Source organism: Lepidochelys kempii, chromosome 22, assembly GCF_965140285.1.
Source record: "Lepidochelys kempii isolate rLepKem1 chromosome 22, rLepKem1.hap1, whole genome shotgun sequence".
NCBI lineage: Eukaryota > Metazoa > Chordata > Testudines > Cheloniidae > Lepidochelys > Lepidochelys kempii.
The window spans coordinates 5,715,249-5,841,988 of NC_136401.1; the positions used below are offsets into that span (position 1 = coordinate 5,715,249).

At 50.2% G+C, this 126,740-nt stretch overlaps 1 protein-coding gene across 1 annotated transcript; it reads left to right on the forward strand.

Annotated features, from left to right (window-relative positions):
• The first annotated feature begins 697 nt into the window (after positions 1 to 697).
• HEPACAM (hepatic and glial cell adhesion molecule) lies at positions 698 to 75,586 on the forward strand. The gene is made up of 7 exons (XM_073320913.2): positions 698 to 1,171; positions 32,844 to 33,185; positions 47,229 to 47,510; positions 66,411 to 66,504; positions 68,741 to 68,814; positions 70,881 to 70,951; positions 72,988 to 75,586. Exons 1-7 carry the CDS (start codon positions 1,087 to 1,089, stop codon positions 73,282 to 73,284), a joined length of 1,245 nt encoding a protein of 414 aa, XP_073177014.1. The 5' UTR covers positions 698 to 1,086; the 3' UTR covers positions 73,285 to 75,586.
• The last annotated feature ends 51,154 nt before the right edge of the window (positions 75,587 to 126,740 follow it).

The following is a 126,740-nucleotide window of genomic DNA, read 5'->3' on the forward strand; positions in this document are numbered from 1 at the left end:
GCCACTCCCTTTTAATAAATGTTTTCTCTTGTTATCCCCAGACTCGGTGTTTGCGAGTGAAGAAGCATTGCCCCTTAGAGGCACTCTGTGTGAGTGTTTAGTTTTCCCAGATTTTGGGGGTGGGGGGGTGAGGACAGAGAAGGCTTAAGCTGGTTTGGTTTTGTAACATTAAGAGGAACCTCTAGATAGTGAACCCAGCTCTTCTTACTCCTGGCACCACCTGGCAGAAGGGTACAGTATGGAACATCCACTCATGGCAGTGTTGTAGGGCTGGATAAGGCAAGTGGACATGGTCTTGCAGGGAATCCCAACAAATGTCCTCTGCCTAAACTGCTCTAAGAATGGGCAGCAGATAGCATCCTGCATCAGGGAAGGACACCCTTCCTCCATGGGGAAGGGAAAGTATCTGTTAAGATGTCAGGGAGCAGGGTTCCTCTAGGGGGCAGCAGTCCCCCCCCTCATGCCGCTTCCTATAAAGACTGTCCTGTTTAATGAACCTCAAGAGATTTGACCATCTGAGACACCAGAGCAGAGTTATTTGTGATCCAGTGAGCCAGGGAAGCTTGGCAAACTCCACTGCACAGTGACCACAAAGAACGCAACCCCTTTAAAACAATGCTAAGTGTCTGGCTTGAGCCCGAGAGGCCGGGAAATGCAAATGCCCTGCATAACTGCCCTGCTGGTGCGTTTCAGGGAGAATTGCACGTGCAGGGCATTGTGCGCTGCACGCTCAGAGAGCGAGCGAAAGGCAGTGTCAGCTGGGATTCAGAAGCTCCTTGTTTTCAGAGGTTTAAGTCAGGCCTTCGCTGTTACTTTGTGTTTGAAGATTTGGGGATATTGTTCATTATTTCTCAGTCCTGGCAGCTAATCCCCTGACGCTGAGGATGCAGGGTTCATGAAACCAGAAAATGTCAGGTCTGACCAAAAGAAAAGACAAACTCAACAACACACAGAGCTCTGTCTATTCAAAGAGGAGTTGGCAGGGCTGAGCGGTGGCAGGACAACTCCAAGCGGTACTGAGGGACGTGCCCGGAGTGGACAAATCATGCCAATTGTCTGCGAGAGGGACCTAAAGCTAAACCCAAAATGAAGAGAGAAAGGGAAGCCTTGTCCAGAGTCCCTAGTGCTCCAGGTTTCGTGCACTTAGTGTGCCTTCTTCTAATCCACCCAGGTAGGAAAACAAATCTCTTAAGAATCTGGGAAGTGGGAGAGGGTGTGCAGATGTTGTTGTGTGGCGGGAAGAGGGGGTGAGGTGAGGCTTTGGAGCTGAATGCTGGCGTTCATGAGCCTGCTTAGCCCCTACATGAGCAGGGGGTGTTTATTCAAGCAACCGCCCTGAATACCTTTTCTTTCCCCTCACACAGCAGCTCTCTGGCTTCGGGAAAGGATTGTTCCAGCTGCAATGAGAGAGAATTAACGAGCGGTTTCTTACTGTTGATCTGTGCCTCTGAAATCAGACACATTGTGAATCGGGCCTGGGGAGTGTTTGTTCTGTTTGAATGAGTTGTAGAAGCAGGACAGTTTGATGTTGTGAGTTAATCTAACACCCTCTTCTGGAAAGACAATTGAAGGAGGTTGAGACCCATAATTCAGCTGTGTTTAATGCTAAGCCAAGGTCTGGAGGTGCTGGAAAGTTCAAACAAAATGTTATGTAGTTACTGCCACGCATGCTGGCCATAAGTTTTGACTCAAGCCCTAGTCAAAGTGTAAAAGAGACCATATCACATTTGGAAAGTAACTGGCTCCTGATATTACTGTAGAAATACCGTAAAAGTAGTTTAGTTTAAAACCTTGCTTCTGCACAATCTCATCTATGTTCATACTGACTTCCCAGCTCCCAAGAGATGTGGAATTGAATGGGAGCTGCGTGTGAGCCTGGATACAGTTTGATCTAGCCAGCTGCTATAGGGAAGAACTGTCTCCCATGTCACGGTTTCTTGTGGCAGCCCACATGTGCATAGTTCAGTCACTCTCTGGAATGGGCTTCCCTGATAGAGACTCTGGCTGCTTTTTGGTTTCTGCTTTAATTTACCTTTGAAAAGTCCCCCTTGGTGCCATGCTGTGCTCGTGCTAATCCACTCCTGCCAGCTACAGACTCTGCCCAGTAGCTGGTTAGTTGTCAGTGTCCCACTCAGCTGTTCTGGTTTGCAGTGAACACACTGGGAACAGGTTTCAGAGCAGCAGCCGTGTTCGTCTGTATTCGCAAAAAGAAAAGGAGGACGTGTGGCCCCTTAGAGACTGACCCATTTCACGGAACAATTAGCCCAAACCCTGCAATTCTCACTTCATCGGATGCTGTAGCTCACGAAAGCTTAGGCTCAAATAAATGTATTAGTCTCTAAGGTGCCACACGTCCTCCTGTTCTTTTTACATTGGGAACAGTTTGTTCCAGTCCTTTTCAGCAGCTCTGAGCTGAATGAAGATGTTTCTCTCTAGAACAGTCTGTGCTATTTTTTTGTGGCTTGTATGTTCAAATAGCTCTAAACCCAACACTCCACAATGATGCGGACTGATCAGGAGCTAAAGCTGAGAGGCCTCCCACGAGGAGACATGCACGTTCTCTCCCACAGGTAAACACTAGGACAGTTAGACCAGCTCTTTCCATGGAGGAGCCAGTCTCTCAGCCTGTCCCAACCCCGCAGAGCTGGCGGACATCTGACAGAGTGTAGGCAGAAAGGGCACAGAAAGGTGTCCAGTGTGCTGCGGCAGCTACAGGTCATATCGTATTGCTGGCAGCTCTTTGGCTAAAGCACTGGATATCATCTTTCTGGAGCAGGTGTGTTTCCAGTGAGGTCCCTCAGGGATCCGCTACTGGCTCTGCACTAGTTAACGTTTTTATCAGTGACGTGGAAGAAAACATAAAATCATCACTGACAAAGTGTGCAGTTGACACACAAAGTGCGGAGTGATAAATAATGAAGGGGAGAGCTCAGGGATACAGAGCCATCTGGATTGCTTGGTAAACTGCATGCAAGCAAACAATATGTGTTTTAATAAGTGTAAATGTATACATCTAGGAACAAAGAATGTAGGCCAGACTTACAGGCTGGGGGACTCTCTCCTGGGAAGCAGTGGTTCTGACAAAGATTACCAGCAATCCGGATGGCTCGGTATCAGTGACCTGTCCTCTTCATTGTTTAACACTTCCCAATTTTTATGTCATCTGCAAACTTTATCAAGGATGATTTTATGTTTTCTTCCAAGTAATTGGTAAAAATGTTAAATTGAGTAGGGCCAAGAACCAAGCCCTGTGGGACCCCACTGGAAACGCACCAGCTTGATGATGATTCCCCATTTACAGTTACATTTTCAGACCTATTAGTGAGCCAGATTTTAATCAGTTTAATGTGTACCACATTAATATTATATTGGTCTAGTTTTTTATTCAAAATGTCATGCAGGTACCAAGTCAAATGCCTTATAGAAGTAGAAGTGTATTATTTTAACACTACTACCTTTATCAGCCAAATTTGTAATCCTATCAAAAAAGATATCAGGTTAGTTTGACAGGATCTATTTTCCATAAACCCATGTAGATTGGCATGGGTTACATTACCCTCTTGTAGTTCTTTATTAATTGAGTCCCATATCAGCCAGTCCATTATCTTGTCAGGGACTGATATCAGACGGACCGTCCTATAATTATCTAGTATCGGGGGGTAGCCATGTTAGTCTGTATCCACAAAAGCAACAAGGAGTCCGGTGGCACCTTAAAGACTAACAGATTTATTTGGGCATAAGGTTTCATGGGTAAAAAACCCACTTCTTCAGATGCACGGAGTGAAAATTACAGATACAGGCATAGATATACTGGCACATGAAGAGAAGGGAGGTACCTCACAAGTGGAGAACCAGTGTGGACAGGGCCAATACAATCAGGGTGGATGTAGTTCACTCCCAATAATGGATGCGGAGGTCTCAATTCCAGGAGAGGTAAAGTTGCTTTTGTAGTGAGCCAGCCACTCCCAGTCCCTATTCAAGCCCAAATTAATGGTATTAAATTTGCAAATGAATTTTAGTTCTGCAGTTTCTCTTTAAAGTCTGTTTCTTTGAAGTTTTTTTGTTCAAGGATGGCTACTTTTAAATCTGTTATAGAGTGTCCAGGAAGATTGAAATGTTCTCCTACTGACTTTTGTATGTTACCATTCCCAATGTCTGATTTGTGTCCATTTATTCTTTTACATAGAGACTGTCCGGTTTGGCTAATGTACATGGCAGAGGGGCATTGCTGGCACACGATGGCATATCTCACATTAGTAGATGTGCAGGTGAATGAGCCCCTGATGGTGTGGCTGATGTCGTTGGGTCCTCTGATGGTGTCGCTAGAGTAGATATGGGGACAGAGTAGGCAATGAGGTTTGTTACAGGGATTGGTTCCTGGATTAGTGTTTCTGTGGTGTGGTGTGTAGTTGCTGGTGAGTATTTGCTTCAGGTTGGGGTACTGTCTGTAAGCGAGGACTGGCCTCTCTCCCAAGGTCTGTGAGAGTGAGGAATTGTTTTCCAGGATAGGTTGTAGATCATTGATGATGTGCTGGAGAGGTTTTAGCTGGGGGCTGTATGCGATGGCCAGTGGTGTTCTGTTATTTTTCTCGTTGGGCCTGTCCTGTAGTAGGTGACTTCTGGGTACCCGTCTCCCTCTGTCAGTCTGTTTCCTCACTTCCCCAGGTAGGCATTGTAGTTTTAAGAATGCTTGATAAAGATCGTGTAGGTGTTTGTCTCTGTCTGAGGGACTGGAGCAAATTCAGTTGTATCTTAGGGCTTGGCTGTAGACAATGGATCGTGTGTTGATGATCACACCATCAGGGACTCATTCACCTGCACATCCACTAATGTGATAAATTTTCTAGGTCATCCATTTGCCCTTTTTAAATAGCGGTACAACATCAGCATTATTCCAATCTTCTGGAACTTCCCCCAGTGTTCCAAGACATACTGAAAATCAACATTAATGGTCCAGCCAACTCCTCAGCCAGCTCTTTTAAAACTCTTAGATGCAAAGTTATCTAGACCTGCAGATTTTAAAATGTCTAACTTTTGTAGCTGCTATTTAATATGTCCCTGAGATACAAGTAGAATGGAAAGTTTATCATCATCATATAATATGACTACATCATCTGATTTCCCCAACTATAGAACAGAAATGTTTATTGAATACTTCTTCCTTTGCTCCATTATTATTGATAATTCTACCAGTTCCATCTTGTAATGGACCGGTACCATTGTTAGGATTATTTTAAATACTAATATACATAATAAACTCATTATTATCCTTGTCTCTGCTGGCCATAGATTTCTCCTTGTGTCCCTTTGCTTCCCTTATCAATTTTGTATACTTTGTTGTTTCTGATTTTGTTAATTACTATCAACTTTCTCAAAAAGAAAAGGAGTACTTGTGGCACCTTAGAGACTAACCAATTTATTTGAGCATAAGCTTTGGTGAGCTACAGCTCACTTCATCGGATGCATACTGTGGAAAGTACAGAAGATCTTTTTATACATACAAACCATGAAAAAATGGGTGTTTACCACTGCAAAAGGTTTTCTCTCCCCCCACCCCACTCTCCTCAGCCGTGCAGAATACAATGCCATCCACAGCCTCAGAAACAACTCTGACATCATAATCAAAAAGGCTGACAAAGGAGGTGCTGTCGTCATCATGAATAGATCAGAATATGAACAAGAGGCTGCTCGGCAGCTCTCCGACACCACTTTCTACAAGCCATTACCCTATGATCCCACTGAGAGTTACCAAAAGAAACTACAGCATTTGCTCAAGAAACTCCCTGAAAAAGCACAAGATCAAATCCGCACAGACACACCCCTGGAACCTTGACCTGGGATATTCTATCTACTACCCAAGATCCATAAACCTGGAAATCCTGGGCGCCCCATCATCTCAGGCATTGGCACCCTGACAGCAGGATTGTCTGGCTATGTAGACTCCCTCCTCAGGCCCTAGGCTACCAGCACTCCCAGCTACCTTCGAGACACCACTGACTTCCTGAGGAAACTACAATCCATCGGTGATCTTCCTGATAACACCATCCTGGCCACTATGGATGTAGAAGCCCTCTACACCAACATTCCACACAAAGATGGACTACAAGCCGTCAAGAACACTATCCCCGATAATGTCACAGCTAACCTGGTGGCTGAACTTTGTGACTTTGTCCTTACCCATAACTATTTCACATTTGGAGACAATGTTTACCTTCAGATCAGCGGCACTGCTATGGGTACCCACATGGCCCCACAGTATGCCAACATTTTTATGGCTGACTTAGAACAACGCTTCCTCAGCTCTCGTCCCCTATCGCCCCTACTCTACTTGCGCTATATTGATGACATCTTCATCATCTGGACCCATGGAAAAGAAGCCCTTGAGGAATTCCACCATGATTTCAACAATTTCCATCCCACCATCAACCTCAGCCTGGTCCAGTCCACACAAGAGATCCTCTTCCAGGACACTACGGTGCTAATAAGCGATGGTCACATAAACACCACCCTATATCGGAAACCTACTCACCGCTATTCCTACCTACATGCCTCCAGCTTTCACCCAGACCACACCACACGGTCCATCGTCTACAGCCAAGCTCTGCGATACAACCACATTTGCTCCAACCCCTCAGACAGAGACAAACACCTACAAGATCTCTATCAAGCATTCTTACAACTACAATACCCACCTGCGGAAGTGAAGAAACAGATTGATAGAGCCAGAAGAGTTCCCAGAAGTCACTTACTACAGGACAGGCCTCACAAAGAAAATAACAGAATGCCACTAGCCCTCACCTTCAGCCCCCAACTAAAACCCCTCCAACACATTATTAAGGATCTACAACCTATCCTGAAGGATGACCCAACACACTCACAAATCTTGGGAGACAGGCCAGTCCTTGCCTACAGACAGCCCCGCAACCTGAAGCAAATACTCACCAACAACCACATACCACACAACAGAACCACTAACCCAGGAACCTATCCTTGCAACAAAGCCCGTTGCCAACTGTGTCCACATATCTATTCAGGGGACACCATCACAGGGCCTAATTACATCAGCCACACTATCAGAGGCTCGTTCACCTGCACATCTACCAATGTGATATATGCCATCATGTGCCAGCAATGCCCCTCTGCCATGAACATTGGTCAAACTGGACAGTCTCTACGTAAAAGAATAAATGGACACAAATCAGATGTCAAGAATTATAGCATTCATAAACCAGTCGGAGAACACTTCAATCTCTCTGGTCACGCGATTACAGACATGAAAGTTGCGATATTACAACAGAAAAACTTCAAAACCAGACTCAAGCGAGAAACTGTTGAATTGGAATTCATTTGCAAATTGGATACTATTAACTTAGGCTTGAATAGAGACTGGGAGTGGCTAAGTCATTATGCAATGTAACCTATTTCCCCTTGTTTTTTCCTCCTACCCCCCCCCCCGACGTTCTTGTTAAACCCTGGATTTGTGCTGGAGATGGCCCATCTTGATTATCATACACATTGTAAGAAGAGTGATCACTTTGGATAAGCTATTACCAACAGGAGAGTGGGTTTGTGAGGGGGGAGAAAACCTGGATTTGTGCTGGAAATGGCCCAACTTGATTATCATACACATTGTAAGGAGAGTGATCACTTTAGATAAGCTATTACTAGCAGGAGAGTGGGGTGGGGGGACAGAAAACCTTTTGCAATGGTAAACACCCATTTTTTCATGGTTTGTGTGTATAAAAAGATCTTCTGTACTTTCCACAGTATGCATCCGATGAAGTGAGCTGTAGCTCACGAAAGCTTATGCTCAGATAAATTGGTTAGTCTCTAAGGTGCCACAAGTCCTCCTTTTCTTTTTGCGAATACAGACTAACACGGCTGTTACTCTGAAACCTATCAACTTTCTCTATTTTTTATTTGTTATATATTACATTATTAATTATTATTATTTTTATAGCTGCCTTCAATTCCCCTCTAAACCAGGTCATCTTTTTTAACCACCGTGACCTTCTTCCTCAGTTGTGGGATTGTGGCTTTTTGGGCTTCTGGGAAGGTGTTTTTAGACAATTTCTAATTGTCATTTATATTGTTCTGATTACATTCTTCCTCCCAGCTGATCTGGCTCTTACTTGTTTTCAACATTCTGAAGCACCAAGGATATATATTACTGGTCTGGGCTGTATTGTTTGTAGATTATAAATGTGATCAAGTCACGCTCACTTATACCGAAGAGACGATTAATTTTTAGTTCTGTGATAAGCTCCTCTTTATTTGTGAGGATTAGGTCTAATAAAGAATCCCCCCAGGAAATTGTCATCTATAACAATTAGAAAATCCAAGGATGTTTTAGCACTGGCTGCATGAGACCTCCACCATGAGTCATTCAAATTGAAGTCCCTCATGATCACACAGCTTTTTTCCTTACACATTGGAAACAGGTATGTTAAGAAGCAGCCATCCTGTCTGCTGGCATGATTTGGTGGTCTGTAGCAGACACCCACTTATGCTCCATCTGTTAGGACAAGATAATTTTCTTCCGAGTTATCGGTGACTCAGACACAGGTAATACTGTTTTTGACATAGAGTCCCACTTCCCCTCCCGTTTTGTCCCCTTGGCCCTTCCTCAATAGATTATAACCATTGATTGTAACATTACAATTGTGCACATCATCCCACGTGGTTTCATTAAAACAAATAGATTGAATTATGCGTCTCAATCAGCAATTCCAAATCCTCTTGTTTGTTACCCAGACTCCTAGCATTGGTGTACAGGCAATTCAGTAATTTCTTCTCTTTGTGTTCTTTGGTTCCTTGATTAATTTTGTTCTGAGCATCTAGATTTTGTGCTTGTATCTTCTCCCATCCTTTTTACCGTCCCCCTTTGTTATTACTTTCGTGAGCCAGCCCCTGTCCTCCCAGCGTCCCCACCCTATGCCTTGCACCGCTCCGATCCTACCTCTCTCAGCTCTTGCTTTCTGCTAGTCCCATTCACAGTGACTGAGAGCAGGACAGAGCACCACCTGCAGGGTAAGGTACTGCCTACCAACCGGCTGCTTTCACCTACTCAGTATACATGCCACCTCTGCCCACCTCACACAGATGTGTCCTCCTCCATCCAGTCTGACTGTCACCAAGGCAACCCTCGGTTCTTTATGCATAGACATGAACGGGTGCTGCTGTCAGTGATGGGGTGCCAATCAGCGTGAACTACCACAGATCCCAGCAGTAAGACATATGTGTCTTCCCCTTCAGTAGGGCCATTCAGGGAGGGGGAAGGGGGCAGTGGACACATGCTTTTGTGACGGTCAGGTGTCTGCATCCTGTAAGGGCTCACGGAATATTTACTTTGGACTCTTAAAAATAAACACATTTTGAGAAGGAACCGATCTGCAAAATGTGGCTTTGAGCCGCAATGGATGATTTAAAAATACCATTTTTGATGTGGAACACTTTGTTCCTTCCACATTAAAATGCAATGAAATCGGATGGCAACATGTGCTTCGACTAGCGTAGCTCAGCCCATTCCTCCCTTTTAGCTGCTGCTGCTGCTGCTTTCAGACAGCTGGTGTAGGGCAGCAACTATAAATTCACTGAAGTTGATCAAGCCAAATGGCTACATCAGGAGTAGCAGAATTTACTGCAGGGATGCCACCTTCATATTTATATATTGGGCAGTAGGTGGCGAGCTGTTTGATGGTCTGTTGTGGGGAACCACACGCGCACACTGGGGAGTCCTTGATTTTCCATTTGTGCATTAGATATCTGCATCTACCATGGTTGGTTTGGATTCGGCTCAGTTGACCAAGATGACCGTGGAAGGCCAAACGCAGGAACCCTCAGCAGGGAGAACCCAGCTGTATGGACAACTTCCTGTCCCTGGGCTTGGGTTAAATAAGAGCTGGGAACCAGGCAGGGCCCCTAGGGTTCCACCAATCAGATCTGGGGGTCTCTGTGCCTCACAGAGCAACTCTGGGGAAATGCTGCCTGCAGAGCAAGCCCCTGCCATGTGGCAAGCTTTCCAGCTGCTGTCTCCGGGCTGGAGCATGGCAGCACATCCCTTTTCAGGCCAGGCCTAGCCCCACTCTGCCACTTCTCTGAGTCTCAACCACTGTGGAAGGCAATCTCTGCAGATTACCAGGCTACTTGAATCTGTGCGGGTTGAGAGACTCTTTATTCAGCTAAGACTGCTGTACAATAGAAAGGATTAGGTGCCCCAAATACATTTCCTTAGTGGCTGCTGAAATGCGGAGCAAAGTTGGGTACCGATTGGCTGAGAGAGGCCTTTCACAATGGCCCCACTGGCTTTGTTCAGGTCAAAGCCCGTCCTGCCCTGTTGCCTTTGTGCAGCTGCTGATTAGTATGGTCACTGTGTCTGTACTGCTGCCTTCCTTGGGAACTGCCTCTCTGCAGCCTTTAACCTCAAGCTGGGGGGAGATAGGCCCAACACCCAAAGACTTTGCCCTCTGCTTCTGGCAACCCCATTCTTCCCCACAACTGGAACTGGCTCCTGGAAGCGCAGCCCCCTGTTCCTGACATTTAGCACCAAGGCCAGCCATTTATCCCTGTCAAGGTTCCTTGCCCACTCTGAACTCTAGGGTACAGATGTGGGGACCTGCATGAAAGACCCCCTAAGCTTAGGTTAAAACTTACCAGCTTAGGTTAAAACTTCCCCAAGGTACAAACTATTTTACCTTTTGTACCGGGACTTTATTGCTGCCATCACCAAGTATCTAACAAATATAACAGGGAAAGAGCCCACTTGGAAATGTCTTTCCCCCCAAAATCCCCCCAAGCCCTACACCCCCCTTTCCTGGGGAAGGCTTGATAAAAATCCTCACCAATTTGCATAGGTGAACACAGACCCAAACCCTTGGATCTTAAGAACAATGAAAAAGTAATCAGGTTCTTAAAAGAAGAATTTTAATTAAAGAAAAAGTAAAAGAATCACCTCTGTAAAATCAGGATGGTAAATATCTTACAGGGTAATCAGATTCAAATGTAGAGAATCCCTCTAGGCAAAACCTTAAGTTACAAAAAGACACAAAAACAGGAATATCCATTCCATTCAGCACAACTTATTTTATCAGCCATTTAAACAAAACAGAATCTAACGCATATCTAACTAGATTGCTTACTAACCCTTTACAGGAGTTCTGACCTGCATGCCTGCTCTGGTCCCGACAAAAGCAACACACAGACAGAGAGGACCCTTTGTTTCCCTCCCTCCAGATTTGAAAGTATCTTATCTCCTCATTGGTCATTTTGGTCAGGTGCCAGTGAGGTTATCTTAGCTTCTTAACCCTTTACAGGTGAAAGGGTTTTTCCTCTGGCCAGGAGGGATTTAAAGGTGTTTACCCTTCCCTTTATATTTATGACAATCCCTCCCCCCCTTTCCGATGTGAAATACAATGTGGATGTTTCGTAAGAGGGCAAGCGGCTGACAGATCAGCTACCTTCCTGCTTATAAATAGAGTGACCCAGCCCTGTGGGCATTCGCCCTGCGTGAACTGCCCTGAACAAGGGGAGATGGTTTCCTCCTGCCCCCCGCCCCCTTCTCTAGAGAAGAGAGGTGGGTGCTGAATAGGTTTGGCAGCTGGGGGCAGGGGAAGAGGAAAGCCCACTCCCCTGTGCCAGTGACTCCCCCCCCCCCCCCCCGCTCCATTTCTGTACAGGTTTGTGCTGAAACCCCAGAGTGCCCCGGGGAGTCTCCTGAGATCCCTCCCTCCAGCCCCAGCACTGGGGCCTGAGTTCCTAGAGAAGGTATAGGGTGGGGATGCACAGAGGTTGCCCCACTCCACCCTCCCCCATAGCTACCCATCCCGAACAGGACGCTTCACCTGTATCGACCACCTTGCCCTATTCTTATTTGTGGATGAGGGGGCTGGATCCTGGGGCAGGTGGTGGCCAAAGCAAAGTGGTGTGTGTGGCTTGTGGAGTTCCATGACTCCGCATGTTCACTTAGTTACTCCCCACCATCCAGAAGCAGGAGAAAGCAGCTCTTGGCAAGTGACTAAAGCCCACGGGTTACTTGGTAGGAAAAGCCTGGCACATGCTCCTAGAATCTCCCCATGCCCAGGGCCGTTGGTTAACATCTGTCTCTCCCGCTTCATCTCACACGGAGCCAGAGATCCTGCTGACGTCAGGACTGGCCCAAGGCTTGGCGAACAGGGGAAGGTCACTGCATCGCCGAGTCAGGCTTGGACATTAGCTAGACGCTGTCAGAGCTGCGAATGGCACAAACACAGAGGAAGCCAAGAGACTGGATTTACAAAGGTGCCTATGTGGGTTAGGTGCCTCACTGTCATTGACTTTCAATAGGAGTTAGGCGCCAGACCTGTTAGGTGCTTTAGTCTATTCCATTAGGCACCTCTCTGTAGGTTTAACTGAAAATTTGGCCCACGTTCCCTGCCCCAGGGAGCATAGATCGTTAGCTGAGCAGATCCAGCACAAGTGATAAAGGACCAGGCAGAGCAGCCAGAGTAGAGAGGGCCAGCCAGGGGATCAGAGGTGCCTGGCTAAGCATACAGCGAGTTTAAGGGGAGATAGGAAAAGGAATGGGAGAGGGCTCGGCACATTGGATTTGCCAAGTGACAGTCAGCAGAGTAGACAGTCTAGTCAGGGAGTGGGTGCTCCTACTTCTTATCCCTTAGAATCATCGAATATCAGGGTTGGAAGGGACCTCAGGAGGTCATCTAGTCCAAACCCCTGCTCAAAGCAGGACCAATCCCCAATTTTTGCCCCAGATCCCTAAGTGGCCCCCTCAAGGACTGAGCTCACAACCCTGGGTTTAGCAGGCCAATGCTCAAACCACTGAGCTATCAAACCACTGAGCTATCCCTCCCTTCCTTCTATCTAGGGTGACCATATGTCCCGTTTTGGCTGGGACAGTCCCTTTTTTAAGCCCTGTCCCAGCCAGCCGGACTTTTTTGACACAAGTGGGCATTTGTCCTATTTGCTCTTGCCGACTTGATCAGTTGGCCAGAGCAAACGGGACAAATGTCCACTTTTGTTTAAAAAAAAAAGCAAAAAAAAAAAGCAAAGTGGGGTGCAGAGGAATGTGCGGGGGTGGGAGGGGAGGAGAGCTGTGATGCCAGCTCCACGGGGGATGGTGACGGTGGGGGGTGGGCAGGGCTCTGGAAGGGGGCAGGCAGGGCTCGGGCGAGCAGCAACACCAGCCCCAGCCTTTAGGAAATAGGGTGACCCTATGTAGTGTGTGCATCGCTGCTCGCCCAGGCCCTGCCTTCCCCCCATGCAGGGAAGAGGGTTTGGGCAAGTGGCTCAGGCCAGCCCCATGTGGCGGGGCTCAGGCAAGCCCCTCGCTATGTCCCATTTTCCCTTTGGGAAATATGGTCACCCTACTTCTGCCCCACACATCCCTCTCCCCAGGAAAGGGGATGTCTGAATCAGGAACTTGTTTTTCATCAGCCTTTGTCTTTAGATCACTTGTTAGCAGAAATAGCGTTTTCTGCTGGTTGCATGGAGCTGGAAGGAGGAGATGCTCTGCATACTAATGGGTCTCATGACTTTCGGACTTGTTTAAGCCTTTTCTTATGCTCCTGCACACAGCTCCTAATCTAACACTGAATTGTCGCCCAGATGAGTCATTTTCCCTCTGCCGCATTTCAATGCAGGTTTTGTTTGCCGTTGGATTACGGCATCCAGGCTGCAGGCCGATGTCCTATCGGAGGCGGCCCATCAGATATGGAATATTTCCTCCCTCTCCACATCATGGCTGAAGAAATGTGCCCTGGGCTGTCTGTTAGCCAGGCAGTGTTTACTCAGCTCTCTCTTCCAGACTCCAAAGCTTGGAGTGCAAATAGCAGCCCTACCTCTGCATGGACTAGCAGGGGGCAGGCGAGCAGAGCGGCAGCCCCTCTATCCCAGGGCTGTAGATCAAACAACGAACCCCACTGCCATGCACACACCGAGGACTGACAGCAGGAGTAACTTGGCCTTTTGTCTCTCTAGGATAGGAGACATTCCTATCAGACAGTTCAGAGCAACAGCCCACCCTCTGAGCAAAAAGGCCTTCAAAAAAGTAGACATTGTCTCTTCCTGCTGCATCTTCCTTTGCCTAGGATTTCTGCTCAGGCCCCAAGCCTTCTGGAGTGCCCCTGGTCCTCCTCGTCACACAAGTCTGCAGCATAGTCTGAATTCAGGTCCTGTGACGAGGTTGTGTAATGCAGCCATAGCCAAGGAAGTGACCTCTAGTCACAGAACAGGCTCGGTGCTGGTGGCAGCAGAGTACATGTCCTCCACACCCTGTCGCTGTGGTGGCCTGAATGCTCACCTACAGGGTCACTGCTGGGGATGGCAGCTGGGCACAGCCCGAGGCATTTCTTATGGCCCAGGCAGACTTTGGACGTTTTGCTGCTGTTCTCTCCTCAGCTGCTAGTTGTTCTTTCTCAGTTTCAGTGGTTTTTTTCTTCTCCTGGGTCCAAAGTTCCACCGTCAGTACCTGGTGCTCACATTCTTTCTGGGCTTCCATGAGCTTCAGCCAGAACAGTTCCACTGCAGTGGTCTTTGTGACATCTGAGGTATGGGGGTGCTCAGACCCTGCTCCTTGGTCAAAGTCTATGAGCAGAGCTCCCCGTTGCTGATCTGAGCTTGCTTTTTATGGGATATTCTTCTACTTCTGCATAATTTTCCAAGGTCTGTTGTGTCAAGATCCTCCTGTGACTGTCATTCGCTCATTGTGACTAATCTTTAACCCATAAAAACTCTCAGTATCAAATTTAAACTTCTCACAGCATTGGGTTATGAACTTTAAGCCCAATTGACCTGTGGCATGTGAATCCTGTCATGACTATGCCAATTGTCATATTGTCTGGAGTGGCTCACAACCGCAAGTGTCAGCCTCAGGGCAGATTGCCAAAAATGGAGCAGACAGCCCCAAACTGGTGGTGTGGTTTATAATTGATTACTAGCTCGGTGAAATCTAATGTCCTGTCCCTTTAAATGTTTGAGCACTACCCCCTCCCTAGTGCAAAACCTCACTTTCATATTAGCTTCAGCTTTGCAGCTAGAACGATAAAGCCACAGCAGCAGAGAGCTGTGTGTCCATCAATGCCCTCTGCCTCTCTTTCTCTAGCTCCTTCTCTGCTGACTCCAGAAATATAACACTGGTCCAGTGCAAGAGCAATGATCCTGCCTAGGCCCTGACATTAATCCTGGGCAAACGAATGGGACATATGATATGGAACTTGATTAATAAAGAATTAAAAGAGAGGAGAATAATTAATGCCAACATGAATTTGTGGAAAAGAGATCCTGTCAAACTAACCTGATATCTTTTTTTGATGAGATTACAAGCTTGGTTGATAAAGTGGCACTATATATGCAAGAAAGCATAGAGTCAAATAGTGTAAAACATCTTAAATGAATCAAACACTAGCATAGAATCTCTATGGATAGAAATTCCATGGTTGAATAATAAGAATAAAGCAGTAGGAATATACTGCTGACCACGTGGCCGGGGTAGTGATTGTGAAATGCTCAGGGAGATGAGAGAGGCTACAAAGGCAGAAAACACAACAATAATGATGGATTTCAAATATCCTTATATTGACTAGGCAAATCAGGATAGGATACAGAGATAAAAATTTTTAGACACCATAAATGACTGCTTCTTGGGGCAGCTAGTCCTGGAATCCACAGGGGAGAGGCAATTCTTCATTTAGTCCTAAGTGGGGCACAGGATCAAGATGTGAATAGAGCAGAACCACTTGGTAACAGCGACCATAATGTAATTAAATTTAACTTCCTTGTAGGAGGGCAAATACCAAAGAAACCCACCACAGTAGCATTTAACTTCAAAAATGAGAACTACACAAAAATGAGGAGTCTATTTAAATAGAAATTAAAAGGAACAGTCATGAGCGTGAACTGCCTGCTAACTATATGGAGACAATTTGAAAACACCATAATATGGGCTCAAATTAAATGTAAATCCCAAATAAAAAAAACAGTAAGAGATGCAAAAAATGCCACCCTGATAAACAACAGAGTAAAAGAGACAAAAGGCTAGAGACAAGAAGGCATCCTTTAAAAATTGGAAGACAAATCCTAGTGATGAAAATAGAAAGGCGCATAAACTCTGGCAAGTCAAGTGTAATTATAATTATTAAGTAGGTCAGGAAAGAAACTGAAGAGCAACCAGCAAAAGACACAAAAACGAACAATAAAAAAAAAAAGTTAAGCACATCAGGAGAAGGAAGCCTGCAAAGGAAGCTTGGATGATAAAGGTGCTAACAGAGCACTCAAGGAAGACAAGGCCATTGTGGCAAAACTACATGAATTCTGCACATTAGTCTGCACTGCAGAGGATGCGAGGGAGCTTCCCACACCTGAAACATTCCTTTTAGGTGTCAAATCTGAGGAGCTGTCCCAGATTGAGGTGCCAATAGAGGAGGTTTTGGAACAACTTGATAAATTAAATATGAATAACTCATCAGGACCAAATGGCATTTACCCAAGAGTTCTGCAGGAACTCAAATATGAAATTGCAGAACTACAAATAGTGGTATGTAATAGGGTTGCCAATTTTGATTGGACATATTCCTGGATATTTCATCACATGACATAATCTTTAATTCCTGGAGACTCCAGAACAAAAATACTGGAGGCTTGGCAACCTTCTATGCAACCTATCGTTTAATCAGCTTCTGTACCAGATGACTGGAGGGTAGCTAATGTGACACCTATTTTAAAAAAAGGCTCCAGAGGTGATCCTGGCAATTACAGGCCTGTAAGCCTGACTACAGGACCAGGCAATTGGCTGAAACTACAGTAAAGAACAAAGTGATCAGACATGTAGATAAATACGATATTTTGGGGAAGAGTCAACACAGCTTTTGTAAAGGGAAATCACACCTCACCAATCTATTAGAATTCTTTGAGGGGGTCAAAAACATGTGGACAAGGGGGATCCAGTGGATATAGTGTCCTTGGAGTTTCAGAAAGCCTTTGACAAGGTTCTTCAGCAAAGGTTCTTACGCAAAGTAAGGAGTAATGGGATAAAAGGGAAGATCTTTTCATGCATCAGTAACTGGTTAAAGGATAGGAAACAAAGGGTAGGAATAAATGGTCAGCTTTCACAAAGGAGAGAAGTGAATAGTGGAGTCCCCCAAGGATTTGTACTGGGACGAGTGCTGTTCAACATGTGCATGAATGATGTGGAAAAGGGGGTGAACAGTGAGGTGGCAAAATCTGCAGATGATACAAAACTACTCAAGATAGTTAAGTACAAAACAGACTGGGAAGAGTTACAAAGAGATCTCACAAAACTGGGTGACTGGGCAACGAAATGGCAGATGAAATTCAATGTTGATAATTGCAAAGTGATCCACATTGGAAAACATAATCTCAACTATACACACAAAATGATGGGGCCTAAATTAGCTGTTACTCAAGAATGAGATCTTGGGGTCATTGTGGAGAGTTCTCTGAAAACATCTGCTCAGTGTGCAGTGGCAGTCAAAAAAGTGAACAGAATGTTAGGAACCGTTAGGAAAGGGATAGAGAATAAAACGGAAAATATCATAATGCTGCTATATACGTCCATGGTAAGTCCATACCTTGAATATTGCATGCAGTCCTGATTGTCACATATCAAAAAAGCAATATTAGAATTGGAGGAAGTGCAGAGAAGGGCAATGAAAATATTAAGGGGATGGAGCAGCTTCCATACTAGGAGAGAGTAATAAGATTGGGACTGTTCAGCCTAGAAAAGAGACGACTAAGAGGAGATATGACAGTGGTCTATAACAACATGACTGGTGTGGAGACAGTTAATAGGAAAGTGTAATTTACCCCCTCACATAACACAATGTATAGGGGTCACTGGATGAAATTATGAGGCATCAGGTTTAAAACAAACAAAAGGAAGTACTTCTTCACACAATGCCTAATCAACCTCTGGAACTCATGCAGGATAGGTCCATCAATGGATATTAGTCAAGATGGTCAGGGATGCATGCTCTGGGTGTCCCTAAACCTCCAACAGTCAGAAGCATCTGCTCTGGCCACTGTCAGAGACAGGATACTGGACTAGATGGACCATTGGCCTGTCCCAGTATGGCTGTGCTTATGTTCTTAAAGGTAATAGTGTTGATGTAATATACTTAGACCTCTGTAAGGCATTTGATTTGGTACCACACAACATTTTATTTAAGAAACTAGAACAATACAAAAATATATATCGCACACATTAAATGGATTAAAATATTGCTAACTTGATGGGTCTCAAAATACAATTGTAACTGGGGAATCAGCACTGAGCAGATGTGTCTTGAGTGGAGTCCTATAGGGATGTGGTTTTGGCCCTACGCTATTTAACATTTTTATCAATGATGAGGAAGAAAACATAAAATCATCACTAATAAAGTTGGCAGGTGCCACAAAAAATTGGGGCAGCGGTAAATAACGAAGCGGACAGGTCACCAGTGCAGAGCGATTTGGATCGCTTGATAAATTGGGCACAAGCAAATAATCTGTGTTTTAATGTAGCCAAATGTAAATATTTACCTCTAGGAACAAAGAATATAGGCCATATTTACAAGATCGGGCACTCTATGCTAGGAAGCAGGGATTCGGAAAAGGTCTTGGAGGTCATGGTGAATAATTAGCTGACCATGTGCTCCCAGTATGAAGCTGTGGCAAAAAGGATGAATACAATCCTTGGATTTATAAACAGGGGACTCTGAAGTATGAATAGAGAGGTTATATTACCCCTGTAATTGTTACCTGTGCAATTGTTACCGTAATCCTGTGTCAGGTTCTGGTCTTCACAATTCAAGAAGGCTGTTGATAAATTGGAAGGTGTCAGAAAAGAGCCACAAGAATGAATAAAGGATTGGAAAACCTGCCTGAAAGTGACAGATTCAAGGAGCTGAGTTGATTTAGTTTACCATACAGAAGGTGAAGAGGTGACCTGATCATAGTCTGTAAGTACCTATATAGAGAACAAATCTAAATAATAAGAATCCAAGATTGTCATTCTGTGTGTCACTCTGAAGCCTAATATGTCTGTTGAGTCAGTGTGAAGTGATGAAAAAACTAGAAGCATGGTTGAGACCTCTTTTTGTTCAGAATATCAAGAAGATGAATTATCACTGAGATTCACGGTCTGTTACCATCCAATTTTTAAGTTCTCAGTCATTTTGACTTTATGAATTACACCCGTGCAACAGGTTTCAGAGTAACAGCCGTGTTAGTCTGTATTCGCAAAAAGAAAAGGAGGACTTGTGGCACCTTAGAGACTAACCAATTTATTAGAGCATAAGCTTTCGTGAGCTACAGCTCACTTCTTCAGATGTGAAGCAGTAACAAGTGCAACAGTAAGGCCTATATCTATGCCATGCCAAGAGTCCTAGATGGTTGTGATATCAAAGATAACTCACCAATCACTACCCTTATTCTACAGTTAATTTGCATGCAACAATTTCATTGGTTGTACAAGGGAGACCACACAAATGGTGGGTTACGGGGCCCAACTGCCACAGTTGTTAAAAACCACCCACATAGCTACACAACCAGCACACACAAAAACCCCAAACCATGGACAGTGGGTTTGATAGACTGGGGAGGCTATGCCATTCTCCGCCTCCAGGCTCCCCCCATCCTCCTTCCCAATCGGTGTGACTCCAATCCCCCTATGCGGTGGCCCCAGCTCAGGCTGAGGCAACGCCGCTTGCCCTCCCAGTGCCTCAGGGCTGGGGGGGCTAGCCTGGGGCAGGGGCCGGCAGCTGCTGTTGGGTGGGGGGGGCTCTGGACTCCAGCAGGGGTGTGTGTGCAGAAGGGGCAGGGTTGGGGGCTAGTTTCCCCCAGCTGGCAATTCATGCACCACAGTCAGGGTTCCTTCCCCACTCTGGGGTACAGATATGGGGACCCGCATGAAAGACCCCCTAAGCTTATTTTTAACAGCTTAGGTTAAAAACTTCCCCAAGGCACAAATTCCACCTTGTCCTTGAACAGTATGCTGCCACCACCAAGTGATTTAGACAAAGAATCAGGGAAAGGACCACTTGGAGTTCCTGTTCCCTAAAATATCCCCCCAAGCACTTACATCCTCTTTCCTGGGGAGGCTTGAGAATAATATACCAATCAAATAGGTAAACCAGACCCTTGGGTTTTTAGGACACTAAAAACCCCTATCAGATTCCTAAAAGAAGAATTTTCACAAACACAGAGGAACTCCCTCTAGGCTTAGTTCAAAGTCACCAAAAAACCAGGAATAAACCTCCCTCTAGCAAAGGGAAAATTCACAAGCTAAAACAAAAGATAATCTAACACGCCTTGCCTGGCTTTACTTACTATTTTTGTAATATTAGAGACTCGTTCAGGATTGGTTTATAGGAGAAGGAGTTTTCTGACCTGATGCTTCTCTGCTTCCCAAGAGAACACACAAACAAAGCCTCCCCCTGCCCCGATTTGAAAGTATCTTCTTTCTCCTTTGGTCCTTTTGGTCAGGTGCAAACCAGGTTATTTGAACTTCTTAACCCCTTACAGGTAAGGAGGAATTCTAGGCTACCCTTAGCTATATGGTTATGACAGCCACCCATGCCCAAACACAAATAGCCCCTCATGGCAGCACACACCTGTCATTCATCACTTTCACTAATATCCTAGCATAACCCCCCCCCAGGCACAAATCAACACAAGAACACAACTGGCGCACACAATAATCCCAAAGATACATAGCCCCTCACCTCAGCGCTGGGGTGGATTCTCCATCACTGGACATTTTTAAATCACAATTTTTTTTCTAAAAGATCAGCTGTAGTTCAAACAGGAATTATCTGGGGGCAGGTCTGTGTTATGCCGGGGGGCAGACTGGATGATCACAATGGTCCCAGCTGGCCTTGGAATCCATTCAGACCAGTTCCTGGCCCTGTAGAGTAAGTCTGCACAGCATTTGGGAGCGAGCCTCCCAGCCCCGGTCGACAGACTCCGGCTAGTGGGGCTCACCTCAGTGCTCTCGAAATAGCTGTACGGACTCAGGCTCTGAAGCCCCTCCCTCCCCTCGCCCCCCAGGCTTCAGACCCCAAGCTCCAGCCTGAGCCACAACTTCAGTGCGCTGTCTACAGAGCTACTTTTAGAGCATGGGGGTGAGCCCCGCTAGCGAGTCTGCCAAAGGCTCGTTCCAAAATGCTGTGTGGACGCACCTGTGCAGTTACAGCTGGCAGCGAGTCTGCAGCAGGGAATGTCAGACAGGATGGATGGAGGGAGATGAGGCAGGAGCAGAGAGGTCGGATTGACTCCTGAGTGGAGAGAAGGCAGCTGAAGCCGTACAAGCGGAGGAGATCACCCAAAGAAAAAGCATGAAATGAGAAGGGGAGGGAGCCAAGGACAGAGTCCTTTGGTGCCTGCGCAGAAAGCAGAAGAGAGGAGGAACCACCATGAGAGAGACTGCAGAGGCACAGCCAGAGGAGAAGCAGTGATAAAAAATCGGGGAGGACAATTCAGGCCTTAGCTTGCTCCATAGCCCAGAAATATTGGAGTCACCACAGGCCACAAACATCCTTCCTTGTCTGTAAGTCACTAACCTGCCAGCACTGTCAGCTTGCCATTACCAGAACCCCACCCCTGCCAAGATCCTTGTGCAGACCTTACCCATAGAAATCAGAGCTATTCAATGACCTCTTCCAGCATCACCCCCTGCCCCATAATGGGACTTCAATCCCCCATCACTTTATCCAGCCTGCAGGGTCATTCACTCACATTTTATAATCCTAGAGCCATGGGGTTAGAAAGGACCACAAGAGTCATCTAGTCTAACTCCCTGCCAAGCTGCAGGATTTGTTGTGTCTAACCCATCCAAGGCAAATGATTCTCTAGCCTTCTTTTGACAACCGCCAGTGAAGGAGCTTCCATGACCTCCCTAGGCAGTCCGTTCCATTGTCCTACTGTGCTTACAGTTAGGAAGTTTTTCCTGAGATTTAATCTAAATCTGTTCTGCTGTAGTTTGAACCCATTGCCTCTTGTCCTGCCCTCTGTGGCAAGAGAAAATAACTTGTCTCCATCTTTTTTATGGCAGCCTTTCAAGTTTTTGAAGATGGCTATCATGTCCCCCCTTAATCTCCTCTTTTCCAACTAAACATACCCAGTTCCTTCAGCCTTTGCTCATATGGCTTGCATTCCATCCCTTTGATCATCCTTATTGCTCAGCTCTGGATCCTTTCCAGTTTCTCTACATCCTTTCTATACAGCGGTGACTGAAACTGGACACTATACTCCAGCTGAGGCCTCACCAGTGCCGACTAGAGTGGTACTATCACCTCCCATGACTTGCATGCCTCTGTCAGTGCAGCCTAAAATTGCATTTGCTTTTCATCGCATTGCTGACTCATGTTGACTTCTCTGCAGTGCTGCTGTCAAGCCAGTTTCCCCTCATTCTGTATTTGTGCCTTTGGTTTCTCTTCCCTAAGTATAGTACATTTGTCTGTGTTGAATTTCATTTTGTTGTCTATAGTCCAGTTCTTCAATTTATCAAATCCCTCTGAATTTGAGCTTTATCCTCCAAAGTGTTGGCAAACCCCCCCCCCCCCAGCTTTGTGTCATCTGCAAATTTGATCAGTATGCTGTCTGTTCCTACACCAGGTCATTAATAACAACGTTAAACAACAACAGGCCCAGAACAGATCCCTATGGAACCCCCCTTGAGACCTCCCTCCAATCTGACATCATTCCATTAATAGTTACTCTTTGTTTGAAGTTTAACCAATTATGTATCCATTTAATGGTTCGTTCCACCGAGCCTGTATTTCTCCATAGAAATGTGGGCTCCATTCTCCACTTTCACCACTTTCTGTTTCTGCGCTTTATCCCTCTCCTCCACAGATGTCTGCCGATTTCTCTTTTCTTCTACTGCCCTCTCCCCATATCAATCATTTCTCTGTTCCATGAAATATTTTCACTCACTCTTTATTCTCTGGTTTCAGAGTAGCAGCCGTGTTAGTCTGTATTCGCAAAAAGAAAAGGAGGACTTGTGGCACATTAGAAACGAACAAATTTATTTGAGCATCAGCTTTTGTGAGCTACAGCTCACTTCATCGGATCTCTCTCTCTCTCAATCCAGCTTCCCTCGCTCACTCACTGGGTTCTCCTGTCTCTATAGCCCTCTCTGCCCCTCTCTCCCCTTCCCAGTTCCAGTGCTTTGTTGCCATGACACTGACACAAGGACGAGCCCCTTTCTATAGCAGCAGGAGAAAGAGCCATAGCTGGGAACAGATTGTCCAGCATCGCTCTGGCGTGCTTCCCGCCAGCCACGGGAAAGGCATTTCTGCTGCTTCTCTCTGCCTTTCCTACACAGAATTTAATTTCTTTCTTTCTTTTCTTTCGATCCTGAGCTTCCTTCCCTGGCTGGTGAGCAGGTCAGTTATTGACACGGATTTTTACATGGAAGGCACTCAGGTGTGTCGTTCAAAGAGGAATTAATTCAGGGAAGTTCTCTGGCCTGTGCTAGAACGGAGGTCAGACTAGATGATCACAGCTTTCCCTTTTGGCCTTATCATATAAAAATACCACCTTAAGATACAGAGATCCTTCCGCCACACTCTCTGGCAACGGGGTGTCTGAATGCAGCTTTCCCACCCTGCTCTCCTCTGAATACTTAAGGGGCCAGAAACAGCTGTTCCCAGCAGCAGATTGTCTGCCTGAGCATTATATTAACTTAAGACTGTTCTGTGCTGTGGTTTCTGTACCCCCCCCCGGCACAGGGACACCAGAACCGGGGGGCCAAGGGGCGATGGCCCTCCCACTTTTCACCATGGGCCCAGCTCCCTGCTCCTCCCCCCTCCCCCCCCCCCCCCAGGCCACGACCTCTGGACAGGACAGAAGCTGGAGTCCAGTCAGGGTAAGAGTGGCCTGGGATGCCGAGGCAGCTGTGGGGAGATGTGGATCCTTCACCTGCCCTGGGCAGGCAGTCTGGGGAGGTGGGTACACAGGCTGGGGGCTGCTCTCAGGCTCCCCCACCCCAGGCAGGTGGAGGGACCCAGGTTCCCCTGCCCGGCTATGGCTTCCGGCTTGACCGTGGGGCCAGGCCTCCGGGGGAAGAGGTGGGGCAGGGGTCAGCCCTGCCCCTGCAGCAGCAAAGCGGGAGTTACCTGCACTTGACCTGATAGAATTAGGCATTTAATACCCTGGAGTCAGAGGAAGGCTCCTTACTTCAGCCTCATCTAGAGGAGCAGTTAAAATGAGAGAAAGTTTGTGCTCGCTGGAGGAAATGGATGCCACAGTGGTCTTAGCTGGTTCCATTTCATTAAAATAATTGTAATTGGTTTCAATTATTTTTCTTTCTGGATGACAGTGGGCCAACTGCTGCTCTCCATTAACCCCACATGGATTTTAGAGTGTTACTTCAGTGTGACCGGGAGCAGACTTTTGCCCCTTGCTTCACTATTTCTAGATTTCCTCTAGGACGGATTCATTGCAAAAAGACAAAGTTCTAGGTTCTCCTGCAGGTGCATACGGTAGAGGCCAGATATTCCAGAGCTCAGCTCCCGTTTAGGCACCAAAGCAAGTGTCTCCCTGTTGGGTGCTAAGCATTTTTGAAAATCTGGCCCCAACTGCAAATACAGAGAGCTTGGAAGTCTGGCCCCATGTCTCAGCCCTGGTGCCAGGATCTGCAGCACTCTGCACTCTTCTAGAGCCGTGAGGCAGTAGGGGGCAGTCTGTGCACATTTCACTCCATGGCCCACATTCTTGCTCCATGTTGTCCAAGTCCATGTGGTTTACTCCACCACTGACTGTTACAACCATGGATTGAATTAATAACTAGTTTTCCTACTTGTTCTGGGAGCCAGTACTTTAACCTGAGTCCATGCTGCTGGATGGACCCCAGTGGGTTTTGAAAATCAGTGAAACAGGGCAATATTTCCCCCTGCCATTCCCAACACAGTGATTAATTGGTGGCTGTAGAGTAACAGCTCCGGGCCAGGTTCTGGGCCAGCAGCATGGCGCCCTCCAGCAGCCTGTACCCTGGCAGAAAGTCCACCCAGGAGGAGACTTTGGCAGTAGAAAACAGCACTAGCTTGGCCAGGGACAGACAGAGCAGCTGGGGGATGGGCTGATTTCACGACTGACATTCTATTACTGAGAAACTCCTTTGTGGACAGTGCATGTTATCTTTTTGCGTAAACAAGAGGGAGCATGTAAAGGGAACTCTCCCCTCTACCCAGCTGGCAGGGCAGGACCCTGAGGGACCCACTCCCGCTGTGGTGACCCTCTGGAAAGACAGCAGCAGTGACATTGCCTGTCCTGTCCAGGGCAAGGCCACTTCTGGGACAAGTCAGTGCAGGGAGGTGTAACTTACCCCATTGGTGCAGATGGGAGCAGAGGTGACATATGGGGGGTGAAATGTGGGGTCACATGCCCCCTAGATTGCTTGGTCACATGGTATGGCCGGGCCCACTCCCTGCGGAGCAGTTGAGCCCACGAGCTGGAACAGAGGGACAGCTGGGAGCTGCATGGAGGGGCAGCTGGTTTCTGGGAGGGTGGGGCTCAGGGGGGCATGACTCGAGCTGTTCAGGGGGCATGCCCCCCCACTGTCAGCAGGCACAGGTTGTCTCTGGGTGGGAGTCGAGCCTGGAAGCCCACCGCCTGTGGAGGAAGCTGATCTGACTCACACCGACTGGTGGTGTGGCTCAGAGGCACAGCTGCCTGATATTACTGAGGCTCAGAGGAGACGCATGGGGGAGGGGGTCTGTGGGGTCACGTGCTCCCCCAGCTTTGCTGCTTGGCTTGTCCTGAGCACGCGTACATGGACGGAGCATGCTCCGTAACGCTGCTGAAGGCGGCCGCCCTCATTCTGTCCTCCTCGCCCCCCTACTCCCCACTCTCAGCAGGCACAAGTGGGCTCTGGCAAGGCCTCAGGCAGGCTGCAGCCGACATAGGCTGGGGCGCCCTTGGACCCCCGTCTCCACTGGCGTAGGAGCTGTTTGTCTCCGGCCAGTGCCGGGATTACAGGGTTGAGTTCCCGTGTGACGAAAGCCCTTTTAAAGAAAGCCGGAGAGACATTCTGTTTTGCCTGATCCAAGTCCTGCCAAAAGAATCACTCGAGTGAGAGTGAGACAAGAGCGGCACAGAGCAAGGCTCTGACTGCCGAGCTGCTCCGACTAGCAGCGGGGAGCGCCCAGCTCCAGGCTGCATGGAGCACGAGGGAAAGTTGGCCCCTGGCCCTGGGGCGTGAGGCTTCAACACACACACGTGCGTTTGGTGAAGCAGGTGCCGGAGCAGAGGTAGAAGGACCTGGGGCAGAGGGATTGCACTGAGCACTGTGTTCAGAGACCAGCCAGATCCAAAGCAGCACTCCGAGGCTTCTCAGAGCCAGGTGCAGAGTGGCAGGGGGTTGAGAGGGGCTTGGTCGGGGAATGGCTCTAGCTGGGGCTCAGCAGCCAGGCCTCTGTCAACATTTGTCCATTGGCTGCTCCATACCCCCCTCGAGGCCCCATGAGCTGTACACATTCAGGGGTGCTTTGGGTTTTCAGATCAGTGGCCTCCTGACTAATGGGTGTGACGGGCCCTGCAGATTTTCATGGGGACAGCAGTGTGTTTTCAGAGTAGCAGCCGTGTTAGTCTGTATTCGCAAAAAGAAAAGGAGTACTTGTGGCACCTTAGAGACTAACCAGCTCACGAAAGCTCATGCTCAAATAAATTGGTTAGTCTCTAAGGTGCCACAAGTCCTCCTTTTCAGTGTGTTTTCGTCTGAGTGGCACCCTCTAACAATATGCACCTACATGCGTACGTTCCTGGTAATCCTGTACGTGCAAGGTCACCAAGGGAAATTTCTCTCTGCTTCTTTGTTCCGTTGCCTGGTTTCGGTGGAGATGGCTGGAGTTGGATTTTCTTGCAATCACTGCACTGAGCAGAGAACAACAACTCTTAAAGGAGGCTTAAGGAGCCACAATGAACCACACAACGGAACAGAGGAGGCTTGGTGCTGAAATCAGCTTGAAATGCAGAACACCCTCAGCTGGAGTCCACAGCTTACTGGTTACACCCCATCAAGCTTTTGTGTGTGAACAGGACTGGAGTTAGGGCCAATAACTAATATACATATCTCACAGTAGCAGCCGTGTTAGTCTGTATTCGCAAAAAGAAAAGGAGTACTTGTGGCACCTTAGAGACTAACCAATTTATTTGAGCATAAGCTTTCATGAGCTACAGCTCACTTCATCGGATGCATACGATATCCAGATGCATCTGATGAAGTGAGCTGTAGCTCACGAAAGCTTATGCTCAAATAAATTGGTTAGTCTCCAAGGTGCCACAAGTCCTCCTGTTCTTTTTGCTAATACCATATGTTCTGCTTCAGCTGGGCCCCTTGTGGAATTTCTCTTCAGCTGCACAGACTGTGACAAAGTGGGAATGTTCTTAATGTTTTCTCTGAATATTGTGTGGGTGCCTCATAGAATCATAGACTAGCAGGGTTGGAAGGGACCTCAGGAGGTCATCTAGTCCAACCCCCTGCTCAAAGCAGGACAAATCCCCAGATCCCTAAATGGCCCCCTCAAGGATTGAACTCACAACCCTGGGTTTAGCAGGCCAATGCTCAAACCACTGAGTTATCCCTCAGTTTAACCTAGGTATTTCTTAAGTATGGAGGTGGTGGGATAAGGGTGTGTGATTGTCGCAGAGCCCTTGGGGGCCAGGGTGATGGTGTCTGTGCAGAGTTTGGCTGACACCCTATCTCCTGGCAACTGATGACCTGGGCCCCTCCCCTGCAAAGGTGCCAACTGAAGTGGTTGGAGAAAAAGAGATCAGGGGGCCTCCTGGCCCGGGAAAGGGACAAAGGCCAGAGGAGGGGCTGGAGAGTTTCAGTTTGGAGCTGGCTGGGGAAATAGAGGGAGGCCCAGATGGGGCTCTGGCCTCCCTGCCTCCCAAGACAGACCTGACTGGGAGGTCCTGTTCTCTGTACCTGCAGGCTCTGTTTTAGACCATGTTCCTGGGGTCTAATAAACCTTCTGTTTTACTGGCTGGCTGAGAGTCACGTCTGACAGTGGAATTGGGGTGCAGGGCCCTCTGCCTCCCCCAGGAGCCCCGCCTTCTGCAGACTCGCTGTGGGAAGCGCACGGTGTGGACGGGGATGCTGAATGCTCCAAGGTCAACCTCAGGAAGGTCAAAGCTGTGTAAGCTTCTTGCCCTGGAGACAGTCTGCTCACAGAGAGGAGGCTCCCCCAGAGTCCTGGCTGGCCTCGTAGGGAGTAGTTCCAGAGCATCGCCCGGGGACTCCGTGACACAGACCTTGATCCTGCATTAGATCTTCCTTCCCCCGATGATGAAAATACTGACTACAACTCCCGGTAGCTGTTAACACAACCACTCTGTGCAGCCCCAGAGATATTTTGCCACGTGGCTGCTCTAACTGAAATTAGCTAACTCAAGAGCAGATCTCTCGGGGTAACGTTTAAGTAAACACACAGCCGTAGAGTGCGTCTACACTGCGGACAGAGGTGCGACTGCGGTCTGTGTGTAGCGTCCCAGTGCGTTGGTCTAGCTAGCATGAAGAACAATGGCTGTGAGGCGGTGGCAGCATGCCCAGGGCCCTGGGTATGTGCTTGGTGACGAGCCCATGCTGCTGCAGCTTCACGGCTATTGATGTTCCAGCTTATTGATGTTGCAGCAGTGGCAGAGCCCTAGAGCCCTGAGCACCTGTGGGAGGAGGAATCTGAACTGGAGTTAACTCCTTATTCGCCAGCCCTTGGCTCTCGCAGGCCAACCAGACAGGCCCTCCGCCAGTTTAGCACTGGCCCAGCATCCTTGCTGTACAATATGCACTGTAGAGCACTTTAAAACGGGCCCCTGGAATTGCAGGGCTCTCCTTGTGCCAGTTGCCCATTGCAGTCATTAACCTCCCCTTTCTTGCTCGGTCTTGGCTCCTGACCTCTTGCTTGGGGAGGCTTCTCCTGGCCTCTCTCCTGTCTCTGTGTTTGGCTGAATGGAGATGAGCTCATACATCACCCCACTCCAGACACATAGTTCTTGGTAATTAACTTGGTGTTGTAACAGCCCTTCACCTTGCTGACATTGTGCCGTGGGTGCTGAGGGACTGAAAGGTCAGGCAGGCTGTGCCTCCTGCCAAAGCCTGGGGCTGGTCTGCTTTGCCCAAGGTGGGGGAGACGATTTGAAGACTTTCCCATAACAGTGTCTGTGAGGCCAGGGCCGGCTCTACGGGTTTTGCCGCCCCAAGCAGTGAAAAAAACCTGCCACCACGGCCGGCGGAACGGAGAAGCTGCCGCCGAATTGCCACCGCGGCGGAAACGCTGCCGCCCCTTGCGAACCACCGGCCCAAGCACCTGCTTGGAGCGCTGGTGCCTGGAGCTGGCCCTGGGTGAGGCTGACCCCACCCATCAGCCCTGCCTCAAACATGCCAAATGAGGGTACGATTCTCAGAGACAGTGTTTCTAAATGTGCATTTAAGAGCAGCAGTGCAAGAATTATACCCACCAAAATATCGGAAACTGTGTGTAACAGTGGATCAGCCAAGGCTGGGGCGTTTGTGTTTGAACTGTGTTCTTTAGGTCTGATCTCGCTTTTCTAATTCGACAAATTCATGTTTGGCTCATTTGTTCTCTTTCGGCAGTGGATTCTGTCCGAGCTGCTGTGGGGGTTTGGGGCTGGCTATTTAATCTGGTAACCCATTAGTAGAAATGAGCATTTTAAAACAATAAAGAAAATATTTTTTGAACAAAGTGGACACCATTTAAAAGAATAATCTGCATTTAATGCTTGGCTGCTGTAGTAACAAAACAATAATGCCTCGCTTTTATCTAGTGCTTTTCAGCAGTAGATCTCAAAGTACTTCACAATCTTTAATCTTTAGTAGGTTTCAGAGTAACAGCCAAGTTAGTCTGTATTCGCAAAAAGAAAAGGAGTACTTGTGGCACCTTAGAGACTAACCAATTTATTTGAGCATAAGCTTTCGTCAGCTACAGCTCACTTCATCGGATGCATACTGTGGAAAATACAGAAGCTGTTTGTTTTTATACACACAAATCATGAAAAAATGGGTGGTTATCACTACAAAAGGTTTTCTCTCCCCCCCACCCCACTCTTCTGCTGGTAATAGCTTATGTAAAGTGATCACTCTCCTTACAATGTGTATGATAATCAAGGTGGGCCATTTCCAGTGTCCACTTTGTTCAAAAAATATTTTCTTTATTGTTTTAAAATGCTCGTTTCTACTAATGGGTTACCAGATTAAATAGCCAGCCCCAAACCCCCACAGCAGCTAGGACAAAATCCACTGCCGAAAGAGAACACATGAGCCAAACATGAATTTGTCGAATTAGAGTGAGTTTGTGGGGGGGGGGCGGGGGGGGAGAGAAAACCTGGATTTGTGCTGGAAATGGCCCACCTTGATTATCATACACATTGTAAGGAGAGTGATCACTTTAGATAAGCTATTACCAGCAGGAGAGTGGGGTGGGAGGAAGTATTGTTTCATGGTCTCTGTGTATATATAAAGTCTGCTGCACTTTCCACGGTATGCATCCGATGAAGTGAGCTGTAGCTCACGAAAGCTCATGCTCAAATAAACGGGTTAGTCTCTAAGGTGCCACAAGTCCTCCTAGTCTTTAGTAGATCAGTTTAAGGGGGTGTTTCCTCCTAGTTGCAGTGTAGGGAATTCTGCAATAAAGTCAAATATTGCCACGTGGCAGTCGATGTTTTAGTACCACACACTGCATGTTCACGACGGACTCTGGCAGTGGGCCGAGCTCAGTGCTAGCCCGCACTCTGTAGGGAACGGGCCTGCACTGACAATGAGATGGATGGACTGGAGTACCTAGCAGAGCGCTGGGGGGAGGGGTAGCTCCGTGGTCTGAGCGTTGGCCTGCTAAACCCACAGTTGTGAGTTCAATCCTTGAGGGGGCCACTTAGGGATCTGGGCCAAAAACTGGGGACTGGTCCTGCTCTGAGCAGCGGGTTGGACTAGATGACCTCCTGAGGTCTCTTCCAACCCTGATATTCTATGATTGTTTCCATCTGCAGGCCAGATTCCCTCTCGCTCTACACACACGCAGCTGTAAGTGCAGTTGGAAGGAGGTGTGTGTGTGCTTGGAGTGCAGGTTTTGGCCCAATGACTGAAGGTCAGACATACCCTGAGCGAAGGCTAGGAGCATGCTCAGTACCACTGGCCTGTAGGAAACTCTATGGAACTTGAGCAAGCTGATAGCAGTTGATGCACAGGAAGCTCTGTGGGGCTGGAGCATGCTCAGTGCAGATGGACTGTTCAGAGAGTTTATCAGCAAGCCTCTAACCAGGCTCTACTCAGCATGTTCATGCAGCATTTTCCAGATGCTTATAACTTAGCCAGATCTAGGTGGGTTTTCATGAGGACAGCAGTAGGCACCTCCCTGACCCTAGGACTTAACGGTTATGTGTTCAGCCCTAACTTTCATTTACCTCGAGTTTAACTGTGATTAATCTTAACATTGGCTTCATTATTTAATTTAATTTCCTTGGTTTGTGTAAGGTAAAAAAGCTTGGGCCCAGTTCTATCTTAGCTCCTACTTTATGGGTATGAAAGGCCTTGATATTGCTACACTCCTCACTGTGAGGTCTGTGCAAATGTCTGCTCAGTGGCCTAGCCACGTCCACAGTGTTTGTCTTTTTTGTTAATGCACACTCTTTTGCAGTCTTAACTATCGAGGATGCTCCCACCATGACAGCCATAACAAATCGTTTCACTACCCACCATTGAAAGGCAGACACCTCTGGCGTGGACTATGGCTGTGACTGCTCACCAGTGCACCCAAGACATTGCACGGCACTGTAGGATCAGAAGAGAGGTCGAGTTATATGTGACAAAGCAGCTCTACAGCATGCACCTGCATCATGCTATTAAAGGCGGTGGGCAAGATGAAGGTTTGATCGCCATCAGGCCTTTTATTAGCACGCTGCCAGGTCTCTCTGACTCGCTGGGGCTGCTTTGTGTGTTGCAGTGTCTGAAATGGTAGAGCACTGTGAATGGTGGGGATAATGGCTCAGTTAGTGTGTGTAGAATATTCCAGTTGCTTGCTATACTCCTTGGGGTAGGCCCCCTACTGCCCTACCTCCATGTCGTGTATCCCAGCCTTTGTATCCATGATCACTGGCAGCAGGTTCTCTGACGGTTCCTGGATGTCTAGGCCTGGGTTCTTAGCAGTAAATACTTTATGTAGCTCTGACTGAGAACACATTGATTTTAAAAATTAATTCAGACTTGCTCCTTGGGAAAGTCTGTCCCCCCTTGGTGTGGCTCAGTTTTCTGTCCACAGTCCGCTGGAGGCAGTGTGTACTAGCGGCTAGAGAAGGGAACTGGAGTCAGGAGTGCTGCACTGTTTTGTTGTGTCCTGAGGCAAGAACTTCACCTCTCTGCTTTTCAATATCCTCTCAAATGGAGACAACGAGATTTCCTCTTCCTTGTAAAATGTCTAAAAGTTGGTGGGGGGAAGGTGCTGTGTAAATGCTCAGTCTTGCTGTCTCACCATTTAAAACCGCAGTAAGGAGATAAGGGCCTCACAGCCTGAGCTGCAAGGGTCAGCCGCAGCATGCCCGGAAATAGGTATCGCTCATTGTCTTGAGAAGGGCTCAGTTCTGTTCTCACTTAGCCAGCGCAGCCCCACTGACATCAGTAGGGTTGCCGTTGGCTCCTGCGAAATGTGGAATAAACTCTCAGGAGAGAAGGCTCAGTACTTTCATTAACTGCATAAGCAGCCAGCTAAGACTGAGCCTGACAAGGTTTCTGGAAACCTCTGGGCATCTTCAGAAGCTGAACACAGGTATTAGACTGTCACTCCCACAGCGATAACACGAGTCTTAGCCTTGCCTTAACCAGCCCTGCTGTCTTTTCCCTCTAGGTCTACTGGAAGGCGTCAATATCACCAGCCCAGTTCTCCTCATCCATGGCATAGTTGGCAAACCTGCCCTGCTCTCGGTGAGGTACACCAGCACCAGCAGCGATAAACCTGTGATCAAATGGCAGCTGAAGCGAGACAAGCCTACCACAGTGGTACAGTCCATCGGCACCGAGATCATTGGCAACCTGCGCCCCGATTACAAGGACCGGATTAAAATACTTGAGAATGGCTCCCTGTTGATCAGTCACCTGCAGCTGTCAGACGAGGGCACCTATGAGGTGGAGATCTCCATCACAGATGACACCTTTACCGGGGAGAAGAACATTAACCTTACCGTGGACAGTAAGTGTACAGAACTTCCCAAGAAAATGAGCACAGCTCCTTTGTTCAGTAAAATCCTCCCTGGAGTCCCTTTGTTCTCCTCTTTATTACAGAGAATTTAAAGGACTGATCCAGGCCAGCTCTCTGTAGCCCAGCAAAGTGCTGTCAGGAGGATTTTGCTCCATGCTAAATGCAGGAGGAACCTCAGTAAAAGTTCTTAGAACCACAGCAATTCTTAGTCCTTAGACTTTCATAAACAGGGTAACTTTCCAAGTATCCATTTTTACAGCACAAGCCCATCTAGCCTGCATTCCTCTTATCAGATTGGTTAACTATTAAGGACATTTGTAAGGGCTCCAACCTTTTCAATTTAAAGATGTAGTTAGGGTTAGTGGAGGGGCCCAAACATTTCCTGCTTGGTTTTTGCATCAGTCTTGGGAATTTGGAGTTTGTCCTCAGGCATGTGGTTTCCAAATAGAATATGGATGATTCACTTTCCCAATTGATCATGCAGACTCAATCCAAACCAAGGAGCAGGCCTTAGGCACCAGCAAATCTTCAGTCACAGGGAAGGAGAAGGGCAGGAAAATGCGAGACACAATTTCAGCAAACCGCCTAGCTCTCCTGCACTGCACATCATTCCAAGTGTTTTTCACCCATCCCAGCACTGGGGGTAATTTCCCAAACTTTCGCAAATGGAACTTTTTAGAAAGCCAGCTCTCTAATCCTATAGGCTGGGGAGGACCCTTCACTGGAACAGCCTGGGGTTCTGCAGGCCAGCGAGAGAGGGGTGCGGATACGTTGGTAAGAGCTATGCAGTGGGGGCCCCAGGACTGGGTAACAGGCTCATTGGCAGGGCTGTGTGTGAAGCACAGAATTGGATTAACAAGGGTTGTTGCATGTCAAATTTGAGACACATTAAAAGAGCTGGTAGGGAACCCTGGAAAGGTCCAGCCTCCCCATCCTGGACTGTTATTATCTATTACGTGCTTTGCATTAACGCTTTGGGGCTCCATCAAGGGGTCGGGGCCCCATTACGCTTGGGTCTATACACACATAACAAAAAGACAGGCCCTTCCCTTACTGACTCACTAACCCTCCTTTGTCCTTCCACTTCACCTTGAACAGCTTCTTACAACATGTTAACTCCTTATGCGAAACAATCTGTTTCACCTTGCATTTAGCTGCGACCCTCTGAATACCTTTCCCAGAGCTGAAGAAGAGCTCTGTGTAAGCTCAGAAGTTTGTCTCTTTCACCAATAGAAGTTAGTCCAATAAAAGATATTCCCTCACTCTCCCTGTTTCTCTGATACAGTTTAGTGTTTCATTGCATCTCCCCCTTTAAGTCCTACATTCCTACCATTTACAATATTTACACTATCGTGCTATCTTTGAAGTTCAGCACAGATCAGTCTGCTAAGTGTCGCTGAACCATACTGGTTTTCTAATTATATGCCCTGAATGCATAACAACTTGGTTATCTGGCAGTCTACCGGTTAATGACTGGCTGCGGTTGGTTTGGAATCCTTGAGTCTTTTCCTGGTTCTGCATCCACCAGCTGTAGAGTTTTCTCTGTGGATTGTTCTCTCTAAGGAACAAACTGTAGATGTCGATGGTTCCTGCTGAACTCTCCACTGTCGATCTTGCTCACATGTGATCTGGGCACTGAATTATTTTTCTTCATGAGGACGAAGTTGTCCATCCTTTTTCTCCATCCAGTGTGACATGAACACAGTCACCAGGTCCTGGACCCAACAGTTCTCTGTTGCAAAAGTGTGTGTAAGCTCTTTTTGCTTTTCATCCAGTTTGGCTACTTTCTTCATGTCTGGACATTTTGGAGACAGATTCTTTTTCAGAGTTGAAACAGTATTTCTGAGTTGTCTCCCCACGTGCTGGATTATATCCAGTAGCCGCTATTGGTGTTGATCTGTAACTCAGAAGAGCAAGGAATGGGTCTTCCCGCTGTAGGATTTTCTTGGCTCTCTGTACACCTCTGTCAGCCTCTCCATTTGCTTTTGAGTAATGTGGGCTGCTAGTAATACAATTAAAATCATATTTCCTTCTGAATGACTTAAATTCTGCTGCAATGAATTATGGTCCATTGTCCGTCACTAGATGTTCTGGAATACTGAAATGATCAAAAGTGCACTTCAGCTTCTTGATAACACTGTGACATGTTATGTCTTGTGAGTACATTATTTCTATATACCTGGAAAAACAGATAATGATGGGCTCTGGATTTGTATAAATCTGCTGCTAGTCTCTGTCTGGTAGAGGTGTTTGTACATTTCCCACCTTTCTCACCAGACCCATCACAGCTGCCATGCTGCAGCTGAGAAGGTTGTTGGTCTTTGATCCTTTGATCACATGCACCCTGAATGCAAAGCTTTTGTCTTTTTAAATTGCTTCTGTGGTGAACTGGCCCATGTCAGTCAGAAAAACTCCAGGGCTAGTCAGAGCTGTGTCAGGTGACTTCAGCTCTGGAGGTGTTGAAGGTTATGTTAAGTCCCTCCTGTGAGGTCTGCTTCTGGGTCTATTTTAAAGTCAATTGTCTTTCCATGAATATTCAGTTTCACTCTCCAGGCAGACTCTGTGTCATCACATGTGATAGATCCCAGAAACAATGGCTCTTGATTGTCTGTAATATAAGCCAATTTCCCTATTGCTTTGATTCAGCAAACAATTGCAAAATGTCCATACTTTGTGCATTTATTACACCTTGTGCTTTTGGGTGGATGTGCATCATCTCTTGGGGTATGATTTTTTCCAGATATTGTGCATTTAGGCTGCAGGGCTTTGATGTCTGACTGGAATTCATCCCTCTCAGCCTGGGAATTATTTCTCCTTGCGCCAGGGGCCTTACGGTAATGACTTGTAGCACTCTTGCGGGCTCTGTCGACAAATTCTAAGCTAGTTTCTTGTTTTTCCAGTCTGGCAAGTTGCTCTTGGTTTTGCTGTCTCACGAGCTCAGACTGCTTTGCTGTTTGAATAGCTGTGGGTAGGTTCTTGGGGGGTCACAGATGCTACATCAAAGACCTATGCAATGACCTCTACACTTACTGGCTGTACAGTATTATCACACAGAAGTAACGTGAAATGTTAAGTCTTCGTGGTTGGCCAGAACTAGGAGTAAGTGATCATGAGATTGAAGCTTTGATGAAGATGAATGGTGTGAGCCGTATCAGCGCCTCGCTGTGCCAGTCAGTTAGCAGTGGCGTAGCAGAGAGATTACTCCAGTCTATAAATCAAGCCTTGCCAGGAAAATCACCTGTGTGTTAATGGCTGGCCTGTCTAATTTTATCTTAGCACTGACAGCGCCAAGACAGAGCCAGTCCAACATGCGCTACACACAGAGATGGTGTTGCATGGCCAAGATACCCTTTTAATAGGCGGACGAGACTCGTGCTGGGAGTCGGGTTGCTGATTTTGGTTGGGTGTATTCCTGGAGGTTTCATCACATGACATAATCTTTAATTCCTGGAGACTCAGGACAAACCTGGAGGGCTGGCAATCCTAGCTGGGAGCGATTCGCTGGCAGGCCTCGTGGTGGAGGAGACTGTAATGAAATACTAAACTGCATTATATTTTTCAGCCAATAGGTAGTGATGTGTGGAGCTTATTTAAGCTCACAACAGTGATTCCTGGCAGAGCTTTAAAGGATCTTATCGAAGATAAGTTTCTGGTGTATCTACCAGAGAAGGAAGCTCTGTGGCCAGTCTATATCTGGTACAGAAGCTTGACCTACTAGTAGCGGTCTGCAACCTCCCACGTACCTGAAATACATGGCACAGTGCCAGGAGTAAAGTAGTACCAGAGAAGAACAGAAACAGAAGGAAAACAGCATCAAAGGTTGCTTACAGAAGGAACAAAACAACACGGGTTGCAGGATCTCATCAACATGCCACTCTTCAATGCCCCAGAGAACTTCAGCTTGGACAAACCTTCTGTGACCGGGGTCCTAGTGGGGAGCCAGCTGTGGTCACTCAATTAGGGTGAACAGCAAAGAATGGGGCAGACAATCCGCATAAAGCTGGTGGCTATTCCAATACTTAGATTTACCAAGCCAGCATAAAACAGTTTCTTTATTACCTCACGGAGTTTGTTACAGGGATTGGTTCCTGGGTTAGTGTTTCTGTGGTGTGGTATGTAGGTCCTGGTGAGTATTTGCTTCAGGTTGGGGGGCTGTCTGTAAGCGAGGACTGGCCTGCCTCCCAAGGTCGGTGAGAGTGAGGGATCATTTTCCAGGATAGGTTGTAGATTGTTGATGATGTGCTGGGGAATGTAGGTGATGGCCAGTTGTGTTCTGTTATTATTTTCATTGGGTCTGTCCTGTAGTAGGTGACTTCTAGGTACCCGTCTTGCTCTGTCAGTCTGTTTCCTCACTTCCCCAGGTGGGTATTGTAGTTTTAAGAATGCCTGATAAAGATCTTGTAGGTGTTTGTCTGAGGGACTGGAGCTAATTTGGTTGTATCTTAGGGCTTGGCTGTAGACAATGGATCGTGTGATGTGTCCTGGATGGAAGCTGGAGGCATGTAGGTAAGTATAGCGGTCAATAGGTTTCCGGTATAGGGTGGTGTTTATGTGACCATCACTTATTTGCACTGTAGTGTCCAGGAAGTGTTTCTCTTGTGTGGACTGGTCCAGGCTGAGGTTGATGGTGGGGTGGAAATTGTTGAAATCATGGTGGAATTCTTCAAGGGCCTCCTTCCCTTGGGTCCAGATGATGAAGATGTCATCAATGTAGCGCAAGTAGAGTAGGGGCGTTAGGGGACAAGAGCTGAGGAAGCGTTGTTCTAAGTCAGCCATAAAAATGTTGGCATACTGTGGGGCCCTGCGGGTACCCATCGCAGTGCCGCTGATTTGAAGGTATAAGTTGTCCACAAATCTGAAATGGTTGTGGATGAGGACAAAGTCACAAAGTTCAGCCACCAGGGGTGCTGTGGCCTCATCAGTGATACTGTTCCTGACGGCTTGTAGTCCATCCTCATATGGAATATTGGTGTAAAGAGCTTCTACATCCATGGTGGCCAGGATGGTGTTTTCACGAAGATCCCCAATGCATTGTTGTTTCCTCATGAAGTCGGTGGTGTCTCGAAGATAGCTAAGAGTGCTGGTAGCGTAGGGCCTGAAGAGAGGGTCCAAACAGCCAGATAATCCTGCTGTAAGAATGCCAGTACCTGAGATGATGGGGCGTCCAAGATTTCCAGGTTTATGGATCTTGGGTAGCAGATAGAATACCCCTGGTTGGGGCTCTAGGGGTGTGTCTCGGTAGATTTGTTCCTGTGCTATGGCAGGGAGTTTCTTGAGCAGATGGTGTAGTTTCTTTTGGTTCTCCTCAGTGGGACTGGAGGATAGTGGCCTGTAGAACGTGGTGTTGGAGAGTTGCCTGGTAGCCTCCTGTTCATAATCTGACCTGTTCATGATGACGACAGCGCCTCCTTTGTCAGCCCCTTTGATTATGATGTCAGAGTTGTTTCTGAGGCTGTGGATGGCGTTGTGTTCTGTACGGCTGAGGTTATGGGGCAAGTGAAGCTGTTCACAATTTCAGCCTGTTTACGTCTGTGGAAGCACTCTCTGTAGAAGTCCAGTCTGTCATTTCAACCATCAGGAGGAGTCCACACAGAATTCTTCTTCTTGTAGTGTTGGCAGGAGGATTCCTGTGGGTCAGTACACTGTTCAGTGGTGTGTTGAAAATATTCCTTGAGTCGGAGACGGCGAAAGTAGGCTTCCAGGTCACTGCAGAACTGTATCATGTAACCAGTCTCTACGTAAAAGGATAAATGGACACAAGTCAGACATCAGGAACGGTAACATACAAAAACCAGTAGGAGAACACTTCAATCTCCCTGGACACTCTATAACAGATTTAAAAGTAGCCATCCTTCAACACAAAAACTTCAAAAACAGACTTCAAAGAGAAACTGTAGAGTTACAATTCATTTGCAAATGTAACACCATTAATTTGGGCTTTGAAAGGACCAGCAAAACCCACATGGATGTGGTGCCATTGATTCTCAAGTCATGGCCATGGATACATGTTGCTTAGTCCATGTCCAGATTTCTTCTGGCCATAGAAGATATGAAGAAGATTCAGTACTGTAGCCAGACAAGGAGTAAGACATCAGCAGTAGTTCAGAGGTACTTGATGCGTGAAATATAGCCCTTTTTTATTTCCCCACAGTCACATTCTTGTGCCTACAGTCATGGTCTGCAGGTCTCTTTGCACCACACAGATGTCACTCTCGGTGTTATCACCACCGCACTGTGCTGTAGGGACCTGGCTTGTCACAATGGGAACACTCCCAAGCACCTGGATTTTCTTGAAACTCCATTGTTATCTTGTGCAATTTTGCAGATGCAACTGGCACCTGGGATTTCCTGGCAGAAATTGCCACAGACATGGATTCTTGCAGCCTTCTGCTATTGGAGGCCAAGCACAGACAATGGGCGTTGACTATACAAGGCTTTCATGTAGGGTGTCATTCACACTAGTCAGCTATCGTCTTTGGGGGAGTGGTTCAATAGCATAAATAGGAGGTAGTCCCATATATCTTACAATGGGAGATGGCACCTGACTGCTCTCCATGCCTTTGGAATCTCCCTCTTTGAGGTCACTGCAGATTGTGAGGTGAAACCGTCTTCCCCTGGTTAGGAAGTTCCATAACACTCTTACACAGTGACCACAGGAAGGCACTCAGGGGCCAGCAGAAGCCTCTGGCAGAGGGATGGGAGGGGTGAAACCTGGTGAAATTTTATCACCTCACTATTCTCCTTCCTACCCAGGTCATTTAAGTAGAGCCCTGCACAGATACAAAATTTGTATCCGCGTCCGATCTGCAATCCACAAAAATGGTTCATGGATATTTGCATCCGCGGATGTGGATCTCTGCAGATATCTGTGGATACGCAGGGCTCTACATTTAAGGTCGCCATAGTTAGCAAGTGACACACTTGCCTATGTAATTGAATGGCTGGGGTTGAGGGTGTTATAAGCAATGCAGGTATCGTGCTGGGCACCATGTCAGAGAGTCAGAGGAGTGATGGATAGAAAAATTCATTCAGTTATTATTAGTGTCCATCATGTTTATTACGGTAATGCCTAAGGGCCAGCCAACTGCGGGACCCATTGTGCTAGGTGCTGTACAAACCAATTCCCCTGAGTGTGCAGTGTTGTCTCCCAGAGTTTCTATTCTTCTGTGCTGTCAAGAGTCCCAAGCAGTGGAGCTTCTGCCTTTCCCCCAGGAGGCCGTTCTGCGCCCTCACACGCCTCCCGCCCAGGAATGGCTCTGTGCTACTCATGCCGTACTTTTTGCTCAGTGCCATTATTCCTGGTTTGCTCTCGCACATCGTCCTAAATACTTGCAACCCATTATGTCCCCTTCTCCCTACTTTTAGTCATTGTTTAGGGAAGCTATGCACATCAAGCCAAGTCTATCCCTGATTTAATTGGAGTTACACCAAGCGTGAGTTTGGCCCATTTGGATCTTTCACTCACACCTGCCAGGCTTCTGATCATGAGTATTGATCATCCCTGGATTCCCTCTAGCTTGTCACTGTCTTTCTGGTACCAAGGTGGCCAGAACTGAATGCTGTACTCCAAGGGCAGTCACGCCAGAAGAATCATTGCCCTGTGACTTGATGCCTGGCCATATGCTGCCAAGTCCCTTTGAAATGTCACTTCTAGTTTGCCAGGAGAGACCTGGCCCCAAAATTGCTGGAGCCCCACGGGCCACACTGGGGAGGTTCTCAGGCCACAGATGACCCGCGGGCCAGGAGTTTGAGACCCCTGACATAGATGAACATAATCTGTTGGGGAAGAGTCAACATGGTTTTTGTAAAGAAAAATCATGCCACACCAATCTACTAGAATTCTTTGAGGGGGTCAACAAGCATGCGGATATAGTATACTTAGATTTTCAGAAAGCCTTTGACAAGGTCCCTGACCAAAACCCTTAAGCAAAGTAAGCTGTCATGGGATAAGAGGTCCTCTCATGGATTGGTAACTGGTTAAAAGATAGGAAACAAAGGGTATGAATAAATGGTCAGTTTTTCAGAATGGAGAGAGGTAAATAGTGATGTCCCCCAGGGGTCTGTACTGCAGCCAGTCCTATTCAATATATTCATAAATGATCTGGAAAAAAGGGTAAACAGTGAGGTGGCAAAATTTGCAGATGATACAAAACTACTCAAGATAGTTAAATCCCAGGCAGTCTGTGAAGAGCTACAAAAGGATCTCACAAAACTGGGTTAGTGGGCAACAAAATGGCAGATGAAATTCAATGTTGATAACTGCAAAGTAATGCACATTGGAAAACATAATCCCAACTATACATGTAAAATGATGGGGTCTTAATTAGCTGTTACCGCTCAAGAAAGAGATCTTGGAGTCATTGTGGATAGCTCTCTGAAAACAGCCACTCAATGTGCAGCGTCAGTCAAAAAAGCGAACAGAATGTTGGGAATCATTAAGAAAGGGATCAATAATAAGACAGAAAATATCCTGTTGCCTCCATATAAATCCCCGGTACGCCCACATCTTGAATACTGCGTGCAGATGTGGTCTCCCCATCGAAAAAAAGATATGTTGGAATTGGAAAAGGTTCAGAAAAGGGTAACAAAAATGATTGGGATATGGAACAGCTTCAATATGAGGAGAGATTAATAGGACTGGGACTTTTCAGCTTGGACAAGAGTCCACTGTGTGGGGATATGATAGAGGTCTACAAAATCATGACTGGTGTGGAGAAAGTGAATAAGGAAGTGTTATTTACTCCTCATAACACAAGAACTAGGGGTCATCAAATGAAATGAATAGGCAGCAGGTTTAAAACAAACAAAAGGAAGTACACCTCTACCCCGATATAACGCGACCTGATATAACACGGGTTCGCATACAACGCGGTAAAGCAGCGCTCTTGGGATCAGCGCGTCAGCGTGTCAGACATGCTGCTCTGAGAAGCATTTTAAGGGTGCTGGGCCGGAGCCGAGGGGTTCGATAAGGGGCAGAGGGTCTCGGGGGGGCGGTCAGGGGACAGGGAGCAGGGCAGGTTGGATGGTTCAGAGGTTCTGGGGGTGGGGCGGTCAGGGGACGGGGAATGGGGGCATTAGATAGGGTGTGGGAGTCCCAGGGTGCCTGTTAGGAGGCGGGGGTGTGGATAGGGGTCGGGGCAGTCACGGGACAGGGAGCAGGGGAGTTGAGTAGGGGGTGGGGTTCTGGGGGTGATTAGGGATGGGGAGATCTCTGGAGGGGGTAGTCAGGGGACAGGAGTGGGGGGGGTTGGATGGGTCGGGGGTTCTGAGGGGTAGGTCAGGGGGTGGAAAGTAGGTGGGGGTCGGATAGGGGGTGAGGCCAGGCTGTTTGGGGAGGCACAGCCTTACCTACCTGGCCCTCCATACAATTTTGAACCCTGATGTAAAAAATCAGGGACGTCTCCAGGGAGGAGACCTGACTAATGTAAACACTGAAAAGTGTTGGGAGCTTCAAAGGACTATTTGAAACAAGGTGAAGTTTTAAAATTCAGTGGGTTCCCCAAGAAATCTCTAGGGGGAGGCGTACGCAAATGTAACTCCTCCGGTTCTGCAAAACCTCGTCCTTTGGAAACTACACCCTGAGGAGAAACCCATTGTCTAGGACTTAGCTATTCCCATATCAAACCCTGTATTAGGCGTGGGCAAATTTTACAAAATAATTGTTGTAATTAAAGAAAGGAGATACAATTTAACCATTGTAGAACAGATTTATTTACTGCATACACCGTGTTAGTTCTGACAAAAATGATTTGCTGACTATTAATAACGGAAATGCTCGAGGCCAAAAGAAGTTCGATATAACGCGGTTTCACCTATAACACGGGAAGATTTTTTGGCTTCCGAGGACAGCGTTATATCGGGGTAGAGGTGTGTTTCTTCACACAGCACACAGTCAACCTGTGGAACTCATTGCCAGAGGATGTTGTGAAGGCCAAGACTATAACAGGGTTTAAAAAAAGAACTAGATAAACTCATAGAGGGTAGGTCCATCAGTGACTATTAGCCAGGATGGGCAGGGATGGTGTCCCTAGCCTTTGTTTGCCAGAAGCTGGCAATGGGTGACAGATCATTTGATGATTCCCTGTTCTGTTCATTCCCTCTGGGGCACCAGGCATCGGCCACTGTCGGAAGACAGGATATTGGGCTAGATGGACCTTTGGTCTGGCCCAGTCTGGCCTTTCATATGTTCTTATGGAGTAACTGTTTGGCTTTGCAGCAGGACAAGCTTCCTGCCCTTAGCACATGTTACACTAAAAACGCAAAGTGCTTTTCATTATTCATCATTCTCATTTGCTAAGCAACCCTTGTTAGAATTCATTGTTTGTTTGGTGATATTCCCGGCCCTCTACAAAACACAAATGCACAGACAGCTCTGTGCAACAGTGCTCGAATGTGCTGTTTGCCTTCAGGCTGCGGAGCTCTATTATTCAACATTTGATTAGATTTCTAGTTTATTTACTACTTCAGAAACGCCAGAGACAAAGGACCTAGCAACTCCAGAGCACCGAAAAGCATGACCTTATTTCTTGAAGATGGTGACAGCTAGGCAACTAGGAGTCAGAATAACATTACCTCACTGCAAACGCTACCAAGTGCAAAGCTTCCTGCTGAGTCCCATTGTCCTCCATCCGGTCATATGGGTGAAATCCTGGCCCCAATGACCTCAGAACTCCCACTGACTTCAGCGGGGCCAGGATCGCACCTGATCAGACTATGGAAAGCTGGTGGTTTCAAAAGGGTATACGGAGTGCTCTCTCTAGTCTCAGTACTGATCATTCACAGGAGCCTCCAGGAAGGTTTAGTTTCCTATATCCAGTCCAAGAGAAGTCTTGTAATTAGCATGACGGCTATGGCAATGTCCTGCAATATCGTGGACAAACCTTACTGACTTAAGTTGAAGTATCTTAGGAGGTCATTGTCTGGAAAATGCAAATGTCCACATATTATTGTGGGATTGTGTGTGACGTCTCCAAGGAGGAGACCTGACTAATGTAAACACTGAAAAGTGTTGGGAGCTTCAAAGGACTATTTGAAACAAGGTGAAGTTTTAAAATTCAGTGGGTTCCCCAAAAAATCTCTAAGGGGAGGCGTACGCAAATGTAACTCCTCCGGTTCTGCAAAACCCCGTCCTTTGGAAACTACACCCTGAGGAGAAACCCATTGTCTAGGACTTAGCTATTCCCATATCAAACCCCAAACTGTATAAAGGAGGGACTAAGCTTTGCATTTGTTCTTGTTCTGGGAAAAAGGAGTTTTGAGCTTGTAGCCACACAAAAATTTTGTTTGAAGGACTGTTTACCTGTCTGAGCCCTTGAGGGGTGATCTCTGGTAAGTTTATTTGTAGGTTCTTGTACTGTTTGTAACATGTTTTCTCTATAATGCTTTCACTTTAAGAATAACTATGCTTAGAAAGAGCCCTGTGTTAACTTAACCGTGGCAATTACACTGTTTGAGGAGAAGGCAAAGCAGGCCTGCTTAGACAGTTTGGCTTGCTGGGGAACTCACAATATAGGCAGGGGACTGTGCAGCCTGGAAATATGCCTGTCAGGAGGAAGAGAAACACAGGGCTCTGCCCAAGAGATGTGATGCCTGGGGAGCTGGAAGCCCGAGGGTGGGTGCGCTTGGTGGGCCCTAGAGGGGGGAATGTAGGTGCAGTTGCTCTGACCTGTGACAATTAATAGGCATGTTGCTGGTCGTGCTGGTTTGCCAAATACTGTTTATGTCAAATGTGTACATTTTGACAAAACCCCGCAGAAAACATGTCGTCTGCCATATTCTTTCCCATTTTCAAACATTTTAATCTCAGGGACTTCCAAACATTTGTTTTCAATTTTATTTTATAGGTTTTCCTCGTTTCCGTAGCAGCAGTGCATAATATGAATTCCTACTACTCCTCACAGGCCGTACTATGGCATAACAGTTGAAATATCCAGTTCTTTTTATTTTATGTACGTCTAAGATTCTTGCAGGCAGCTGCCACTTGGTACAGATTGAACCATCTTATCTTTTTTCTCGATTGTAGTGTCTCCCGTTTGTGCTGTAATGAATGGAATAGTCTGCCACTTGGACATGAATCGTTACGCGCTCCGACCAGAGACGTTATGAAATAATGTAAAAATAATAAAAATATAAACATGAACAAACCATTAACAGTCTAAGCAACATTTCACAATTCTGAAATGCAATTTTTCTGAAACTGGAAATGTGCAGAAATTCTGTTTTGCCGGAAATTTGGAAAACATTTTTCAGTCCAATTTGGAATGAAAACAGATTTTGAAATGTCCAAGTTTCCTGCAGAATGGAAATTCATTTTGATCAGCTGTAGCTGCTAGCAAGATCCCCATATGAGCTGATCCACATTAAGAACAAGTGACGTACGCTTATTTGTGCAATCACTCAGTTTGTGGAGCTCTATTGTTATTTAACCTGTGGATTGTGGTAGTGTCCATAGGTCCCAATCAGGCCCCACTGTGCTAGGGGCTGTACAAACACAATGGAAGACACAGTCCTTGCCTGTATTACTGGCTGCACACAGGTTTGTAGTCATTTTTAAATGTAAAACCCTGTGCTACGGAGGGACGCTCTCAAACCTGATTTAGAGCTCAAACAGCCCCAGCTCTGGTCTGTTAGCCCCAAGCTAGGCACCTCCTGCTGCAGGGACTTGCAGTGTGAATCGCGGTCCCTGCTGCATTGCCAGGCATCTGGCCTCGTCATGGCTGTGCCGGGCAGGCCTCCATGGGGCCCCTCTCCCAGCCTGGCTGTGGCCATGTGCCCGGCTTGCTCCCTGAGTCAACCCCCTGCCCTGGCTTCAGGCTGTATTTGGGCCTGCTGTCTCCACCAGCAACATCCAGATGTGCTCTCCCCTAAGCTGGTGCCTCCTCCTGCCAGCCCTGCCAGCCACTTGGGTAGGGCAGCGCTCTCGCTCTGGATTGGCAGCACCCTCCTCTAGTGAGAGCTTCCTTAGCTCCTGTCCCTGTCACCCATCATGTCAGACAGGGTGATTGAGGGAGGGTGGGCCGTGGCATGGGGCCTCTGTGGCTGCCACAGACCAGTGTTTGGTTAATGTCACTGCCTCCCAGCACCAAGTGTGGGAGGGGAAACCTCTCCCTGAGTACGAGGAGCTGGGATTTCAGCCGGCTGATTAACAGGTCAAGGGGCTTTTGCCATTACCAGTACACCGTGAATGGAATCCCGGCAGCAGCTGGGGACAGAGGGCCGTGGCCAAACAGCTACAAGGCGGAATGAGATGGAGACGAGGGTTTATGGGAGAGACTCACAAACACGCCTGCTAACCCCTACGGAGAGGAAGGACATCCTTGTGGTTTAGGTGCTGGGCTGGGACCCCGGAGCACTGTGCTCTGTCCCAGCTCTGTCATAGACTCCCGGTGTGACCTTGGGCAAGTCCCTTAATCTCTCTGGGTTCAGGTCCCATCTGTAAAATGGGGAGAGAATGACCCTCCCTTTGTCTATTAGAGGGCAAACTCTTTGGGGCAGGAGCTGTCTCTTCCAGTAAGTGTCTGTGTACCTCCCAGCACAATATGGCTCCACTCTCCTTTGGGGTCTCTGGGTGCAGACAAATAATGACATGGGAGGACTGCTAGAAAACTCAGCAGCGCTTTGCAGTCAGAGTTTGCTGAGTCCCACTCATTTGAGCATGGAGGACAAGGGGATTCACTCTTCTTCAGTGCTCCTCCATGGCCAGACCCCCTGACTCTTTCGTGGCTTTGTTGCAGTACGGTTGATTGTCGGGGGGTTGGTTTTATCGTCAGGGCTGCCACATTCTGCCTCCCTAGCATCTGGCACTGCCTGCAGCAAAGTCAGAGCGTTCACTGAGTCTGAAAGAAAACCCCAAAGAACCCGAAAATGGCCAAGTGCAATCAATGAGCAGGACTCTGCTGCTGGCTACACCAGTTTCTCCTCAGGCCAGGAATGGGGAAAGATATTGGAGCAGGGGCAGGGGTTGAAACACTGCGGGGAGGTGCCGTCTCTTTCCTAGTGCTCATTAGAAGTATTTTTATTTTCTTTTTCTTCTAGTTCCAATTTCAAAGCCTCACGTTGTCCTTGCATCATCCACCGTGCTGGAGCTCAGTGAGTATTTCACCCTGAACTGCTCCCACGAGAATGGTACAAAGCCTACCTACACCTGGCTGAAGGACGGCAAGCCCCTCAGCAACGACTCACGGCTGCTGCTCTCCCACGATCAGAAGGTGCTCACCATCACAAGAGTCCTCATGTCTGATGATGACATTTACAGCTGTCTGGTAGAAAACCCCATTAGTAGCGGGCGCAGTGTCCCGATAAAGCTGACGGTGTATAGTAAGTATTCCAACGGCGCGGACATGTGAGGGAAGGCATAAAGTTCGTGTGGTGCCATTGTCCATTCCACGTGCTGCAGAAACTCTCCAGCCTGGCACACACGGGGAACACATCATGGTGATTTCAGGCAGGGCACGTTTAAATCCAATGAAAAGCCCTTTACTGGTGATTGCTCTGTATTACTAAGATTAGTTAATTGTTACAGGAAGTGACTGAGTAATTGGTAGTTGCTGATACCAAATGATATAACTACTTGTGTTTTCTCAGGGTTGCATAAAAGCAGTAATTATCTGCATGTGCAGAGCCCACGGTGTGTGGGGCCAGGTTCCCACTCTGGGGTGGCCAGGTTCCCACTCTGGGGTGGCCGATCTTTTAGAAGGCTTTTGCCTTCTCACTGTATCTGAAATAGCCACTCTCCGATTCTCTGTGGGTGAAGTGTAGGTGAAATCCACCTGCCATCTGCAGCTAGAGCATGGCATGGCAGTGCAGCCTTCTGAGGCCACTGGGCCAGTCTCTGAACTGCAGCCCCTGCACACTGACTGCCTGGAGAGATCCCGTGGTCCATTCCTTAGTCCTAGCGCAGACCACTCTCGCCACTGCCCTCCACACAGCGCCTTCCTGTGGCAGAAAGAAGGTGCCAAGCGACCACTGTATGGCCACTTCACCCTTCCCTCTGGGCAGCCGCAGTGCAAGGCACAAGTGTTGTAGAGATCCTTACCCTCTCCCAGTGCATGAGAAGTGAATGATACTGTCTCAGTACTAACGCTTACAAATACTTTCTGTGATCTTCTCTTGGGATAATACGTTCTGCAGCTGAAGTTAGCCTATAAACTCCCCAGTAGTTAGCACTGGTTGTTTAGTCCATGTTAAAAAATTCCTACCCGTGATTTCTTTGAGAAGCCCTAGTGTGACGGTGCTTTGGAGCAGGGACTTGAAATTTGGCAGGGCGGCAGCCTTTGGGTCAGGGAAATGGCATTTGCTGCCCCCATATAATAATACCCAGATTTAGCATCTGAAAATCACCGTTTGCACATGCTCACCAGGCATCTGTTAAGACAAGTAGTGAAATCTCAGAACAGTCCATCACAGAGCGAGCTCCAGCTCAGGGCTGCCAGGCTGAGCCGGGCTCTTCCTGCAAATGCTCCTCCTGGTCCGTGGGGCTCAGTGTGGCATCGGGCACAGGAATTGAGAGCAGGTAGACCCTCTGTCCTGTGCTTGCTGCTTCCCTGCGATGCCCAGCAGCACTGGGGGCCAGGGGCCGCAGGGAAGTCTGAATGCATGGGACAAGGCCAGACTGGGGACAGGGGGTTGGAGATGCATGGAAAGGGACAGAGACATTCAGTGTGCGGCCCTGTCTCACCTGCTGCCACCATCCAAACCTGGCACTGATGAGGCAGTTCCATGGGGCGCCCATCACTGTTGTATCTGAGCCTCACAAACATCCAGGGCTTTGTTTGCACTGTCTGTCAGGCGCCCTGCAGGCTCTATCTTCTGGGAAACGTTATATCCCTGATGGGGCACGCTTCATAGAATCTCAGGGTGGGAAGGGACCTCAGGAGGTCATCTAGTCCCGCCCCCTGCTCAAAGCAGGGCCAATCCCCAATTTTTGCCCCGCGATCTGTAAATGGCCCCCTCAAGGATTGAGCTCGCAACCCTGGGTTGAGCAGGCCAATGCTCAAACCACTGAGCTATCCCGCCCCCTCACTTCCCACTGCGTTCAGACAAAGGGCTAGGCTGCATTGCTGGGCACTGCCCGCACTGTACTGCTACTGAACTCAAACCTCTCCCTAAGTTAATAGAGCACTAAAATGCGTGCAATTCCCACCCCAGTCCGTGATGCAAAACCCAAACATCAGCCAGTCTGCTAAGGTCTCTCCTGTCACGTTAACAACCCAGCTGGTCCCAAAGAGTGAAATGTTGGTTCCATGCTGGAAATGAGTGAGGGTGAGAAGGCAGGAATCTGTGTCCTCTTTAGCCTTTAAACTCTCTGAAGTGGGGAAAAGTCACTGACGTGCTGAACTTGTCCTCAGAGCTGCAGGGCAAATAGAGTTAAATTAGATGCCTTTCTTCGTTTGTCACAACTCCTTTCTTTTCTGTCCCTGTAGCTGGGATACAAAGCCTGATTATACCTGTGCCAGAGAAATGCAGTGTTCAAAGAGGGGGGCTCCTGCCTGGTCCTATCTGTGGACGAAGGGCCTGCAGAGTTCCATGGCCCTGACACCCTTGCCTGTGTCATGCCCTCTGGACCCTGCATAACAAAGTGCCACAGTTCTGTCCTGCCAGGCCAACAGTGCCTTGTGTCAGCCTGGCGGTGGGGCCAGAGCCTATCCCACCTTTGTAATTACAGGCTCCAGTTATAAATGGGGTTTAATACTGGACCTATGCAGAATGTTTGCAGGTGGGTGTGAGGGTGCCAGGGTGTTCTGGGTCTGATGCTCATGCAGAAGTATCCTAGCCAATGAAATGCTGCTCTTTATAGCCAGGGCTGGAGGAACCAGGAGAGCTGGCTGTATTTTAAAGAATCCTTATTGAGGTTACAGGGACAAACCATTCCGATGTGTAGAAAGAATAAGTAAATATGGCAGGCGACCAGCTTGGCTTAACAGTGAAATCCTTGCTGATCTTCACCACCAAAAAGAAGCTTACAAGACGTGGAAGATTGGACAAATGACCAGGAAGGAGTATAAAAATATTGCTCAGGGATGCAAGAGTGTAATCAGGAAGGCCAAATCCCACCTGGAGTTGCAGCTAGCAAGAGATGTTAAGAGTAACAAGAAGGGTTTCTTCAGGTATGTTGGCAACAAGAAGAAAGTCAAGGAAAACGTGGGCCCCTTACTGAATGAGGGAGGCAACCTAATGACAGAGGATGTGGAAAAAGCTAATGTACTCAATGCTTTCTTTGCCTCTGTCTTCATGAACAAGGTCAGCTCCCAGACTACTGCACTGGGCAGCACAGCATGGGGAGGAGGTGACCAGCCCTCTGTGGAGAAAGAAGTGGTTCGGGACTATTCAGAAAAGCTGGACATGCACAAGTCCATGGGGCCGGATGCATTGCATCCGAGAATGCTAAAGGAGTTGGCGGATGTGATTGCAGAGCCATTGGCCATTATCTTTGAAAACTCATGGCGATCCGGGGAAGTCCCGGACGACTGGAAAAAGGCTAATGTAGTGCCCATCTTTAAAAAAGGGAAGAAGGAGGATCCTGGGAACTACAGGCCATCAGCCTCACCTCAGTCCCTGGAAAAATCATGGAGCAGGTCCTCAAGGAATCAATTCTGAAGCACTTGGAGGAGAGGAAAGTGATCAGGAACAGTCAGCATGGATTCACCAAGGGCAAGTCGTGCCTGACTAATCTCATTGCCTTCTATGATGAGATAACTGGTTCTGTGGATGAAAGGAAAGCAGTGGACCTGTTGTTCCTTGACTTTAGCAAAGCTTTTGACACGGTCTCCCACAGTATTCTTGCCAGCAAGTTAAAGAAGTATGGGCTGGATGAATGGACTATAAGGTGGATAGAAAGTTGGCTAGATTGTCGGGCTCAATGGGTAGTGATCAATGGCTCCATGTCTAGTTGGCAGCTGGTATCAAGTGGAGTGCCCCAAGGATCGGTCCTGGGGCCGGTTTTGTTCAATATCTTCATAAATGATCTGGAGGATGGTGTGGATCGCACCCTCAGCAAGTTTGCAGATGACACTAAACTGGGAGGAGATGTAGATAAGCTGGAGGCTAGGGATAGGATACAGAGAGCCCTAGACAAATTAGAGGATTTGGCCAAAAGAAATCTGATGAGGTTTAACAAGGACAAGTGCAGAGTCCTATCATTAGGACGGAAGAATCCCATGCACCACTACAGACTAGGGACCGAATGGCCCGTCAGCAGTTCTGCAGAAAAGGACCTAGGGGTTACAGTGGACGAGAAGCTGGATATGAGTCAACAGTGTGCCCTTGTTGCCAAGAAGGCCAATGGCATTTTGGGATGTATGAGTAGGGGCATTGCCAGTGGATCGAGGGACGTGATCGTTCCCCTCTATTCAATATTGGTGAGGCCTTATCTGGAGTACTGTGTCCAGTTTTGGGCCCCGCACTACAAGAAGGATGTGGAAAAATTGGAAAGAGTCCAGCGGAGGGCAACAAAAATGATTAGGGGACTGGAACACATGACTTATGAGGAGAGGCTGAGGGAACTGGGATTGTTTAGTCTGAGGAAGAGAAGAATGAGGGGGATTTGATAGCTGCTTTCAACTACCTGAAAGAGGGTTCCAAAGAGGATGGATCTAGACTGTTCTCAGTGGTAGCTGATGACAGAACAAGGAGTAATGGTATCAAGTTACAGTGTGGGAGGTTTAGATTGGATATTAGGAAAAACGTTTTCACTAGATCAGATGAGCCTTTCAGATGATGCTATAACCTTGCACCGACCTCTGTGCTGCTCATCTGGCATCTCACCCACCAGGAGAGGAATCTCCTCCACTCACGATGTTAAAAATGCAGTATTGCCAACCTCAAACATTCAGAAATCATGAGCTGGCCTCAAACAATCATGAGATTTTAAAAAAAATACATATTGGGCTCTTTTCCGTGGCCTTAGAAAGTAACCTTGAGTGAGCTAGAAACTTACTCATTTAAACATGAAGGCTGAGATTCTCATGCCATCACTTGACTCCAGGAGCTAGGGCTTTAAGAAGAATATCAAAACAGTGGCAACCATTCTCCTTGAGGCCTGCTATGCTTTCCTCTTTGCTTTCCCCTCTCTCAAACACCTCTCTTCAGCCTATATGACTAACCCTGGCACAGCGCAGTGCTGCAGGGCAGCCTGTTATTAGCTGTATCTTCCCAGCTTGCAGTGTAGATCTTGAACATTTCCAAGTCCCTCTTGCAAATGTCCTTGAACATCAAGCTAAGCCGGCCCAGTAGCCTTGCAGCGTCCACAAGTTCTCCATACAGGAGATGCTTTGGAATGGGTCCATCATCCGTCTGATGCAGAAGACCAAGGCAACGGAGATGTCTGTATTTGAGATTAGTGATTGGATTTGGCAATTTTGCTTTACTTCGGAGTCAGGAACTCTGCTTTCCCACTTAATATTTAGAGCACAGTATGGACAATGGCTGTGCACGGTGTTTAGTCTTCTTTATGCCTGTTGTTGGAGGTCCAGGTCTTGCCACCATAAAGCAGCATGCTTGAAACACACATCTGGCAAACCCATACCTGGGTGGTCAGTGTTAGTTTCCTGTTATCCCCCACACACTTAGTCAGTTGGCCAAATATAGGTAGGACCTGCCTTCCTGATGTGAGATTTAAACTCTTCATCTAGAGATAAGTTATCTGATACAGTTGATGCTAGATAGCAGAACCTTGTGGCACGACTTTTAGTGTGGTGTTAGCTGTTGAAACTTCTGGTGCAATCAACACACCATATTCATTGTCTTCTTTAGACTGATGGTTAGTCCAAATGTGTCACAAGGTAGCAAAAAGCTATTACAAAGTTGTAGAAGCACCTCTTCACTTTGTGGGATGAGTCCTGCATTGCTGGCAGAAATAAATTCTCTTATCAGCAGGTGTTGGACTTCGTTGTTTGCTCTTAGGTGTGCAATATTGAAGAGTTTTTCCCATTTGATCTTGTATGGAGAGGAGAAAGCATGACAAAGTAGCAGACAGAATAGACCAAAGAGTGTTGTGCCAAAACACATCCCTGTTCGAAATTACAGGACATTTCTGATCTCTCAGATTGATCACCTTAATACTAGAGTGTAGCCTTCATGCCATCATGGAAGAATTGAATCTGACTGAGGAGGACTGGGGGGCAACCAGTTCTCTCTGGCAGTTGAAAAAGGCTTGTTCTTCTGACCAGGTCAACACCATTGTAAGATCTAGGAAGGCGAAGTAGAGAGGTTTTCCTTGTTCTTGATGTTATTCTTGCCTTAGTGTGAAGACCATGTTGATAGTAGATCTACCAGCATGGAAGCTGCACTGACTCTGTGGATATGTTTGTTCAGCCAGAACTTACGTGTTGAGAAAGACCTATGCAAATGCCTTGCCAGCAAGAGCGAGGAGACAAATTCCTCAGTAGTGGTGGCAATTACTACGATCTCCTTTTGCTTTATACAATGTTGTGATGTTGGCGTCCTTCATGTCAGTGGTGCCCCTCCTTCCCTCCAGGAGCCAAGCAAGACATTGTGTGGATGTTTCAGCGCAACTTGCCCTTGTTTCAGTACTTCAGCTGGAATTCCATCTCTTTCCGCTGCCTTTCCTGCTGCTAGGAAGGTGAGTAGCTGCACTAGCTTATTTTTAAACTGTTCTGTATCAAGCTGTTGGGTGGCCTGAAGCTTGGGGGTTGCATTTAGTGCTGCTTCAGAGACTGTGGTTTCACATGAATCGATTTCGTGATAGTGTTCAACCCATCACTGCATCTGTTTGCTCCCGTCAATGGTGATGTCTCCATTAAGAGATTTGAATGAGGCAGCCTTTTTGGCTGACGGACCTATTGCTTTCTTGATTGCATCATACGTACAAGCATCCATTGAGAATGGAGATCTAGGAGGTGTCTTCTCACACAGATTGAGCCAGTATGATTTAGCACATTGCCTTGCTGCTAGTTGCATTGTTCTTTGGCCACTCTGCGGTTAGCCCGTCTCTCAGGAGAGGAGTTCCCGCCATGGTGCAGATATGCTGTGTACTTTGATTCAATAACTGGAAGCATTTCTTCAGAATATGCGTCAAAGCAGCCTTTATCTTCTACAGTCTTTTTACCAAAAGCTACCATTGCAGCTATGTGTGTGTTCATTCTGAGTGTATTTATGCTGCATCAGCATTCAGGAGAAGTGCAACTGGTGACATAGCTTACAGGAGATTTGCAGTAAATTGGAGACATCTTTCTTGGTCTTTTGTGTTGTTGATGTTAATACATGGGCAACAGTTTTGCTGGGTATGATGGAATTTCCATAGTGAAAGCCATATATTGCCACATACTGTGAAAACCGTGAGTCTGGAGAACATCCTGTAGATGTTTTCTGCAGGTGACAATTAAATTCAGTCAGTGCCAACATCTACATCTGGGGTGTCTCCACAAGACCGTCCAGCAAGAGACTGCCTTGGAAGTAGGTATCGGTCATGCACAGTCCTCGGGGGTGCAGAGCTCCGGCCTTTGCCCATTGTTGTTCATTTTCCCCCCTCCATGGTGGCCAGTGCATAGCACCTACATCTTGTGACCTGAGCTGACTCTGGTGTTGAAGTCTCTCACTAGACAGAGTTGCTTGCCCAGTGGTAGCTTGCTGATGGCACTGTCAAGCTGCGGATAGAACAAGTGCTTCTCTTCAAAGTTGGAGAGTGATGGAGCAGATATACTAATGATGTTGGCAAAGCCTCCTGGGGCAGATATTCTTAGTGGTACAATTCATTCTGATGTTGCAATGGGACATTCAACCAGGGATACTACTGCATTTTTGACTGCAAAACCCACCCCATGTTCATGGTGGTCTTGTTTGCTTTTTCTGTGCCAGAAGAAAATATAATGCCTCTGGTACAGAGAGCCTGTAGTTAGTCTGGTTTCAGAGAGATGGCCTACATCGATGGCAGACTTCCTATTGTCACTGGCCTCCTCCAGATCATTTAGCATATCAGAGCACATTGTCCTCACATTCCAACGAGCAAGTTTGAAGAAGGTGGCCATTCTACCTGAATGTTCAGTGCGGATGCCTCGGCAGACAGAGGTGTGCCTTAGAGTGAAAGTCCTCCTCTTGGCAGCACTGACTGCACCCAGAGGCTTGGAAGACCAAGATGTCTGGAAGCCAGCACAGCTGCAGGAAATGCCAGGGGGCAGAGCTTTTGCTCAACTAAGAATTAGCTGCAAAGCAGCAGCACCAAATGGAATTACTCCTTCACGGATATTGTTTTTCATTCCAACTGGTATCAGGCTTACCTGCTACAAGACTGTGGTTATTGCAAAGACATGCACCAATTATCACAGTAAATTATCATCAATTATCAAGATAAAATTGAGAGAGTTGGCAACAGTGAAAGTCCCCCCTTGCAGGGGGGAGTGGCTAGGAGAGAAGTTCATGCTCTGTTACATTTGTGGTAACACTTGAGAATTTGTGCCTAAACGTGGTGCCCAAATTTTATAATCGTAGGTTTCACACGTGCAGAGGAGCTGAGCAGCCCATCCTCAGCTGAGATTGATATTTGCCATAGGTACAAATGAAAATCAGGCCCTTGGTGCTTCCCAGCGGACTCCCAGTTAGTGATCGCTGAGACAAGCAGATGAGCAGACCCATAACCTGTGTAGCAGAGCTGGGCAAATCACTGATTTTTCAGTTCACTGGCAGGTCCAAAAAATATTTTTTTTAAAAAGTGGTTCGATCCAAACCATATCCAAAAACTTCTGAAGTTTTTGGTGAATTGGCAAAGTCTGCTTTGGAGCCAAGGAAACTTTTCATTTGACACAAACCATTTTGTTTCTGGCAATTTTTAAAAGACAAACCAGCACAAACCAGCTGGAAAGCCCCCACTTCTATCTCCAGTCTTAGGGCATTTGGGATGTGGGAGACCAGCATTCAGGTTTCAGAGCAGGGCTTTGAATGTGGGTTTCCAAGCACTGCGGGGAGCTTCCTGACCATTAGGCAAATGACTGCTCTAAGGTGGGGATCCCTCAATCTCTCCTCTTGGTGCTGTTCTACCGTGCAGGAACTAGTCACTGGGCCAGAGAGAGTGAGAGAATAAATGACTTTATGGTCTGGTGTTTAGGGCACTCATCTGGGAGGTGAGCTGCCCAACTGGCTCTTTAGTTATTTATCCAAAGTGGAACAGCTTCAACGGGCCCGTGTGAGAGCCCCAGAACCCAGCCGTTAGAGTGCTCGCCTGGGGGCTGGACCCACATTCAACTCCCTGCTCCACAGCAGGTCAAGAGGGGACTTGGACCTGGGTCTCCCACATGCTAGATGAGTGCCCTAACCACGGGGCTAAACGTTGTCAAGTGCGAGTCTCCTCCACTACCACTTTGTGAACAGTCCCAAAGTCCCCTTGTGATTCTAGCCCCCCAAATAAGATTTTTGGCCAGAACGAGTCGGTGAATTCACATCAGATTTGTTGTGAAATGGCGTTTTTCAGTGAATAATCTATTTTCCTGAAAAAGTTTGCCCAGCTGAGCTCTGTAGTCTTGTCCTCTCAGCCTGTCTCCACATCACGGCTAGACTTACTGGCCTACTCTTGGCACCCCTCTGGAACCCAGAACGTTACAAACACGGTAACTAGCTCTGGGAACATTTTTGTGAGCCAGCTGTTTTCAGAACAGTTTATAACTCTGCAATCGCTAACTCCCAGCGTGCATTGCTCAGAGCGAAGTCTGCGTATCCCACACCTGTCAGTCCTTGCTGAGCGGCCTGGAGGTGAGCTCAGGTGGGGCTGAGAACAGCACGGGATGTTCCGTCACAGGCATGGAACGAGAGGGAACCTATCAACTGGCTGGAGCGCTCAGAGCAGCCATGGCACAGGGGGGCCACCCTGCAGCCACGCAGCCTGCAGACTGGCCTGAATTCAGGTGGCTGGCTGCTGCTCCACTGATCTTTCCTCCCGCTCCTCGATGCTGAGTCTGAGCCAGTCGGTGATGTTCCTGCACAATAAGCAGCTCACACTCTCAGCCTCTGGTGTAACCCGGAGGGGGCGGGGGGCAGGCGGTTCTCAGCAAGAGGCCCTGGTCACACCACAAGGCCAGTTGTTCTGCACTCCCCTCCTGAGGGTGAGGCACAAGCTGGTTGGTGGAGAGGCAGAGGCCTGGCTTGAGGTGCTGGATGAACCCAGGGGCTTCAGTCCGCCGGACACCAGTCCCAGACTGTAGCCATGTATTACAGCGAGTGTCCATATGACCAGAGCATTGGCCAGAGGGCTTGTAATCAGTCGGCAACATGGCTTTTACAGAGCAAAACAAAATCACCATGTCCTGGGGCCTCCCTCTGGCCCAGAGCTCAGCTGGGCACCCACCAAACCAGAAGCACCCAGCACCACTGGAAACAGCATGAACATGGGCCATAATTGGCCACCTGCAGCCTGGTGCCCAGAAGATTAGCCCTGCCAGGAGCAGGAGCGTCAGTGCAGCATGGGCATTTCTGCACAGAGCCCATTTCTGAGTCAAAGGCGTTGGGGCTGGAGCACATAGACCAGGGACACTCGGACTGTGGCTTGGGAGCCATGAGGGGCTCTTTAATGTGTCTCCTGTGGCTCTTTGCAGCACATGTTATTGAAACACTGGGTGACTGGATTATTAACCAGTCTAAACTATTAACCAATCAGGAGGCTTTTACTGTGTTATTAGCCAATTGTAGTTGATAAAATAATAATACTTGGTCAGTCATTTTGCTGTGAGAATAATCAATCCATATATTATTTATAGGGCTGTTGATTAATTGCAGTTAACTCACACAATTAACAAAAAAAATTAAGTCATCGCAGTTTTAATTGCACTGTTGTACAATAAAATACCAATTGGCATTTATTAAATATTTTGGATGATTTTCTACATTTTCAAATATACTGATTTCAATTACAACACAGAATACACAGTGCACAGGGCTCACTTTATATAATTATTTTTTATTACAAATATTTGCACTGTAAAACAGTATTTTTCAATTCACCTCATACAAGTACCATAGTGCAATCTCTTTATCCTGAAAGTGCAGCTTACAAATGTAGATTTTTCTTGTTACATAACTGCACTCAAAAATAAAACAATGTAAAGCTTCAGAGCCTACAAGTCCACTCAGTCCTACTTCTTGTTCAGCCAGTCGCTAAAACAAACAAGTTTGTTTACATTTACAGGAGATAATGCTGCCCTCTTCTTATTTACAGTGTCACTCGTAAGTGAGAACAGGCATTCACATGGCACTTTTGTAGCTGGCATTGGAAGATATTTACGTGCCAGACATGCTAAACATTCGTATACCCCTTCATGCTTCGGCCACCATTGCAGAGGACATGCTTCCATGCTGATGATGCTCATTAAAAAAGAATGTGATTGTAGGTCCTCTGCTCTGTTTTACCTGCACTCTGCCGTATATTTCATGTTCTAGCCATGTCGGATGATGACCCAGAACACGTTGTTCATTTTAAGAACACTTTCACTGCAGATTTGACAAAACGCAAAGAGGGTACCAATGTGAGATTTCTAAAGATAGCTACAGCGCTCAACCCAAGGTTTAAGAATTTGAAGTGTCTTCCAAAAATCTGAGAGGGACGAGGTATGGAGCATGCTTTCAGAAGTCTTAAAAGAGCAACACTCTGATGCGGAAACTACAGAACCCGAACCACCAAAAAATAAAATCAACCTTCTGCTGGTGGCCTCTGACTCAGATGATAAAAGTGAACATGTGTTGGTCTGCACTGCTATGGATCGTTATCAAGCAGAACCCATCATCGGCATGGACGCATGACCTCTGGAATGGTGGTTGAAGCATGAAGGGACAGATGAATCTTTTGTGCATCTGGCATGTAAATATCTTGAGATGCCGGCTACAATAGTGCCATGTAAACACCTGTTCTCACTTTCAGGTGACATTATAAACAAGAAGTGGGCAGCGCTATTAGGGTTGCCAACTCGCTAATCGCACAAAACCGAACACCTTTACCTCTCCCCCTGCCCCACCCTCACTCACTCCATCCCCCCTCCCTCTGTTGCTCGCTCTCTCTGACCCTCACTCACTTTCACCAGGCTGGGGCAGGGGGTTGGGGTGCGGGAGGCGGTGAGGGCTCCAGCTGAGGGTGTGGGTTCTAGGGTGGGGCCAGAAATGAGGGGTTCAGGGTGCAGGAGGGAGCTCTAGGCTGGGGCAGGGGATTGGGGTGCAGGAGGGGGTGAGGGCTCCAGCTGGTGCTGCAGGTTCTGTGGTGGGACCAGAGATAAGAGGTTTGGGGTGCAGGAGGGGCACAAGGTTCTGAAGATTCAGAGCATGCTGCGCAGCGTGGACAGGAGGACGGTGAAGAAATCTGGCAGCATGTGACCTCCAGACGAAGAAGGGGGAACGTCCATGTACCAGCAACGCGGATACAGGTAAGTAACCGTTTTCATGTTCTCTCCACAGGTACCATTGCGGGGAGTGGCCCAGATGATACGTCTGGGGGAAGGGAGCAGAAGGAGACTCCACCAGTTGAAAGGCATGAGATGCACTGTCCTAAGGTTGGGGGTTCCACGACCACCACTCCCAAGAGAAGGAGGCGGGTGGTGGTGGTCGGGGACTCTCTCCTCAGGGGGACTGAGTCATCTATCTGCCGCCCTGACTGGGAAAACAGAGAAGTCTGCTGCTTGCCAGGAGCTAAGATTCGCGATGTGACGGAGAGTCTGCCGAGACTCATCAAGCCCTCGGATCGCTACCCCTTCCTGCTTCTCCACGTGGGCACCAAGGATACTGCCAAGAATGACCTTGAGCGGATCACTGCGGACTACGTGGCTCTGGGAAGGAGGATAAAGGAGTATGAGGTGCAAGTGGTGTTCTCGTTCATCCTCCCCGTGGAAGGAAAAGGCCTGGGTAGAGACCGTCAAATCGTGGAAGTCAATGAATGGCTACGCAGGTGGTGTCGGAGAGAAGGCTTTGGATTCTTCGACCATGGGATGGTGTTCCATGAAGGAGGAGTGCTAGGCAGAGATGGGCTCCACTTAGCGAAGAGAGGGAAGAGCATCTTTGCAAGCAGGCTGGCTAACCTAGTGAGGAGGGCTTTAAACTAGGTTCACCGGGGGAAGGACACCAAAGCCCTGAGGTAAGTGGGGAAGCGGGATACCGGGAGGAAGCACGAGCAGGAGCATGTGAGAGGGGAGGGCTCCTGCCTCATCCTGAGAACAAAGGGTGATCAGCGGGTTATCTCAAGTGCCTATGTAACCCTTCTGCCCGTCAGAGTTGGCAGCAACAAGGGCCGGGTTCAATATCTAGGGGATCCATTCCCATAACACAATGCAAACCGGCTCAAGCCCCCATCCAGTGAACTGGGACAAATATATACCACCCCCACTGGGTGCCTCCAAGAGGCAATGCTTCCCCTCTCGCAAGCATATAGTCTGAGTGTAGCAAAAAGCCTTTTAATAACAGAGAGAAACAATGTGGCATTATGTTGGGGAAACACCACCAACAGGATTCATAACACAACCCATGAGCAAAAACCCCACCCCAAGCAAATCGGGGCATGTCCTTTCCCTTTGGTTCTTGAGTCCAGTAACCCCAAATCACCCAAAGTCCCAAAAGTCCAGTGGCCCAAAAGTCTCTGTCCCTGGTCAGGCAGCCCCAGAGTTCGAAAGTTTATCTGCAGAGTTTTACCTCCCAACCTGGGTGGAGATTGGGGGGGGGAGAGAGAGAGAGAGGTAAGGGGCACCTTACATGATCTGAAGCTGACCACCCCACAGCTCCATAGGCCTTTGCTCCGCTCCGCCCACCGCCCCACGAACTGCTTCGCTCGGCGTCCCACAAGCAGCTCCCACCGTCCTATGAACGGCTCCACCAGCCTGTCCACCAGCCGCTCCAGCCCTCCCGCAAACTGCTCCCCCAGCCTGTCCACCAGGCACTCCGGCCGTCCCGCAAACTGCTCCCCCAGCCTGTCCACCAGGCGCTCCGGCCGTCCCGCAAACTGCTCCCCCAGCCTGTCCACCAGCCGCTCCGGCCGTCCCGCAAACTGCTCCACCATGTATCTTCAGGCTCCCCCACTACCTAACACAACACTCAGTGATTTCAGCTCTTGGGTGAATTCAGCTTGTGGTAGGGGAGCCTCAGTGCTGGTGCACCGTTAGCCCAAAGTGAGCTCAGCAGCCTGTAACTAGACTCCTAATGGAATCAAAATTAGCCCTGATATTCCACAGTGGAGAGAGGAAGAAGTGCAATTAGCATGTAAGGCCCTCACCAAGGGGCCCATACCACCAAGTATTAATACTTACCCCCCAGTCCCCCTCTCTCTCTATTCACAGAGTTTTGGAACCCATGTCCCTTGCCTAGCGAGTGCTGCTCAGTTGATGGCGAGTACCTCCATCATAACAAAAGGCCCAGTACAGTTCCAAGCACAGTTCCCATAGTCAGGGTAATAACAATTTATTCTTCCTGCCCCAATAACAGGGACACTGGGGATCCCACAGCAGCCAAAGTGACCATTTGGGCAGCTATGGGCTCATGCTAGGCGAGGTCGGTGTGCCTATGCAAATTAGATCAGCCCCTGAAGTTCTTTTCCACAACTTGCCACACCTCACCACCAGATGTCAGGGTGGAGCTCATCCTGACGCTGCTTACACCTGTATACAAATGCACAAAGCCTGGGAAGCAAGCAGGGAGAACTGGAGGTCCTGGCAAAGTCAGGGAATTATGATGTGATTGGAATAACGGAGACTTGGTGGGATAATTCGCATGACTGGAGTACTGTCATGGATGGGTATAAACTGTTCAGGAAGGATAGGGAGGCCAGAAAAGGTGAGGGAGTTGCACTGTATGTAAGGGAGCAGTATGACTGCTCAGAGCTCAAGTATGAAACTGCAGAAAAACCTGAGAGTCTCTGGATTAAGTTTAGAAGCCTGAGCAACAAGAGTGATGTCGTGGTGGGAGTCTGCTATAGACCACCGGACCAGGGGGATGAGGTGGATGAGGCTTTCTTCCGGCAAGTCGCAGAAGCTACTAGATCGCACGCCCTGGTTCTCATGGGCGACTTCAATCATCCTAATATCTGTTGGGAGAGCAAAACAGCGGTGCACAGACAATCCAGGAAGTTTTTGGAAACTAGAGGGACAATTTCCTGGTGCAAGTGCTGGAGGAACCAACTAGGGGCAGAGCTCTTCTTGACCTGCTGCTCACAAACCGGGAAGAATTAGTGGGGGAAGCAAAAGTGTATGGGAACCTGGGAGGCAGTGACCATGAGATGGTCGAGTTCAGGATCCTGACACAAGGAAGAAAAGAGAGCAGCAGAATACGGACACTGGACTTCAGAAAAGCAGACTTTGACTCCCTCAGAGAACTGATGGGCAAGATCCCCTGGGAGAATAACATGAGGGGAAAAGGAGTCCAGGAGAGCTGGCTGTATTTTAAAGAATCCTTATTGAGGTTACAGGGACAAACCATCCCGATGTGTAGAAAGAATAGTAAATATGGCAGGCGATGAACTTGGCTTCACAGAGAAATCCTTGCTGATCTTAAACACAAAAAAGAGGCTTACAAGAAGTGGAAGATTGGACAAATGACCAGGGATGAGTATATAAATATTGCTCGGGCATGTAGGAATGAAATCAGGAGGGCTAAATCACACCTGGAGTTGCAGCTAACGAGGGATGTTAAGAGTAACAAGAAGGGTTTCTTCAGGTATGTTGGCAATAAGAAGAAAGCCAAGGAAAGTGTGGGCCCCTTACTAAATGAGGGAGGCAACCTAGTGACAGAGGATGTGGAAAAAGCTAATGTACTCAATGCGTTTTTTGCCTCTGTCTTCACGAACAAAGTCAGCTCCCAGACTACTGCACTGGGCAGCAGAGCATGGGGAGGAGGTGGCCAGCCCTCTGTGAAGGAAGAAGTGGTTCGGGACTATTTAGAAAAACTGGACGTGCACAAGTCCATGGGGCCGGATGTGTTGCATCCAAGAGTGCTAAAGGAATTGGCGGATGTGATTGCAGAGCCATTGGCCATTATCTTTGAAAACTCATGGCGATCGGGGGAAGTCCTGGAAGACTGGAAAAAGGCTAATGTAGTGCCCATCTTTAAAAAAGGGAAGAAGGACAATCCTGGGAACTACAGGCCGGTCAGCCTCACCTCAATCCCCGGAAAAATCATGGAGTATGTCCTCAAGGAATCAATTCTGAAGCACTTAGACAAGAGGAAAGTGATCAGGAACAGTCAGCATGGATTCACCAAGGGAAAGTCATGCCTGACTAATCTAATTGCCTTCTATGATGAGATAACTGGTTCTGTGGATGAAGGGAAAGCAGTGGATGTGTTATTCCTCAACTTTAGCAACGCTTTTGACACGGTCTCCCACAGTATTCTTGTCAGCAAGTTAAAGAAGTATGGGCTGGATGGATGCACTACAAGGTGGGTAGAAAGTTGGCTAGATTGTCGGGCTCAACGGGTAGTGATCAATGGCTCCATGTCTAGCTGGCAGCCGGTATCTAGCGGAGTGCCCCAGGGTTCGGTCCTGGGGCCGGTTTTGTTCAATATCTTCATAAATGATCTGGAGGATGGTGTGGATTGCACCCTCAGCAAGTTTGCGGATGACACTAAACTGGGAGGAGTGGTGGATACTCTGGAGGGTAGGGATAGGATACAGAAGGACCTAGACAAATTGGAGGATTGGGCCAAAAGAAATCTGATGAGGTTCAACAAGGACAAGTGCAGAGTCCTGCACTTAGGACGGAAGAATCCAATGAACCGCTACAGACTAGGGACCGAATGGCTAGGCAGCAGTTCTGTAGAGAAGGACCTAGGGGTGACAGTGGACAAGAAGCTGGATATGAGTCAACAGTGTGCCCTTGTTGCCAAGAAGGTCAACAACATTTTGGGGTGTATAAGTAGGGGCATTGCAAGTGATTGTTCCCCTCTATTCAACATTGGTGAGGCCTCATCTGGAGTACTGTGTCCAGTTTTGGGCCCCACACTACAAGAAGGATGTGGAGAAATTGGAGAGAGTCCAGTGAAGGGCAACAAAAATGATTAGGGGTCTGGAACACATGACTTATGAGGAGAGGCTGAGGGAACTGTTTAGTCTATGGAAGAGAAGAATGAGGGGGGATTTGATAGCTGTTTTTAACTAACTGAAAGGTGGATCCAAAGAGGATGGATCTAGACTATTCTCAGTGATAGCAGATGACAGGACAAGAAGTAATGGTCTCAAGTTGCAGTGGGGGAGGTTTAGGTTGGATATTAGGAAAAACTTTTTCACTAGGAGGGTGGTGAAACACTGGAATGCGTTACCTAGGCAGGTGGTGGAATCCCCTTCCTTAGAAGTTTTTAAGGTCAGGTTTGACAAAGCCCTGGCTGGGATGATTTAGTTGGGATTGGTCCTGCTCTGGGCAGGGGGTTGGACTAGATGGGCTCCGGAGGTCCCTTCCAACTCTGTTATTCTATGATTCTGTAGGGGGCTCATGGCTGGGGCAGGGGGTTGGGGTGTGGGAGGGTGGTGTAGGGTCTGCACTCTGGGAGGGAGTTTGGGTGCAGGAGGGGGCTCAGGGCTGAGGTTTAGATGCAGGAGGGGATGTGGAATGCGGGCTCTGAGAGGGAGTTTGGCTGTGGGAGGGGGCTCAGGGCTGGGGCAGGGGCGTGGAGTGAAGGACAGGGTGTGAGGTGAGGGCTCCAGGAGGGAGTTATGGTGCGGGAGGGGGTTCTAACCTGGGGTAGGGGGTTGGGGTGCAGGAGGGGGATTCAGGTGCAGGCTCCAGTTGGGTGGCACTTATCTCAGGTGGCTCCTGGGCAATAGTGCAGTGGGGCTTAGGCAGGCTCCCTGCCTGCCCTGCCCTGCCTCCATGCAGCTCCTGGAAGCGGCTGGCATGCCCAGCTCCTAGGCGGAGGAACCGGGGAGTTCTGTGCACTGCCTGCTCTTTCAGGCACCGGCCCTGCAGCTCGGGCAGGGACAGCATGGGGAGCCCCCGTGGCTGCCCCTGCACCTAGGAGCCGGACATGCTGGCCGCTTATTTGAGCCACACAGAGCCAGGGCAGGTAGGCAGCCTGCCTTAGCCCCACTGCTCCACCAACCGGACCTTTAGCGGCCCGGTCAGCGGTGCTGACCAGAGTCACCAGGGCCCCTTTTTGACTGGGCGTTCCGGTTGAAGACCAGATGCCTGGCAACCCTAAGCATTATGTCCTGCAAATGTAAACAAATTTGTTTGTCTGAGCGATTGGATGAGCAAGAAGTAGGACTGAGTGGACTTGTAAGTTCTAATGCTTTACATTGTTTTATTTTTGAGTGCAGTTATTTTTTGTTCATAATTCTACATTTGTAAGTTCAACTGTCATGATAAAGAGATTTCTCTGCAGTACTTGTATTAGGCAAATTGAAAAATACTATTCCTTTTGTTTTTTACAATGCAAATATTTGTAATAAAAATAAATATAAAGTCAGCACTGAAGACTGTATTCTGTGAAATCAATATATGTGAAAATATAGAAAACATCCAAAAATATTAAAATAAATGGTATTCTATTATTGTTTAACAGTGTGATTAATCGCACGATTAATTGCGATGACGTTTTTTAATCACTTGACAGCCCTAATATTTATATATATATATAAAAACTAAATTTTCCCATCATACTGTTTAAATATGAATAGTACTATAGTAAATGACACAATGAATTCACACTACGATGGCTCTTTTGGGTACTGTTGATCGCTAATTTGGCTCCTGAATCCCTGAGGTCTGAGTCTCACTGACACAGACAATCCCGCAGCCTGGGCACTGAGGGTCCAGTGTGTCCAAGATCCAGGGCCAGCAAATGTTCTCTGCTAGTCGCTGGCATTCAGTGCCGCTGCAGAATCCCTGCTGGGTACGGTGTTTGACAGACACCTGGGAAGTGATGCAGCAGGGCACTTAACTAAGTCCTGGGGGCTCAGGCTGGAAGCCTAGAAGAGGGGCAAATTGTCTCTTTCTGCACCATTTGCCTTATGCTGGGGGCCCATAGAGGCTGCTCCAGCTCTTCTCCAGCCTTCCCCAGCTGTGTGTGTTGGAACTGAAAGAAACAGAGGATTGTGTTCATCTCCAGGGCTGTTTGGGTTCTCCTCCGTCAGTGGGAGCTGGGGCATCCCTGGCAGGGTGTCAGCGTGACCCCGAGCTGAGCACTGCTGAGGGCGGACAGACGCTGGGGTTGTTCCTTGTACTGTCTGCAGAGAGCAGAATGGGCATTGTCAAGGCTGAGGCAGTGACAGGGCAGCCGCTGTGGGTGTGAGCGGTAATTCCTCTGCCTTCTCTCTCCTAGGAAGGAGCTCCCTCTACATAATCCTCTCCACTGGGGGCATTTTCCTTCTCGTCACCTTGGTGACGGTCTGTGCCTGCTGGAAACCCTCCAAAAAGTGAGCATTTTCACCTAACTTGAATAAAATACCTGTCACTCTGCTTCCCCAGTGCCAGCCTCCCAGCTCTCAGTCCCATCTTGGGGACTGCTCAGGGACACAGCTCCCTCTGGCTGCTCCTCTCCCAGCTCCCAGCCCCATCCCGGGGATCACACAGGGACACAGCTCCCCCTGGCTGCTCCCCAGTGCCAGCCTCCCGGCTCCCAACCCCATCCCGAGTATTGCACAGGGACCCAGCTCCCCCGGCTGCTCCCCTCCCAGCTCCCAGCCCCCAGCCCCGTCCTGGGGATCGCACGGGAACACAGCTCCCCCGATGGATCCCCTGCACCAGCCTCCTGGCTCCCAGCCCCATCCCGGGAATCACAGGGGAACACAGCTCCCCCGATGGATCCTCTGCACCAGCCTCCCGGCTCCCAGCCCCATCCCAGGTATTGCACAGGGACACAGCTCCCCCGATGGATCCCCTGCACCAGGCTCCCGGCTCCCAGCCCGATCCCGGGTATTGCACGGGGACACAGCTCCCCCTGGCTGCTCCCCTCCCGGCTCCAAGCCCTATCCCAGGGATCGCATGGGGACACAGCTTCCCTGGCTGCTCCCCCTGCTCTGTCAGGCCTGTCTCTCTTGGACACACCAGTATTATCTGTATTTGTTTCCTTGTGGCCTATTCTCTCTCTTTCCAATCTGTCCTCTCACACTGCATGTTCTCACCCATGGCAGCCGTGACGGGGGGAGTGGGGTGGGGCTGGCTGAGGAGCTGGGAGCGCTCTGGGGACCATCTCCCAGCAAATGGCTCCATGTGGTTTGCTGGGCTGTCTGTGGACCCAGGGGGTTTCTGTCTGCCACAGGGAACACAACCCCAGTAACACGTCCTTGGTGTCTTTATTCTCTCCGAGAAGGGGCTCCCCAGAGCCCTGGGCACTTAAACTCGACAAACTCCGCAATCAATCAAACCTACGATGAACTGACCCCCCCCCCAGGAATTAATGAATAACCCCAATAACCCCACGCACCCAGCGGGGCAGAGTCCCCGCTGCGTGCAGACAGGAGGGGCTGTCGCAGCGCTGGGCATGGCTCATGATTATCTGCCCTGGTCACAGGACAGAACAGCCTGGGACAGCTCTACCAAAGGGACTGCAAGTCGTTCCCACCGCGCCCCCCCTCCCCCCGCTGTAGTTCACTTTCAAATAGTCTCTTACAAAGTCTTGGGTAGGTTTTTTAAAAACCAGAAATGTTTAAAATTGGGGACGGCTAAACACCAGCTTATCTCCACCTCAACAATAGGGCAGACTGGGCTAACTAATCATGCACCCTGAGCTATTTCCAGACCTAAACCCCTGATAAAAGTCAAGCCATTCCCAGTGGAGGAGCCCTACCCCAGCCCCTCCGTGACTAGTGCTGCCATAGAACCCGGGCTACAAGTCAGTTCCTTGTTTCACAGAATCTCAGGGTTGGAAGGGACCTCAGGAGGTCATCTAGTCCCACCCCCTGTTCAAAGCAGGACCAACCCCCAATTTTTGCCCCAGATCCCTAAATGGCCCCCTCAAGGATTGAACTCTCAACCCTGGGTTTAGCAGGCCAATGCTCAAACCACTGAGCTGTCCCTCCCCCCAATACTCCAGGTAGGATGCAGTGGATTCTGACCTTAGTCACGCGGTGCCATTCTCATGTATATTTAACCCCTACTCCTCACCTGCCTTTTCCCTGGAGTCACTGCTGCAGTGCTGTTCCCTTCTGTCCCCCTAGAGCTGGGATCTCATCCCAATCCAATTCCCGAATCCCCTCAATCTCTCTCCCGCTCATTCACTGCCTGGCTGCTTTCCCACATTGCCCCACGTCACCCTATGTGTGTTTCAAACCATCCTGCTGTCCCAGGAATTTGCTGGCCATTATTGCAGTAGCTGAGGTGACAGGTCCTGGAGCAGGCAGGGTCCAGCTGCAGCATCTTCAAGACTCAGCTGCCATCCTCCTTTCATTTTGCAGTCCTGGGATTTTTGTTCCCTTCGGCCACTGAACACATTCCTCATCAGCGGCCTCGGCTATGTATAAAGCTGGGGAAAGCTCCCCAGCAGCAGTGCGTCAGTGCCATTGTGCTGCCTTAGAGCAGAAGAGCCGTGAACATTGCAGGACAAGTAGCACACAAAGGGCCTTCCCCTGGGACAAGAACATTGTTAGTAAAGGGCATCTGAGCACACGTCTCCCGGCTTGTTCTTTACAAAACACCTTGTACATTTAACAGAGACAAACAGAAGCTGGACAAGCAAAGCTCCTCCGAATACATGGATCAGAACGAAGAGCATTTAAAGCACGAAGGTAAATAATTGTCCTGAGATTCTGTCTACTCTGAACTCTCTGCAGGGCACAGATGGCTGGAGCCTCCCAGGGCTTGTTGGCCAATCCTGCCAATGTGGCTTTTGTTGCTATTTGTAGCCACTTATCACAGCACCGCTGCAGGCAAAGAAAACAGTCAAAGGGGAGTTTTCCTGTTGACACAAACTGGGCAGCTCGGAAAACAGCTGGTAACAGCTTGTTGTCAGGGCTCCTTAGTGACCCTCTTCTTATGCGATGACCCTCACGACCTGCAGACCCTTGCCGTTAGGCGCAGTCATCACTGCAGGACTCCTCACGCTGGGTAGCTCCAGAGCCACTAGTAAACGCTAGCTGGGTCAACGTCATGTACAATAAATAATAACAGGCTAGATTTTGTTCTGGCTTCCTGTATAAGAAAGGGCACCAGGCTCTGTCCTAAGCAATTATTTCCCAGGGATCCATTAGCCAGAAAATTAGTCTGAAAATGTTTAATCATGTTGTTATCCTGAATAATCAATGTGTGGGTGAAATGTCCCTGCCTGTGCATCATCCCAGAGCCAGGGTTAACTAGGGTGACCAGATGTCCCGATTTTATAGGGACGGTCCCGATTTTTGGGTCTTTTTCTTATATAGGCTCCTATTACCCCCCACCCCGTCCCAATTTTTCACATTTGCTGGCTGGTCACCCTAGGGTTAATGGACTACAGGCCTAACCAAACCCACACTTTTAACATTGAGACAAACCAGCAGGAAGAGACAAGCGTTAATAAATACAGCACCGGTGGCTCCGGCCCACATGTGCATACACTATTTCCCTTGTGATTTTTTGCACGCTCTTTCAGTTTGTGCATTCTTTCAGCTATTAATCCTGAGCTCCCAGCATGGGGAGGTTCAGGCATGTAACCACTCCTCTGTGGCATCGGTTCAATGGAAGCCCTGCTTCACATGGAGGTGGGAAATCTCCACTGAAGGCTTTGGAGCACCATGCTCTGGCAAAAAACTGTTTTCAGGTTTCTCTGCTTTCTAGCTCCTGAGTCCCATCATTTATTCTGGCTTCTGCTTAAGACCCTGTTCCTTCAGTGGGGCTCTGTATGCATGCATGAAACCAGAGGCCAGATGGGATCCTAAAGCAAGTGTTGTGTCACTCGGCCTGTTTGCAGGGCTGGGGGGTACAAAGGGACTTGTATAAGAACATAGGAACAGCCATACTGGATCAGACCAAAGGTCCATCTAGCCCAGTATCCTGTCTTCCGAAACTGGCCAGTGCCAGGAGCCCCAGAGGGAATGAACAGCACAGGTAATGATCAAGTGATCCATCCCCTGTCGCCATTGCCAGTGTCTGGCAAACAGAGGCTAGGGACACCATCCCTGCCCATGCTGTCTAACAGCCATTGAGGGTCCTATCCTCCATAACCCCCTGGTTCCTGTTTGATTTTGCACAGACCACGAATCTGAGCAAAAAAGTCCTGTTTCCCTTTCCTGTATCTGAGCCAATTTCTCATGTGGGGCCCAGCAGAGGAGGGGTTCTATATGCCAAAGGCCACCCCTAGAGCTGCTGGCTCTTGCTCCCTAAACTTCAGTAGCTGATTGCTGTGATCTCAGGTTCCTGCTACGATGCAGCCTTTGGGGGCTGCCCACAGAATTTGTCTAAATATTACACTCGGGAGGAAGCCAATATTGCCAGCTCTGCCCACTCCTGATCAAGCACGCATGGGCATGTTTTTACCCCACTCATGTGTGACTCTGTACTTGGCAGCCCATGCCTGCACTGCAGTGTAATTCAGTCACACAAACAACTGGCAGGATTTCCAAAATCTAGCTCAGTAAGTCTGACTTAATGGAGACTGGAAGATTGTGTAAACTTGCAGTTTGAGTCTTTGTCCTGTTCCTGGAATCTAAGCAAAGCCAGGAGGATTCTAACACCCACACACCAGGTCCGGCCTAGGCAGCAGCTGGGATGGACGGACGGACACACAAACACACACACAGACACACACACGCTGTGCGTAGGGTCCTTCTCCAGCTATTAATCAGAAATGTCACTGGGGTTTGTTGCTGTTTCTGTGCAGTTGAGATTGTCCCCCGCAGCGGAGAACATGAACGCAGGAATCCGGTTGCTCTCTACATCTTAAAGGACAAAGTAAGTGTTGTGCTTTGTAAGCCGTAGGGTCTGTAGGCCAGTAATTTCACAGCTTTCCCCTGGGATGGCGCAGGGCAATTTCTTTCCATATAAGAGGGTGAAACAGCATTGTTCCAGGCAAGGCCAAAGGGGACATGTTCACATGGAGGCACGGGCATGGATCCTGTAAATGGACTCGCAATCCTGGAACTGTGTGAAACACTTTCAGTTAAGCCCTAGCAACTTTTTTTACCAGCACTAGTCATAGACTTGCTTGGCTGAGTCTTCTGCATTGCTTGGGGGAAGCTGTTTGTCTTGGACAAATTTGGAGCAGTTTAGAGCCGTGCATGGAAATTGAGCAGGACTTGTGGTTTCAGGTGAAACAGGGGGAGACCCAGACATTCTGACTGAATTTCTCTGAGGTTTGAAGTTTGTTTGAACCAGAAACTCAAAGCAAAACTTGTGGGCCGTGAATCCCAGGGGGACCCACCCTGGAAATGGCCAGTCGAGCTCCTCCAAAGCAAATTGCTGAGATTCACCTGGCTCTAACAAACCTGCCATGCATGAAAAGAAGCTGGATCAGCACATGCCAGGGCGCATTTGCAGGTAGCAATGGGATTTGTGGCACCTGTGAGTTTGGCAGGTCCCAAGTAGCTGGCTGCAGTGGAACATTCAACCCAGGATATCAGACTGCATTTATCTGGGTATGGAGGAGCCCGGCCCACCAAGTGTACAAAAATAGCCTGCCCCTGGCTTTCACTCCCACACAGCTCCAGTAGACCCCCTCCCTGTTACCAGGCCTCTGTACAGCTGACAATTGCAAGAAACAGGGTGAGCTTTTACCATGGGCCCAGAACGTGGGCTCCTTTGACAGTGGCTGCTGGGCTCTTCTGTTCCAGTAGTCCCAGGGCTGGGAACTCTTCCAGCACCCTGGGAGTGGATTAAGTATGTCCAGCAGCCCAGCACTGGTGTGGCAGGATGGGCATCTCGCAGGCCTTCCTGCTTCACTCAGTGCGACAGCGATCCCACACGAAAGCATCTCATAGAACCAATTATCAAACACATAAAGGGTAGCCAGCCCCAGGCCTAACAGAGACAGAACAGAAAAATGACAAGATTCTTCAAAAATTGAAATCCCCCCCTCCCCAATTTGCTAAGTCCCAAACCTGTCTTGGTAAGCCCAGGCTTTTCCAGATCATTGTCCCCTGGCTGAACTGTACACACAAGGAATTTCAAACGGCAAGGGGCTTTTTTCAGAATGCAACCTGGGAGGGATATAAAAACTAGCCGTTTAATGGCAGCTGAGTCACATCCTTAACCATGGACTGTGGCTTCTTCATTTCTCACCTGCGCTGTTATTAAAAAGAACAAGCAAGGAAGACAAGTTCAGCTTCAACAATGCCCCGCCCCCTCATCCTTCTCTGAGGGCTTGTCTCATTCAAGCTTATTGTGACTCAAGGGCAACACCAGTTGGTAGGCAGGCAGAGAGCAGGGTGCTGTGCAGAAGCACTGTGGGCGTGGGCAGCAAAACGTGCCATTCTGATCCCCTGCAGGCTGAACCTTCTCCAGGGAAGGGAGCCGGTGTGTGCGATAATCCGCAGCTCAGGAGATCAGAAAGCACCATCTGAGCAGCGCTTTAGGGCAGGCAGCTCCTGGGAAACCCCCTCAAACGTCCAGGGGTCCGGCACTGGCAGCAAACACGATTGATGCTGTTTACAAATGCCCTCTGGCATGATCTGTCCCCGCTCCGCAGCGGCCTGAGACCTGTCTGCGCTCAGAGGAGGATGGAACAGATTGAACGATAGTAAGTCATGCTATCAAAGGCTGCCCGTGACTCCTAGTGCTGTGACTTGGGGGTCACACGAGCATTCATCCCTGTGTGGCTTTGGGAATGGAAAAGCGCTGGCTGGAGAACGCAGCTCCTGAACCCAGCTACGGCACTCCTGCAGGATCTGCCTCTTGCTGGCTTTTAAGGCCTGCCTCAACTGCAGTGTCCCTACTGTCTTTGCCCAGCTCATCCTGAATGCCACCTGTTGCTTCTTCTTGTATTCCTGAAGGATTCTCCGGAGGCAGAAGAGGAGTCCCCTCCGGATGCCAGAACCGCAGCTGAGCAAGGACCGCCCAGCTACTCCAGCTCTCCTCCTGGCAGATCCCCAGGTCCTCCTGTTCGATCGGCTCGCAGATATCACCGCTCCCCAGCCCGATCTCCAGCCTCCTCCAGAGTACACAAATCCCCACCAGGGTCCCCAGGCTCTCCTGTGTGCTCCCGGAGCGCTACTCGCATGCTGCGGACTGCTGGCGTTCATATCATCCGGGAGCAGGAGGAGGGCAACTCTGTCGAAATCAATGCCTGAGGGCATCTAGCTCGTGTGAACAGGAAGCTCCCACTGGCTAGGAATGTGTCTCTAGCAGGTGGCAGTGCGTTTGTTTCAGGCGTGTGTATGTCCGCGTGTGGGCCCAGGTACTGCCTGTCGATAAAGGTGAATCGCGTTGCTCTGCTGGCTGGCTGAGCCCAGTTTAAAATTTACTGTAGCCTCAGTGTTCAAGCTTCAGCGGATTTAAAGACACTAATTTGCTATTTAACACTCTAGAGCAATCCCAGGCAGCTCACTAAGCTTTGGCTTTCTGGGGTGTCAAACTAATTCCCTCACATTTGAGATCTGTCCCTATGCAGCGCTGCATGTGTGTGTGAGCGTGAGTGTGGGTGTGTGCAGCTTAGCATGAGTAGGCATGTGTGAGCAGACATGCTTCCGAGTGTGACTAGGTGTGCATGTCTGCGTGAAGGTGCATCTCAGTGTGACATGACGTGAGCCTGTGGGCAAGTGCATTTGCATGTGAGCTCGCACACACACACACACCCCTGTGGGCCGATGTCGGCGTGGAGCGTGTCTGTGGGCACACACGTGTGGCCGTGTCCCTGTAGCGGGGGCCTGTCTGCATGTGCTGATCATTGGACGGACCTCGCAGACATTCACAAAGCACTGCGGTGCTGCTTTCGAGGGAGCGGAGGCCTAGGACTGTCAGGACACTGCTTGGTGAGTCGTTGCTCATTTACAGGGCTTGGTGCGAGGCTGGAAGGCCCGTCAGAGGCAGCATGCTGCTGAAGCTAGTCCATGCTTGTGCCGGAGTTAGGCTTGATGGCTGTGCTCAGTGGAGTCACCCGGCCACTGAATGCAGGGGGTTGGGCTGTGCCACTTTCCCCTCAAGCCAAACACAGGGTAGATCACATTCCAGACCTGGACGTTAGGGTAGATCACATTCCAGACCTGATTCACCAGGCCTTTGAACAGGGCTTAATCCAGAAAAGGACATGACCCCCTCCAAGAAGCCGACACTTTGGCCGGTCAGTGATGTCTGCGCTCCCCCTTACCTGCTTTTCTGCGTCTGAGTCTCAGCAAGCTGGATTTAAACATGCCCCAAATGAGCAGGACTGCAGAGACTCCTCTGGTGCGTGAGCGTGCCCCCCAGCCGGCAGTGTTATCGTTGCGTGTGAACACGCACCGGCCGCTGACAAGAGCCGTCCCAGAATTAAGCATGCTCTGTCCTTCCATTTGACAAAAGCAAAGTAGACGGCCACTGGGTGGAGCTGACAGCCACAAAGAAGCTCACTGCGGGTCCCTGATCATGGGACCAGTTACAGGGGGCCCCAGCCACAGCCTACTTTAAAGCAGCCTCAGATCAAAATTTTCTGGCTGGCTGTGGCCCCAAGAGGGCAACATGCTCGCTGAGAAGAGCCAGAGCAGTAACCTTCCGGCCGTGCATATGCCCAGGGCTGCCCCAGGGGCCAGCTTAGGAGCTGGCTATTCCAGTTGGGACCCTTCTCCACACCACACCTATGCCACGGGGACTCCTCAGCTGAGGGGAACCTGCAGTTTCCAGCCCTTTGCCCCGCCAGAGCAGCGCAGAGGGCCCAAAACAGCTGCACGAAGTCACTGCTTCAGCGAGCGCAGATGTGAGTCCTGGCCCCACCAGGCCCCCAGCCTCAGCCTCATCTCATCTCTGCTTGGGGCAGCAGAGCGGGGCAGCTTTGCCAGCCCAACGGGAGCCGCCCTGTTCCCTCCACGGCGCCGCCCCGTGGCGAAGCTAGAGGTGCAGGCTGGCGTGTGACACCCTGCTGCCTGCAGGGTCAGCTCCACGGACTGTCACTGACTTCCTGCAGGCAGCCCCCCAGGCGGGGGGGACGGGGGACCTTCGAGGGCCCGGACTTGAACTCCAGGTCACTAGCACAGCTTGGGGTATGTTCTTTTGCTGTGAAATAGCTCTACGTCCCGTCACATACAGCTGCACGGACCACGTTTCCTCGCAGTCTGCTTGCTTCTAGCACGCTGGGCCCTGGGATTTGCCTGACAAGTGTTTAGTTGGCCCGACTGCTGTCTTCCCTTCCCCCGCCAGCTCTGCCATGTCTTTATTTTCTGTGAAAATGGCCTGTTCTTTACACGGACGTTCAGACGTGACACTGGTACATATTCATGTTGGACTTCTCTGGGGACGGTGGCATGGAGACGTTCATCCCACCCCCAGCAATGTGTGGTGAGAGAAGCTGCCATCTAGCCAGGAGGGGTCAGGGTCCCACGTCCTCCTCACACCCAAGAGCTTGTACTGCATCCCTGTAAGAGCAGACACTGTTGACTAATAAACTAAACCTACTACCCTCCAGCCTGGCTGCTTTGCTCCATTCATCTGCCACCACTGCCGAACAAAACCTGGCGCCCAAGCTGTGCGCATCGCAGACAGGCGGGTCTGGCCGGGCCGGGACCTGGGGCCTCACCTTCAACACGTAGAAACAGTTGAGGAAAAGCTTGAGGGTGATTTTAAGACTCCTCAGCACCTTTAGCCCACTGTGGAACAGCTTTCGAGGCCAAACATGACCAACGCACCTCTCAGGTCAGGCACTTTCTGCTCCTTGGTGCTGAGCTGAGGGCTCAGAAAAACATCTCACTCTCTGAAGGAGGGAGCTTTGCAGGCTCACAGCCTGACCCAGTTCTCAGCCAGGCCAGAGTAAATCAGGAGTGACTCCTGCACCGGCAGTTATGTAAGACCTGTGGAGGAACTCGGATTGGGGGGCACTCCATCCCTGGGGGGGCAGTCTTCACTGCAGAGGTAATCCAGGTGATCAGCACCCAGGTCTGAGCACTGAGTTAGTGCAGCCCAACTGCACTGCAAAGCCCTGCCCAAGTTACTGCATCCTCTTGGCGGCTGCACGCCCTGCTGTGTGTCGCTCGGTCTGCTGGGGGCACATCCCAGGGTGCGTTGTGCTGCACGGAGCAACCCACTCTACGACTCTTCCCCGGTGAACAGTCAGAGAACTCGTCTGACCTCCTGGGGGGATTGTGGGAAAGCACTGGAGGACTATCGGCACTGGAATGATTTAACCTGCATCCACTCTGCAAAGAGGGCAGGTCACCCAGCTCTAGGGAGAGCGGTGCCCAGACTCCAGCCCACCTCCCAGCCAGGCCAGCTGGCTGGGGCTCAAAGCACCACCCCGCTTGGGGTGGGGGTGGGGTGGAGCCTGGGGAGAGCCAGGCGAACTGCAGTGAAGACAGACCCTGCGGGAGGAGCTGCCATCTCTGAGCCCGGCACATCCGGGAGGATCCTGAGCCCACAGAACTGGACAACTAGCCAGGAGTGCTCAGCCCCGGGCAGATTTCCCGGAACATGTCCCTCGAAAGAGGGGTGATCCTGGGAAAACCTGGTCAGGTGGCAACCCCTGGGAGGGGACAGTGAGCCCCCCCCACCCCGCAATTAAAGAGTGTGAGGGGAAGAAGGGGGCAAAGTCCATCCATGCCCCAGCCCAAAGCACAGGGCAGGCAGAGCCTGAGCACAGCCGGGTCGACTCCACCACTCAGGGCAGATCCAAGGGGCCCGGGGTCAGTGTCTGCTGCCAAGGGAGCAACTGGTGCCCAGGGCGGAGAGGAGTGCGGGCACCTGTGGGAGCTGGGACAAGACCAAGTAACAGCAGAACCTGCCCCCCCCAAAAAACCCATTTAGTCCCAACGCCTGGGCTGGGGTCATGTGAATGGCTCTGCAACCCCCCAAGGCTCCCAGTGGCTCTGCCCCCTCTCCTTTGAGCCCCACAAACCCAGCTCTGCAGCCAGCAGCTGCCTTGTATGTGCTGCCGGGGGCCACCAGGCCTTGTGCCCTCCGCACGAAGAGGGGGTCCCAGGACCCTTCAATTTCACTTGATTTTTTACACTAGAAACCCAGGTCCGGTCTAGGCTGGAAAACTGTGTTGGGAGCAGAGACCGGACACTGACGACGCTGCAGGAGGCAAGCGGCAGCACTGGTGGGGGACTGTCACCAGGCCGTGAACCCCCTGGGGCCCGTTCGCTGGTACCAGGCATTTAACGCCAATGACTCATTAACGCTTCGGTTAAAGGAAACCCGTGCCAGAGCCCCAGCACCCCTCTCCTCCCAGTAGCAGCTTCTGAGATGCCAGGGAGCCAGGCCAGGCCTGATGTGCCTGGAGCTGTACACAAAGCTGGGCTTCCAGTTCGCTGGGCAGAGTGAAAAATTTGGGGCGAGGGAGGAATTTGTTTCAGGTTGGCTCAAAATGAAATTTTTTTCAGTGAACTGAAATAGTTGAAAAAAATTGAATTGCCCCCAGATGAATGAAACGCTTTGTTCAGCCTGAAACAAAGCCCTTCGGGTTGAAGGTTTTTAATCTTTTTCAAACAAACAACTGAAGTCAAATAGCCCAACAGAAAGGTGTGATTTTTTCCAGAATTTTTATTTTGGGTTTTGGGGTGGTTTTTTGTTTATTAGGCAAATTCAACCCAGATTTGTGAAATATTTCCACCAATCCAAATCTGTGGTTTTGGTGGAAAAAAAGAAAGCTGGCCCGGAAGATTTCGCCCAGCTCTGATGGTTAATTCTAAGGTTGGCTCCAGGCAGAACAATCCTCAGCCAACTGTGTCATGCCGAAGCCAAGCAATAGCCCCAGTGCCTTGTGAGCAAGCAATGGAGAATCGCTCATCTGCGAGCCTCTGCCGCTGTAGAGTGCCCCTCGGGACAGAATGCATCTTACAGTGCACCAAGAACGAGGGCCCTGCTATAACTGGGTGTGGCATGAACCAAGTCCCTTCCTTGCCTGCTCCACAGGACTGGCCAGCTCATGACCCCAAGGCTAGTGCTTGAAGGACCCCAAGGCTAGTGCTTGAAGGATGAGCTGATTCAGAATCTGGGGAAGCAGTTCATAGAGATGTTTGTTCAACACACTGAAGAGAAAGAGGCACGAACCCCGCCAGAAGGAGGGGAATGGCCCTTCTTGAGGAACAACGTCTGGCATCTCTAATAGCCAGGGACTGGTGCTCACCCCGTCACTCCCGCCCTGGTGTTGAGCATGCAGGGGGTGGTTGGAGCCAGTCGTAGGTGAGCTGTGGTGCAAACGCTTGTTTGCTGGTTGGTGGGCCCTTTCTGGCCCTTTCCCAGTCATAGAGATGGCTGCAAAGTGGAATCACTTTGGGCTCAGCATGTGATTAGAATCGTTGGGGCAATTGGACTGTTTGAGGCTCCACTCCGCTGGACGGGTGCAGCTCCTGGAGGGCTCCTCTCCAGATCCTAATCAGCACTCAGATACTGAGTGGACAGTCACTGCGGCAATGCTGAAGGCAGAGGCCAATTCTTAGGGTAAATCAGACAGAAAAATCTGGGTTTGCAGTAAAAGCCTGAGGCCGACTTCTCCCATCATAGAGGAGAAGTAAAAGTCGCACTAGTCCTCCTTTGGGCCATGGGAGGAGCAGGGGGGATTTCTGCTGGAAAGGGTGCTTGGGTAGCTTCCTTCTTTTAAAATGAATGCATTATGAAGGTGTGGGGTAGGGACCCTTTCCAGTCACACGTCTCTTTCAGCTGGATTGTGGCCTGCCGCACTGGCCTGAGAGATGGACCTGCCTGCCTCTTCCCATGTCATCAGCTCCGCTCTCCATGGCAACGTACGTGTCACTCCTCCTTGCACTTTCCTCATTATGAGACTAACTTTGCTATAGCGGGAAAACAGGCCCCTTTCTGTGTGTCCCAGTTTCTGTTCCCAGCTGTACTGATGTAGAAAGGGTACAGTATATTGTAAAGCGAGACACAGCAATTAAAACCCCTAAAGGAAATGCACAGGATGCACGTCTGCCAGCTTTTGCTTTTGTCTAGTTGGTCTCAGATGAGCGGTTTTGCTACCACGCTGTCGTTTTCTTTAGATGGGGTTTAGAGGCGGGTGAGGACCAAGATCAAGGCCGTGGAAAAGCTCTCCTGGAGAGAGAGGTGGAAACGACTGGGATCAGCACCTTAGAGCGGACGTGGACAAGAGGGAATTGGGGCTGCGGTGCCAGACGGTGGGTCCTGGTGCGGGCGGGAGGGGTGGCGCCCCCTCGGTGGGCAAGGAGGTGGTGGCAGAAGAGAAGGATGCTGGCCTATGAGTTTGGGCCTCCTCCCACCCTGCCCTGCCATGAATTTGGGCCTTGGGCAGGTTGGGACATTTGGGAAGCACTGGGTTATTAGACCCCGCTGGAGGTTCTTACCGGAACCCCTCTGAGACACCCATCGATAGCCCCTTGGACCCGAGCAAGTCGGCAGGGCCTCCTTAGACAGGGCTAGCTGTGATAGCCGAGGGGGCGGGTCAGGAGAGCACGGCGTGCGGGGCAGGGCCGCGTGGGTCTGGAAGCAGCGTGTGCAGTCTGGTAAGCCGCCGGATGGAGCTGAAAGGCCATGGGCTGGCCCCAGCCCGTCGATCCCGTCAGCGCAGGTCTAGGCCCAGCATCGGGCTGGTTCGTGTTTCCCACAGAATGGCCAACCCTGCTGTTTCTTAAGTGTGCATTTCTGAGAATGCCGGTGTTGGCTGGAACAAGCCCCGAGTGTGGCCGAGTGGGCCCAGCCAGCCTCCTAGCCCACGCCTCCCTGAATGCCAGGGGAAGGGGGAGGAGTCAGAAAAAACAGGGCAATTTCACATAAATGGTCATCTGGAACAACAGCCATTTTCCCCCGGTGTCAGAGTCAGCCCCCAGCACCACCACCACCCCGCGCCCCGAATGCCAGTGGGACAGGGCATGTCCGTACCCTCCAATGGCACTCACAGGCACAGCTGGACCCCACTCTGGCATGGCAGCTCTCAACCGCCCCAGGGAGACGCACTGACACGGGCCTGCCAGACACAGAATCGAAGCAGGGCCTGCGTCCCCTGCCTGGCACCTCGGCCGTCTCCGACCACCGGGTGTGGTGGGGCGAGCGCTGGCTTGCTCGCTTTGCACCAGGGCAGGGCTGCACAGAATCGGGCCCAATGGATTCCTAAGGGCAACAATGTTAAAAGGAGGAAAAATCAATCCAGGTGACAAGCCCCATGGTGCAGCGACAGGGCAGTATTCGCCCCTAGCTCGCGCAGAGAGAGCAGAGAGTGTCCCCCAGCCCTGCAGCCGTGCGGCATGCACCCAGCACAGCGCCACGCTGACTTAGCAGCAGCAAAGTGTGTAGGGGATGTTTGTTACTGAATAAAATGGTTTAACTCTCCCGTCTTAACAGGAGGAGGGGCTGTCGCACACCCCAACAGCAGGAAGGGCTGCAAGGGTGTGGGGGTCACGCCGAGGGCACAAGTGGCAGGGGCATTCCGGCAGGCCCCCATCGGACCCCCCTGGCACTGTTGCCCCAGGACCGGCACGCTGCCGTGTAGAGAAACGGCCTCCTCGGGCTGGTTGTGCAGAAGAACTTTTTCACACGTCAGACTTTGGGGATTCAAAAGCAGCAGGCCTGGGCTTGTGTTTCACAGCCGAGGTTGACACACCAGCTCTTGCCCATCTCACAGAGCAAGAAGAGCCCCAAGGGGGCTGAACTAGGCCCCACACATTACGACTGGCTGGGAAGCATTTGTTGGTAGCAGGGGGCTGGGAGCTGGCGGGGGAGGTTCTGTTTGCTCAGCTCGGCCTGTCCAGGGATGCAGCAGCAGAGAAGCGGGTGACCCACGGCAGAGCAGGTCTGAGAGCAGCACCCTGACACGCCCTGCACTGGCTGGCAGCAGCTGTAACCTGGGAACCTCTTCTCCCTGCACCGGAGAGTCATAAGGAGAACGGGACGCAGCAAAAGCCACTGCAGGCTCCAGGAAGGGGAGATCTGCTGGCCTGGGGAGCAACAGGAAGCTCGTATCCTGACTCACTGAAAGCTACGCAGGGCAAAGCACTGGGAAAGTTTCTGCATGGCTGGGAATGGAGCTATGGCTGAGAGGTCTGCTCCTCAGCATCTGGGATTAACCAAGGGTCGTGGGGGGTTCTCCTTCACTGGCAATGCTAAAATCCAGGTGGGATGTCCTTCAAAATGATCTGCTCTAAGCGTTAATTGGGGCAGGGGTTGAGCCGCCCTGGGGTAAGTTGGAAGCTGGCACCAGTGCTCTGGCCTGTGCTGTGCAGGGGGGGTCAGACTAGATGATCACAGGCGTCCCTTCTGGCCTTGGAATCGAGGGATCTGTGAGCTGAGGCTCTTGCTCCAGCCCTGCAGGCCACATGTGCACTTACAGGAAATCCCCAGAGAAGTCAGCGCCCCTCTGAGAGAGGGCTCTGCTATACCAGTGCAAGGTGCTTTACAGACGGGAGGGGACGTGGTCCCTACCCCAGAGAGAGGTGGGCTGGATCCATGGGGAGCCAGAGGGGACGGGAGCAATGCAAGGGACTGGCGAGGTTTGGTGCAGGGCTGCTCCTTCCATGGACCTCACAGGGTGTACTTGCTATTGTCGAAGCCGGTTGTCAGCTCTGTGCAGGGGTTCCCAGTAGGAAAGTCCTGTGGGATTTAACAGTGAATAATTCACCAATTAGCCACCGTGACCCTGGGATTGCAGCTAGCAGAGTCTGCCCTGCCAACAGGCAGAGATTCGCATCCTTGCAGACAATAGACAAACGGCTCCCAGACTTCCCCTGCGGAGCTCTCCTCCGCTGCCTGGCCTGCAGCTCTGGCTTGGCTGGCGCCAGGGCGTTACCTCCTGCGGGTCATTGCCAGCTCACGCCCACACCTGGGCTAGCGCTGATCGAGGTAGTCTGCCCGAACGGGAAACAGGAGCGGTGCCATGGGGGTGGGAGCGCTGGGGGGGTCCAGCTGCCCCCGTACGTAACTGCGGCCTTAGATGGGATTGTACTGAGGCAACGAGTCCCCCCCCGCCTCCACAACTACACTTCTACTCTTAGCGTGTGAGCTCGGTCAGGGGCTGGAGCCGGTGCCGACACCTTGGGAGGAAACGGGGTTTCTGTGACACCCCCGGCCTGCGGAGGTTCACATGCAGTTACTAACTGCCCCTGGGTGGCCCCGTCCTTCCCTCCCAAGCCCAGCTGCCCAGTACTGGTATAGGGGGCCTGTGTAAGGGAGAAATAAGATGGAAACCTCTGACTATCTCCAAGGCACCGCAGCCTGGGAGAGCAGAAGAGGAAGGAATCCAAAACAGAGAAAAAAAAGCAATGCTTTATCATCATTGCTGGCCTGGAGCCTGGGACTGGGACAATAACAACGTGTGTGCCTCTGTCCTCTAGCACCTGCCACCCACCCGACAACGAGTGGCTCCAACTCGGGGCAGGCCTGCCCAGTTCTTTCACTGTGCCCTGTGTTCTCAGGTCGATCAGCAGAGGGTTTGTATTTACAACCCTCTGAGGCTCAGCCCCCCTGAGCAATGGCCATTCCTAATAGCATCGCCATACAAAGCAAATCTATTCTGCTCATTTCCTTGGTTTTCTGCACTCCACCCTGGCCTGAGAGTACAGCACAACGCTTCCCTGACCAGCCACGAGGCAGCCTCTCTGCAAGCCCAGCCCAGCTCTCCGACTCCCAGCCCTCAGGGAGACTGGGTTTCTTGGTCTCACAGCTGTTGTGCAAAGCACAGCACACAACTATCCAGGGAGACAGAGACTGCTCAGAGCCCTCCAGCCTTGTCATGAGAAACCTCCACCTTCCCTTCTGTCTGCAGCCACATGGGGAACAGTCAGACAGCTCTTTTCTCCTGTCCAAGTGACAAGTAAATGGTTTGATAAGGCAGAGAAGCAGAGGGGAAACTGAGCCCCCCCCATCTGACAGGAGGAATCACTCCACCATTAATAAAAAAGAAAAGGAGGACTTGTGGCACCTTAGAGACTAACCAATTTATTAGAGCATAAGCTTTCGTGAGCTACAGCTCACTTCCTCAGATGCATATCGTGGAAACTGCAGTTTCCACGATATGCATCTGAGGAAGTGAGCTGTAGCTCACGAAAGCTTATGCTCTAATAAATTGGTTAGTCTCTAAGGTGCCACAAGTCCTCCTTTTCTTTTTGCGAATACAGACTAACACGGCTGCTACTCTGAAATCCACCATTAATGTCCATAGTGGCCTGGGAAGTAAAAGTTCCACTTTTCCTTGCCTAAAACAGGGCTGAGTTTCTAAAGATCATGGTAGCATGGAGCCTAACCCACATCAGTGCTGGTGAACCTGCAGCACCGATCAGCCAGGCCTTGCAGCACAAGGGGGCAACTCCCCTTCCTGTTGATGAACGCCAAGGCCTGTTTTGAGGGGCAAAGGTCAGGTACAGGGAGCCCATCAATGGCCTCTATACAATTCAGGAACCCCAATGTACAAATCTGTCAGTAACCTCCTGGGTACTGCCCAGCTTTCTGGCCTGGCACAGCAGCACCCTCTCCACAGCAGAACACCTCCATGATACGTGATCTACCCCCACCAAACCGTTTAGCTACTCATGGGCAGTTGAGGGGGACGAGCATCCAGGCGGCCACATGCATCTCCATGCGGAAGTAGGGTTCCCACACGTCCGGGTTTCCCAGACATGACCTCTATGGTCCTCCAATCTCCGTCCAGGTGGATTTTTGAAATCTGAACACGTGTCCGTGATTCTGAGCTGGGCAGCTGGAGAGCAGCAACTCCTGGCCGGGCGCCCAGCTCTGAAGGCATTGCCACCTTGTGATGGGGTGTAAGACCCCCTTACTAGGCAGGAGCCCCTGAAACACCCCCCAATCACAGGGTTAAGGAACGCTTATGGGCTAATAAGGCCCCACCCCCACGCGGGGCATGCTCAGACTGGAGGACAGGTTTAAAAGCCAGCCAGCAGCTCAGGCTGGGGCTGGTAAGCCAGTGATCAGGATGCGCCCTGGGAGCTCCCCAGAAGGACTGGAATGGAGCCAGTATCGAGCTGGTGAGTGATGGGAGCTGCAGCACCCAGCGGAGGAGCCAGAAGCCAACGCTCCCCAGAGTCGTGCAGCGGCCAGATGGGAGCCGTCCTGGAGCAGGAAGCGACCTAGGGAAGCTGAAAACCAGATGAAGCCAGGTGAGCAGCCAAGTCAGCTTCACAGGACCCTGGGTCAGAACCCAGTGAAGTAGGGAGGGCCCAAGCTCCCCTGCTCCTGCCCTGGTGACAGCCATTAGGCAGGACTGTCACCACCTTGAATTATTGCCACTAGGCAGGACGGCCGCTCTAGGGAACTATTGCCACTAGACAGGACGGCCGCCTCCTTGGATTATCACTGCTAGGCGTGACAGCCACCCTAGTGAACCATGAGCACAAGGCGGGAGCCCCTTGCAATAGCCCCCGCTCCCACACCCTTACTTCTGCGTTGCCTTCCGAGCTGGGTGGCCTGAGAGTCTGCTGTTCCTGTGCCCAGGGTACAGGCTGGCGCCGGGCTTTGGGCTCACTCTCTGCCCGTGGCATTCAAACCAAGGGGGGTGCTGGGGACCTGGCAGCCGTGTATGGGAACATGCCTGGGGGTAAGCAGCTGTCGGGGGCGGGACCGGCGGATCTTTGCCATTCACCAAACCGGCCAGCCACTGGGAGACATTTCCAAAAAGCACGTGTGGCGATGTATGCCGCTCTGACTGGCGTCGGCCAGGCAGGAAACATGGAGTGGAACAAGTGCCCAGTGTGTAGCACAGCCGTGGTGTGAGGTCCCTGAGTGGCTCCTCAGAAAACACTGCCCAGCCTGCCCCTCTGCCATCCCACTGGAGGCGAGAAGGAGCCTGGGCCTCGAACTCCCCATTCCCCAGCAGTGTCCTCCATTTGGGAACTTGAAATATGGTATCCCAGTGCTGAGGGGGGCTCTCATGTCGGTGTTCTGCTGCTCTGGCATGAGCTCGGCTCAGATCTCCAGGAAAGTAGCCTTCTGCATCCTGCTGCACTGGCCTGTCTGACCGGGTGGCGGTGGGTGGCCAAGCCTGGACGCGACACTCCACTGTGTGCAGCTGCTCCAGGAGAATGCCCTGCAGAAGTACCTGCTCAATGTCGTTCTCTTTCTCCTCGAGCAAGAGCCACCCAGCATCACAGTGGCTATACCGGTGAATGCACTCAACTCATTCAAAGCATCCTGGCTGCCAGTACATCGACTGGAGCAGCCTGTTCACGTCAATACCTGTATGGATCATGGCACTCAGCAGTGTTTTCTCCCTGCTATCTGACAACAGTTTGAAAATGTTGCTGGATCGCTGAAGCCAGATGAATCATGGGATACCATGAAAGATATCAGGAGAGTTTGTTAATTAGACCTAGAGTTCCAGCTGGCTCCAGTAGGTATCCCACAATGCACCACAAGGAAAATCCCAGAATTCACTGAGCTTAACAATGAAACATTGCACCGTGGGATATCTGCACAGAATGAAAAGGCACAGAGCTGTGTGAACACAATACACAGGAAGGACCTGAAGTTGCATAAGCAAAGCGGTGGGGATGCACTGTATAGTTAGACCAGTAGCGTTCGAGCAGAAAAGCACACCAAACAAACATTCCCCTGTACACAAGGTCATCTGATGCTGCAACGTCTGCCTGAGTCTGCAAACAGCCTGAAACAATTGCTGTGAGAGGTGCAACCATCTCTTCTGCCCATTGATCTCTCTGGGGTGTTAACGCCCAAGACCACTGATGACACTTGAATATAAGCAATAACTATTTAACTGCTCGTCAGAGGAGCAGCCGTGTTAGTCTGTAGCCGCAAAAAGAACAGGAGGACTTGTGGCGCCTTAGAGACTAACAAACTTATTTGAGCGTGAGCTTTCATGAAAGAAGCTCACGAAAGCTTATGCTCAAATAAGTTAGTTAGTCTCTAACAAGTAGGTGCCACAAGTCCTCCTTTTCTATTTAACTGCTGGTCATGTTAGCAGCAGGAGTGGGGAAAGGGATAAGAGTGAAACCCATGTAGGCGAGTATGTGACAGTCAGAGTCCAGACATACCCAGGGGAGAACAGAAGGTCTAAATCCAGAAAAATAAGCAGTTAAACCAGCTGATTTCATGCTATGTTATTTTACTGTAATAATGTATAAGGTAAGATCTTTTATGCAAGCTTGTAATGCACAGAACTCAGTCATGATGAGATATGTACACAGGTTATGGGGCCTGTGTGTGATGTTAGCATCACCTCACAACAGGGAATGAAGCAATCAGGCAGGGAGGGGATACTTCCTCACCCACCCAGCCTGGCTTCAAGCACCTACCCATTGCCCAGCCCAGGAAAAGCAAACAAACAATGAGGAACCATGAAAGCAAATGGGAACAGCTTGAAAGCGCAAAGACAAGCCCAGTCTTTGGAAGCTAGGAAAGGAGGGTGTTTTCCCCACGCTGGTGAAGAAGAAACCACAAACCCTTTTAACATGCTGCAGAGACCCTCCTGTTGCTGACTCGCCAGCTTCTTCGGAGATGCCCAGATCCTCATTCTCGTGATTTCTTTCTTTCAATGCTGGTGGGAACAAGTTTCAGTTTCCATTAGCTCCCATTTACTGTGAAACGGCCAGTATCCCCATGGGCATCTAGATGCACTTCCTCGGCGCCGGGTGCAAGCCCATGTCACAGGCTGCCCTCCTCTCAGCAGGTCTGCACAATCACTCTCTGGATTGTCTTCCCCAGTGTGTTTGGTCTGTGTAACCGAACATGGAGGAACGGTGCTTGGCCCTGCTTTCTGCCTCTGGCGACCCCTCACCGTTTTGGGATGGCAAGGCACCTCAACGGGGCCCAGCTAGTTGCCCTCCCTTCATCGTAGCCTTGTCCTTGGCCCTTTCCCCCTGGGCATGCCTGTAGTCCCAGTGACGGCACTGCCTCCATCTTGCTGGCCTTTCTACACCATATTTCATTTCTTCCCCTGACTGGCTTTAACTGTATTGCTGAGGCCAGTGGGGGGACGCCCCCAGGGCTGCATCTCGCGCAGCAAGCTCAGAGCAAGGAGCTGTTTGGATAAATCTCTGCCGTGATGGTAACGGCAGGTCCCTAACAGCAAGAGCTCCCAGGGGGCTGGAGTCAGTCTCACTGCAGAGCTGGGCTTTGCTGGTTCCGGCACCTTTCAGACAGACGTCCCAGGGCTCAGATGTCTGACCCTGTGTCCTGCCCCAGGAACTGGACCACTCCTCAGGGGCCTTCCTTGGTTAGCAGGCCACAGAACAGGCTCTCGACTTCTGCAGCAAAGCAACACAACAGGCAGGGAGCTCTCCAGCCCTGTCGTCTCTGGCGATGCGGCTGCTGCTGTAGGTCAGCTGTCCTCCAGCCTTGCTTCTTTCCAGCTATCTCTGGTCTCTTCCTTTTGTTTAACACATGCCCCTTCTGGCTGCTCCTTGCACTGGGGCGGTGTTTGCCTTCGGAGGGAAGTCCACAGTGGAGGCCAGCCAGGTTATACAAGGAGAGGCCAGATGAGTTCAAGAGTTCTGGGTCTGAGGATGGTCGGGCCACAGACGAGGTGGCTGGAGACCCAGGTACCTAACGCGGTTTGTCAGAGGATCCTCTCCTAGGTGTCTGTCCCCTGGTGTATTTATTGCCCTCTTAGTCACTCTTGTTCCAGGCAGTTACTGGGCTGGAATTAACAAAGATGTGCCCCAGCCCAGCTCTGCGTCAGAGCGAAAGCCTGGCATGGCAGTCACCTGCCACCATCCCCTCCCAGAAACGCAAGGCACCAAAAGCCAGAAGAGCGTTGGTGCCACTATTCCTGGGCTCCACTCCAGCAAACTCCTGTGCTGTCCAGACACAGGGTGCCCTGAAACGCCCAGTTCTAGCGGTGATGCCTCACCTGTTTTCCAGCTCATTAGAACATCCCACCTGCCTCACAAAACGCTTCCCTGCCAGGAGCCAGGCCAACAAGAGTATTCTGAAAGTCCAGCTCACAAGGTGGCTGCATGTGTGAAGGGACAGCAGCAACACACAGCACTCAGTCGTCTCCTGTAAGGATCTCTTTGCAAACATGAGTCACCTCGACTTGCAGGCCAATTGCTAGGCACATTGGCTCCCTGCATTCCTTAAGCCTTGATAAATGTTTGGAAAGATGGGGCTACGTGTGGTGGAAATCCAACCAGGCAACAGAAAAGGGAATGAATGAAACAGAGTCAATCCTATTAGTTCCGGCCTAGATGGCTTGGAGGTAGAGGACAGGGCAGGAGGGGGGAGAAAGGAAGGCACTCACCATGGCTATAAGCTGAAGAGTGGGAAAAACTAATTGTAATGAAATGAACCACTTCCTGGTTTAGGTCCAAACTTGAACAACGAGGAGACCATCTGCTCAGGAGGATTTTTAAAGGGGTTTAGCTGCGTTTTGGTCAAGAGCTTCAAATGCCAAATGAAGGCGATGGCCTCCTTCACAGGGTGGTGATAGATTCTTTTCCCCATTGCTTGTCAGTAAACTTGTGTCAGTGCTCGAGGGCTAATGGTGACATCTCCTCCCCTACCCCAGCTAGTGCACCCGCCACGTACCCCGGTGTAGCGACACGATGACTCCCTGGTGTGGCGCCTCCTGCTGGTCATCCTGGGAATTAGCTGTCCAGCATATGGAGCGCCCTCTGCAGGCCCCAGCATCTTGCCTGCCGCTGGCCCCGTGTCCCTCCCGGACCCCAGTGCCCCTTTCCCTCAGGGTTCTGCCCCAGCAGTACCCCCTCGCTCTGCGTCTCCCCTCCCAGGGGAACCCCAACGCTCTAAACCCACCTTGCCTCAGTGGCTACTGCCAGTCATCATCTAGCCCCCACTCACTGGGGCAGACTGCCGTCTGTAAACCACTCATCATTGGCAAGGAGGTTAGGACCTGCTGCCTTTGCCTATCTATCTTTTTGGGCCTTTAATAAGGCCTGCAGCCTGGGGCTCCCCGTGCACTTCCCCGCTTCAGATATCTTGCTCCCAGGCAGCTAGCCCTTCCCACTCCAGGGCTAGAGTCAGACTCCTCCAGCTTCTGGCCCACAGCCCTCTTTTAAGGGTCAGCTGTGGCCTGATTGAGGCGTGGCCTCAGCTGTGGCTGCTTCCCCCAATCAGCCTAGCTGTTCCTAGCCATAGCCCTCTCCAGGGCTGCTTTAATCCCTTCAGGGCCGGCGTGGGATAACCACCCTGCTAGACCCAGCTAGTGCACCCGCCACGTATTGGAAAAAAGTTTGGAAAGCGTCCAGCGGAGGGCAACAAAAATGATTAGGGGGCTGGAGCACATGACTTATGCGGAGAGGCTGAGGGAACTGGGATTGTTTAGTCTGCAGAAGAGAAGAATGAGGGGATTTGATAGCTGCTTTCAACTACCTGAAAGGGGGTTCCAAAGAGGATGGATCTAGACTGTTCTCAGCGGTGGCAGATGACAGAACAAGGAGTAATGGTCTCAAGTTGCAGTGGAGGAGGTTTAGGTTGCATATTAGGAAAAACTTTTTCACTAGGAGGGTGGTGAAGCACTGAAATGGGTTACCTAGGGAGGTGGTGGAATCTCCTTCCTTAGCGGTTTTTAAGATCAGGCTTGACAAAGCCCTGACTGGGATGATTTAGTTGGGGATTGGTCCTGCTTTGAGCAGGGGGTTGGACTAGATGACCTCCTGAGGTCTCTTCCAACCCTGATATTCTATGATCAGAATCTACCATATCCCTTGCTAAATTGTTCCAGTGGTTCGTTACCCTCATTGTTAAAATTTGCATCTTATTTCCCCTGTGAATTTGGCTAGCTTCAGTTTCCAGCTGTTGGCTCGCGTTCTGCCTGTCTGCTAGAGTGGAGAGCACAGAAATCATGTCTCCCCCTGTAGATACTGACAGACTGTGATCAAGTCACCTCTTAACCTTCTGTTTTCAGTCTTACTGATATTTGCATCACCATTTTGTCAGTTGATGGGTCACGATCTTTGCTCCAGTTGGATTAGCCCTGCTGCTCCAAAGGGCTCCGTCAGGTTCTGTTTCTCTTCGGTGGCTGTGTTACGTTAGGCTTTCCGTTGTGCACTGCAACCGGGGTCCCAAAGTCTGAGACCAATGTATGGTTCTCTGCAGCTGCATAAATCTTCTCTTCTATGCATGAGCAAATGCCAGGCACATGCGGTCTTGTGAAGAAGACCTGAAATGTAGGTGGACTAAGCAGATTTATGGTAAATCTGTGACATAGTTAGATGATGCTTCTTGGGTGTCCCTTTTTGTACTGCAGGGGTTTTAAACCTTGCTTACCAACTGAGGAGCTGTACTGAGTGCCATGCCATGGAAGGTGGATGATCTCCTGAGGGAGACAATAGATGTAGATTTTTAAGGCTAGAAGGAACTATTATGATTATCTAAGTTTTAAGGAAGTTGGAACCTCCATCACCATCCCAGGAATATGAGCACTTCCTCTCTGCCCATGTCTTCAGTGGGTGCTCCCCAGCCCATCCTGGCTGTCCCGTGTGTAACTCCCTGGAAAGCTGCCCATGATTAGCCCTGCCCCCAGGGGCAGCTGAGGGTATATTAGGATGCACTGACCTGGAGCTGCTTTGTTGGCCATGCCAAGAATGACTGCATTGTTTCTGAGCATGGAGACACTGAAGTGAATGTCATGGGATTGGGAGGCTCTTGCGCTGGGGCTGAATTTCTGACACATCTCTGTCTTTCCAGTAAACAGCCCTGGGTACAGAGTCCTGGGTACAGAGCCCAGGCCAGGATTCTTAGGGCATGAAAGGCTTTGTTTTACTGCAGGGCTGAAGCCACACTGAACTGGATGGCTGGCAGGTGCGAATGCGATGCCTGCTCCCCTCCGCCCCCACAGACGGCTGGGAAGTTGTTGACCAGCCTTTATTTGCAGAATGAAGTAAATTTGAAGCCAGTCTGGGTGGTTTAATAAAAAGCCAGCAGGGGCATTCACAGACACTCAGTCAAAGAGCAGCGGGGACAGGTAATGTGAAGCTCGGTTAAGTTCATCCCCAGTCCCGCCTGGGGACAGTCTCTGGTTTGGACAGAATGCAACAACCATCTGTTTCACATCAGAAATAGGGGGAATCTCAGCGGCTTAATCATGGCTCCCAGCGTCTCTGCCAGCCAGAGAATGCCGAGACACTTAGCCTTTCTCCAGGGGGCTGCAGCCTATGCCATGACTGTGAGACAGAGGGATCCCTAATGTGGCTCCACAGTGATGTGGCACACGGCTGGCACCACCTTACCCAGTGGAGACTTAAGCGGTCACACCAGGCTGTAGCTATGGAGGAGGAAGTACTGTCGTTCAAATCCCACATTTACTCTGGGGGCTGAAATTGCTCGTTCTGGTCTCATGCGAAAGGAGATGGTTTTCGAGTCAACGTTGGTTGGGGAGTGAAGGAAAATGAGTCCTGTTGGTTCTTGTTCGGTGTGTGCATCCACACACTGGTTTGGGTGACACTTTTGAGTCTGGCCTGTGCTCAAGGGGACACAGGAACTGGGATCATTTCAAAATGATAAACAAAGGGAAGGAATCATGTGCATTTACAGAGCAGCCATCGTCGGAGAATTTCCCAGTGCTCTACATGGGTGGGTATCATTATCCCCCTGTCACTGGTGGAGAAACTGAGGCATGGAGCACATCAGGAGTTAATGGCAGACAGGGATCGAATTTTAATGGAACTTACTCCCAGTCCCTACTTGGTCTGCTAGCATGTGGTATCACCGTGCTCCGGGTCCATACTAGACATCATTTTCCTACCCATCTCTCTCCCTCTCTCCTTAGGGGCATTACCTGCTGCCCTCTTCCCTGCAGTGAAATGGGTTGTGCAGAGGAGAGCTGTCCTGCAGGGTTAATTACACACATACTGTGTACAACATATTTGGAGCGGGGTCACCGCATGTCTGCCCCTGAAGGTTAATGGCTGATCTCTTCATCTGCCCGTCTCTCCTGCTGCTCTGTCTCAGGAAGCTTTTACCTTTAAATCAAACACTTTAAGGTTGGCTGGGCCCATATAACTAAATGTTTTATGGCTCCCCAGGCAATTCAGAATGGAAAATGGATTCCCACTGGAAGAAGCAGAGCTCCCACATAAGAGGAGTGGCTGATTCTGAGAGGTTCCTTTTATAGCCCCGACTCTTGTCTCGCTGTTGAAGCAATTTGGGTGTTGGTTGTATTGGGAATGGAGACCAGAAGGTCACCAACATCAAGTGACCCCTATTCCGGGCTCTGTTAACCCCAGGACCGTCCCTTCCCTCTCCTTACCATTTTGCAGCTGCCAGAGATGCTACCACCATAACCAATAGCGATGGAGTAAGGGGTTGTGCTTCCTCTTCTCAGCTAAACCTAGAGGCCCCAAGCCCATGTGGTGTGAGGTAGGGTGTTTGAGATACATGGAGCTTTGTGATCTGCTGAAAAAAACTGCCCCTGAATCAAACTCCTCTGTGATCAGCAGTAAAGAATGCCACTGTATGCAGTGAAACACTTTTTCTGCAGCTGTAAAGAGTATATTAGGTAGCTAATGAGAGGTGTGCGGGCTGGTGGCTAGGATACCTGGCTCTGCTGCAGGAGCTTGATTTATTGCAGCAGGTTAAAGCCCTTCACGTCTGCTAGCCCAAAGGTTAGCAAGTGCGGCCGAAGAATAGAGACAAAGCACAGCTGTGGGTTTGCCTCTGGCTTGGGGCTACTCCTAATTCTAGCCTCATGTGGGGGTAGGGAGAGTGGAGACTATGCTGATCAAAAACCTCATCTAACCTAATAATAAATGGGGTGTTAATCTCTTGTAGCACCCTGTAAATTCTACCCTCAGCCCTTTATAGCTTTCCCATGTCCCTTGGTGCCTCCATTGACGCTCACATTTCTCTTGCACCTGTAGGTGTTTGGAATGACTGTGAGGAGCAGCTGGAAGGCTCTGTGTGGGGAGACCAGGGTACCTTTACCTCCTTGTGCCTGTCCTGGGCTAACGGGCTGGCCTCCCTGCTGCAGAGATCACTCCTCTAGTCCAGGGAGCCCTCTCATGGTTTTCCTCAGCTCCTGTAGGCTCTTCAGAATGGGCAGATGCCTCAAAACACTATGGATGGGCTGGAGGCCTGGGCCGGACAATCAGGGAGGTGCGGATGGGAATATGTACGGCATTCACAGCCCCTGTGCTCCCATGGATTCTAAACTGCCCCTCGATCTTCTCCACTCCCTGGGCTCCATGGGAGCAGAGAGGAGAGAGGAGCAAAGGCGACGGGGCAGGACAGCAGGAAAAGTGAGTTGGACTGATTCATTCTAAGCCCAGCGCAGTCACTGGGCCACAAGCGTCCAGAGCAAGTTTCCGCCAGGAAGAAACGCTCCCTAGTGTCTGCCCCCATGGCCAGAGCCAGGATGCTCCTGCCCTCCCCTGCAGGGCCCTGTGGAAAGAACGCACCCCTGAGAGCACTGCTTTGCTCCACTGCTCACCTGGCCCAGTCCCCTGAGCTCCCAGCTCTTGTTGCCTCTCTGCAGGGCCCTAGGGCAGAGTGCATATGGCACCATCTCCAGCTGGAAGGGGTCATTTTCAGGAGATGAGAGGGGCGCCTTTCCTGGCCCTCCATTGCTCAGGGCTCAGCGCAGGAGCCAGCCGCTCACAGCCAGTGCTGTTTCCTAGCTTCACCTGATTACCAAGCTCTGTGTGAGGTAACAGGGTGTGGAGGCCTCCACCCCAACGTCACCGGTTCAGACCTGGCTTCAGGTGGCAGTGACTAGGGGCTGGCTGTTGGGGGGGGCTGTGTGATCTGAGTTTGTGCCTCTCAGTCCAGCTCCTAGCGGACAGGTGTCCGTATCCCCAGCTCTACCTCCCCAGGTGGCCCCTGGCGACAGGCCCAGCAGAGAGGCCAAGCACTGGTGAAGGGGGCCTGGCCCCTCCTCCATGCAGTCAGATCCGAGGGGGCGCGGGTGCACTCTCTGCGCCCAGCCCTAGACAGGGGCCTCTGCTCACCAGCCACCCCTTCCCCCCAGCCTGGGCTGGGGCTCTGCAGGGGCTGTGGCAGGAACCAGGGCAGCATGGCTGCAGCGCTGCTGGGTTCCAGCTAGTCCCAGTTGCTGGAAGGGCTCTTTGGGGACACAGGCATCGGGGCTGCAGTTGCTCTAATTTGTGCCAGGGTCAAGCTCCAGAATAGGGGAAGCCCCAAGCTGGCTTAAAGCTCAGACTCAGGCCCTGAGCACTGCCATGGCTATGTGGCCTGGGTTAGTGTCCCCATGGCCACACCAGGGCCCTTTGCTTAAACCATTATTGGACCGGGATCCTTGGGCACCAGGAGGTGGAAAAGCTCCAAGGAATGTGGCTCAACTGAGGCATCTAAACCGATTTCTAGTCTAGGGCATCTACCCCTGCAGGATTACCACCCACATCAGCCCCAGCTCTGCCCCAGGGAGGAAGTGAGATGAACCCCAGAATCCAGAGAGCTGGTCTGGAGCCAGTCCCTGCCGTGTGCCCCAGAAGAGCAGGCCTCAGCTGTACAGCGAGCCTGCAGCCCACGGGGCTTTGCCTAGACCCCGGCATTGGGAATGGGCCCTGGTGGGGAAAGCTAGGAGGGTTAAATGCCCCAGGGGCAGCCTGGGTCACTGCGGAGGCGGACTGGGGGGGCCCTGGAGCGATCTCAGAGGCTGCGCAGCAGTTGGCGGCTGCAGGCCCACACAGCCATTCTCCTGGATCCACCTTCACCAGCCCATCTCCAGCGTAGCAGCTCCCCCGGCTCCGCAGCGCCCTGCCTCGTTCACACACCTCCCCTCCCCCCCGCCACTCCCCCAGACGAGTGGGAAAATCAGTGGAACAAAGCGGGGCTGGAGCAGTATTTCACTGGGGGCTCGGAGCAGCCCCCTTTGTCAGGTGCCAGCTGGGGACGAGGCACAAAGAGAAGCCCCTTCCCTGCAGCCCGGGCCACCTCCATTGAGCTGCAGTCAAGCAGAAGTCGGTCGTAGCCTCGCTGCCTGGCTTTGCTCTTTGTTGAAGCACAAGCCCCCCACCCCACCGGGTGGCTCGCCCCCTCCCCGACGTGCCCCCCTGGACTGGGCAGCCTGTTAACCAACTCCGGGAAACATCCCCGCACTCCACCCTTCCTTTCAGGGCGCCGGCGTGGCAGCGGGGAGGTGACTGGGCCAGTGGCCGGGGGTGGCCCATTGGTCGCCATGGGAACAGTAAGCTCCCTGGGGAAGAAAGGCGCCCCCCCAACGCGCTCACCTGCAGGGGGGCCTTTCCCTTCCCTCGCGAGCTGTCGGCGCGCGCACCAGGCCAACAAAGGCCGGCGGCTCTGGGCAAACGGCCGCTCCTCGGGAGGCATCCGAAAGCCCCCCGTCCTCCCGGGGGGATGATTAGGGACCAATTTAAAGGTCGACCCCGGATTAAAAAGGGCCCCTGCTGCTCGGCGCTGTGCGGGGCAGGCAGGAGTGTGTCTGCACAGCCCCCACCGTGCCGGTTCACAGGTGAAAGCCGGGAGGGGGGCGGACGTGCTCCTGGGCAGGCGGCAGCTGGGCTGAGAACGATCAGACGGGGAGGGAGCCCCTTCCGCTGCCAGCCCCAGTCGGGGCGGGGCACAAAGGCCTGTACAGCCTCCAGCCCTCACTGCGGGTTATGGGTAATGGATCCATGCACCGTCCTTTGTGTCAGTCGGGGAGGGTGGGAGTGAGGGTGTGCCTAGTGGGCAGAGCTGGCAGTCAGGCCGCAGGTTCAATTCCTGGCTCAGCTGCTTACTCCCTGTGAGAACTTGGGCACGTCACTCGGCCTCTCCGGGGCTCAACTTCCCCACTGCAGCATGAGAATGACATGGGCCTGTGAGTGTTTGGAGATCCTCTGCTGGAAGGGGCTATAGCACAGTGATGAGCCCGGGACAGAAAGACAGGCAGCAGTACGCAGTAATGAGCCCGGACAGACAGACAGACAGCAATACACAGAGATGAGCCAGGACAGACAGACAGACAGCATACCTGCACCTGCTGGATGTGTGTGGCACATACTGGGTTGTGTGCATACCTGCACGTGCTGTCTATCTGCAGTTGTGTGCATCACACTGACGGAAGACAGCAGGGCCCCCGACTTACAGAATGTTCTGTGGAAGTAGGAAATGAGAGAAAGAGATTTTTGTGTAGCCACCTTGGTTCTGTAGAAACAGAGCAAAAGTTAGGCTAACTATAACCCTAATAACGCGAAACTTGCAAAGGCAGGACTGGGGAAAGCATACAGAAAATTGCTAAGCTGTCTGACCTTGTTTTTAGACAAAATAGAATGTAGTGGTAGCAGAAAATCATTAATAATAATAAGATATCAGGAAGGACAATGTATGAACAAAGTGCAATTGCTATTTGTCAATGTATGTAACGAAAACTATAAATATTTGTGATAAACCGCTTGTTGTTTGGAGACTTGTCTAAGGCCAGGGTAACTCCTGCCTTGCAGTCTCCCCCTGCAATTGCTTGAAATAAAACTTGTCTCTGACTTACTGCGTCCAAACAGAGAGAGAGGATTTGATTTCTTCCACAATTCCATTACTGCCGTGTTCTCCTTCACAGCTGTCTAACCTAGAAACTTTGATGTGCACAAAGCCCTTTGCACAGCAACTTCCCTGTACAAGCTGCTGACACAAAAGGCGTGATTCTCCATTGCCCTGCACCTTGCGAATTTACACCAGTGCAAACTGAGTGGAAAATGTTCCCAGCTCAGAATGGTTTTTCACTGAGTTTAGCGCACTCACTTGGGACCCTACGGTGCTGCCTTCCTGCCCTGTACTGGCCACCTGCATCATCAGGCTGTGTGCGGAAGGAATAGCGAGGGGAGGGGGGAGCAGGCTAAGGCCCCTCTGCCTTGTCCCTGCACTGGCCAGTGCAGTGGAGCAGGTGTGGAGGTGGAAGAGAGCTTGGCAAGGAGAAGGGCTAGTGCAGTGTATTTGCCCCACGGAGCAGAGGGGAAGCTGGGCCCAATCTCAGATGCTCCAGGGCCCTATGATGCCCCAGCTGTGCTCCTGGGCCAGTGCGGAGCTGCACGGCTCCTCACTCAGGCTGAGTCACATGGTGTCAGTTAGGGCTGTTCAAAATGTTTTCATTGGCGCTTCTCAGTGACAAATGGGTTTCTGGTGAAGCAAAGATTTGCAGGGGAAGTGCCTGCTCGCAGCCAGAGACTTTCGGTGGGCAGCTTCAGAGGGAAATGAGCAATTAGACAAAAATGAACAAGAAATGGGTTTTGTTGAAATTTGCCACCCAGCGTTAGTGTCACTCCATCCCATGGTGATTTATGGGCTCATGGTGTCAAAGGGGGGAACAGGCGCTCTCAGCTCCTGGGAGCTGCCCAATGTACCGACCGTCCCCTTGGGGAACCCAGCCCAGCCTTAGATGGCCAGGCAATGGGACATGCTGACTATGGGAAACTGAAGCAACAGAAGAGGGGGCTGCTGGAAAGTTGGCTCCTTCCTGGGAATCAGCAACCAAGGCAGCCTCCCATGTGTGTAACTCCAAGAGACTCCATATTAATCAAGACTTTGCTGACGACACCTTCCTTTAACCCCTTAGTGACCAGCCATACCAGCTCTGCCAGGCCCCTACATCTGTATTCCTCCCTCCCTCACCCTTACAGCTGATAACTGGTGGAAGGGCATAGCCCTCCCATTTTTAAAAGTGATGGGGCCCTGGCCCCCTTGTTCCGGCACCCCTGGTGCTGACCCCCTGCTGGAGAAGCCTGGTGGATACCAAGGGTGCAGTAGCCCAGGGCCCGTGCTAAGGGTGAGAGAGCTGTAGCATTCTGTCCTGGGACGGGTGAGAGCAGGAGGCCCAGCACTGCGAGGCTGCACTCAGTGAAGCCAGAGGTCCAGTGAGTCCAGTAACGGGGACATCTCGGTGGCAGTGCATGTGGAACAGGAAAGTGGTGAAGTTCCAGCACGTGACGACAGCAGTAGAAACAAGTATTGTAGAAAGAATCACAGACTCTCAGGGTGGGAAGGGGCCTCAGGAGGTCATCTAGTCCAACCCCCTGCTCAAAGCAGGACCAATCCCCAATTTTTGCCCCAGATCCCTAAATGGCCCCGTCAAGGATTGAACTCACAACCCTGGGTTGTGAAATACAAGAGAAAAATGTTCTCTTTGGGAGGAGAGAACAGGACCGACAGACGGTGAGTTGTGAACACCTCAGGGAAGAGGAGCTAGGGGAGCTGTCCAGGGAATCATAGAATCACAGACTATCAGGGTTGGAAGGGACCCCAGAAGGTCATCTAGTCCAACCCCCTGCTCAAAGCAGGACCAACCCCAACTAAATCATCCCAGCCAGGGCTTTGTCAAGCCTGACCTTGAAAACCTCAATGGAAGGAGATTCCACCACCTCCCTAGGTAACGCATTTCAGTGCTTCACCACCCTCCTAGTGAAAAAAAGTTTTTCCTAACATCCAACGTAAACCTCCCGCACTGCGACTTGAGATCATTACTCCTTGTTCTGTCATCTGGTACCACTGAGAACAGACTAGATCCGTCCTCTTTGGAACCCCCTTTCAGGTAGTTGAAAACAGCTATCAAATCCCCCCTCATTCTTCTCTTCTCTAGACTAAACAAGCCCAGTTCCCTCAGCCTCTCCTCATAAGTCATGTGCTCCAGCCCCCTAATCATTTTTGTTGCCCTCCGCTGGACTCTTTCCAATTTTTCCGCATCCTTCTTGTAGTTTGGGGCCCAAAACTGGACACAGCACTCCAGATGAGGCCTCGCCAATGTCAAATAGAGGGGAATGATCAAGTCCCTCGATTTGCTGGCAATACCCCTACTTATACAGCCCAAAATGCCATTGGCCTTCTTGGCAACAAGGGCACACTGTTGACTCATATCCAGCTTCTCGTCCACTGTAACCCCTAGGTCCTTTTCTGCAGAACTGCTGCCTAGCCATTCGGTCCCTAGTCTGTAGCGGTGCATGGGGTTCTTCCGTCCCAAGTGCAGGACTCTGCACTTGTCCTTGTTGAACCTCATCAGATTTCTTTTGGCCCAATCCTCCAATTTGTCTAGATTCGTCTGTATCCTATCCCTACCCTCCAGCGTATCTACCTCTCCTCCCAGTTTAGTGTCATCTGCAAACTTGCTGAGGGTGCAATCCACACCATCCTCCAGATCATTAATGAAGATATTGAACAAAACTGGCCCGAGGACTGACCCTTGGGGCACTCCACTTGATACCAGCTGCCAACTAGACATGGAGCCATTGATCACTACCCATTGAGCCCGACAATCTAGCCAACTTTCTATCCACCTTATAGTCCATTTATCCAGCCCATACTTCTTTAACTTGCTGGCAAGAATACTGTGGGAGACTGTATCAAAAGTTTTGCTAAAGTCATCCACTGCTTTTCCCCCTCTAAACTAAACTCTGGAGAGCTTAAAAGGACAGAGCTTTGCTGCACGAAGCTGTCCAAAGGCAGAGCGGGCCAGGAGCTGGGAGAGGGTCCCGGCTCTCTTGCAGGGCATGCTGGTGCCCCAGGAGACACAGGCCATAATGGACCAGCAGGGATGGCAAGGCTGCAATGAGGTGCCGGAGGGAGGTGTGCAGGAGGATGTCAGGAGCATATACAGTGACCAGAGCAGTGACCAAGCCCCATCCAGTCACAGCACCCCACGTCTGCAGTGGGAAAAACTGCAGCTAAGGAAAGCGAAGTGGGAGTGGCAGAGGCTGAGTGATTATGCGTGGGAGAGCGCAGAGCGGGACTGGCCCCAACAGCATGAGGAGAAGCCACTTTCTAGGTGTGCTAGAGAACACCAGCCCAAGGTGGCACAGCACCAAAGCAAGACTGACAGACAAAGCAGGAGCTGGCCCTTGAGCATATGAGGAGCCAGAGATCTGGGGAACCGATAAGCTGGGGCAGGGCATGTCATGCTAACTTCGCTGTCAGCAGAGATGCTCAGCTGTTGCCCAGTTTAAGGAGGGGGACATATTGCTGCCTATCTCCCCACCTTTAAAAGCCTTGTGACTTGAATCGGGTTCCCTCCATTTTCTCCCCCCTTATTGGGGCAAAGCTGTAGACGCCTACAGCCACATGGATGGCTCAGACTGCAGGGATTATGAGCAACTTCAAGTGGCGTTGCTGCTTAAATCTGAACTGACTCCAGAGGCTGATAGGACAAGGCTTCAGGGCATTCAAAAGAATAAGGGGATGACTTCTATGGAGGTGGTGAATCAGCTGGGGGATTACCTCCACAAATGGGGCAAAGGGAGGGGAGTCTCTCCCCTAGCCGAGCCGTCACACCCTTAGCGCTGAAAGCTCCGGCATTACTACAACCAGCCGGGGTGGAAGATGCAACAGACAAAAAGGAAGAGCCATGCAAAGGCCAAGGCCTGCTACAATTGACATGGAGTTCTCTACAGCTTGGCTGGTGACCTGCTCTGGCGTGACCAGACTGGGCTATGCTGGCTACTAAACCCGACTGTGTCTGGAAAACGCTGCGCGGGTGTCACTGAAAATACTGGCTGAGGTGCACTAGTCCCTGACGTGTGAAGTGTATACGAGTCTCCACCAGGAGCCTGTCTCCATTGGATGTGCTGGGTGGAGCTCACAGTGTGAAGCCGGAGTGCTGGAGCCTAGGAGTGTGGCCTGCCCTGAAGGATGAGTTGGGCTCCTCAGCAGGGCTGCCACATGGCAGGGGTTCCTCCAAGACATTATTGAAAAGCTGGGGCATGGCACCGATCCTGTGACATCGGTACAGTGTATCCATTTGGGTTCAAGGTATAAGCTATACCAGCACAAGTGGTCTTGCCAGTGTAAGCTCTGTCTGCATGAGGAGAGTTTGCCCATCATCTTCTTTCATATGTGATAGTGGAACAGTGAAAGCAATGGAGTTGCTCCAGTTGGATCTTAAGGTCTCTTATCCAGTCCAGAGCAGAGGGGGTAGCCATGTGAATGGCTCCGACACTTCCAGGGTGAACATGGATTGGCCAGTTGTCTGTGATGTGTCCAACAGTTTGCACCATGCCACAGTTGCCATTCGGCAATTCCCTCACTTTCCCTCTATGGAGTAAGCATGCACAGGTTAGAGCTGTCTGTACGTGCCGGGGGAGGAAAGACGTGCACAGTTGGGTCATTGATTAGATTTTTGTTTGGTGCATTGGCAGCTGTTCAGACTTCAGACCATCTTCTGTGAACATCCTTCTCTTCCACAAGGAGGGTTGGGCCACAAGACCAGATGGGTTTTCTTGATTTGGGTCGGTGGCAAGGAGGCCGTTCTCGGTCAGGGTGGGCTGGTCGTGTGGGATTTGCCAGGATCTCTATGTACTCCCTAGCTGTTGCAGCATCTTGTCAGATATTTGCCGGCGCAATGTTAGCCAGCACTGATAGCCATGAAAGTGGCGTGGATGTGAGGGTTTGCCACTTCCATGGCTATCAGTGGATGAACCAATGTAGCTAAACTGGCAAAGCCCTCCTAGTTAGACTGAGCCTCAGAAAGAACAGAGTTTGACTTTCAGTTCCAAGGCGAGTTTGCAGGGCAGGCAGTTGGAAAAGCAGCCCTGTGATGGATGTGGAGACACCGAGAGACAAGGCCCACACAGAGCCCATAATGCCATTTTTATAGCGTCCCTTTTCAGACCGTAAGTCTGCTGTAAGGTCAGGTGGTGATGCTCCAGCAGCAACCACAGCTCAGCCCTCCCCCACACGTCACAGGAGGGCTTTGCATTGCTCAGTCTCACAGACACACTCCACGGTCGTTGCTGTAATTAGATCCGGTAGAATGATTCCATTTGTATAAATCATTTTTGTCTGTTCATGTCCTGATCCTGGTCTCTGGGAGCCTCTTCGTTACTCATAAGTATTCACCAAGTCTTTCCTGTGGACAACTGTAGCCCCCATTCACTCCAGCAAGTTCCTCTTCATTATTTGTAGCATGTGGCCAGCCACTTAGTCCTGTGTCTGCTCTCTGACTGGATACAGACACTTCTTAAGCAGGAGAGTAATTAGCAACACCGTCCCACTCACACTGGGGCTAAAGTTCATGAGACTCTGACTTTTGGTGAGTACCAAAGACAATTGAGGTCATTGCTGATAATCGGCCAAGCACAAGCTCCCAGTGCAGCATTGTGACAAAAGGCGCTGACGTGACCCTGGGATGTATAAAAGGGAAATCAAGCAGCAGCAGGGAGCTGGGGGTTAGCTCTGTATTGGGCACTAGTGAGACCATTACTGAAATGGCATCCACACAGCCAAAGGATATTGATAAATTGGAGCAGGTTCACAGAAGAACCACAAGAATGAATGCCCGATAGTGAGAGAGATTGAAGGGGCTCAATCTATTTAGCTTAACAACGGGACGACTAAGATGCGCTTTGGTTGGGATCTACAAGTGCCTATGCGGGGAGGAAATTTCTGAAAGTAGACAACTCTCTAATCTCCCAGCAAAGGCAGAATTGAGCCAATAGCTGGACGCTGATTCTGGACAAATGCAAACTGGAAATAAGTGTTTCACAGTGAGGGGAATTAGTCACTGGAACAGCTTACCCAGCAATGCAGCTAAGGCTCCATCTCCGGAAACCTTTAGCTCGAGATCAGGTGTCCCTGTGCGAAAGCTCCACTCTAGCTCATCCACAAGTGCTGGGCTGGAGGCAGGAATCAGTGTGGCGGGAGGGGAGATGTCTCTGGCCTGGGCTATGCAGAGGGTCAGACTGGATGGTCTGGATGGGCCCTTCGGGCCTTGTCAGTTCTGAATCAACAGGAGTGCACTGAACTCACCGCAGACATCTATCAGCCAGGCTGTGACTCCTTCTGTGCATTGTTTGGCTGTGTCACGATAGGCCCAAACCAAACCCACAACTGGGCAGCCCTGGGCGATGGGGAAGGAAGCTTCTGACAGGCCCTTGTCTGTTCACGGGCCACGCTGGAGTTGTGCGGTCCAGCAGCCCCACGCTTTGGGCACTTTCAAGTTTGGGGTCAGCCCTGAAGGTGCTAAGCCACAGAGATGAGGTGAGGCGGCTCTGCCTCTGGAGCTGAGGTGGGGTGCTGATGGCTCTGCTCGCTGGGGGCAGGCAGGCGCCCAGAGGAGAGGGCTTTGCTTGTTGGGAGTCTGCATTCTGGGTGGGCGGACGGCTGGGTGGGGAGGAGATCGGAGGAGCTGGGAAGATAGATGGCTTTGCACAGGAGCTAACTGGGTACAAATCTCTTTCATTTAATTATCTTTGTTAAATCTTTCTTAGTGAATAAAAAATCCCAGAAAACAAGAGAAAAGGGAAAATGGGCTGGAGAGAAACTGGGTTGAGCCATAAGAACAAAAGGAGCCCCCATGATTTTCAGCAGTGGAATGATGAAATAATTGCAGCCAGTGCAATAACTGTAATTGTAACCATTTAAAGTGCCTGTCTCCTTGTGACAAATGAACATGTCGCAGGCCCCCTCCAAGCTACCCCGTCTCACACCAGTTTGACAAAGGAGCAGCCGACAAGCGGTTAAATCTATCAGGGGACGGTCAATTTTGTTTGAAAACAGCCTTTTCTAAAGCAGGAGGCATTCCTTTATGGAGCCAGTCTCGCTGGGCCGGCTGAGAGCGCAGGCACGGCAGAGAAAGGGGTTAAAGGCAGAGATGGCTGGTGCTGAGAAGGAACCACAAAGACGCTGTTTGCCTTTTCTCCACTGATCAGTTAATTTAGTTCTTCACAATATTGCGCCCAACTCCTGGTGGTGCTGCCCCCCCTCGCTGTTCTGATGTCACAGATGGTGCGGAGAAAGCAGCCCCCGTGGTGCCACGCAGCCCCCTCACAGCATGGGGCCTACATGCCTTCCTCCCCCATTGTCCACCACTTCAAAAAGAAGAAGGGGGGAAAAAAAGGAGGAAAAAAAGTACAAAAGCAGCTGAAAAACATGCTTCATAACAAATTCCCAATACCTTCCCCAGCGGAGGGGAGAGCCGCGCAGGCAGGGCGGGGGCAGGAGCCTCGCCTTTGGATCCTTTGACTGGAAAGAATTTCTTGTGGGAAGTTGCTTCTCGGAGCCAGGATCTGGCTGGGAGCGTTTCTCCTCGAGATGCTCTCGGCACTCCTCCTGCTGGGCTTGGCTTCCCTCCCCTGGGGCTGGGGCTCCCAGGTGTGCCCGTGTCCCTGCACCTGGCCAGAGGGACAGGGCAGGAGGGGCCTGCAGGGGCCCAACAGGCAGACAAGGCAGCTCCAGCACCACCAGCCTGGGCACCGGCACCGGCTGCGAGGTAAGCGCCTTTCACCAGACTCCTGAGTCCCACAGCCGGCTTGGCTCGAGGCAGGCAAGCCGCGGAGCAGCACGCCCCACCAACACCGGGCTGCCCCAAGGGGCTGTTGTCACCGCAGCGCCTGTGGGGAGAGCCGCCAGGCTGAGGGATGGTTCTTTTACTTCCTCTCACCTCTGGGGAATCATTCGGCTGACAGGATGCTGCACCCCAGGGATTTAGAGGCTGGTGAAAGAGACTCCAAATATTTACCTCCTTGTAAAAGCTTGTCTCCGCCGGTATGTGCAAGCAATGGCTGAAGGGACAGAAAGGGAGGTCTGGGTGATCGGCGTGGGTCGGAGCAATGATTGGGGTTGGGACTGGTGATGGGGGTAGGAGTAGTGACTGCACTGGGAGATCTGGTGTGGTGGTGCTGATTCTCCAAGCGCAGGGAGGAAAGCTGCTCGTTTGTTATTATTATTTATTCTTTGTTAGATACCAGTGCTCAGAGCCATTCATGGCAAACAGACAGTCCCTGCCCCAAAGAACTTACAAGCTGGGAGACAGGGTGTACTGGGAAATCCAGGGGAAGAAATAACTCGGAGAGGGAGGAACTCAAAACTGGTGGGCACCACAGAGGTGTTTTGAGGGGGATTTGATCATATTTGTCCTTGAGTCTATGTTGACCCCGTCGGTGTTCCCACTGCCGCCACCTCCAATCCTCATAGATACTGCATCTCTTTCCCTTGTTTCCTAGTAGCTCTTCAGTTAAAAGCCAAGTAGGTGAATCAATGCACTGTTTCTCAGCAAAGTTTCAAGAGCCTGACACTTCCCAGTAAAATGGTGATCAAACTAATGACCGGGATCTGGGGGACAACTGAAGAAGAGAGGTGTAATTACCATGCCATGTTAGAAGAGACCGAGGCGGTCAGACAGGAGGAAGTGTTTCCCATTTGTACTGACCAATCACTAACCAGTTGCCTAGGTCAGTCTCTGTCCTGAAAGTCAGTGACCAGCCAGGACCTTCTCTTTATTCTTCATGGCTTTCAAAGCTGATCCCCCAAAGCTCAGATCACCTGATTTCAGAGCTGTACTTGTGACCCAAGCCCCAAGAACTTCCAGGGGGCTCACACAGATCCTTTATATCAGGGGTTCTCAAGCTGGGGGTTGTGACCCCTCAGGGGTCACAAGGTTATTACATGGGGGTCGTGAGCTGTCAGCCTCTATCCCACTCCCTGCTTCGCCTCTGGCATTTACAGTAGTGTTAAATATAAAAAATGTGTTTTCAATTTATAAGGGGGGGGGTCACACTCAGAGGCTTGCAGTGCAAAAGGGGTCACCAATGCAAAAGTTTGAGACTACTGCTTTACGCCCTCAGAAACTAACAGCAGGAGAAAACACTGCTATTGGACAGAACGCGGGAACGTTTTCCTCTGGGACATGTGCACAAATGCTGCCACCCAGCTTGGCTTTCACACAGATGGTGTTCGTGCACCCAGCCGGGTGAATCAGCCAACCCCTTGAGCACCCTGGCATAATTTCTTTTTTCTGCAGACTGGAAAAGCTGACTTCTGCCAATCCAAAGCCTGTGTCTGAGTCACATTGCAGGTGTAATGCAACAGCACAGCACTGTTTGCCTTGCTGCATGTCTGAGGTACTCCTTAGACCATTTCTCAGCTATCTATTCCTGTGGCCTCTAAATATCAACGCTCCAGGCTGTGGCTGCCTGGCCCTCCTTGCCCTGCATTGCCCGGTATGTGACATCAGAGGACGATCATAGATGACTGGCAGGAGAGCAGGGGGCACCAGTTCTTGTCCACTGTGGTAGTGGGCTTCCTTCCTTTAGGGATAGGGTTTGGCGAAGGAAAGGAACTAGCCCCGCCCCAGGAGGTGACCTGGCCACCCACACTGGTGGTTTGGAGACTCCAGCTCTGCTCATGGACATTCCTAGCACCGGGTTTAAAGCCAGAGACTGCGCATGTTTGGTTTGAGATCTGGGACCTGTCATGTACACCTTGTACACAGTAGGTTGCAGGGCTACAATAGCAGGTACAGACTGACTACAGAGCTCCCTTCCCAGAGAGATGCTCACCAGACGTGCTCACTGGAGATTCGCTTACTAAGTTTTTTACGCACTGCATCACCTAGTGGCTGAACCATGTAATACCGTCTAGCATTCTGCTAGGAATGGCAGCTGCCTCCTCCAGAATCACTTTGGTCCATTGTGCATGAAGATCAAGAGTCTTAAATGCAGAATGGGCTTCCCTGACTCCAGCAGCTCTGCCACGTTAGTCTGCAGCTGGATCACAGACAGCTATTCCCCTGCTCCCCATTCCTGGAGCCTGCTGCCCTGCCCTGCAGGCTCCGAGTAGACCAAAAGCAGCGGATGTTTGTCATGTCCTGCATGCGGAGACGCAGGCCCTTGCAGTGGGAACATGATCACAGAGGGTGGCTTAAAGCTTAGAGCTCTTGTAACACTTTGCAACTGATGTGGATGAATCCTGAAGTGAAACCCTTTCCAAGCCCTGCACATGGGAGGAAGGACGACTCATGTGAGTCCAGGATTACAGGATCCCTACATCATTCTGGTTGTGTAAGAAAGTTAATGAACTTACTGTGTTTATAAACACTGACTGTGACACTGCAGCCCATATTCTTCACAGTTGTATGATTATGATGTAATTATGACATTATTGTGATGCATTTTGTACAAGACGGGTCATGTGAGGTGTCATTGGAAAAGTTATGATTTGCTAAATATGGTTATCCTATTTGTATGCATGTATCCCTTTTGTATCTGAAGTTATGAATACTGACTATGTATCTGTATTCCAAACGTGCCTACTCTGAGTAACACCCACAGCTAGCCTTTCAGGTACAACAATGAAGAAGCTAGACAGGGCTGATGGCCCATCAGCAAAGACAATGGGCTATGAAAGGACTTAGCCTTCCTGTAAATGTTTCAGCTGCCCTGTAAGTAATGGCTGCTATGACTCAGCAAGGGTATGTGACCAGACCACATGACACTGAACTCCATTTTGGGTACCTGTATTTTTCCACAAACTGGGCTGGGAACTGAATCTGGAACAAAGGGTTCCTGTCATATAGTAAAGCTATATTAGGTGGGGTGTGACATCACCTGGGGACCTCACTCCCCACACAAGAACACTCCTGGAAACATCTGAGAAACAAAGACTGAACTGGGGGAAGTGCTGGTCCCAGGCTAAAAGGATGTCTAGCCTGTGTATGGAAACCTGGTGGACTGCTTGTGTCATCAGCCAGGGTAAGAATTTGCTAATTCATATCCAGTCTTTCTGGTATCTTAGGCTTAGTTTTTAGTTTTGTTTATTTGCTAGATAATCTGCTTTGATCTGTTTGCTATCCCTTATAATCACTTAAAATCTATATTTTTGTAGTTAATAAACTTGGGGATTTTTTGCTTTATCTAAACCAGTGTGTTTTTGAGTGAAGTGTCTGGGGGGAAATCTCAGTGTGGTTAACACAAGTGTGCATATTCCTCTCCACATTGAGGGAGGGGAAAACTGAGTAATAAATTCATACTGGTGGGGGTTTTGACCAGGGCAGGATGATAGAGCTCTGGGGTACAAGGCTGGGAAGCTGAGGGCATCTTGGCTGTAGCCTCTCTATTGTTGGTTCATTCAGTGGCTGGTCAGAACCTGCATGTAACTGAAGCTGGGTGTGTCCCTGCCTGAGTGAATGCTGGTGGGAGTGTAGGACCCAGAATGGTCTGCAGATTGTCACAGCAGTACAGTGCTGAGAGGGAGCCCAGGCTGGTGAGTCAGTGGGCTCAGTGATACCCCAGTTCCAGGTGGCACCCCAGGAGGAACCCATCACACCAACTTCTTCTCACCTGCCCCATATTTCCTAGATAAGAAACTCCTCTCTAAGAATTTAAGTTGCACCTGCCTTATTTTCTATATTATGCATCAGTGTAACTGGCTGAGATTAAATAGCATCTTTATTGTTATCACCGATAGCTGGGAGATGTGTGCTTTGTACTTGTGGCTGATTTTTGTAACTAAGGAGAGGCTGCACAGAGTCAGGTCTGTTCATGCAGTGAATGCCTGCCATTGGAATAATCCTCTCTGTCTGTATGTAAAGGTATGGGGAGCCTGGCTGGCTGATGACAAAAGGAAAGACTCTGCTCTGTGTGGGAAACGCTGTCAGCTTTTCTTTTTTCAGAGTTCTTTTGTGACTTGTTGGCTTGCAGCTGGAGCAGCACTTGGTTGTTTGGGGCTGGGTGTGCTGAGAACATGTCCTTATGGGATATTCCTCCAGCAGGATTTCTGACTGTGTGTGCGTTAGAGAGACTTTAGCAACTGGGCCTCTAGGGCATCGCTGAGTGACAGTCGACACAGAGTCAAGTTTCAGAGGGGGTGAATTTACTGACTCATTGTCTATGCAAGAGGACAGAGTCCTTCACAGCAGGATCCTCAAAAGGAGTTGTGGGACTTAGGGGCACAGGTCTCCATGACTCTCAGTGGGACTTGGGCTCCGGATGCCACCTGGCACCCACACATGGGAACTGGGTTCTTTAGTATTTATTCCTATGACTACTGGTCAGGTGTGAGTTCTTACCTCTGACCATGTGCTCAGCCCTGGAGAAGACACGAATGAAGCCAGTCCCTCCCTAAGGAGCTCACATCTCACAGTGATCATGTTTGCATACTCCGATGGATGGCAGTGGGACAGGGCATTGCTTATTTAAGGGTACGATCTTCCTGAACAAGAGTAAAGGCTTAGGAGAGAGGCCCTGCAGGAAAGCTCCCGCTCTGGTAGGATCGCTGTTATTCATATAGCTGCACACGCACATGACGAAATCGTGTCCCTGTCCCAGACAGCTCAAAATCCAAGAGGATTATGAAGTTCAGTGTCTCTATCTTATCAAAGTGACGGGGAAGAGGTAACTTGATAACAATCACAATCCCCTATGCAGGAGGGATATTTCTGCTGGTAAAGAGCTCTTCCCTCTGGGAGATCAAGGCAGAAAAGATCCAGTGGCTGGCAGCTGAAGTTTGACACATTCAAACAGAAAATGTTGTGCACATTCTTTTCAGGTGACAAATCTGAGGAACTGTCACAGATCGAGGTGTCGTGAGAGGAGGTTTTGGAACAAATTGGTAAACTGAACAGTGACAAGTCCCCAGGGCCAGACATCACCCAAGAGTTCTGAAGGAACTCAGATGTGAAATTGCAGAACTACTAACTGTCGTCTGTAACCTATTATTTAAATCAGCTTCTGTACCAAATGACTGGAGGGTAGCTAATGTGATGCCAATTTTTTAAAAGGGCTCCAGAGATGATCCTGGCAATTACAGGCCGGTAAGCCTGACTTCACTACCGGGCAAACTGGTTGAAACTATAATAAAGAACAAAATTGTCAGACACAGAGACGAACATAATTTGTTGGGGAAGAGTCAACATGGTTTTTGTAAAGGGAAATCATGCCTCACCAATCTACTAGAATTCTTTGCGGGTGTCAACAAGCATGTGGACAAGGGGGATCCAGCGGAGAGAGAGTACTTAGATTTTCAGAAAGCCTTTGACAAGATCCCACACCAAAGGTTCTTAAGCAAAGTAAGCTGTCATGAGATAAGAGGGAAGGTCCTCTCAGGGATTGGTAACTGGTTAAAAGATAGGAAACAAAGAGTAGGAATAAATGGTCGGTTTTCAGAATGGAGAGAGGTAAATAGTGGTGTCCCCAGGGGTCTGTACTGGGCCCAGTCCTATTCAATATATTCATAAATGATCTGGAAAAAGGGGTAAACAGTGAGATGGCAAAATTTGCAGATGATACAAAATTACTCAAGATAGTTAAGTCCTAGGCAGACTGCAAAGAGCTACAAAAGGATCTCTCAAAACTGGGTGACTTGGCAACAAAATGGCAGATGAAATTCAATGTTGATAAATGCAAAGTAATGCACAGTGGAAACATAATCCCAACTATACATGTAAAATGATGGGGTTTAAATTGGCTTGTTACCATTCAAGAAAGAGATCTTGGAGTCATTGTGGATAGTCCCCTGAAAACATCCACTCAATGTGCAGCGTCAGGCAAAAAATGAACAGAATGTTGGGAATCATTAAGAAAGGGATGGATAATGAGACAGAAAATATCATATTGCCTCTGTATAAATCTATGGTACACCCACATCTTGAATACTGCGTGCACATGTGGTCGCCTCATCTCAAAAAGGATATATTGGAATTGGAAAAGGTTCAGAAAAGGGCAACAAAAATTATTAGGGGTATGGAACGGCTTCAATATGAGGAGAGATTAATAAGACTGGGACTTTTCAGCTTGGAAAAGAGTCGTCTGTGTGGGTATATGATAGAGGTCTATAAAATCATGACGGGAGTGGAGAAAGTGAATAAGGAACTGTTATTTACTCCTTCTCATAACACAAGAACTAGGGGTCACCAAATGAAATTAATAGATAGCAGGTTTAAAACAAACAAAAGGAAGTATTTTTTCACACAACACACAGTCAATCTATGGAACTCCTGGCCAGAGGATCTTGTGAAGGCTAAGTCTATAACAGGGTTCAAAAAAGAACTAGATAAATTCATGAAGAATAGGTCCATCAATGGCTATTCGCCAGGATGGGCAGGGATGGTGCCCCTATCCTCTGTTTGCCAGAAGCTGGGAATGGGCAACAGGGGATGGATCACTGGATGATTACCCATTCTGTTCATTCCCTCTGGGGCACCTGGCATTGGCCACTGTCAGAAGACAGGATACTTTGATCTGACCCAATATGGATGTTCTTATGTTCTTATGCTCATTGTTACAGTGAGGAAGATTAACCATTGGAACAGATCACCCAGGGATGGGGGTGGGGGGAGGTGAGTCTCCATCACTTGAGGTCTTTACATCAAGATTGTGGGTCTCTTTGTAAGAGACCTGCTCTATTGCAAGCAGAAATTATTGGGCTTGGATGCAGGAATCTGGGTGAAATTCTTTGCCCTGGGTTACGCAGGAGGTCAGACTGGAGTATCATAATGGTCCCTTCTGGCCTTGGAAGCCATGGCTCTGTGATGTGTAACACAAGACATGGCAGGTGGTACAAGAAGCAGTGGGGAGGATTAGGGTAGCAGTGAGGCAATGATGATCTACGCGACCCCTCTCACATGTATTTATTTTAGACGGGCCCCAAAGAGCAGATTCCAGATGCATCCATGGAGTCTCCCTCAGGGATTCGAGCTGTCTGCTTTCTGTGGCATCTATTGCAAGGGAGCTCTTGTCGCTTTGTGGCTAGAATAGCAGCGGTGGAGATGGCTCTCTGTTTCTGTGGCAGCAGACTGCTACCGCGAGCGACGAATGCGAAGGCCTTGGTGAGGGACTGGAGCTGCTGGGAATAAGTTATGCAACAACCTGTGCTCTGTACCCACATCCGCCCCGGCTTGAGAAGGCCAGCAAGGGAGAACTGGGTCAATCGGTGGTGAAGGTTGTCAGGTCCTCAGCAGAGAAAAGTAGGTCACTGACTTCCTTTGAGGCTCATGCTCAGGAAACCGGCCCTTGTTGTCAACAGTCTGGCCAGCCATTGCGCTGAATCCAAGCTGCCAGTTTGTTAGGATACTGTCAGAGGGTGTGGAGAGATGGGTCTCCAAGTCACAGAATCATAGAAGATTAGAGGTAGAAGAGACCTCAGGAGGTCATCTAGTCCAATCCCCTGCTCAAAATAGGACCAACACCCACTAAATCATCCCAGCCAGGGCTTTGTCAAGCCAGGCCTTAAAAACCTCTAAGCATGGAGATTCCACCACCTCCCTAGGTAACTCATTCCAGTGCTTCACCACCCACCTAGTGAAATAGTGTTTCCTGATATCCAACCTAGACCTCCCCCACTGCAACTTGAGACCATTCTCCTTGTTCTGTCATCTGCCACTATTGGTAAGAGCCAAGCTCCATCCTCTTTGGAACCCCCCTTCAGGTAGCTGAAGGCTGCTATCAAATCCCCCCCTCACTCTTCTCTTCTGCAGACTAAATAACCCCAGTTCCGTCAGCCTCTCCTCATAAGTCATGTGCCCCAGCCCCCTGATCATTTTTGTTGCCCTTTTCTGGACTCTATCCAATTTGTCCACATCCTTTCTGTAGTGGGGGGCCCAAAACTGGATGCAATACTCCAGATATGGCCTCACCAGTACTGAATAGAGGGAATAAAAATTTACCTTGATCTGCTGGCAATGCTCCTACTAACGCAACCCAATATGCCGTTAGCCTCCTTGGCAACAAGGGCACACTGTTGACTCATATCCAGCTTTTCATCCACTGTAATCCCCAGGTCCTTTTCTGCAGAACTGCTGCTTAGCCAGTCGGTCTCCAGCCTGTAGCAGTGCATGGGGTTCTTCCATCCCAAGTGCAGGACTCTGCACTTGTCCTTGTTGAAGCTCATCAGATTTCTTTTGGCCCAATCCTCCAATATGTCTAGGTCACTCTGGACCCTATCCCTACCCTCCAGCATATATTCCTTTCCCCCCAGTTTAGTTTCATCCACAAACTTGCTGACAGTGCAGTTCATGCCAACATCCAGATCATTAATGAAGACGTTGAACAAAATGGGCCTCAGGACTGACCCTTGGGACACTCTGCTTGAGACTGGCTGCCAACTAGACATCAAGCGGTTGATCACTACCCGTTGAGCCCGACAAACTAGCCAGCTTTCTATCCACTTTATAGTCCATTCATCCAATCCATACTTCTTTAACTTGCTGGCAAGAATACTGTGGGAGACTGAATCAAAAGTTTTGCTAAAGTCAAGGTATATCATGTCCACTGCTTTCCCCATATCCACAGAGCCAGTTATCTCATCATGGAAGGCAATCAGGTTGGTCAGGCATGACTTGCCCTTGGTGAATCCATGTTGACTGTTCCTGATCACCTTCCTCTCCTCCAAGTGCTTCAAAATGGATTCCTTGAGGACCTGCTCCATGATTTTTCCAGGGACTAAAGTGAGGCTGTAGTTCCCCAGGTTCTCCTTCTTCCCTTTTTTAAAAGATGGATACTATATTTGGCTTTTTCCAATCATCCAGGACCTCCCCTGATTGCCACGAGTTTTCAAAAATAATGGACAATAGCTCTGCAATTACATCAGCCAACTCCCTCAGCACCCTTGGATGCATTTTCATCCGGCCCCACGGACTTGTGCATGTCCAGCTTTTCTAAATAGTCCTTAACCTGTTCTTCCATCACTGAGGGCTGCTCACCTCCTCCCCATACTGTGCTGCCCAGTGCAACAGTCTGGGAGCTGACCATGTCTGTGAAGACCGAGGCAAGAAAAGCATTGAGTACTTCAGCTTTTTCCACATCATCTGTCACTAGGTTGCCTCCCCCATTCAGTAAGGGGCCCACACTTTCCCTGATCTTCTTCTTGTTGCAAACATACCTGTAGAAACCCTTCTTGTTCCCCTTCACATCCCTAGCTGCGACTCAGTATCTGTGTGGCTCTGGTCGCAGTCTGGCTCAGTCTGCAGTCTGAACTGCAGAAGTGCCAAGCGCTCACAGCTGCACCCAAAGTCACTGGGGGTTGGACTTTGAAGTGCTGTGTAATGCTAAAGACTGAACAATCAAGCCAGGGGTATCTCACATTGGGCACCCAGAATAGTGACCACTTCAGCCTTAATCTCTCTTGTCCTCAGCTTCCATCCGTCAAATGGGGATATAGCACCCACTCACCGCCTGGGGTTTTGTGTTACCTGCACACATTAGGGCACCCCACCTTTTCCCAATTCATAGGGCTCCAGGCGAAAACCACCTACCCTTACCCAATTTGTAGGGCTCAGGGCCACACATACCCAATTCGTAGGGCTCAGGGTGTAACTAATCTGGTCAATGTAAGTACGCACACCCTTTCCCAATACATAAAGGAGCCTTACTCAGTAATATCCTACTTAACCTCTATTTATTAACGATCACCAACAACAGAATGCACACGCTACACATAGAGTGCTCACCACTCCCAATAAAACAGATGAACTTTTCTTGATGGCCATCAGGATCAGCTCCATCTGGGGGACTCCAGTTTCTGACTGGTGTCATTGGCAGAGTGTTGATGTCTGGCAGCTCTGATCTTTAGGGGTGTGTCCTGGAGTTGGTTCCCAAAGAACTTCCTTTTGGACTCCAGTTTATACAGTGAAATTTGAGTCCTGTTTAGCTATTCCTTAACCAATCATTATACTAAAATTTTATTAACCAATCCTAACATAGTGTAGCAAAATTCTCCAACCAATCCTACCCCACCATCTTAATTAATTTACCTCTAGCAAAATTAATTATATAACAGACAAAAATAATTAAAGAACCAGACCGAGACCATACAGATAAACAATAGGGAAGTGGGGACCATAGTGACAAAACAATAAAGAAATGAGGATTTCACAACCACAACTACTGAGAAGTGATTTCTTGCCAGACAGGATGCTATCAAACTAAGTTTTCTTTAACCATCTTAAGATCTGCTTCTTAATCTGGTGATAGTGGGGGCCATTCGGACAGGATCTCCTTCTTACCAGCCTATTACACTGTTTTAATATAATTTAGATGGACTGTGAGGATGTGACTTCCTGCTTCTCAGCTAAAGGCTGCTGCTTGGCTGCTCTTTTAATCTGGCTGCAGACAAAGGCCTTATCCTTACAGTTGGGAAGAGGAGTAAACTAATGTTTGGGAAGTACTCTGATGCTCCAGTGATGAGTGCCATAGTGAGACCCAGGAGCAAAGGATTCCCCTGCCTTCAGAGCGGGGTCTGAACAGTGGGCAATAAATAAGGAAGGGGACCAGCTGCCTGGTTCAGTGAGCACAGCCCAGCCTGGGCACTGATGAGGAGGAGTCCTCTGGAAAAGCTGGTATGTGCTGATGTAACTAAAGGTTGGGCACATAAGCACAAGGGTCTGAGTCAGGTTACTCAGGTGACCTTCCTTCTGGCAGTTCCTGACTTTGAAGCGCTTGGCTTGGCTACCTTAATTCTGTGCCTTTCGTGGCGTCTGTGTGTAACTGTGTCAAAACCATTCTGTGATTTAGCACGTTTATTACGGCAGGGCTAGGGGCAAATGGCGCTTTTGTCTGCTGTCCACACTGTGCCATAGCCCTGCTCGTGGGATGTCTCCGGCAGCCCCGTGGGAATCGGGAACTTACACCGGACTGTTGTTGGTGCATTTCCGTCCAGCGCCCAGGGAGAAGCATGCATGGCACCATGCACTTGGAGCCGTGACCGGGCACTGGATTTCAAAACACATTTTATATTTTATTCAAAATACTCCATGGACGCCCAAGCTCCAGCCGCTATCCACAGAGCCCAGCCCCACGTCCTTTCTTAGCCCATCTCACTTTGAGTCCTAAGGGGGGCAGAGTCCCCTGGCACAGGGATTTCTGGGGAAGTTTTGCCCTAGCCCAGCAATTCTGGCTGTGGCTAAGGCCATGATGTCATAAGAACATAAGAACGGCCGTATTGGGTCAGACCCAAGGTCCATCCAGCCCAGTATCCTGTCACCGACAGTGGCCAAGGCCAGGTGCCCCAGAGGGAGTGAACCTAACAGGTAATGATCAGTGATCTCTCTCCTGCCATCCATCTCCACCCTCTGACAAACAGAGGCTAGGGACACCATTCCTTACCCATCCTGGCTAATAGCCATTAATGGACTTAACCTCCATGAATTTATCCAGTTCTCTTTTAAACCCTGTTATTGTCCTAGCCTTCACAACCTCCTCAGGCAAGGAGTTCCACAGGTTGACTGTGCACTGTGTGAAGGAGAACTTCCTTTTATTTGTTTTAAACCTGCTGCCCATTAATTTCATTTGTTGGCCCCTAGTTCTTATATTATGGGAACAAGTAAATAACTTTCCCTTATTCACTTTCTCCACACCACTCGTAATTTTATATACCTCTATCATATTCCCCCTTAGTCTCCTCTTTTCCAAGCTGAAAAGTCCTAGCCTCTTTAATCTCTCCTCATATGGGTCCTGTTCCAAACCCCTAACCATTTTAGTTGACCTTTTCTGAATGTTTTCTAATGCCAGTATATCTTTTTTAAGATGAGGGGACCACATCTGTACGCAGTATTCAAGATGTGGGTGTACTATGGATTTATATAAGGGCAATAAGATCTTCTCCATCTTATTCTCTATCCCTTTTTTAATGATTCCTAACATCCTATTTGCTTTTTAAACTGCCGCTGCATACTGCATGGACGTATTCAGAGAACTATCCAGGATGACTTCAAGATCTTTCTCCTGATCAATTGTAGCTAAATGAGCCCCCATCATATTGTATGTATAGTTGGGGTTATTTTTTCCAATGTGCATTACTTTACATTTATCCACATTAAATTTCATTTGCCATTTTGTTGCCCAATCACTTAGTTTTGTGTGATCTTTTTGAAGTTCTTCACAGTCTGCTTTGGTCTTAACTATCTTGAGCAGTTTAGTATCATCTGCAGACTTTGCCACCTCACTGTTTACCCCTTTCTCCAGATCATTTATGAATAAGTTGAATAGGATTGGTCCTAGGACTGACCTTTGGGGAACACCATTAGTTACCCCTCTCCATTCTGAAAATTTACCATTTATTCCTACCTTTGTTCCCTGTCTTAACTAGTTCTCAATCCATGAAAGGCTCTTCCCTCTTACCCCATGACAACTTAATTTATATAAGAGCCTTTGGTGAGGGACCTTGTCAAAGGCTTTCTGGAAATCTAAGTACACTATGTCCACTGGATCCCCCTTGTGCACATGTTTGTTGACCCCTATCAAAGAACTCCAATACATTAGTAAGACATGATCTCCCTTTACAGAAACCATGCTGACTTTTGGGCAACAATTTATGTTCTTCTATGTGTCTGACAATTTTATTCTTTACTATTGTTCCAAGTAATTTGCCCGGTACTGATGTTAAACTCACCGGTCTGTAATTGCCAGGATCACCTCTAAAGCCCTTCTTAAATATTGGCGTTACATTAGCTATCTTCCAGTCATTGGGTACAAAGAAAGAAAAGGAGGACTTGTGGCACCTTAGAGACTAACCAATTTATTAGAGCATAAGCTTTCGTGAGCTACAGCTCACTTCTTCAGATGCATATCGTGGAAACTGCAGCAGGCTTTATATATACACAGAGTATATATGTATATACATATACATCTGTGTATATATAAAGCCTGCTGCAGTTTCCACGATATGCATCTGAAGAAGTGAGCTGTAGCTCACGAAAGCTTATGCTCTAATAAATTGGTTAGTCTCTAAGGTGCCACAAGTCCTCCTTTTCTTTTTGCGAATACAGACTAACACGGCTGTTACTCTGAAACCTGTCATTGGGTACAGTAGCTGATTTAAAGGACAGGTTACAAACCATAGATAATAGTTCCACAATTTCACATTTGAGTTCTTTCAGAACTCTTGGGTGAATGCCATCTGGTCCCAGTGACTTGTTACTGTTAAGTTTCTTAATTAATTCCAAAACCTCCTCTAGTGACACTTCAATCTGTGACAATTCCTCAGATTTGTTACCTACAAAAGCCGGCTCAGATTTGGGAATCTCCCTAACATCCTCAGCCGTGAAGACTGAAGCAAAGAATTCATTTAGTTTCTCTGTGATGACTTTATCGTCTTTAAGTGCTCCTTTTGTATCTTGATCGTACAGGGGCCTCCCTGGTTGTTTAGCAGGCTTCCTGCTTCTGATGTACTTAAACATTTTGTTATTACCTTTTGAGTTTTTCGCTAGCTGTTCTTCAAACTCCTTTTTGGCTTTTCTTATTACATTTTTACATTTAATTTGGCAGTGTTTATGCTCCTTTCTATTTACCTCACTAGGATTTGACTTCCACTTTTTAAAAGGTGCCTTTTTATCTCTGTCACGGAGTGTGGGGGAGTCCAGGCCCTGCACCCCTCTTCCTGGGATTCACTGTGACTCTCAGCCAGCCAGTAAAACGGAAGGTTTATTGGACAATAGGAACACAGTCTAAAACAGAGCTTGTGGGTACAACCAGGACCCCTCAGTCAAGTCCTTCTAGGGGGCAAGGAGCTTAGACCCCAGCCTTGGGGTTCCCTGCATTTGACCACCCAGCACTAAACTGAAACCAAAAAACCCCCCTCCCACAGTCTCACTCCTCCTTCCCCCAGCTCCTCCTCCAGCCTTTGTCCAGCTTCCAGGGCAAAAGTGTCACCTGGGTCCAACCCCCTCCCAGCTCAGGTTACAGGCTCAAGTATTCTCACTCAAGTGGAGTCATCCCCTGCTCTCCCATCCCCCATGCAGACAGACCCAGCAGAACTAGATGGCATTCCCCGGTCAACCCAGCCTGCTCCCTACTGCGTCACATCTCTCCCCACTTTGAGACTGAACTGAGCGGGGTCACTCTGACCCATGACCTGGGGAAGTTCGGGGCCGCCTCTCTGGGACAGCGCATCCGCTATCAGGTTGGCACTTCCCTTCACGTGGACCACGTCCATGTCGTAATCCTGCAGGAGCAGGCTCCATCTCCGGAGCTTGGCGTTGGCTCCTTTCATCTGGTGCAGCCAGGTCAGGGGAGAGTGGTCGGTGTAGACGGTGAAGTGTCACCCGAAGAGATAGGGCTCTAGTTTCTTAAAGGCCCACACCATGGCCAGGCACTCCTTCTCAATGGCCGCGTAGTGTTGCTCCCGGGGTAGAAACTTCTTGCTCAGGTACACGATGGGGTGTCTCTCCCCCTTTTCATCCTCCTGCATTAATACCGCCCCCAGTCCCGTGTCGGAGGCGTCGGTGTACACCACAAAGGGCTTGTCAAAGTCTGGGTTTGCCAAAACTGGGCCACTGACCAGAGCCTCCTTCAGCGCCTGGAAAGCCTCCTGGCACTGCTCGGTCCGGACCACCTTGTCTGGCTTCCCCTTCCTGCATAGCCCAGTGATGGGGGTGGCTAAAGTGGGGCACAAATCTTCAATAGTACCCCGCCATCCCAATAAAGGCTTGGACCTGCTTTTTGGTGTGGGGAGCGGGCCAGTCTCTGATCACCTCCACCTTGGCTGGTTCCGGCTTTAGGCGGCCGCTCCCCACCCGATGGCCCAGGTAAGATACTTCCGCCATCCCCACCTTGCACTTCTCCGCTTTTACGGTCAGCCCAGCCCCCTGGAGTCGGTCCAGCACTTGTCTAACCTGGGACACATGGTCCTCCCAGGTCTGACTAAAGACACAGATGTCGTCAATATACGCCACGGCAAAACTCTCCATCCCCCTCAGTAGCTGGCCCATCTGCCCACGTCTTCTAGCTGACCATGAGACGTGACCTGGCCCTGTCCTGCTGCTGCAGGCTCTGGTCTCCGCTCCAGCTCCTTTCCCGGAGGAAGTCAGCAGCTCATGTGGCCATGCCCAGGACGTGTGGCACTTTCACACATCTACAGCACAGCGGGCAGGTGGGCCAGGTGTGCCCATGGGCTAGCCTAGCTGGGACCCTGTTGAGCAGCTGCCCTGCGGCCTGGGCAGATTGCTGCTCCAGTCTGCCAGAGAGTTGCTACTGTAACTTCACAGACCAGGCCCCCCAGCTCCCTGTGCCCCCATCTGCAGACAGCATTCCAGTATCGCCTGCACTGTCAATTGCATGGAGAGTCTCGTCGTACCTGGTGTTTCCCCAAAGCGCCAGTGCCTGGAGTCAGGGGATGGCATGAGAATCTCTGCCTCCTTTGCAAAGAATAAGTCAGTCCTGAACCTGCTCCATCCCCCAACAGCGCAGGCCCCAGAAGGCAAAGGACAAGAGCCGGTGTTGTTCGGCGTGCACAGTCTCGTAATTTGTAAGCTAATCTCATGATTTTCAGACCCTGAGCCGCCTCCCTCATAGGCCCAACACGGCTCAGCCGTGGCCCTTCTCGGCTAAGGAGCAGGGGCGCAGAATGGCTCTGGGGAGGGACACAATAGGGCTGGGAGCAGGGGAGAGAGGCCCAGTATGGATTTGAATACAGGGTTACTCGTATTTGGGTGAGGGAGCAACAGACCTTGGGGTGAGTGGGTCTGGGTGTGTGTGGGGCAGTGGATTGGGGGGTTCTGTGATGGATTGGACCCCCCATGGCCTCGCTTCTGAGCTGGGTGGGGGCTCCCCCCAACAGCCTCAGTTCTGTGCTGGGTAGGGAGTCCCTCCATGGCCTCAGTTCTGTATCCGGTGGGGGGGCCTGCAGCTTCAGTCGTGTCCTCCCCGCCGCAGCCTTTACCAGATATAAATATCCTGCCTGCAGCTGCCAGTCCCCCCACCCCCACCCCGCTCCCGCGGCTCCCCAGCAATCCCAGGATGGAGAGGCGACAGGGACACTTCCTGTCCCAGCCCTGATCTGCTAAGCCACACTCAGCAGATCATCTAATGGCAACAGTGGGCTGGATCGAACACAATGGGAGCTGGAAACGTGAGTCATCTGGCAATCCTGGCCTTTCTCATCGGGCCCCTTCCAGCCCCCCAGGACGGGCCAGCAGCTCCCACGCCTGAGGCCCCAGGCTCAGCTCCTGACCTGACGCCCTGCAGAACGATGAGCCACCCTCCCTCAAAGTGGCTGTTACCTGCGCTCCAAGGAGAAGCACGTGTCGTGGAGCGATGGGGCTGGGGAGACGGGGGTCCTGAGCATGCCAGAAAACAGGAGAATAAGACCAGGGTAAAGCTCGTCTCTCCTCCCCCGCCCTGTGCCCCAATCACAATGGCAGTGCCCCCACCTGGGTAGCATCCCCAGCCTTTGGCTGAATAGCCTGCCAACCGTAGCAGAGCATTGAGGGACTCTTTCTAATGGTCCCCTCGCTGTGGTGCCGACCGGCAGCTCCTTTCCTTGGGCGGCAGGGCACCCTGGGGTGAGCAGGTGTCTCTCAGACAGGTTGGGGCAGGACGCTGGGAGCCCTGGACTACACTTTGATCAACGCAGAAACCCAAACAGACAAACGCTGCCACTGATTCCCCATGTGCCCCTGGGCAAGTCCCTGCCGCCCCGGGGCCCCAGCCCAGCAGTGCCTAAGTCTCTGCGTGAGGCCCAGGGAAGCCAGCACCTTTCTGCCCACAGCTGAACTTTGGGGGTTTCCCCCCAGTCCTCTCAGCCCATCCGGGATCTTGAGAGGGTGAAAAAATCCTTTTGCCCTTTATAGCAATTAGTGCTGCCTCCCCGGCTCCCTCAAGGACCTCCGCAGGCGGAGCTTGGAGATGTGGCGAGCTCTGGGCCGGAAGGACTGGTCTGATCATCCAGGCTGACCTGCCGGCACAGAACTTCACCCCAAGATTCCTGCACCAAGCTTGTTGCTCGGACAGGTGAGAGCAGAGCATTCTGCAGCAAGGGAATCCCCGCCCCATCCCTTGCAATCTGGGAATTCCCCTCTCTGGTAGCCATTGCGTTTTATTTCCCGTTTGAACTTGGCTGACTCCAGCTTCCAGGCATCGACTCTTGTTCGTCTGTCTGTCGGTCTGTCATATGCAGTGTCATTGTAGCCGTCTGGGTCCCAGGATATTAGAAAGACAAGGTTGGTGAGATAATAGCTTTCACTGAACCAACTTCCATTGGTGAGAGAGACACGCTTTTGAGCCATGCAGAGCTTGTCTTCAGGTCAGTCAGTCTGTCTATTGCAGGGCTTTACTCTGCCACCTTCCATGCCAAATGCAGGAGAGGAATAGCTCAGTGGTTTGAGCACTGGCCTGCTAAATGCAGGGTTGTGAGTTCAATCCTTGAGGGGCCCTTTTAGGGATCTAGGGCAAAAATTGGGGATTGGTCCTGCTTTGAGCAGGGGGTTGGACTAGATGACCTCAGAGGTCCCTTCCAACCCTGATATTCTATGATTCTATGAAATCAAGACCAACAGCAAAGTTCGTGAGGGGAGGGATAGCTCAGTGGTTTGAGCATTGGCCTGCTAAACCCAGGGTTGTGAGTTCAATCCTTGAGGGGGCCATTTAGGGATGGGGCAAAAATTGGGGATTGGTGCTGTTTGAGCAGGGGGTGGGACTAGATGACCTCTGAGGTCCCTTCCAACCCTGAGATTCTACGATTCTTAGTGAACTTCATGGAGTTTGTGGCACTTCTCCCTTTTTGGGGTGAAATTTCTTCTGGGGAGGGGCAAGGTTAAATATTGATAGTTCACTGTTATTAATGTATTTTCTTACCATGGATTTTCAGGGTTTGTTTGGGTTTGTGGTTTGGTCGGTTGGTGTCTGGGGGTAAAAGGGGTTCTGGTGTCAGGGTTGGGGGGTAGAATGGGGGTTGGTTTAGTGTCAGTGTAGGTTGTTGCAGGTGTTGGAGTTTGGCGGTGTGAGGGGGTGTCAGAGCTGGATAAGGCCTGTTAGAGGAGTGTGGTGTCAGACTGAGATGGGGTGTACAAACCCCACACTACAGAACAGGGAGGTAAGGAGCACTTCTGGTCACAGGAGGCTTCGCCCAGCCACACCTGCTGGGTATTGTTCAGGTTAAAGGCTCAGCACAGCTCAAGCATGGCAGTGAGTGCCAGGGAGCAGCTGGAGGAAATGGCATGTCCAGGGGAGATGGCTCAGCCTTCCAGGGTCAGAAGTTCAAGTTCAGTTGAGGTCAGCAGCCAAACCGGGACCCATGTTGCTCCTTAGCCGCAGTCTTCCTCGTTGAGGTGAGAAGTTCCGCATATCTAATGTCACGGTCAATGCAGAGAGGCCACAGAATGCATTGCTCGGCCCAGGTAAATCACCTGCCAATGACACGGCAGAAGGTCAAGTTCCTACAGAGCAAGAGGAACGTGCACCAGGCTTGCCCCGCCCCGATTACAGAGCATCTAGGAGAAGCTTGGAGGTTCTTTCGGTGGGTGCAGAGGTTGAGGGGATCAGGAGCTGTGAGAGGCACAGACATTACACACCGAACGGCCCAGACAGGACAAGAGGTCTATGTTAGTGAGCAAAGAGATGCAAGCACAGTCTCCTCTCCCTGCTACAGTGTGTGTGGCAGACTTGGGAATCATTCTCAGACTGGGGCCCCACTTTTATATGAAAACTCCGTCCTTCCAATTGCCCGTGCTGCTTATTTCCATTCGTTTGCAACTGCACCATGCTGCAGATGCATCCTCCTCGCACTGACCCCTGCCTGTTATGGACCAAATTGAGAGCGGGTGTTAGAGGAGCATCTCCCAAAAGCCCATTACCCTCTTTCGAATTGCCCCAGTCTGACTGTGGCTGCCGTGTGCTGGGGTGGATCAGTTCTATAAAAGGATTCTCTTGTGAGTGCTTCTGAACAAACTCCTCCTTGTAATCAAGGCCACGTTTCCCTGCACCGCTCTGTCTTGTCCGATGGCCAGTTAACACACCACTGACAATGCTGTTGTCATTCTCCAGTGACCAGCATCTCTCAGGCTTCAGTTACAATGGGCTTTGCTGCCAAAAATGTCAACCGTCTCTTCCCCCAGTGGGAAGGCTAGTGCAGAGGGGGGTGTATTAAACATCATGCTCAGTGTAGGTGCACACAGCGCAGCAGTCTCCAATTGCCCTCCCCAGAGCTGCCATCGATGGATCAGACCCTGCTAGTGGCAGGTGACAAAGGACAAGGGTTCACTGTCTCCCCAACAAGTACCTCACTGATGCACTCACACACTCGCACTCACCCAGTCCCTCCCCTCTGGTCCCTCCCTGTAGGACCCTGCACCGCAAGCTCATGCCCTGGCCAGGAGGACGGGGTGGATTTCTGAAGCCATCTGAGGGACGCCCTGACTGCCCAGGGCTGAGAGCCGGGAGCTAGGGAGTGAGAGAGAGTCTGAGAACCAAACCAGGGCAGGCTAGAGCTGTCCCAGCGCCTCTCCTACTAGGCAGCCGCGTTCTCCTTGAGCATGTTCTGTTTACGTTCATTGCAGCACTTCCTGCCCGCTCTGGAATGTCCTGCTATTGTGAGCCCCAGCTCCCTGCCAAGTCATAGAATCATAGAATATCAGGGTTGGAAGGGACCCCAGAAGGTCATCTAGTCCAACCCCCTGCTCAAAGCAGGACCAATTCCCAGTTAAATCATCCCAGCCAGGGCTTTGTCAAGCCTGACCTTAAAAACCTCTAAGGAAGGAGATTCTACCACCTCCCTAGGTAACGCATTCCAGTGTTTCACCACCCTCTTAGTGAAAAAGTTTTTCCTAATATCCAATCTAAACCTCCCCCACTGCAACTTGAGACCATTACTCCTCGTTCTGTCATCTGCTACCAGTGAGAACAGTCTAGAGCCATCCTCTTTGGAACCCCCTTTCAGGTAGTTGAAAGCAGCTATCAAATCCCCCCTCATTCTTCTCTTCTGCAGGCTAAACAATCCCAGCTCCCTCAGCCTCTCCTCGTAACTCATGTGTTCCAGTCCCCTAATCATTTTTGTTGCCCTTCGCTGGACTCTCTCCAATTTATCCACATCCTTCTTGTAGTGTGGGGCCCAAAACTGGACACAGTACTCCAGATGAGGCCTCACCAATGTCGAATAGAGGAGAATGATCACATCCCTTGATCTGCTCGCTATGCCCCTACTTATACATCCCAAAATGCCATTGGCCTTCTTGGCAACAAGGGCACACTGCTGACCCCAGAAAGCAAAGTCCTGCCATGGGGACAGTTTCACAGGGTGAACCACAGGAATAGTCCTTGGGATCAAACCTTGTTAGTGACCATTTAAAAAGGGATGATGCAAACTCCTCCTGTCCTTCCTGCCCCCGTGTTGTGACCCAGTCTCCAGTGCCCTGGGCGCAGGGGCCCTCTCCGCAGTCTGGTTCTGCAGCAGGAGTGCTGCGCGTGCTCTGAGTGGGGCGTTTCCCAGGGTAGGGCCTGGCCGAACATCCCAGGGCCACTCCGAGCACTCGGGGCCTTGTCTGCACTCGCCTCTTTCCCTCCAATCTCCCATTGTCACTGGCGCAGCTCTGCACTGGCTTAGAAAAACACCGACAGCCTTCAATATTTTACCTTGTCCGGTGCCACACAGGGTTCAATGACACTGATTGGAAGGTCTGGGACCACCCTGCCTCCGAGTGGAAATGGTGCAAAATCAAGTGCAGATACAGCCTGCGGGCAGCACAGCGTCTCCCAGCCTCGGCCCTGCACTGGACACCGGTGGAGCTAGGTAGTGCAGGGCCACATTACAACACGGGTCTCCAACATGCAGTCCTGGCTGAGGCAAGAGCCAAGCAACTTCTCATCGATCCAAGGCATCACCAACTCTTGCAATTTTATCTCAAATCTCGTGACAGTTGGCGTTTTTCTTGAAGTCCCCGCGCCTGGAACCAGGAGAATAAACCTTGGCTTTCATTGGAAAAGGGAGCCTGGTTCCAGCCTCTGGGAGTGGAGAGATGCGGAAAATGGGGCCCAAGTGCAACCTCCGTGCCTGGACCCCAGAAAGCAAAGCCCCACCCCCACCCCGCAGGGTATTATTTTTCGGAATCTCCTGATTTGAAGCAGGTCTCATGCTTTGGGGGCTGGACTCCTGGTTTTGGGATGTGTGGGGCTTCAATAGTTGCCAAGTGAAGTGTCTTGGAGCTTTGGACTGGATTCCCAAGGGCATTCCAGTCCCGTTCGCTTCCGTGACCCTTAGCCAGTGGTTAGCACACCCATGTTCAGACTCCCCTCTGGAGCGGTGCTAAGCACCAGCTTGGGACTACTGGCGGGGGGTCACTCTCAGGCTCCCCTGTTGAAGCTGTTTCACTTTGTAGAGTAATTCAGTATTCAGGGGATCAGGAACTGGAACCCAGGCTTGCCCCCCGCCCCGCAGCTGAGTGCCCTGCCTTCGGGGCTACAGAGTCATTTGCAGTGTCTCGCTCCGGCCCAAGGCCTGGGCAAGTATTTGATGCCATGTGGAACAGCGACAACAAGAGAAGGTGAGAGGCACCCACTGCGGCCCGGGGGTTGGGCTACTCACCTAGCAGGGGGCAGAGCTGGGCTCAAGTCCCTCTCTAGAGTGGGGATACCAACGTGGTGAGTGCTCTAACCACTGGACTCAAGGGTGCCAGGGGGCACAGGACCACCACCTCCTTGCCCTCCTCCAAGTCTATGACTAGCCCTTAGTTCCTTTGCTTTTGTTAAAAATGCCCAAAACAAAACAATGGTGTTTCCAATTTGTCGACATTTTAAAAAAAATGTGGGTTTGGTTTGACCCAAAGGGAGCCTTGTGTCTGATGTGTCAAAACTGCCAGTCAGTTATTGGCCCCGCGCTGCTGATCGCCTCCCTGAGAGCAGCAGTGTGCCGAGCTCTGGGCGTGCTCTGAGACCAGTCTCTGCCTAGCAGGGTGGCCTTGGCTCTCTGGATGAGGTGCCTGGACATGCCATGCGACTGGGACCTGGGGCAGCCCAGGGCTAGCCACAATGAGGCATATGCCGACATTAGCACAGCACCAGTCTTGTGGCCCATCCAGCCCTTTGCCTACCTCTCGCATTGATTTGCACTTCGGCACTTTCCATCCGAGGATCTCAAAGCGCTTCACCAGCGTGAGTGAAGAAGCCCTGCCAGTGCGGTAGGTCAGTCCTACCAGCCTGGAGCAGCACACGCCTGATGGAGCTGAGACTACGGCCTACTCCTGCTAAGGAGTGAGTCTGCGATCTCACTGCTAGGCAACGCTATACCCTGTATTCAAGGGATGGAAAGCTACAAAACTCTGCCTATGCGTAAAGCTCAACGGTACGGTCAAGAGTGGTCCCAGCCTGGGCCTGGCACCCTGATA

What these genes read in the sequence shown, in the direction of transcription:
- HEPACAM (XM_073320913.2), top strand. Translation starts at nt 1,087, where the DNA reads ATGAAGAGAGAAAGGGAAGCCTTGTCCAGAGTCCCTAGTGCTCCAGGT. An exon ending in CCTTCTTCTAATCCACCCAG is followed by an intron (nt 1,172 to 32,843) that starts GTAGGAAAACAA and finishes TTTTCCCTCTAG; the next exon opens with GTCTACTGGAAGGCGTCAAT. An exon ending in AGAGCATTTAAAGCACGAAG is followed by an intron (nt 68,815 to 70,880) that starts GTAAATAATTGT and finishes GTTTCTGTGCAG; the next exon opens with TTGAGATTGTCCCCCGCAGC.